This window comes from Apium graveolens, chromosome 8 (genome assembly GCF_009905375.1).
Source record: "Apium graveolens cultivar Ventura chromosome 8, ASM990537v1, whole genome shotgun sequence".
NCBI classification, from domain to species: Eukaryota; Viridiplantae; Streptophyta; class Magnoliopsida; order Apiales; family Apiaceae; genus Apium; species Apium graveolens.
This window is the reverse complement of record NC_133654.1, coordinates 122996967-123132126: the sequence shown is the minus strand read 5'-3', so window position 1 is coordinate 123132126 and position 135160 is coordinate 122996967. Positions and strand designations below refer to the sequence as shown.

Genomic DNA, 135160 nt, shown 5'->3' with positions numbered 1-135160 from the left:
TCGACGTGCACTCCTCGCTGGGTGTCCTGAGTATTATCTGGGGAAGTGTATGGTTCCATTGTGAGTAATGGAATTGTGCTTGACTCAGTACAGGATGCCATGGCCCGATGGCGAATTTCAATAGATGCATCCTGTTGAGAGAATGCCTCTAGAAACTGTTCATTGGCCATTTCAAAGTCCATGTCCTGTTGGGAGGACAAGGATGGGCTTTCAGATGCCTCAGAATAGGTTTTTCTTTTCTTAGGAGGAGGCAGAGCTGAGGGTTCACTCATATTTAACAATTTACTACTTCCTAATAATCTTCTGGGTAACATTTTTGACAGTGGGGGAGAGGGTGAGATAGAATGAGACTCTGTGTTTGGCTCTATGACCTGGGATTGAAGCTGTGGTTCTACAACTTCATGGTCAGCCCTATCAACCACTGAGGGTCTGTTAACAGAAGTAGGAAGAGAGTGAGAGAGAGGAATTACTACCTGTAATGGAAGAGTCTGGGTGGCTTGTACCACTGGAGGTTGAGGTTGCTGTTCATGGCCGGGTAGATTAAAAATAGGTAATGGAATATAATTGGCCATGAAAGCAGATACAAGTACTGGTACTTGCATAAATTTGAAGGTTGTGTCTTGGCGAGTGTAAATCTTTTTGCTAACTGGTGGGGGTTCAGTTACAGCAGAGTTAGCAAAAAGTGATTTGTGTTCAGGGGTGAGTAGATGATCTGCTATGAGCATTAGAAAACGAGCATAGTAACATGATACCCTACGATTTGTAGAATGATCACGTAAAGCAGAAGTTAGACGTCTCAGGAGAATGGGAAAAAGTAGTTTGCCAAAATTGATCCTTTGATTGAAAACAACCGCAAGACCAATATACTGCAGGGTGGAAGTAATGTTATGAAAATTAGATTTTGTGCAGTTGGCAAACACTTTGGAAAGGGTATCGAAGAAAATATCCCATTCAGACACCAAATTTGATTTAGAAAGTTTGGTTAAATTGATCACCCCCTGATAGTGAATGGCATTGAAAAAATTTGTGATATCATTTTCAGAGGGTAAATTACAGAAATTGTCTAGTGGAAAATTTAAAGCACGATTGACGACTGTTTCATCAACTACATACTGTGTGTTTGCGATGGTGAATGAAAAAGATTTTGAATCATCGGCCACAGTAGAAGTTGTGCAAATCAGTCTAAGTAGATCGACGTTTAAAATCACATTTGATTTAATAGCAGAGCTAACAATCGAATGATCATTTAAAAATCTAATCCAAGGCTTAAATTTTTCAACATCACATTTTTCCGGATTGAAGTAACCAACTTGATTATGCGAGACAATTTGGAAATTGAGAGCCATTTTTTTTTTTTTTTATATAAAATAATAATAAGACACAAGCTTTTCAGAATTTTAAGAATAATATTAAGAAAATTCGAATTAATTAAATTAATTTAATAATTCGAATTAAATTAATTATAATCGAAAAATTTAGACAGAAATGTATCTCGTTAAAATTCTTAAATTACTAACACAGTTTTGACACACCAAAAGACACAAGTAAGAAATTAAAATTAAAATGGAATTTGAAGGGGCAACTTGATTTTAATTTGATTTTTGCGTTTTTTATAATAATTTTTATTTTTAAGAAAATTTCAGCAGCACTTCTTTATGTATATACTTGTATGTATATATCACAAAGTGATGATTAAGTGTGCTGAGTAAAAACTCGAGCAAAGAAATGAATCAGATTTTTGGTTTGGTTTTGATCTTGTTCGAGGAGAGAGAAGAGAGTAAAAAACTGTTAGAATTTTTCGAAAATGAACTGCTGTGATTAAAATGGTTGAAAACAAAGCAGTACAAGCCTTATATAACAGCTGGTATGACAATCCGGGATTGTCATACCGATTGTCATACCAGGCAAAAAGAAGGAAAATAAAACAAATAAAAAGAGTATTAAAAATATAACTGGTATGACAATCTGATAGTCATACCGATTGTCATACCAGTACAAAATAATTCTGATATTAATTTTATTACTGGCATGACAATCAATAGTCCTACCGATTGTCTTGCCAGTTATAAAATTAATCTGATATTTTAAAATAAGCAATCATTATATACTAAAATGATTTTCAGCAAGACAATTTCAATTGTCTTGCCGATAGTCTTTCTAGTATTAATATAAAATAACTATTAACATATTTATATTTACATGAATACTGAAATGATTTTCAGCAAGACAATTTTAATTGTCTTGCCGATAGTCTTTGCAGTATTAAAATAAAATGAATATGTACAGACATCTAATTAAGTACTGAACCTTCATTTCAAAAATAGTAAAACTGAAATAGTAAAACTGAAATAGTAAAACTTATAATTTTTTACAGAAACAAAGATAATATATCAGAATTAATTATTTTTATAAAAAATAGATTTCTGTTGAATTTTAGCAAATAAAATTCATAGAAAAATATTTTTAGAGGAAATAAAATATTCTGAGATATTTTCAATTAACAAGTAGAGTAAATAACCATAGATAAGATAATATATATTACATAGAAATAAGCAAGAAATATGATAAAATGATAAAATAAATTTGCAAATGAATTTTTCATTTATGAAAAAATTTATTTGTAAATTCATTCAAGAACAGATTCCAGATATTAATTAAGTTAATCACTAAAACTATTTAACATGCCCAATTTACCAACTAATCTGGTAAATGTGGATTCGTCAAGTGGTTTAGTGAAAATATCTGCTATTTGTTCTTCTGTTGGAACAAAAAATAGTTCAACAGTACCATTCATGACGTGCTCTCTAATAAAATGATACCTGATGTCAATGTGCTTTGTCCTCGAGTGCTGCACAGGGTTGTTGGTGATGGCTATTGCACTTGTATTGTCACATAAAATAGGAATCTTGTTCAATACAGAGCCATAGTCTCGTAGTTGATTCCTAATCCACAAGATCTGAGCACAGCAGCTTCCAGCAGCAATATATTCAGCCTCGGCCGTTGAGTTGGAAACTGTTTGCTGTTTCTTGCTGTACCATGAGACTAGCCTGCTTCCTAGGAATTGACAACTTCCTGAGGTGCTTTTCCTATCAACAACACTTCCTGCGTAATCTGAATCTGTATATCCAACAAGGTTAAAACCAGATTCTTTAGGGTACCAAATACCTAGATTTGGTGTTCCCTTAAGATATCTTAAGATTCGTTTAACAGCAACGAGATGAATATCTCTAGGATCCGCTTGGAATCTTGCACATAGGCATGTAGCATACATAATATCTGGTCTACTTGCAGTAAGATAGAGTAACGAGCCAATCATACCTCTGTAGCTTGTGACATCTACCTTAATGGAGTTTTCACATGGTCCAAGCTTGACAGCTGTAGTTGATGGAGTTCTTGCTGATGCAGAATCCTCTAGATTGTACTTTTTGAGGAGTTCCTTGAGATACTTGGATTGACAAATAAATGTTCCATCTAACCTTTGATTTACTTGTAATCCAAGAAAGAACTTCAGCTCTCCCATCATGCTCATTTCAAACTTGCTGTGCATTAACTTAGCAAATCTCTTACAGAGATTATCATTAGTAGACCCAAATATTATATCATCCACATAGACTTGGACTAATATAGTATCATTCTTATGTTTCTTAGAAAAGAGAGTTTTGTCTATGACACCTCTAATAAAGCTATTTTCAATAAGAAATTCAGAGAGAGTGTCATACCATTTTCTTGGTGACTGTTTTAGCCCATAGATAGCCTTGAAAAGAAAGAAGACAAAATCCATATGATCTGGATCTTCAAAACCAGGAGGTTGCTCTACATATACCTCTTCATCCAACTTTCCATTCAGAAAGGCGCTCTTGACATCCATTTGATAAACTTTAAAGTTTGAAAATGCTGCGAATGCCAGAAATATCCTTATGGCCTCAAGTCTAGCCACTGGAGCATAGGTTTCATCATAATCAATACCTTCAGCTTGAGAATACCCTTTAGCTACCAGTCTTGCCTTGTTTCTTGTAACCACACCATCTTCATCTAGTTTATTCCTGAATACCCACCTTGTACCAACAGCTTTCTTGTGTACAGGCCTAGGTACCAGTTTCCAGACTTGTTGACTTTCAAACTGATTGAGTTCATCTTGCATAGCAATCACCCAATCTGGATCAGTTAGTGCTTCTTCAATTTTCTTAGGTTCTATCTCAGAAAGAAATCCTGAGAACAGACACTCATTTTGAGTAGCACGTCTAGTTCTGACTCCAACATCTGGATCACCAATAATCAACTCAAAAGGGTGAGCTTTATTCCAGACTGTCTGTCTTGGAAGATTTGATCTTGATGATTCGCCTTGAAATTCATTGTGATGTTGTGTCCTACTAGATGATCCTTCAGCATCTCCCCCTGAGTTGTTGCCATGTTGACTTGAAGATTCTCCGTCAGTAGCAGTGGTATCTCCATTGTTTCTAGAGTTTCCATCACTATTACCTTGAGTATTATCAGGATTAACAGGTTCTTCAACAGCAACAACCTCAGGTTCTTGACCATGTTCTGACTCTGAATCTGACATATCATCAAACTTCAGTTTCTCAGAAGGATCTTCAGTTTGGATACTAGGGAGTTTAGTGTCATCAAAAGTAACATTGACACTTTCAGTTACTTTGTGTTGATCAATGATATACACTCTATATGATCTTCTTCCATATCCAACAAAAATACCCTCATATGCCTTTGCCTCGAACTTACCACGACGATCATCTCCATCCTTGAGCACGAAGCATCTGGCACCAAATACATGAAAGTATTTGATAGAAGGTTTCTGTTCATTCAAAATCTCATAAGGAGTTTTCATGAAGTCTTTGTTGATTAGAGTTCGATTCTGAGTATAACATGCAGTATTGACAGCTTCAGCCCAAAAGTACATTGGAAGACCTGATTCATTTAACATCGTTCTAGAAGCTTCAATCAATGTACGATTCTTCCTTTCTACCACTCCATTTTGCTGAGGGGTTCTAGGAGCTGAAAATTGTCTGGTAATCCCTTTGTCTGTACAGAATCCATTTAGAAGTGCATTCTTGAATTCTGTTCCATTATCTGACCTTATTGCTCTAACAGGGACGTTAGAATCTAACTCAATCATCTTGATATGATCAATCACAACTTGTGGTGTTTCATCCTTAGAGTGAAGAAATAAAACCCACGTATACTTGGAATAGTCATCAACTATCACAAGACAGTAACACTTCTTTGACATAGAAAGGATATTAACTGGTCCAAATAAATCCATGTGCAATAATTGCAGAATACCAGTTATGGAAGATGTGTCAGTGCCTTTGTGACTTGCTTTCTTTGACTTTCCTTTCTGGCAAGCCTCACATAGTCCTTCTGGAGAGAATTCCAGCTGAGGCAGACCTCTTACCAGTTCTCTTTTGACAAGAGAATTCATTGTCTTGAAATTGAGATGGGAAAGTCTCTTGTGCCATAGCCAACTCTCATTTGACGATGCTTTTGCATAGAAACAATTGACTTCAAGATTGCTTCCAGAGTTCATGTCAGCTACGAACAGATTTCCTTTCCGTATTCCCATTAAAGAGGGTTTTTCACTTTTCTTGTGCAGAATCTGACACTTCAGCTTGTCGAATAAAACATTGTAGCCGTTGTCACAGAACTGACTAATGCTAAGCAGATTGTGTTCAAGTCCTTGCACAAGATATACATTTTCAATGATAACATTTCCAGCTTGCAAACAGCCATATCCCTCCGTTAAACCTTTGCTGTTATCTCCAAAGGTAACCACTGGGCCAGCTTTCTCAACCACATTTGATAGCAGGGCTCTATCTCCGGTCATATGTCTTGACGATCCACTGTCAAGAATCCACACTACCGGTTGTACCTGTTTAATGCCCTGCAATACAAATGGATTAGAACTTCTTCGGAACCCAAGCTTGGCTGGGTCCGGCATACTTGTAAAATTGGCCTTTATCAGGCAAAACAACATTCTTAATTTCACTATTCTCAACATTCTCAATGACTGAACATTTGACCTTTAAAACAGCCTTATCAGATTTATGTTTAGGCTTAGGCACAAATGTCTCCTTTCTAACTTTAGGAGGACTAGCAGTCTTAGACCTATCATGCTTTCTATTATACACATGCTGACGAGGAGTAGTCTTATCATTAGAAGCATGCTTACCATTAAAATAAGCAAACAACAGATTAAAAGCACAAGACATACAATCAGGAACACCACATGCTTTATGAGAAGGATTAACAATAGGCAACTTATGCATGGTAGACATGGCATTTGTGCTATCCAACTCATGTGTGTCTGAGTTAGTCTCAGTTGCTTTCACAACCTTGACTGGAACTTTTGACACACTTGACTTGGAGACAGTTTTCCCATTAGCATTATCTTCAGCACGAATTTCTTCTTGAATAATAAAAGAGGTCTCATCAAATGGTTCAGCAATTGATTCCTTATAGAGGGGTTCATCAACACCCTTAAGCACATGTGGTACTTCCCTGCCTTTAGCACATACATGAGGAGGGGAGTTTATGCCTAATTTTCCAATAGCAGCATTGTAATCATAACCTATTCCATGTGTTTGATTAACAGCTTGCTTATTGTAAAACTCTTTGGACTTCGAACAAGAATTAAAGTAAGCTTTAACCTTAGCCTCAAGACCGGTGATCTTGTCTTTGAGAATAGTTTCGAGTTGTCTATAACAGTCAACTCTATTCTCTAGAAAAGATACTTGGTCTTTAAGTTTATCTTGATTAATGTGCACAAGTCTTAATTCATTGACCTCTTTCTCAAGGTCTTTGATTTGTTGATTTAACAATTCATTATCACGACGAGCACAATCTAAGTTACCTTTTAGATGATAAACCATTTCAGCATCAGAAAGTTTTACCTCTTTTCTTGACGATGAGGTGCTTGCATCACTAGCCATGAGAGCAAGATTCCCAACTTCTTCATCTTCACTGTCAGTATCATCCCAACTTCTTCCCTTTGCCAGGTACGCCCTTTCAGATTTACTCTTCTGATTAGAATCATAAGAGTTCTTCCTTGCCTGTTTTGGCTTTCTGCATTCTGTGGCAAAGTGTCCCAACTCATTACAGTTGAAGCATCGGATGGTGCTTCGATCAACCATCCCTGTTTTATACCCACCACTGCTGGTGTTAGAGGATGAAGATCCACCTTTCTGGAATCTGTTGTAGTTGGACTTGTACTTGAACTTGGGATTCCTTTTGAATCTGACATTTGAGAATCTCTTGACAATCAGGGCCATTGACTCATCCTCCAATTGCTCCAGTTCTTCCAAGGAATAATAATCATCTCCTGATTGATTGGTAGTAGGAGAATCAAATTCTGCTACTATAACATTGTCTTCAACCTTGGAAGACTGTACCATTCTGTCTGACTGTTGAGATTGTTGTTGATATAGTGGTTGTTGTTGTTGTTGTTCATCAGCTACCAGAGCAGTAGACGTGCTGACCACCCTTCCTTTCCCGTAAACTTCCTTCTGCTGAATCTGCTCCAACTCATAAGTCTTTAACACACCATAGAGCCTTTCCAAAGAAATCTCACTCAGATCTCTTGCTTCTCTTATGGCAGTGATTCTATGTTCGAGATGAGTTGGCAGTGTCAAAAGGAACTTTTTGTTGACCTCCCTGATGGAATAGTATTTACCATTAATATTCAGGTTATTGATCAATGCATTGTACCTCTCAAACACTTCAGTGATTCCTTCTCCTGGATTGGATTTAAAGTATTCATACTCAGAGGTTAGGATTTCTAGTTTGTTCTCCCTAACTTCCTCTGTGCCTTCATTAATAATCTCAATAGTTTCCCAGATATGTTTGGAATCTTTACAATTCATCACATGTCTATTCATTAGGGGATTAAGGGAATCTACTAAGATTAATTGAAGGCTAGCATCCAGGGAAGATTCTTCTATTTCAGCAGGAGAGAAGTCCTCAGGATCCTTCACATAAGTTCTCGCTTGGGTGATCACCACATCATTCTCTATTACCTCTGGTTCAATAACCATAGGTATTTTTGGACCCTTCTTCAATACTTGCAAATATTTGGGATTAGCAACCTGTAAAAACAGTAGCATCTTCTTCTTCCACATCACATAATTTTCTTTATCGAAAAGTGGAATTTTAACGGTTCCAACTTTTTGTGTAGTCATTATGAATTTTTGAGTGAATAAAAATTCAAGAAGTGAAAGAAACACAAAAGTCTAGGATCTAGATTTGTACGTTAATCAGAAGGCTCTGATACCAATTGTTAGGTCCCAATTTGTTTGTAGAAGGGGGGGTTGAATGCAAACAATACCGTTTCGTCGAATAAAATGCGGAATAAAATTGTGAAACAAAATTCAAGTTCAATAAAACTTTTATTAAACTTGAAAGGTGTTACAACTACGGTATCGATTACAAGGGATTAATCTCAAATCAATTATTACAAATTTAGAATAAATTCGACATGAACTTTTTCTATTTTTGTAATTAAAAGATCAAATGCTAAAAAGCGATTTGAGATTAAGTTCTAGGGATTTTAATCCGCTAGATTGATATACAAGAACAAGATAAGTATTTCTAGTTGATTAGATTTAACATTACAATCTAGAAATTATGATCTTGAATAAACAGAAGAAAGGATGAAATATTTTCTCTTTGGTTCTGCTATAATTTTCTTGTTCTATATTTTTGGCTGCTCTGTTTTTGCTGTATATTTTGAGATGATGTCTTCTGCTTCTATTTATCAAAACAGTCGAAGTTGTTGAACTGCAGTGACAATCTTTTTAAGCTTGAATGACTTTCGGTGAGACAATCTCATTAGAGCTAGGAAGACAATTAAAATGAACTAGCAAGACTTTCGGTATGACTATTGATTGTCATACCGATTGTCATATTAGTTCAAATGAAATTGTTTTTCTGAATACTTAATTGATTTTATTCTAATTGAAAATTCTATCAATTCAATTAACTGACTTAGCAAGACATTCGGTATGACTATCAATTGTCATACCGATTGTCATGCTAGTTCAATCAGTTGTCTTTTTAGAATTATCACAGATTTTAATCAATTAATATTCTGAAAATCCTTAATATTAATTCTAAATTAATTAATCACTTTAATTCAATTAATCAATAAATTAATCCTTGCAGATAGAATTTATTTTCTTAATTAAATTATATGACTTAATTAAATTAATAGAGAATTAATACTATCTCTGAGCAGCATCCATTCTTCAGACAATCTTCGAGACTTATGAATCAATTCCGTCACTTCAATGCTGACACTCGATGTACTGTCTGGTTCATGAGTGACTAACTTTCGTGACGTTTCTTCATGTCTTGACTTTGTTGTTCTGATTGAATCCTTGTAATAAATGATACCTTGACGAGATCTCTGTCACTTGATTAATTCCACGATCTTGATTTATATCACTGAGGCATGATCAACTTCTTGAACTTCTTCCAGTGAATCTTCAAGACTGCAGATGAACAATGTTTCTTTATTCTTTGACAGATGTTACTTTGTGAGATCTCTCTGATGCTTGATCCACTATTTACTTATTACATTCTTATTTGAGTTGAGTTAAATACTCGAATAAACGAGTAGGCTATGACATATGCCTTTCAACACCGCATGGGCTATTAAGATGAAGGTGTTCATGCAAGCACATGGGGTATGGCAAGCTATAGAACTCAAAGATCCTAAGGGGAATGTGGACGAGACCGTCGATAAACTCGCTTTAGCAGCAATCTTTCAAGGAATACCTGAGGATTTCCTCTTGTCACTTGCTGAGAAAACCACTGCTAAAGAAGCATGGGAGGCGCTTAAAACTATGTGTCTCGGTGCGGAGCGTGTTAAAAGGGCAAAGGTACAAACATTGAAAGCAGATTTCGAGTCCTTGAAGATGAAAAACGGGGAGCTGCTGGACGACTTTTGCTTTAAATTGAATGGGTTAGTTGCAAACATCCGAGCCTTGGGTGAAAGTGTGGAAGAAAGCTACGTTGTGAAAAAATTATTAAGGGCAGTACCAACAAAATTTCTGCAGATAGCTTCCACAATTGAACAGTTTGGTGATCTCGAGAAAATGTCGGTAGAGGAGGCAGTCGGGTCTTTAAAGGCCCATGAAGAACGACTCAAGGGTCAGGAAGAACCTGTGGGTGGACAATTATTACTCACAGAGGATGAGTGGGTTAAGAGAGAAAAATAAGAGAGTGGTCAATTGTTGTTAACCAGAGATGAGTGGCTCAAAAGGTCTAACTCAAAGGGACGTCAAAATGGAGGTGACTATCATGGAAAGGAAGGTGTTCGTACGGGGCGAGATAGGAGCAAAATTAGATGTTTCAACTGTCTCGCCTATGGTCACTATGCGGCCGAGTGTCGAAAGCCCAAACGAGAGAAGGACCAACATGCGGAGGTCAACATGTTACAGACCACTGATGATGAACCAGCGCTGTTAATGGCAGAATGCGGACAACGAAAATTGTTTTTGAACGAAAGGAATGTAATCCCAGGTTTGATTGTAGACGGTGAAAATGGCAAAAGAGTGTCAAACATTTGGTACCTGGATAACGGCGCAAGTAATCACATGACCGGGCAAAGATTCAAATTTAGTGAGTTGGATGAGAAAGTGACAGGGGAGGTTCGTTTCGGAGACGGGTCTACGGTTGACATAAAGGGTAAAGGCACTGTGGCATTTAAATGCAAGAACGGAGAAGAAAAGATTTTTCGTGAGGTATATTACATCCCGAATCTCTGTAATAATATTATAAGTCTTGGACAACTTGCTGAGGATGGAAATAAAGTAGTGCCTAATGGGGATTGGCTCTGGATATATGATGAACGGGGAAGACTTCTTATGAGGGTCAAGAGATCATGAAATAGATTGTATAAAATTGAACTTGAAAATCATGAATCTACTTGTTTGTTAACCAAGGCAGAGGAGACTTCTTGGCTGTGGCACAAGCGTCTGGGGCATGTTAATTTTCAGGCTTTGAGCTTCATGTCTAAGAATGAGATGGTGGAGGGTCTACCGGTTATAACTGCTCCAAAAGAACATTGTCTGGGTTGTTTGATGGCTAAACAGGTCAGGAAACCATTCCCCGCACAGTCACAATACAGAGCAAACAAAATTCTCGAGCTGATCCATGGCGATCTTTGTGGTCCAATGACACCCGAAACACCAAGTGGAAACAGGTACTTTCTTCTCCTCGTTGATGATTATACTAGATATATGTGGGTCTATATGCTCAGGGAAAAGGGTGAAGCTTTTGACGCTTTCAAAAGATTTCGAGCTCTGGTAGAGAATGGGTCAGACAAGATAAAGGCATTGCGCACAGACCGCGGTGGCGAATTTTGTTCTCGGAGTTTCAACTCGTACTGTGAAGAAAACGGTATCCACAGACAATATACTACCCCGTATACGCCTCAACAGAATGGCGTAGTCGAAAGGCGCAACCGTACGGTGGTAGCAATGACACGAAGTTTTCTGAAATCTATGGATTTACCGGCTTTCTTATGGGAGAGGCAGTCAGGCACTCCGTATACATTCTGAATCGATTATCCACACGAGCACTCTCTACACAGACTCCTCATGAGGTGTTGACAGGTGAGAAGCCAAACTTTGGGCACGTAAAAATCTTTGGGTGTATTGCATATATGAAAGTTCCTTCTGTCCATACAAGAAAATTGGATGATCGAAGTCGGACTGTAATTAATCTTGGTAGAGAGGCTGGCACAAAAGGATATAGATTATATGATCCTTTGACCAAGCAAATTTTAATAAGCCGAGATGTCGTATTCGATGAGAAGGCGAGATGGTCATGGAACCAGGTAGAAAATTATACAACAGCTCATCATGGGAATTATACTCTATTTGACAAAGCACTTGGCGAGACGGGCGGTACAGAATTCGGTGCAGAGTATAACACTCCAATGCAGTCACGGTACACTGGAGGTGGGAGTATAAATTCAATAGAGGCAACAAGTTCAGATCACAACACTAGTTCTGATCAAAACACTCCGCAGTCTATAACATCCTCGATGGGTAGTGAAAATCAGAGTTCAGAAAGCAGCCAACCACGAAAACTACGATTATTGAGTGAACTGTACGATGAAACAGAGGAAGTGGAGCTGTCAGATGAATTATTACTGATGGGTGTGGATGAACCTATCAACTACAGCCAAGCAACAAAGAAAAGGGAATGGAGAGAAGCAATGGAAAGAGAGATAGAAGCTATTGAAAGAAATCAGACCTGGACCCTCACTAAGCTGCCTGATGGACAAAAGACGATTGACCTAAAATGGATATTCAAGGCTAAGCGAGACACTGGTGGGAACATAGTGAAGTATAAAGCTCGAGTCGTCGCAAAAGGTTATGTGCAAGAGCGGGGCGTTGACTTTGATGAGATTTTTGCCCCGGTGACACGACTTGAAACGGTCAGGCTCCTTCTCGCACTGGCTGCTAAAAATGGATGGGAAATCCACCATTTAAACGTAAAGTCGGCTTTTCTGAACGGTGAACTAAGTGAAGCAGTGTATGTCTCACAACCAGAAGGATTTATAAAGAAAGGTCAGGAACACTTAGTTTATAAATTGAGAAAAGCCTTGTATGGTCTTCGACAGGCCCCAAGGGCTTGGTATTCAAAACTGAATAAGTGCCTTGAAGGGATGGGTCTGACTAGATGCCCTTACGAGCATGCCGTGTATACGAGGCGGGAAGAAAATGAAAGCCTGGTCGTTGCTGTTTACGTTGATGATCTTCTAATAACAGGAACGAGCACAGCAGGCATAAAGAAATTCAAGCAACAAATGGAGCAACATTTCGAGATGAGTGATCTTGGTTTGTTGTCTTACTATCTGGGAATTCAGGTGACACAGGGGGAAGGCTTCGTGGAGCTCAAACAATCTGCATATGCGAATAAGATTCTTGAGAAGGCTGGTATGACAGGATGTAACCCAACAAAGTATCCGATGGACCCAAAATTGGTGCTTACAAAAGATCCTCATGGAAAGTCTGTTGACTCAACAGAGTATAAGAGTTTGGTGGGCGGCCTTCGATACTTAGTTCATACCAGGCCGGATATAGCTTTTCCGGTTGGTATAGTGAGTCGTTATATGGAACGACCCACGGTTCTGCATCTCAACGCTGTTAAACGAGTATTACGTTATATAAAGGGTACAACTAATTATGGCTTGATGTACAGCAAGAACAGCGGCAACAATGAACTCACAGGGTACTCGGACAGTGATTTGGCAGGACACATTGACGACAGAAGAAGCACAGGGGGGTTGTTTTCTATCTAAATGAAAGTGTCATTACATGGGTCTCTCAGAAGCAGAAATGCGTGGCTCTATCCTCCTGTGAAGCGGAGTTCATGGCAGCCACAGTGGCTACCTGTCAGGGTATATGGCTGAAGAACTTGTTGGCAGCAGTTGCAGGTAAAGACCCAGGTCCAGTGCTATTGTATGTCGACAATAAATCAGCTATAAACCTAGCCAAAAATCCAGTGTTTCACGGTCGATCGAAACACATTGACATACGTTATCATTTCATCAGAGATTGTGTGGAACGCGGAGACATTAAACTGGAGTATGTGAAAACGCAGGAACAACGAGCTGATACGCTCACTAAAGCATTGCCTATCGTTAAGTTTGAGAAGATGCGGAGTCTCCTGGGTGTCAAAAATTTGTCTGAAATAAACTAGTTTAGATTAAGGGGGAGTTTGTTGGAATTAATCTAAACTAAGTTTATATTTATTATGTTTAGTTTATTTAAATAACTAGTTTACTTTGGTTACATGCATGTATTGACCAAGTCTGGTCGTGAGAGTAGTTTTAGGAGCCTGCATTTGAATAAGTTAGTAGTGCAGAGTTTTAGTAGGAGTCAGTTTCTAGTATCTGGTTTGTAGGGAACGTGGTTAACGTTTGAGTCTTGTTTTGTATTATTTAAGTAGAGCATTGCAGTCAATAAAAGTCAGTTCAGTTTCTGCATATCTGTTTCCTCAGGTTTAACGCAATACACATACAGTTATATATATATATATATATATATATATATATATATCTCAAGTTGCAGGTTGTTCTTCAAGTACCACACACTCGCACTACCGCATCTATATCATATTTGTCAAATTCCCGTATACCAGTACCACACACTCGCACTACCGCATCTGTGTCTTTATTTTCCTAGGATGTGATACTCCGTCAAGATTGAATGTTGATTTGGGACCCTGTAATGTAACATTAAAGTTATTGTTAATACAACTCGGTTACTATATCAGCAATTTGATACCAAGGATGCAAAAGAAGCTTTATTTTTTTTTATTAATTCCCCTTACTTGTGGTAGTTCGATGTTCTGCTGTGATGTGATTGCTGAAGATCATTATATACATCTGGAGTGTAGAAACCTGCCCAGATTTTAGTAGCCCATCTTTACTGCCAATGTTAGCCTCATTCAACTTCAGTTTCATGATTATTTTTTTGTTCTGCAGCTGTTTCAGTTGGCGGGGGAAGACAACGCTTCCCTTTTGCTGTTGGATGAAAGATAAAAATGTATCACGAACAGGAAAATTTTGGGGCTACTTGGGTGGTATCAAATTAATTGTTACGTAATTGTTAGCCGGTCATAGATTTGCTGGGCTTTCGGTGTAATAAGAGTTCGCCCTTGCATGTCTGAGTAGAGCTTATCACGAACCGAGCCGAGCCGAAATTTGAACGAATCGAGCCGAGTTTTCATTTTTTATGACGAAATGAGCCGAGCCAAGCTTCCTTACCACAAAAAAATGTGTTCGAGCTCGAGCTCGTTAACAAACGAGCAGAACACCAGTTTATTCGCGAACAAATACGAGTCGAGTCGAGCTCGAGCTGTAACTGAACAGCTCGTCAACAAATGAAAAAAAATAACAAAAGTTGGCCCGAACCAACAGAATATTGTCCAGCTTAGATTCAAGTTCAAACCCAACCCAATTTACACATATCTTAACCTAATCTTAGTCATGCCTCTCATCTGCCCCATTCTTCTCCTTCACCGCCTCTCTCCATCTCTCCAAAATCTCACCACCAGCCCACGGCACAAACACAGTTAAACACTGTTTGATAACTCCGGTGAGCGGGCGGCTCCGTCCGACGCCGTTCCTGGACCTTCTAGGTAAAAATGGGGTGTAGCTGCTGGTTGGGCGCCTGCAAAACAACACCGGAAGGGGGGTTTGGCTCCCACGGCGCCTCCGGTGTAAGAATAAGAACAGGACTTTGGAGAAGATGAAGATGTATGTATATGAATAGAGAGAATGCTGTGTGTGTATGGATATGAGAGAGTGAATGAGTGTGCAAGAGTGTGAATATTTTCTAACCCCTAAACCCTTCATCCTTGGGGGTATATATAGCCCAAATGTAGGGTTTATGGGTTGTTACCTCTAAATCAGGGTCGTTGGATCTTGGGAGCAGAGGACGCCTGGGTTGGGTGGATTGCTTACACGTGTCCAGGGGAGGACAACCTCCAGGGTGTCCTAACGGCCTTCTGACACGCGTCGTGCTTGTCTGGTGTGTTGGTTGTTGATAACCGTCACAGTCACGTGCCCACGTATCCTTCCTTGGCGGGTTGTGGGATGTGCATGTGTTTGCTGGGACCCCCCTCATGGTGGTCTCAGCCCTGATTCGGATCCGGGTAGGCAGGTGGTCCAGATCTGGGTCATGAGATGGACCCGGGCCTGGCCTTTCCATTTGATTATTCTGGGAGAAGGGGGTCTCGGTCCATCGATCGAGTCTGGTATCTTTTAGGTCCAGGTTGAGTCCTAGCCCGGTCTCTTATACCCTATCATTTGCCCCCACTCCCTTATACAAATTTTCTGTATGAGTGAGTAGAGTAAAATTACATAGTTGCCTTAGGAGAAAATTTCTGCTCCTGGTTGCCCCCCAATCCGGATCTGGTGTAGTAGGTGCCAATCCGAATTAAGGTAGAATAGTTGCTTTAGAAAAATTTCTGCTCCTGGTTGCCCCCAATCCGGATCTGGTGTAGTAGATGTCAATCCGGATTAAGGTAGTATAGTTGCTTTAGAAAAATTTCTTCTCCTGGTTGCACCCCAATCCGGATCTGGTGTAGTAGATGTCAATCCGGATTAAGGTAGAATAGTTGATTTAGAAAAATTTCTGCTCCTGGTTGCCCCCCAATACGGATCTGGTGCCGTATGGAGATATCTGGATTGACCTTGGGTAATTTTCTCTTCCAAATCTGTATCCGGCTGACAATGATCCGGATTAGGGCTTTTGGTCCGGGTAGTGGGCTGTGGAATTTGAAAAGTCGAGGAGTTGTAACGTCTTTCAGTTTATTCCCTCCCACGAATTTGAATTTTAGGCAGTTATTCCCCTGAAAAACGGCCCCTAATGATGATGGAGTTTAAATGTGTTTTAATTTTGTGTATATACATGTATAAGCATTTAGTAACTGTTGGGATGACCAACCAAACCCTGCCACGTAGCAGGGGCTATTCGTTCACCCTAGGCTATAAAAAACTGCTCTCCCCCTTTCTCATTCTTTTTATTCACCACCGAAATAAAGTCCAAAGGAGAAAAGAAAAAAGAAACTCTCTCTCTCTTTTCTTCTCGATTTTCTTCGAAGGTTTGGAGTGGTTGCTGCTTGATTCTCCACCGCTTTCTGTTTGCCTTTATTTGCCCTCGTCTTCGACTATCTATAAACCCTTTCTCTTTTTTCTCTTCTTTTTCTTTCTCGATTTTTTGCAATTTCCACCGAGGTCTTGGATGCTTCAATTTTATTGTGGATACTTTGTGTTTTGTTTTTTTTTGTAGTGGTTTTATTTGTTTTTTCTTATGTGTATGTGGATCTGCTGGTTTTTCTGTGTTTTTGTGTGAGAAATCGGGGTTTTGTGTTTGATTTTTCTGGGTTGTTTAAGGTAGTTCTTCGTGTTCTTGATAGAAAAACCGTGTGTATCTATAAAAACTCATATATTTTGGTGTTTGATTCTTAAAGACGCTGTTTTTGGTTGAGGGTTTTTGTTTGGGCCCGGGTAGGGGGTATAGGATCCGGGTCTGCGGGAAATGTTTTTGCAGAATTATGACTTGGGTTTTTCAAGCTGTTTTTGGTCGCTACGGATCCGGATCGGGGTGCTTGCCACCGGGATCCGGGTCCATAATTTTTGGCTTTTAGTTAGCATGATCCGGATCGTTGATGTTTTTCCGGGTTGGACTTGCATTGGTGGTCCGGATCATTAGGTTATGGTAAAACTAACATAACGTACCTGATCCGGACCGCTTAGCAAAACAAATAAAATCAGTAAGGCCCAGGCTAATTGACCTTCATTTTAATAGGTATATGGTCCGGACCAAGGAGCGGGCTAGGAAAGTCTATAACTGCTACCCCAAATTTTCTGACGAAGAGAGTGATTCAGATTCGTCTGGTAGAGAACATATCCGGGGCGAGATGGTGAAGAAGGGGTCCGGGTCTGTTGGAACAATATCTAACTTCCGGTTTAAGCGGCTTCCCGAGAACTCGGTTATCTTTACACCGGAAGGCCGTTGGTCCGATATTAAATACCATTTTGTCAGGAAACCACCCGAGTTTAAAGATAGCATTTACTATGCCCGGATTAGATATGAGAGGCACGAGGGTGACCACCCGGGAGTGTATAACCAAGGTGCTTTGGAAGATGCTTTTGCTTCGTTTGGGATTAGCCGGGATCATTACCAGTTGAAGGATTTCTATGCGGAAGCTGACCCGGGCGATATGGACAAGGCAATCCGGGCCGCATTTCAGTTAACTCCTGATATCGCTTGGAGGTGGCCCGAACCTCATGAGAGGATTTTCCATCGCCCTTCAGATGGCTTCGTTCCGGTTTGGCTGGAGCACTTAAGGTCCGGGTGGAGTCCTCGTTGCCATATGTTTATCAAGCATTTGTGCAAGTACGTCTTCAAGATATCCCCAATGCAAATAACCCCAAACGACATTAAATCTATGACCTGGTTCATAGCTTGCTGCAACAAGGCCGGGCTCCTGCCCACCTTCAAGCTGTTCCATTAGATTTTCTATCTTTCCAGATCAAGCCAGAAACCATTTTATGAGCATAGGTTCCGAGAAGCAGAATGTGGCTTTGGTCCGGGTAGGTCTAAACCGGTCATGCACCAGACCTCTTTAAAATACTGGAACGGGGAGATCCTTATGTTAAAAGGCTTCGACTTAGAATTTCTCCCTTATTTTACAATTGGGGAAGTTAACACAAAGTTCAATTCGGAGATCTTAGAGGGGGAGGCGGTAGATCAAATGAGGAAGTTCTGTGGTAGTCTCGGGTTTCAGCCAACCCGGGATACTTTTATGGATCATAAATTGCTTTTCCAACTTGGATGTAAGTTTTTCTTCAATCTATGCTGCCCGTGATCCGGATCCCTCGCCCTTCTTGATGATCCGGATCACGGTTCCTTTTTCTTTTTACTTTGTAACTAGCTTGGATAGAATGTTGGCCTTTGACCCGGGTCCCTTGTTTTGTCTGATGATCTGGATCAACGTTTAGTTTGCTTTTTTACTTGTAACCTGTTTGAATAAAATGTTTTCCCATGATCCGGATCATAGTACATTTTGCTTTGTTGTCCCTTGACCCGGGTTTACTGTAGTATTTTCTTTCCGGTTTTGGTTTCTTTGTCCAGTATATTTATTTTGTCCTGATAGTTCTCTTCTCCCCTTTTACAGGTTTGCCGCATTACAATCCTTCATTCAGAGCGATAATGTCTTCTTCAGCTTATGCCGCAGCTTTCAACTCTCTGGGCTTGGCCTATAAGACAACAAAAAGGGCCCCTGGGACCGGATCCGGATCTGCGGATGCCGAGGGTGGTGCTGAGTCTTCAGCCCCCCGGAACGTGCCCAGTCCGGGCAATGCGGCCTTGAACGAGGACCCGGATGTCCATGAGATTTCTGAGGACCATCATTCAAAGAAAAGGAAGTCCGCCCCAGGGAAGTCCGCCCCAGGGAAGCCTCCCCACGGAAAAGCTGTTATCACTGACCGGGTCGTTTGTGATTCGGATGAGAAGGGCCCGGACGGGGGTCCTATCAAAATAGGGACAAAGAGCCTGGTTGACCTAGCCGGGTTCATGTCCAGTATCCCTTCCGAAGATGACTGGGAGGAGGTTGAGGGGTATAGCATGGCGGCTGCCTTGAAGAGGGTTATGGGGCAATGGGGGCAGGTAATTTCTGAATTTCCAAGTTCTTAGTTCCGGGTTGTGCCTCCCATTATTTTATGTACTTAGCTTATTTTTTGTCTTTTCTCAGCTCGGGAGTGCCATATCTATCTGCTCAGAAGTTGCTTTTACTGAGATCCGGGAGGCCAACAACCGGACTAACATCGAGAAGATACGGGCTGATACCTTGAAGAGAGAGCTGGAAGAGGCCCGGGAGAGCTTCCGGGTGGTGGAATCCGGATTAAACGAGAAACTGAAGGAGTCTGAGGACCGGGCTGAGGGGCTTGCCAGAGAAGTAGAAAGGCTAAAAGCTGAACTCGCTGCCAAGGAAAACTTGAACAAGGAGGCTATAATTTCCGAATTCAAGGCCAGTGATGTTTATGATTTTGAGGTTGCCCAAGCTGGGGTTCCTAAAGTCCGCATATCCTGGGTTGTTGCTGAGCGTCATATCAAGACCGACCCCTTGGCATCCTGGGAGAGCTTCATCCAGGAGTTCCTTGCTGCGAAGGCTGCAGTTGAGCAGGGTCAGGGGGAACCGGAACCCTACTACGGCCCCACCCCCAGCTTCCTTTAGATCCGGACCAGCCTTGATAAGTTTCTCGGGCCCAGCCCTGTAATTTTTCTTTTACTAGGATTTGTGATTTTTGTAATTGAACTTGGGTTGTTTGTAATGTTTAAACTTGTTCCGGATTGATGGCGGCGATCCGGATTCTGCTTTTAATTTTACTGTCGTTGCCTTGACCTTTTCTTCAATTGCAAAAAATATTTGCTTTTGTTTCTATCTGCAGTTTTTGTTTTTATGAGCTGTCCGGATCCTTGCACGAATGCTCTTGATCCGGGCTGTGGCTGAGGCCCCCAATCCGGATTGGGCTGTGGTTGACTTTGTTTTTTCTATAGTATATCAATCCGGACTCAAATTCTTATCATTTTTGATATTTTCTTTTAAAATTGCTTTCAATCTGAGTATGATACCCACCCGGGTTGATGTATGCTTATTTGCTTTATATACTTAGAAAATATGAGTACATAATGGTTGTTTCCAACCCGGATTCGAATGCTTATCCGGGTTGTTTTTTGCTTTCAAATTCGCTTCTAGTCCGGGTATGGTACCCACCCGGGTTGATGTTTGTTTTTTTGCTTTATGAACTAAATAATGGTTGTTTTTAACCCGGATTCGAATGCTTATCCGGGATGATTATTGCTTTTAAATTTGCTGTCAATCCGGGCATGATACCATATCCGGATTGATGATTGCTCTATTACTTAGAAATTTTCTAAGCAAATAGTGGTTGCTTTTGTTTTTTGCTTTGAATCCGGTTGTAACTATATCCGGATTGTTTTTTGCTTTGTTTACTAGTAATTTAAAAGTAATAACTTTCTAAAAAGGAAAATTCTTTTCATTGAATTGAAAATTTTCTTCATACAAAATATAGGATCATAGATTGGTTGCTTGCCATAGGCTACTAGTTTTGGCTGCTTTTGGTTGCTTCTTTTACTGGTAAAATTTTCTGAGCCTGAGTCCATGCCATGTATTTGGTATCTCAGATTTATCCATGTTCATGAGCTTGTATGTTCCTGGCCTTAGAACTTCCTTGACTTTATATGGGCCTTCCCACCTTGGCGTTAACTTTCCATTGTTGGTGGGATCTGAAGCTTCCGTGTCTCGAAGGACCAAGTCTCCAACTTGAAAGTTTTTGATCCGGAACTTCTTGCTGAAGTGCTCTTTGGTTTTCTCTTTATACATTTCCATTCTTGCCACCGCCTGGTCTCGGACTTCATCAATTAGCTCAATATTTGTCCTGAGCCCCTCCTCATTTTCTATCTCATCAAAGTTGATTGCTCGATGGGAGGGGGATCCTACTTCAATTGGTAGCATAGCTTCAGTTCCATAAGCAAGTTTGAAGGGGGTTTCTCCTGTGCTTGTTCAGGGGCTTGTTCTGTATGCCCAGAGTATGTTAGGCAATTCTTCTGGCCATTTAGTTTTGCTTTCCCTGAGCCTCTTCTCGATCCCCCGGAGAAGTATTCGATTTGTTACTTCAACTTGGCCATTCCCTTGAGGGTAGGCTACAGATGACTTCTTGTGCCGGATGCTTCGTTCTTGAAGGTAGGATTCAAATTCTTAATCAACGAACTGTGGCCCGTTATCTGAGACCAGTACTCTCGGGATCCCGAACCTCATCAGGATGTTGTCCATGAATTTGATGCAATCTTGCTGGTTTATTGTTCTCATGGCCTTTGCTTCTACCCATTTTGTCATGTAATCAATTAAGACTAGTAAGTACCTGAGGTTTCCTCTGGCCCTGGGGAAGGGTCCCATGATATCAATGCCCCACACAGCAAATGGGATTGGTGACAAGACTGAGGAGGGTAGGACTGGGCTCATCCGGGTGACATTGCTGAATAACTGACATTCCTTGTACTTTTTCATAAAGTCTATTGCATCCTGGTGAATAGTTGGCCAATAGTATCCTTGTCTTATGATTTTGTGAGCTAGGGCCTTTGCGGACATATGATCTCCACATATCCCTTCATGAACTTCCATCAGGCAATACTGTGCTTCCCCTGGGCCTATGCACTTCAAGATTGGGGAGGAGAAGGTCCGGCGATAGAGGATACCCTCTTCGATGAAGAATTTTGCAGCTTTGGCTTTTAACCTTTGAGTTTTCCCTTTATCTTCCGGGAGCTCTCCTTTCTCCAAGTAGTTGATGAATGAAGTCATCCAATTCGGGCTGTTGTCTATTTCCATGACCTCTTCAGGCTCTATGCTTGGTTTCTGTAATTCTTCGAAGTAGACGGAACAATCCAAGTCTGATGAATTTTGAACAAGTTTAGATAGTGTATCGACCTCTGAATTTTCCTCTCTGCAGATTTGGATGATTTGAGTTTTTGGTATCAAGGCGAGGTAGCTTTGGACCAGGGCCTGGTACTTGGCTAGAACTGGATCTTTGGCTATGTACTCACCGTTTGTTTGCTTTACCACGATCTGGGAGTCGCTGAAGATTTTGAGATCCTGGATCCTGAGGGTTTTTGCTAGCTTCAACCCTGCAATCAAGGCCTCATACTCTGCTTGGTTGTTTGTTGCTGAAAAGCCAAAGGAGATGGCTGTTTGGATTGTGAATCCTTCGGGGCTCTTTAGGATGAGCCCGACTCCTGATCTTTTATTTGTTGAAGAACCATCAACTTTGAGAGCCCAGGCTCCTACGTCTTGATCAGTGTTTCTCTCAGGGTCAATGCTCATGGGCACAGGCTCTTCTTCCGGGAAATTACATTCTATGATGAAATCAGCTAGAGCATGGGCTTTGATTGCTGTTCTTGGAATGAAACTCAAGTTGAACTGACTCAGCTCCACTGCCCAATTTACCAATCTTCTTGAGATATCTGGCTTGTGTATTATCTTTCTTAAGGGTTGGTTAGTTACCACCTGTATCTCCCTTCCTTGGAAGTAGTGTCTGAGCTTCTTAGATGCCGTGACCAAGGCAAAATCAAACTTTTCTAGCCTCGGGTATCGGGTCTCCGCATCTTTTAGCACTTGGATCACATAATAAATTGGTTGTTGTTTGCCGTTTTCTTCCCTGATCAAGGCTGCTCCAACTGCCAGGGCCCCTGCTGATAGGTAAAGGGATAGGGGCTCCCCGGGCTGGGCTTTGGTGAGCACGGAGGATTGAGAAAGGTACCTTTTGATTTCTTCAAATGCGCTTTGGCATTCTGGGCTCCAATTAACTTCTCTCTTGTTAGTTGCTCCTTTTAACAGGTCAAAGAAGGGTAGGCATCTCTCTGCTAACTTTGAGATGAATCTTCTGAGTGCAGCCAGTGACCCTGCTAGCTTCTGCACATCTTTTTGTGTTCTGGGAGGCTTCATCTCTTGGATTGCCTTTATCTTTTCTGGGTTGGCCGGTTGCTTATCATGAATCCAAGGAATTTTCCTGCCCCTACTCCGAATGTGCACTTTTATGGATTGAGCCTGAGTGAATGTTTTCTAAGTTGTCAAAGCATTCTCTCAGGTCTCCTATGTGCCCGGGGATGCTTGTAGACTTTGCAATCATGTCATCGACATATGATTCCAGGTTCCTTCCAATCTGGTCTTTGAAGATTTTATTCATTGCTCTTTGATATATTGTTCCCGCATTAGTCAATCCGAAAGGCAGCATCACATAGGCGTAGACCGCCCTATGGGTGATGAAGGCTGTCTTTAGGATATCCTTGGGATTCATCTTGATCTGGTTGTACCCCGAGTAGGCGTCCATGAAACTTAGCATTACGTGCCCGGATGTTGCGTCGATCAACTGATCAATATTCGGCAGGGGTAGGGGTCTTTGGGGCATGCACTGTTCAAGTCCGTGTAGTCGATACACATTCTCCATTTCCCGTTTGCTTTTTTCACCATCACAACATTTGCCAACCATTCTGGGTACTTGACTTCGCATATTATTCCAGCTTTGAGTAGTTTCTCAATTTCTTCATCAATTACTTTCTGCCTTTCTGGGGAAAAATTTCTTCTCTTTTGCTTGACTGGTTTCCTCTCGGGGTTGACATCCAAGCTGTGCATCGCTATGGATTCGTCCAACCCGGGCATGTCTCTTGGGGTCCAAGGAAATATATTAGAATACCCTTGGAGTAGTGATACCAGGTCTTTTCTGAAATTAGCCTCGAGCCCGGACCCTATCTTTATCCTCTTGGAAGGATCGCTTGTATTGATCAGAATTGTTTCCGTTTCTATAGCGGCCTCTATCTTGGATTGATCCATATTTAATACCAACTGCTGGATCCGGGCCTCTGTATTCTTCTTTATATAAATCTGAGCCTGGGCTGTCATCTCTTTTGTTGCTTTCTCCTACTTCAATTATTTCTGAATTGGTTGCTTGTACAGTATGATTAGTCTGGCCAAGGCCTAGGCTCAACTCAATCTCTTCTGTGGCTTGGTTGCTTTTATGCTCTTCTGAGCTTGGTTTGGTTGCTTTTGGATCTGAGAGGGACTTTATGATCTGAACTTCTTTTCTCGCATCATCCCTTGGATGGGAGCGATGTTTCTTAATACTTTGCTGTTTCCGAAGTACCTCAGACTTTCTCTTGTTGTCTTGATGAGTTTCCGCCATTACCAGAGCCTGGCTATAACATCTTTCAGCTACCTCAGAGTCTCCCTTGATTTCTCCTACCCTGGTTGGAGTTGGAAATTTGATTTTCAAGTGTGATATGGAGGTGATTGCTTGGATCCTGGTCAGGGCTGAGCGCCCAATTATGCCGTTGTAGGATGAGGGAGTATTGATCACGTAGAACTTTATCACATGGGTAACTTGGTTTGGGGCCGATCCAAATATGACTGGCAAGTATAAGGTTCCCTGGATCGGGACCAAGTTGTTCCCGAACCCATACAGAGGGTCGTCTTGGCATTCATTGGAGCGTACGCTTCCAAGCTTCATCCTGTCCACAGTATGCTTGAAGAGTATGTTTACTGAAGATCCATGATCTATCAGCATCCTTCTTACTTCGTTGTCAAAAATATCAAGTGTTACCATCAAGGCTTCGTTGTGATTCGGGTTGACCCCTTCATAATCCTTGCTGCTGAATGAGATCATCATCTTCGGGTAGGATTGTACGGAGAACACTTCATCTCCTGAGCCCGGGCTCCTAGGGGGAGAGTGTGACCCTCCTAGGACCACATTTACTACATTCTTACCTTTCCTTTGCCTTTCTTCTCTCTGATTTGTCTCCCGGGAGATGTATTGATTCAGGTAGCCTTTCTTGACTTGATCTTCAATGAAGTATTTTAAAGAGAGGCAATTTTCAGTTTTGTGCCCATGGGTTTCATGATAGTCGCACTGCCTATTGTAAGGCCTGCTCTCCGGGGGAGTCTGCATTGGCTTTGGAGGATAATAGAATGGCTTTCCCTTGATCTCCTTCAGTATTTCTTCCCGGGTCCGGTTTAATGATGTCCATTCTGGCTCTTGCCTAGGCTCTCTTGCTTGCCTAGGTGGACCGAGATCACTTTTGGATTCTGTCTTAGGATCCAATCTTTGAAATATTGGAGTGTTTTGTACAACATTTGTCTGCTGGATTTGGTTGCTTTGTTTGAAATTTTTCTCTTGATGGTAACCCCCTTTCGGTCGTTCATCAGAAGATTTGTTCCTGGATCCTCCATTGCGAGTCATTCTCATCGCCTAGAGAACGTCTGTTTCTTTTATGAACCGGGCTGTCATAGAGTAGGCAGCGGCCAGGCTTTGTGGCTCTTTGTTTATAAACTCTACAATGTACCTCTCATTGTGTTCTGGATCCAGGTTCCTTCGAAATATGCTTAGAGCCTCCCTCTCATCAAGATTCGAGACTTTGTTGATGGCTTCCTGGAATCTCCGCATATAAGTTGAGAGTGCTTCATTATCATACTGGCGGATTGTTTCCAGGTGACACATGTGCATTTCATGTGTCTTATTGGCTCTGAACCTTCTAAGGAAGGCTCCTCTGAATTCTTTCCAGGAGTGAATGCTTCTTGATGGGATTCTGCTGAACCATCTTTGAGCCCCCCTTTGAGGGTCGAGGCGAAGAATCTGGATTTGGTCAAGTCATTGTAATAATATATCTGAGCTATTTGTTCGAAGTAGTTGAGGTGCTCCTCCGGATCCCCCAATCCATCGAAAGAGTCGAAGTTGTAATGCTTGAGATTTTTCTGTCGAGGGATGGCTTCTAGGGAGTGGCTGAAGGGCGTGTGAGGGTCTCCCCAACTTCCAACCCGGAATCTTTCTCCATTTTTCTCTGGAGCTCATAAATCATGTCTTTAAGATCCTTCTGGCCCTCCTCTTCGCCGTCAGAAATGAGCTCGGGCGTAGGGTCCCTCCGAGTTCTTTTGCCTTTTATTTTAGCTAGAAGCCTCTCCTCCTCCAGCTGCATTCTTTTCTGAATTTTTTGTTCCAGCTTTGCCTCTTCTTCTGGTTGCTTCTGTCTCCTTCTTACTAGGCTCTTTCTGACTCTTTCCCCACTCGGTCGAAGACAGATCTCCTGGATTGCTGAGAATCCCCGGACTCTTCTTGCTCTTCATCTTGCTCATATTCTATCTGGATCCGGGCTTGTTCATCTCTGTAGAGTCTGATTGCTTGAGCAAGTTCATGGCTTGTTAAGTTAGCCATATGCTCCTCTGCAACTGGAACATTGGTGTACTTGTACTGATTGAGCTCTATGACATTTCTGGCATCTCGGGGTGTTACTAGCCTTTCCACGACTGGGGTGTGTTATGTCAATGGTTGCTCCTGGAGGGTCTCTCGATCTCCCCCTGGTTCATGAGCCTGAGAGTGGTCCTGATCCTGGACCTGGGTACTGGCGGAGGGCCTACCAGCCGTACTCTTTCCTGGTCTTGCCATTACCACAATTCTACAAACAACTAAACAAACAACTGACCAAGATTTGAGGCTACAAATGTAGATCTGAGGTTGCTTTTTTGAAGATTACAAAAAAAATCCAAAATAACAACAAACAAACTTTCTGGGCTTTGCTAACAATAACACTAAACAAGAACATCAGGCTCTAGAACACAGAAATTATGCAAGCTAAAGCAGTTCTAGGTTTTAAAACTATCAAGATTATCAAACCCCAGGCTTCAAGACTATCAAGATTATCAAACCCTAAACAACCAAAATTAACAAACAAGAGCGGGCTTACACAAACGTGACCTAAAGTAATGAGCTCACACAAACGTGGCTAAAATGAACATTCATATTCAAGAAAGGGTATGGTTGTTTGTGTTCTTACCGGCTTAGGATGTGGACTCTCTTAAGAGTTTGCTGATGAAGGTGAATCCAGGACCGAGACCCAAGGATGGAGCCCCCTCCTTCTAGCGCCAAATGATAACTACGGTGAGCGGGCGGCTCCGTCCGACGCTGTTCCTGGACCTTCTGGGTATAAATGGGGTGTAGCTGCTGATTGGGCGCCTGCAAAACAACACCGGAAAGGGGGTTTGGCTCCCACGGCGCCTCCGGTGTAAGAATAAGAACAGGGTTTTGGAGAAGATGAAGATGTATGTATGTGAATAGAGAGGTTGCTGTGTGTGTGTATGGATATAAGAGAGTGAGTGAGTGTGCAAGAGTGTGAATATTTTCCAACACCTAAACCCTTCAGGCTTGGGGGTATATATAGCCCAAAGGTAGGGTTTAGGGGTTGTTACCTCTAAATCAGGGCCGTTGGATCTTGGGAGCAAAGGACGCCTGGGTTGGGTGGATTGTTTACATGTGTCCAGGGGAGGACCACCTGCAGGGTGTCCTAACGGCCTTTTGGCACGCGTCGTGCTTGTCTAGTGTGTTGGTTGTTGATAGCCGTCACAGTCACGTGCCCACGTACCCTTCCTTGGCGGGTTGCGGGATATGCATGTGTTTGCTGGGACCCCTCTCATGGTGGTCTCAGCCCTGATCCAGATTCGGGTAAGCAGGTGGTCCGGATCCGGGTTATGGGATGGACCCGGACCTGGCCTCTCCATTTGATTGTTCTGGGAGAGGGGGGTCTCGGTTCATCGATCGAGCCTGGTATCCTTTAGGTCCAGGTTGAGTCCTAGCCGGGTCTCTTATACCCTATCACTGTTAAACACACACAAACACAATAATTATCAAACACACACAAATCAAAATAGACAACGAAGTGAATTGAAGGAAGTGTTTTGATTAAGCAGCTTCAAGTTCGAAGTTTTATCAATAGGGAAGTGTATGGAAGTGACTGTGCTCGAAAGTATTTGGTTTGGTTGATGTGATTGTCGATTTGATTTTGTATGGGTGATTGTCTTTCAATTGTGATGTGTGGAAATAGCTCCTGATCTTCATCTTTTGCAATCTCTCTGTATGTGTACATCAGTAAGTATAATTGAAATATTTAGAAAATATTAGGTTTTTTCGAGCTTTTAACAAATGAGTCTGAGCCGAACAAGTTCGAGCTGAGTTCGAGCCGAGCTCGAGTCAAATATACTAAAACTCGGCTCGAGCTCGTTTTGCTTAACGAACATGTTTATGTGTTAGAGCTTGAGTTCATGAACGAGCCGAGTCGAACGTGCCTTTACGGAGCCGAGCTCGAGTTTGTTCGCGAATAGCTCGGTTCGTGAACAGCCCTATATCTGAGAGTTTTACTTCCATTCTTCCTGTTTGGTCTGCTGCAAAAATTGAAAGCTTGTAGCTTAAAATGTTTTCAAAGAGATTCTTAAGCATTATACGGATAAAAATAGTTACTATTTTTTCTGATAAACACATAAAAGAATGTGAACGAAAAACCTTTTCTCTAGGTGTGGAATCCTCCTTTAGCAATTGTGTCGGAGAAAAAATTCTCCCTCAGATCTTGATGAACCATAAATCTTTGTCATCAACGTACTCGATTGTGGCGTGTGTAATGACCTCAGTTTGGATTTGGACATATTTTTGAAATATTCAAAAAAAAATAAAGAACTTGTTCTATGTAACATATGATGTTCAATTTTTTTTATATAACATCTTTGGATTCCGTCCCAAACTTCTTGATCTCTGAAATGTTGAGTTACTTGTTTCCTTTTTTCTCTACTTCGATGCACATAATTATTGTGAGAATAACGGATCTTGTAACCTGTAAGTGAAAAAGAAATGATTATAAGAATATAGAATTTTTAGGGTAGGACAATACATTTTCCTTTTCTTTTTCACAGAGTGGTGTTTGTGCTATATATAAAAGTAAATGGTTGCTACATATGGGAAATCTGCAGGTTCTTGTGCATATACAATGAGGATTAGTGAGTAAGTTGTTTCCTTCTTTGTAAAGAATATATTATCTTCCACACTAAATATATGTTTGGAAGAGGAGGAGATGTTCAAGGGTAGTGGAAGAGGCGGCGGCCGTGGGGGGGGGGAAGAGGCGGTGGTTATGGCGGTGGCGGCGGTTATGGCGGCGACGGAGGTTATGACGGCGACGGCGGTGGTGGTTATGGCGGTGGAGGATGAGGAGGTGGACGAGGTGGAGGACGCGGTGGTGGTGGAGGAGGAGGGTGTTATCAGAGTGGTGAGTTTGGGTTCCATTTTGTATTTGGAAAAACGGATTAGATAGTTTTATAGATCGGTTGAGTATGAGTCGAATTCGGGAAGAAAATCCGGGTTTTGAGTTCCCCAGAATTTCACCGGCTGGCGGTGACGCCCGGTTGCTACCATGAAAGCTGGTGAGTGGTTGGGTGGGGATGAGGAAGGAGGTGGAGGAAGATGGAGGGCAAGATAGTCAATTGTTAACTGATTTAATTAAATTGATTTGATAGTTAATCAATCAATTATTTGATTTGACAGATAATTTTAATGAGTGCCTTGATTAGTGCCTTGATTGAAAGCTTTTATGTGTATCTTTTATTTTGGTCGAGGAAATAATATGCCAATTTATTTGGGTTGTTTTGGCCTTTTATAGGAATAATGTGCCAATTTATTTGGGTTGTCTTGACCTTTTAGAGGAAATTGTATGTCAATTTATTGGGCTTGTTTGTGTCTAACTAAAATTTTCTTTGGTTAGATTTTATGTATTATTATTTATTGGGCTTGTTTGTGTCTAACTAAAGTTTTCTTTGGTTAAATTTTATGTATTATACGTATATTTATTTTATAATAAATTTTATAATCTTATATAATACCCTCTTTTATTATTTTTAATATTTGTCTTTGTCTCATTTATTTTTGGGTGATGTATTAGTGGCAAAATATTTGGCCCTTTTAGAGGATATTAAGTGTCAATTATTTTGATTTTTTGTGTCTAATTGAAGGAATTCCCTTTGGTTAGATTTTTACATAAATGTTAATATTTCTACCTTTCATATAATAATGTTATTAAATTGAATTTCGGTATTAATTGCACCTATATCTCTGACCGAAAATATTTAAGTGATTAAATTATTTTATTATTTTATTCAGGTGTGGTCTTTAAATAGGATGCTTGCTGGACTAGATTCGAAAGTTGAGGAATTGGATTAATGTATAAGTAGTCCGCTCGAGCATATACTTCAGGTGGCCATCTCAATAGGAAGGTAGACGGACGAGTTACGAAAATCAAAATGTTAGATCTCTGAACAAGCAGTTTAGTGGAGCAAAGATTTCAGATAAGTAATACTATTTTATTTTATTTTATTTTTGGGAACATGCCATTTTTGTATAAATGGGCCAAAAGCCCATTATCAGTACAGTGAGACTGTTTGGCAACTTGAATGAAATGATCATATCTTAACATAAATTATGAAATTTAGAAAGTTGGGATAATGATACATTGTCATTTTCATTTTCATCCCTGATTTAACACTATCTCTTATGCATTAAACTGAGTATTTTTTTTCTTTTAATACGAATTAAAAGATAGGATGTCTCCGTAAATTAATATACATATATATATTAGACTCGTAATTTATTATTATTATTTTTTATTTCTATCATGCATTAATGATATATTTATTTTCACTAATTTGTATCTTCTTTTTTATCTGATTCTTTTATATTGATTGTTTATTTATACATGTGTGTTAAATCTATACATTTTTCTTCCTCTATTATGCACCTAACTATGTGCAAGTTAAATTTAATAATATTAATTTCTTCCGAAAAATTCTTGATTGAAATTTTAAATTTTTTGTTAATAATTCTTTTTTTTAGTTGTGACCTCTCTTAAGGAATCCAAGAGCTCGATCCACTATATCAACACAATCACCCGTTAACGATATATTTTATTATTGATAAAAGGTAATTAACTTATAATTATTTGATTTTTTTGTATTTTTTTAGCATTACCTTTTTTATTTTAAGTAATTTATATTTCAAAATTTATTTTAAATTTTGTCTTTTTGAATTTTTTATTCACGTATTAAATTATTGTATAAAAAATTATTTTTTTTTAAATAATTATAACTTTATAAGTTATGATTTACCAAATATTTAAACTAACTTAAAAGTAATTTAAACTAAAATTATACAAACACCTTATAGACTATGATAATGGTGGCTGGAATATTGAGTTAATTCATGAGTTGTTTGTAGAGGCTGATTGCCAATTAATTATAGATATACCTTTATCATTGCATTGGCCTGTTGATCGTCTATTCTGGAGTCAGACAAAAATGGGGAATATTCCATACGGTCTGGTTATTGGCTTGGGAGGCTGGGGCACATTCGTTCATGGGAGGATCAGTATGGTGTGAGAGGAGAGGCTTTGTGGAAGGCAATATGGGGTTTAGGAGGTCCTCCGAAACTTAGTCACTTCTTATGGAGGGCCTGCCAAGGGAGTCTAGCTGTTATGGAGCGTCTACATTATCGACACATCGTTATTAGCCTGCAGTGTAAAGTATGTGGAGCAAGCGAGGAATCAATAATTCATGCATTATTTAACTGCAAGTATGCGTTGGAAATTTGGGGTCAAAGCTGTTATACGGATATAATTGCAGAAACTCTAAATGAATCCTTGACCGAAAGAATATTACGGGTTGCTAGCAAAATATCAAGGAGCTGCGTTTTTTTGCAACCTTAATGTGGGCTGCATGGACAGGTAGAAATAAACTGTTATTTGAGCAAATTACTCCAAACACAGGTCAACTTGCTACAGGATTTCTAAGGCTGGTGGAGGATTATTGCGGATATTCATCAAAAGTATTTGGACATAATAAAATTGATGTGTTGATGTCTGGTGCAACATGGTCTTCTCCTCCTACAGGATGCATTAAAATTAATACTGATGCTCTGTTAGATATATTTGATAATGTCATGGCTAATATGATTTATGTTTAGATTTCAGATCTTACTTAACAGGACAAGTCAGTACTTAACCATTAATCAGTACTTATACTGGAAGTCAGGACTTAAGGATATCAGTACTTATATTATCAGGAGATAATCATCAGAAGTTGATATCAGAACTTAAGTGCTGAAGGACGTTCAGATAAGGACAGTAGCTGATTAAAGGAAAGAAGATCGAGATAAACATAAGAAGAGATATGCATGAAGAAGGAGTTCCGTGAAGAATGGAATACTTGGAAGAAAAGATATCTGATTGATATATTTTAGGAAGCAGAATTATATTCCATATCAATTAGCGATTATCTTGTAACTGTGTAGTATATAAACACAGACATAGGGTTTACACTATAAGTGTTATCATATTCGAGAAGATTATTTATTGTAACCCTAGCAGCTCTCGTGATATTTTGTTCATCACTGAGAGGTAACAGTTCCATACTGTAACAGAGTTTGTTGTTTCAATAAAGTTTGTTTTCTATTACTTAAGATATTAAAGTTTGATTTGATTGTATTATACACTGTATTCACCCCCTCTACAGTGTGTGTGACCTAACAAGTGGTATGAGAGCCAATCTGTTAACACACATACAGTTAAAGATCCAAACACAATCATGTCTAACACAGAAACTCCAACTAAGCCTACCAAAATTGAAGAACCTCCAAAGACACAAATTTAAAGTCGGTATGAGACTATCAGAGTTCCCATACTGAGACCATCTGAATATCCCGTATGGAAGGTAAGGATGACCATGTTCCTGGAAGCAACAGATCCAGAATACCTTGATAGAATCAAGGAAGGGCCTCACAAACTAACCAAGCTCGATGTTGCAGTTGCAGGTGAAGCAGCAAAGACCGTACCAAAGGAGAAGAGTGATTATACTGCTGAAGATATAGCATCAATTGCTAAGGATGCTAAGGTACGACACTTACTGCATAGTGCCATTGATAATGTAATGTCAAATAGGGTAATCAACTATAAGACTGCTAAGGAGATATGTGATGCTCTGGAAACAAGATGTCAGGGAACTGAGACAATTAAGAAGAACAAGAAGACAATACTCACTCAAGAGTATGAACATTTTGACTCAAAGACTAATGAGTCATTGAATGATTTATATGATAGATTTGTCAAACTTTTGAATGATTTGTCATTGGTTGATAAAGAGTATGGTCTTGAAGATTCAAACCTTAAATTCCTGTTAGCTCTTCCTGAATGCTGGGATTTGAAGGCAACGACAATAAGAGACAACTACAATCTTGATGAAACAACTCTTGATGAAATCTATGGAATGCTCAAGACTCATGAACTTGAGATGGAACAAAGAAGCAAGAGGAAAGGAGGAAAGTCAAGGAAAGTTGCTCTTAAGGCTGAAGAAGAATCCTCCAAAGCAGCTTCCTCAAGGAAAGACAAGGGTAAAGCTCTTTTCATAAAGTCTGATACTGAGTCATCAAGTTCCGAGAGTGATGATGACTCAGATTCTGAAAGCTTGCCTGAGACTGATGCTGATGAGGAGATGATGAAGCTGTGTGCTCTTATGGTGAAATGTATCACAAAGATTGCATACAGGAAGTTCAGGAAGGGAAAGAAGTTTTCCAGGAAAGGCATAAGTTCAGATAAGAAGAATTTTAGAAGATCTGAAGGCAGAGGAGGAAAGTCTGATAGAGGAGATTATACAAATGTTAAATGCTGTAACTATGGTGAGAAAGGCCACATATCTCCTGATTGCAAGAAGGAAAAGGGTGACAAAGGCAAGGCTCTTGTCACAAAGCAGAAAAGCTGGACAGACACCTCAGACTCTGAAAGTGAGGAGAACTATGCATTGATGGCAAATGCTAATAAAGAAAGTGTTGAGAGCAGTTCTGAAGCTGCTGAAACAAAGGTACCTCAGACTACTTATGCTTTTCATACTGATGATATTAATGAGTTGAGAAGATATCTTAAAACCATGTTTGTTAGTTATAGAGATCAAACTTTAACATGTGAAAGATTAACTTCTGAAAATCTTGCTTTTAAGAAAAGAAATGATTTCTTAGAAAAAGAGTTAGTTATGTTCCATCAAACTCAGAAGGATAGAGATGATGCTTTTTATGTTAGGGATGAAGTGCTAAAAATGAATGAATCTCTAAAAACTGAGTTAGAAAAGGAAAGAGAGATTATCAGGACTTGGACTAACTCTGGCAAAATAACTCAAAATTTGCTAAGTAGTGGAAACTGGAAAGAGGGCTTAGGTTATGGAGAGGATAAGAATGATAAAGGAACTGAAGAAATTAAGCCTATTGTTAAGCAAAAGCCAAAGTTAAAACCTGTTAAGTTTGTAACTGTAATGTCTGAAAATGAGAAATCAGAAGTTAAAGAAGACTTAACTTCTGACAAACTAAAACAAGAAAAAACAGCTGAAGTAAACATAGGCTTAATGACAAAGAAGCAGCTTAAGCATAAGCTGAAAGATGTTAAGAATGCAAACAAGGTAAAATCACCTAGGAAAAATAGGAATGGAAAGGAAGGTGTGAATAAAAGCAATGATTACAAATCTGTTCCTGATGCTCCTAGGAAAACATGTCATAACTGTGGAAGTTCTAACCATCTGGCTTCTTTTTGCAGGAAGAATAAGAATATTAACTCCTTACCTTCAAAATCAGGAGTTAAGAGTCAGTCTGTTAGATACAAACCATAAAATCTTTGTTTTCATTGTGGTAGTTTATGTCATTCCATTTATACTTGTAAGGAATATCATAGTTTGTACTATGATTATTATCAAATAAATCCTTCTTTGAAGAAAGTTTCCATTGTTCCTTCTAGTATAAATTCTGATTCAAAGTCTGATAGTGTAAGTTCTGATAAGAACAATGTTAACATAAACTCTGATGCTAAATCTGCTGCAAATGTTAACAAACTTAATAAGACCAAATGATCCAAGCAAGTCTGGGTCCTTAAAACTAATAATTAGTGGTCTTTGTAATTGCAGGGCAACAGGAAAAATATTCTAGTTCTGGGCAGTGGATGTTCAGGACATATGACTGGAAATAAGGCCCTGCTATCAGACTTTGTGAAGAAAGCTGGCCCAAGTGTTTCTTATGGAGATGGCAACATTGGAAAAACATTGGGATATGGCAATATCAATCTTGGGAATGTCATAATTATAGAAGTAGCTCTGGTCTCAGGACTTAAACACAATCTGCTGAGTATAAGTCAAATCTGTGACAGAGGTTATAATGTTGATTTCTTTGAAGAACACTGTGAAATTGTGAGTAAATCTAAAGGCAAAGTTGTTCTGAAAGGATACAGGCGTGGTAACATTTATGAAGCTAAGCTTTCAACAAGTACCGATGGTTCTGCAATTTGTCTGATTAGTAGAGCATCAATTGAAGAAAGCTGGAATTGGCACAAGAAACTCTCTCATTTAAATTTCAACAATATAAATGAACTGGTCAAGAAAGATCTTGTGAGAGGACTGCCAAAGTCAGTATTTGCTCCTGATGGCCTTTTTGATTCCTGTCAGAAAGCCAAATAAAGAAAATCTTCTTTTAAGAGCAAGACTGAATCATCAATTCTTGATCCTTATCATCTACTACATGTTGATCTATTTGGTCCAGTGAATGTCATGTCTATTGCAAAGAAGAAATATGCGTTGGTCATAGTGGATGAGTTCACCAGATACACATGGGTGTATTTCTTGCACACAAAAAGGGAAACTACATCTATCTTGATTGATCATGTCAAACATCTGGATAAATTGGTCAAAGATTCTGTGAAAATCTTAAGGAGTGATAATGGCACTGAGTTCAAGAATTTGATAATGGAAGAGTTCTGCAAAAACCATGGAATAAAGCAGGAATTCTCTGCTCCTGGAACTCCACAGTAAAATGGAGTTGTTGAAAGGAAGAATAGAACTCTCATTGAAGCTGCACGTACAATGCTTGATGAAGTAAACCCTCCAACCTATTTCTGGGCTGAAGCTGTGCAGACTGCTTGTTTTACTCAAAATGCAACACTCATTAACAAGCATGGAAAAACACCATATGAGATGGTGAAGAAAAAGAAGCCAAATCTGAAATACTTTCATGTATTTGGATGCAAGTGTTTTGTTCTCAAGACTCATCCTGAACAGCTATCCAAGTTTGATCTAAAAGCTGATGAAGGAATCTTTGTTGGTTATCCACTTTCCATAAAAGCCTTCAGAGTCTATAATTTGAGAACAAAAGTGGTCATGGAATCTATCAATGTCTCCTTTGATGACAAGAAGATAACTGGTCTTGAAGATTTTATTGATCATGATCAGCTGAGGTTTGAAAATGAAGACTCAAATTCTGATGCTGAAAATCCCGACAGTCTAAGTCCTGATACTGTAAATTCCAATGGATTAAACTCTGATGTTATTGAAACTGTGGTGACTACGCTAAAGGAAGATGCACCTGTGTAGGGGGAGCATACTCAAGATCTTACCACATCTCAAGAAACATCAGAACATACATCTGGCTCTTCAAGTTCTGATAAGCCAAGTTCTGCTAGTGCTGAAAATCTAAATTCTGAAGAATCCAACTCAGAGAGCATAGTTTCAGGGGGAGCATCAGAAAATGAAAATGAAGACAGCATGGATCATGGGGGAGCATCAAGTTCTAGAGAAAACCTTCCATCTGCAAGGAAGTGGACAAAATCATATACACCTGATTTGATAATTGGAAATCCTGATGCAGGTGTCAGAACTAGAACAGGTACTTCAAATGAATGTCTTTATAACTCTTTTTTCTCTCAGTCTGAGCCAAAGAAAGTGGAAGAAGCTCTTCAAGATGCTGATTGGGTGCAAGCAATGCAGGAAGAGTTGAATGAATTTGAAAGAAACAAAGTCTGGACCCTAGTGCCAAGACCAAAGAATAGATCTGTTGTTGGTACAAAGTAGGTATTCAGAAACAAAACTAACAGTGATGGCATAATTACAAGGAATAAGGCAAGGCTGGTTGCAAAAGGATATTCTCAACATGAGGGAATTGATTATGATGAAACATTTGCACCACTTGCTTGGTTAGAAGCCATAAGGATATTTTTGGCTTATGCTGCTCACAAAAAGTTTACTGTCTTTCAAATGGATGTGAAAAGTGCTTTTCTCAATGGAGAATTGGAGGAGGAAGTATATGTTGAACAACCTCCAGGCTTTGTTGATTCCAAACATCCAGATTATGTCTACAGGCTTAATAAAGCACTTTATGGACTTAAGCAAGCTCCTAGAGCATGGTATGAGACTTTAGCTCAGTTTCTTCTGGAAAGTGGATTCAACAGAGGAACAATAGACAAAACACTGTTCTACCTCAACCGTGGAAAGGACTTACTTTTGGTCCAGATTTATGTTGATGATATCATTTTTGGGTCTACAAATGACAGACTTTGCAAGAAGTTTGCCAAACTGATGCAGTCAAGATATCAGATGAGTATGATGGGGGAACTTAGCTATTTTCTGGGCCTTCAAGTCAAGCAGAATGAAGAAGGCACCTTTATTTGTCAAACTAAGTACACCAGAAACTTGCTGAAGAAATTTGGAATGCAAGATTGTTCAAGTACATCCTCTCCCATGGCCACTGCAACAAAACTGGATAAGGATACTGGTAAATCAGTAGATATTACTGATTACAGAGGTATGATTGGCTCTCTACTTTATCTAACTGCTAGTAGACCTGATATCATGAATGCTACTTGTCTTTGTGCAAGATTTCAAGCAGATCCAAGAGAACCTCACTTAACAGTTGTGAAAAGAATTTTTAAGTATCTTAAAGGAACAGCTGATCTGGGATTGTGGTATCCTAGAGAATCAGATTTTAAACTAATAGGTTACTCAGATGCATATTTTGCAGGTTGCAAAATTGACAGGAAAATCACAAGTGGAAGCTGCCAATTCCTTGGAGGCAGATTGGTTTCTTGGTTCCGCAAGAAACAAAAGTCAATCTCCACATCAACTGCAGAAGTAGAGTATATTGCTGCAGAAAGCTGTTGTGCACAGATTCTTTGGATGAAGAATCAGTTACTGGATTATGGGTTAACATATTTCAAAATCCCTATTTACTGTGATAATCAAAGTGCTATTGCTATGACAGGTAATCCAGTTCAACACTCTATGACAAAGCACATCAGCATCAGATACCACATCATAAGGGAACATATGGATGAAGGTACAGTGGAATTGCACTTTGTTCCAACAGATCAACAACTAGCAGATATCTTCACAAAACCATTGTGTGAAGCCACTTTTACAAGATTGGTAAATGAACTTGGAATGGTTTCAGGTTCTTTTTCTAAATCTGCCTAGTTTTGTTCTGATGCATCAGACTTTATGATCAGTATTTACAGAATGTAATCTCTTTGTGTATTCTGTGATTAATTGATAAATGTCTTTGAGTACTGACTGTTGTCTGATATATGTTTCTAAACTCTGATAAGTGATATGTCTGTCTAAGTAACTATTCAATCCTATGAGGATAACTGTGCTAGATACTGACCTAGTAGTTTTCAATAAACAAATGATCCCATGTAAGAAGTAATTATTTCTGTGGAAATTTTATGACACAAGCAAATTCTGATAATTGAGCATTAGTTGAGTTTACTTTGTGTATCTTATTACTAAGTCACAAATTAGAATAATGCTACTCATCTGTTAAGTTCTGATACTAGTAAAACTGCTGAATGTACTAAGTGCTGATAAACCTCACTTATCAAAAGAAAAACCAAAAGGATCAAAGAATAAAATCAGGTACTCCTTTGAGATCTAGAGTAAAAATATGGAAGGGATGACCCAAGTGCATTGCTGGTATTAAGTAAATATGCATTAGAAAAGCAAAATATTTTTTTGGTGACTTTTCACACTCTATGATTACTGGAGAAATACTCTGATAATAGCATAAATTCTGATAAGCAGTCGTGACTCACTTACACTGAGAAGCCACTGTAAAATAGAATTTAAAAAGATGCATAAAATTAGCACAAAACAGTTAAGGTGGACTCAAGCATGAACTCATTCATCAGTAGGTTTCAGGATAATGACAGCTCTTTAGCAAAATTTTAGTTATGCCTTATTTTTAAGATGTACTGAAGTGAATCAGACTTTACTCTTTGTCTGCTATTTAGCTTAATGCACACACTAATCACTCCATATGAATGATGAAAATCACTGTGGTGATCTATGTTGTTTTAGATGAACAGTCATTGTGTCACCTTGCACTAATTCTGAGGACAAGTTCTGGTTGCATATTCTGAAGATTAAGTTCTGAAGAGTATAACTCAGACTTGTATGAGGATTTACTCAGATAAGCATTCCGTTTTCGAGTTAAGAAATTATGTTCTGATGACTGTTAAGTTCTGAAATAAGTCTAAGTTCTGATATTACAGTCTAAATTCTTTACTTGACTTATCTGTGGATAAAATTTGATAACAGTCTGGGTTCAAACTAGAATATGTTGAAGTGGAAGATTAATAGTCACTATGGTTAGGGTTAATGGTATTCGTACTTGAACAGTCTACTTTTACTTGTTACTTGTGCGCATTAAACCATGTTTTCTCTTTCCAATGAATGTTATTCTTTTTCAAAGTCTGGGGAGACGAAGTGGAATTAATTCTACCTATCAGCATTAAATTCCTTTGCGTCTCCTGGCATTCACTTGCCTATATAAGCAACCACTTCACATCAGCCTTCTCATCAAATTCTTTCTCACAAACTTACCTTCATACTTTTTCTTTCAAAAACACAATGGTCAGATACAACATGTTTTTGAATTACCAAACATTTAATATGGAGCTAAGCTGTGCTGATTGGCAACAGGAATGGCACGTCACGGCCATTCCTGAGGAGATATGGGACTCTGTCCCACAGGAGGTACTGACCCACCTCCTGTTCTTCTATATGGATTACCATCGCCATCTGGAGCGATTGGAGGAGGAAAGGCTGGAAGCTTTCCGCCAGCAAGAGCGAATCATCCGACTCGCCATTCTGTTTGTCGAGAGTAGGAAGAAAAAATGATTTATTTTCTTCATCCTGTTTTTCTTCATCATCAGTCTTGCCCTGCTTCTTGAGCTAGGACTAAGGCTATTGATGTTAGGTTTAGTAGCTTAGGGAAATCTTGTATAAGTACTGATGTAATTTCAATTTCATGAATGTATTCTCTTGATATATTAATGAAATTTGTTTTTGTTTCAAGATTTTGTCTCTAAGTTATTGTGTAATGCATTGATAAATCCTGATAATTATTCATATTCTGATGACCATATAAATTCTGTTTTAATTTAAGTTCTGATTTTCCTTTATCAGTACTTACTCATATAATTTATCTTGGTCATTTTCACTTGATTTCTTTTCAGAATATTAATGATGCAGTGAAAAATAATTAAATCAGTGAGAACGGTTTCAATTTTGAATTCAAACTGTTTCACCTTGATTAATGGAATATCTGAGTAAGTGGAACGGTTTTTCCTTGAAAACAGGCAAGTGGGTAAGTAATGATTACTGTTTTCTCGAGCCCAGTAACTATCCGTTATTATTGCATGTCTGACAGGTGTCCCAACGGTTACTTTTTGTGTATAAGTAACAGAGAGAAAAGATTGTCAAATCTTTTATTTACTTTTCTCTTTTATCTCTCTCTCTTTACTTTCATCCTTTCTCATCTACTGACAATTTTTCATATAGACATTTTTTTAAACACAATACAGGCAACCGTATATCTCTCAAATTTTAATGGTATCCAAGGACATAATCTTCCATGGAGCAAAGTTTGTTCTTAATAACTTCTCTTCAATACTCAACACGTCAGAGGCACCCTCTGAACTTCATTTCATTCAGGACTTTCTCACTAATTCTGATATTGGGTACGCTTTAACTGAGCCTGAATCAGTCTCTGGAGTTCAATTACTGGAGTTCTGGGGGAGTGGATTATATGATGATGGTGGTGCTCAAGGGTCCCCGAGTATTATCTTTTCATCAGGGGAAAATGAGTATGTTGTGACTTTGTCTACGGTTCGACAAGCACTGCAGATACCTGAGAACTGTGTTTATTCTACGGTTGACGAACCAGTTCCTCAGAACATGATGGCCAGTATAGGATATGAGGGAACCTTGGCAAAACTTGGAAAGTTGAAGAGATCTTTCATGAGGTGGGAATGGAGTTTCTTCTTTGACTGCATTACCAAGGCTTTCGCCAATAAATGCTCAAATTTCGATGCAATTCCCATATTCAGCCAACAAATCGGGTATGCTCTTATAAATCAAACTGATATTAATTATGCAAGTGCTGTCTTAGGTTTTATTGGGGATAGGATGACAGAAGATCGCAATACTGTATATTTTTCCAGATTTTGTCAGCTTATTTATAAGTTCTGTTGTAATCAGCCCCAAAATTTTGGTGATTTAATTCCATCCTTCAGAATTGCTAAAAGAGCTTTCACTGACTTATTATCTACTGATAATAAGAAGGCTGTGTTAAGACCCCTCTTAATACCTTTATATGTCAAACAAGCCTTGATCACCTATGACCCTGTTAAGTACACTGCACTTTTTCCTGATGTTCAACCATCAGAACCTCATCCCTCAACACCTACTGTGAAGCCTTCATCTTCTAAATCTAAGAAGACAAAGACTGTTCCTAAAACTCTTCAGAAGAAAAGGAAAATTGCCTTGAGAGATGAATCTGATACTGAGGACCAGGTTCCTTCTTCAACACCTGTTGTAGGTGAAGTTGAGAAAAAGACTTCTCAGAAGGATTCTGGTATTGGGGGATCTAGGCTTCTCAAAAGGCTTAGAAGAATGACAGTTCCTGAAACTCCCAAGGACTCCAAATCAACAACGAGATACAAGAAACAGAGGGCAAAAAGGCCAGTTTCAGATGATGAAGAGGAAGCAGCTAAGGAAGGGGATCAGGAATCTCTGATCTCACAAGACAAGGAATTTGCTACAGTCACTTCTTCTCCATCAACTTCATCTAAGGAAGCTGTTTCTGAAAGGGCTACCACACCATCTGTGTCTCCTGTTGATCCAGGCACAAGTGCTGATATTGATGTTCAAAACTTGGTTGTGCCTGAAGTAATTCTCTTAGAAGCTCCAACAACAACTAATCCTTCAACAACACATGTTACTAATGCTGTTCAAACTCCAGAGTTATCTACACCACCTTCTCTGCATCATGATGCTGATGATCAGACTTTAGGTGAGCATCAGGACTTGGCTGTTGATCAGAACTTAGAACCAGATCAGCAACTAGAGGATGTTGAAGCCTCCATTGCTACTCACACTATTATTTTATCAGAAGATACTGATTCTGTAAATTCTGATACTGCAAATGCTGGAGATACTGGTGATGCTGCTACAAATGCAGATGCTGATGCAGCAGGTCCTTCAGGACATGCTCTTCAACAAATTACTCTTAAGTCTGAACTTGTTAAGAAGTTTGTTACCAGAGAAGCACCAGTGCCTTGGAGTGAAACTACTGCAGGATAGGAGTGGACTAAGGAATGGAACTCAGTCACCTGTGTTCCAACTGCACAGAATCTGGCAGAGCAATTGACAAAAGCTGATGAGATGTTAAATACTGATGATTTCAAAACACAGCTTAGAGTCACTGCATTGAGTACTAAACATTTACAAGGTCTTCATTCAAATACTCATGCAGAGTTACATCTCCTAAGGGAAGAACTAATGAAGCAAGAACAAGTTCACAAGATTGATAAGAAAAAGTTCTTCCAACCTACCTTTGACAGGATTGCTTATATTGAGAAGACTCAAGATAATCAACAAGCTCAGATTGATGATATTCTGAAAAATCAAGCTTCTCAGCAATCACAACTTAATGAAATCCAATCTTCAGTGGAATTGCTTGTCTCTCTTCTATTACCTGCTGATGCCAAAAAGGGGGAGAAAGTAATTAAGTCCAAATACAAGACTGACTAGACACTGAAATGTAAGGATGATGGAAAAGATGATCGAGGAAGCTCTGGAATGGGTAGAGGTCATAGTCAAGGTAGAGGATTCACATCAAGACAAGCTCAAATCACAAGTCACAGGACAAGTTCTGATACTGGGAAAAGGATAAGTTCTGCTACTGGTAAAAGGATAAGTTCTGATGAACTTTTAGATCTTGATGAAAAAATGTCAAGATAGTTATTTCTTCAGGAAAATCCAGGAATGGACTTGGAGAGTTTAATGGAAGAAGAAGCCAGGCTTAAATCAGAAAAAGTCACATCTAAATCTGAAGCTTCTGGTAAGAAGCCACTTCCAAAACTCAAAGGCATTGTGATCAAAGAAAGGACACATTTTGAAGCAACATTGGCTAGATCACAACCACAGATAGATCCAAGATCCAAGGGTAAAGAAAAGGTTGGTAAACCTATCAAGGTTTATATACCTCCTGAGGATGAATAAATTACTGATGAAAAGGATGATCTTGCTCTGATGTCAAGAAAAGTTCTTAAAACAACCTCTGACATGGCTCAAGTTGTTCAGAGTCAAGAAATTGTAAGTTCTGATATTCAGAAGAAGCAAGTAACCTCTGAAATAGCTCAAGTTAACTTGATATCAGAAGATAGACCAAAGACACTCCTACCAGGATTCACTAAAGCAAAACAGACTCAACCTTTGAAGACTACTGCAAGTGGTTTTGAAGCTAGAGTAGTTACTGGAAAGGAAGCAAGAGATAAAACTGGATTGGGAAGTGCTGATGAAAGGAGAATACAGAACACTACCAATGATCCAACTTCCTTGAGTGAACCAGGTATTGGAGCAACTCCTGAGAGATTGAATCAACTGGAATCTGTACAAATGGTTTACCATACCTACTTGAAAGAATACATCTTGTTGTATTTCATGACAGATGGTAGGGTTTATCATATAAGGCAAAATGCCATTCCGTTGAAGTATTTTGAAGAATTGGAGCATGTACTATTCTTACTTCAAGTGGATGACAGATTGACAGGGACTGCTGCAAACTATTTGAAGGATCAGATTCAGAGACAGAAAAGGCTTTATTCTGTTAAGTTTGACAGCACATACATTCCAAAGTACAGAGATCACAAGGGTGATATAGTTGAAATGAAGCCCAATTCTGCTCAAATTATAACTACCTTTCTAGGGTACAGGGCTGTGGAATTCAATCTTGAGTCTGATAAAGCTTATTTGATCAGACTGGATCAGGATATAAGAAAAACAAAGATCAATGATCTCAGAGCTGCAATCTTTCAAATTGGTGAAGATACTGCAGAGCTTAAAGATGCCAAAAGGAGAATGATTGATGAACTTAGATATGCTGAGAGATGTTTGTTGAAGAACTATCTCAGAACAACTCCTGACATCAGAGAGATCAGATAATGAAGCCAAGTCAAAGATCTACAACTGCTTAAATTCTGATATTTGTACAGACTGAAGTTGTTATCAGAAGTTAAATATTTGTAAAGCGTTAAGGACTGTAAGTTGTAGTTATCTAGTCTAATTCTCATGCATTTGTACTTAATATTTTTGACATCATCAAATATCTGTTAAACTTGTATATTATGCTAATTTACAAGTTGGGGGAGATTGTTAGATATATTTGATAATGTCATGGCTAATATGATTTATGTTTAGATTTCAGATCTTACTTAACAGGACAAGTCAGTACTTAACCATTAATCAGTACTTATACTTGAAGTCAGGACTTAAGGATATCAGTACTTATATTATCAGGAGATAATTATCAGAAGTTAGATATCAGAACTTAAGTGCTGAAGGACGTTCAGATAAGGACAGTAGCTGATGAAAGGAAAGAAGATCGAAATAAACATAAGAAGAGATATGCATGAAGAAGGAGTTCCGTGAAGAATGGAATACTTGGAAGAAAAGATATCTGATTGATATATTTTAGGAAGCAGAATTATATTCCATATCAATTAGCGATTATCTTGTAACTGTGTAGTATATAAACACAGACATAGGGTTTACACTATAAGTGTTATCATATTCGAGAAGATTATTTATTGTAACCCTAGCAGCTCTCGTGATATTTTGTTCATCACTGAGAGGTAACAGTTCCATACTATAACAGAGTTTGTTTTCTGTTACTTAAGATATTAAAGTTCGATTTGATTGTATTATACACTGTATTCACCCCCTCTACAGTGTGTGTGACCTAACATGCTCATATTCAAGAGGGCAGGTACGTGGGTTTGGGAGCAGTACTAAGGAACTCAGAGGGGAAAATTTGTGCTGTAGCAGCTAGAAAGATAGAGGTGCAATGGGATGCTGAAATGGCAGAGGTAGCATCCCCGTTATTTGGTTTGGAAATTGCTTATCGACTTGGGTATAGCCGGGTGATTTTAAAAAGTGATGCTAGAAACGTGATAGCCACCATAAAGAAGGATGAGGCAGGATACTCACCCATCTTCTTATTTTATGATGATATTAGAAGGAAGAAATCTAGATTAGAATGGTTTGATTGTTCTCATGTTAAGAGAAGCGGTAATACTGTTGCTCATTTTGTATCTAGATGGAATGTACCTGTTATGCCCGCTTTCGGTCATGGGCCCTAAACAGGTCCCTTTAAATGCATTGAATGGCTGGACTATCATGTGTGGGTTAGAATCATGGACCAATGCGAGCTGGGCTCGTGACATGCGAGCTGGGTCACGCCCGTAAGGTAGGCTCATACTTGCCGATTGGGCTCTCATATGCGAAGTGGGCTCAAGTGACTTCATAAAAAAAGGGCTCAAGTGACAGTACTCGAGCTGGGCTCGGTTGCCCACACGCGGGCTGGGCCCATGAGCTCGCATCTAATGGAGTTAAAGATAATATTGTATTTATTAATTAAAAATGAAGGCGGTGCGGGCCGAGGCCGCCAGGCCGGCCCGTATTAGAGGACTTTGTGCTTGATATGGAAAGTAACTCATAGATGATTGAGTTGCTCGTAGATTTCGGGGCCGACACGGGTTGTTCCTACAATCACGGGAAGGATTGCGGAGATGCCGCGAGATTGTAGGAAGCGTGTGGAGCCGGTTGAGATTTACGTGACAAAATTGGCTGAAGGCCTGACTCCATCATGGGCTTGGGCTGCACGGGCTGAAGAGTCCTAACCCTAGCCTATGTGACTTGTTCCCCAAGAACTACGTGAGGCTTGATCCCTATAAATAGGGTACGTAGGCACTTGTATGAGACAGAGGTCGACACTTGACAGAGAATAACAAACCCTATTCTTTCTTAAGGAGTCAACATACAAGCTCAGCCACCACCAAACAACCTTCCTCCACCCTCAAACACCGTCCTTGATTTTTGTTCCGCCCATTAACCTCCACAACACTGTTATACAAAATTCTCCCTATAACAGTACCCATAACGGACGGGAGGGTGAAACAAATAATCATCAAGTATAGTGAGTGTGTTTTACTGTATAAATAATCGGTTACTAAATTAGGGAAGGGAAGTTTATATGTCATTGAACACGGCTCGCACGTTAGTGTTACATATTGGGACTTCATGGCTCAAAGATTGTACCAACAACTTCAAAAACCACCACAACACATACTTGCAACTCATAACACTACTAAAAATAGTAGCTACGACATCGGTGCTTAGACATCGGCGTGTAATGCACCCGATGTTAAAATCCTGTTTAAAATCGGTTTAGAAAAAAGCGATGTTAAATACGAATACTGACATCGGTTTCACATAATAGGCGTTATCTATGTTCAGAAATTAAAAAGGCTAAATATATGCTTTTAACTTTGACATCGGCTGATTTTGTGAACCGTTGTCTATGGTCATTTTTTTTAAAAAAAATTATTGTCTTTTCCCCCCACGATTTCAGTACATTTCCCCCCCTTTAATTTTAACAAATTATTCACTTTATCCTTATTCCCCCTTTTCCAAAATATATTTCACCCTCCCCCTCTCTCTCCCGCGACCCTCATCTCTCTCGCCGCCTCTTTCTCATCTCTCTGACCGCCTCTTTCTCGTCTCTCTCGCCACCTATCTCTCTCTCATCACTCATATGTCCCCTCTTTCTCTCTTAAAACTCTCACTCATATATCATCTCTTTATCTCCTTTGGCATAAACCCTAGTTTAAGGCCCAATTCAAATTCAAGCTCTGGAGCTTCAAATTGAGCTTCAAACTAGTAAGATATAGTTTAGTAGAAGCTTTGGGGCTTGAAAGGAACTCTGGAACTTTGAGGTTTTGGAGCATCAGGAGATTCACAGATTTGGAGCTTTGGAACTTTCTGTAAGATAATCTTCTATATTCCTCTTTTTTATGATTTAACTAGTAAGAAACATATGTAAGAAACAGTATATCCTTTTTATATCTTTTCTTTTGTGCATGTATATAAGAAACATTTTATGGGGTTTTATGTTCTGTTCTTTGGGGGTTTCTTTTGTGCTTGTTTGTGTTTGCATTTAATGTGGTTTTTTTTATTATGGATTGTCCTTTTTTTAAAAAAATTTTTGCTCTGTTTTTGGAAGAATGTGTATTTAATTATGTGATATTCTCAAATCCGGACTAATAGAGCTATAGAGCATAATTTGGAATTTTAAAGTTTGAATTTTTAAGGTATAGCTGCCTTTGCTAAATGCTATATATGTTATGTTCACCCATTTTCCAGTCCTGTGAGCAACCTCTCTCCAAGTAGAGAGGTAAGATGTTTCTGATGTGTCCGATTCAATATATTGTTCTCTTGAATTACCTCAGGCCAATTCTGAACATAGAGAATCTAGCCACGTTAATTGAAATACTGACACCTCAGAAATTAATCTTACCACAGTAGCCAATAGCAGTGGGATTAGTGGTATTTCATCTGTATAAATCGAAGAAAGAAAATATCCATCAGTAATAGATGATAGTTCATCCACATGCTCAACAGACTCACTCTCTTTAGTAATAGCTAATGGGCCTAGTAAAGGAAGCTCACTTGTAAAACAAAAAAGCCAAAAATCATTGTTTAGGTAATAAATTTCTCTCTAATGTTGATTCAATTGTAGCTACACCTTCACTTAAACGTTTGTCTTTAATATTTTCAGAGGAACAAATCAGAGGGTTAAAGCTGTTGGAGCAAATGGACAAGTAAATGACACTAATATCCACCTATCAGATGTTTCTTGTGACGTGGGGCAGGTAATTGATTCTGCAAGAATTGCAAAGTAGCTGAACCAGAGAAGGATGTCTCAAATTTATACACTTACTATATGGGAAACAGTCTACACTTACTGATGAGCCGTATCATAACACTAGCTCAACAAGACAAAATAACCATTACATCCTATGAGTGGAAGCTTTCCCGTGCTAAGCGTCTTGCTCGTATTGCTCATTCTACTATTACTCTTGTTGTTCCTGATCCTCAGGGTTGTCGAATTGGTTCCAGTGCTGCTACTCTCAATGCCATTATTGCCCTTGCTAAATATTACCAGCTCCATTTCGACTCTCATGTAATTATTCTCATTCCCCCTTTTTGATATTTGTTTCGAATATAGGTACTCTGAATTATACTTAATTATGATCACACCATATTTGAATAGTATATTATGCTTGATGAATTATGATCACACTACTTTTAGATAGTATATGTAGTTGAAGTGACTTCAATGAGGATTACATTTAGATGAAAAGTATAAGGATTAAATCACTCTCATAGGGATTTACATTTAGATGAAAATTATAAAAATTACATTTAGATGGAAGGCAAGCGAGCAACAAGTGGCCTTTTTTTTCTTTCTAATTGGAGTTATACAATACTTGTATTTTATGTATTATATATGAATTATATATACCTACACTATTTTTTTGATACAGAAAACTGTATTGTGATACAGAAGTAATCAATTTATAGACAAATATGTCTATATGGTGTTTTTCTTATAGGTAATGAGCCGGATGTCGGCACTACCTCTATCAATCAATGATGAACTTGCAGATGTTATCTTGCCTGGTATGAGTCAGGTAATTTTCTCGCACTTCACTCTTTTTGTGCATATGTTGTTGGAAGTGCATCCTTCTTAAATTACAAATTTAGGATACACATGTCCACAAACCACAGTCATAACTTTTGATTTTACCCTACTCAATGCTTCTCCAAGGTTCTCTCTTTCACTTTACTAGCATGCATAAAGCAGTTAATTATTTGTTTTTTAGTTTTCTGGATTTCTTAGTTGCGTTTTCTTTGTGTAGAGACTCGATGTAGCTGAATTTTCAGGGCTTCAATCCAGTGTTTCCCTTACATACTCTAGGAGTGCTAGGGAAGGGTCTTTCTTTGATGTGGTGGCTGCCCAACTTACTCCTAAGGTTAGACTATTCTGTACATATTTACAAATCATAAATACTTATAGTTTGGGTTAGTAATAAATTTATTCTCTGATATCCTTCATACACTTAAAACAAACCATGATTTTGACAATGCATGACTATAAAAATTCTCTTCTTAAATGACAATATCAGTAATGTTTTCTGTTGCTTTTCTGGAATTAGACTACAGGAACGTCACCTGTTAAAGGAGAGACAGTTGCCAAATTGAAAGTTGCAATCAATGGTTTTGGTCGTATAGGTAGAAACTTTCTCCGCTCCTGGCATGGGCGTAAAAATTCTCCACTTGAAGTCGTCGTTCTTAATGACAGTGGTGGTGTCAAGAATTTGAGTGGTATTTTTATAGTTCTAATATATACTATGATGATTCCTGAAAGGTAATTTATTAGTTGGCATAGTAACATCTGTTAACAGTTTGATGACTAGTTAATTTGCATTGCAAGTGCAGGCATCACACTTGCTGAAGTATGACTCTATGTTAGGTACTTTCAAGGCCGATGTTCAAAAAGTAGACAATGAAACCATCAGTGTTGATGGAAAGCTCATCAAGGTTGTCTCCAACAGAGACCCTCTGCAGCTTCCATGGGCAGAGCTTGGAATTGACATTGTTATCGAGGTATCTGTTTGATTTAAGAGTACCATATTTGTTTTCATTTAATTTCGGAACTGTCCCTATTTCAGATATCATATTCTGTTAAAATTCTGATTATCATAAAACATAACTTTTTTTTACTAACTGGATTATATGAATTGTAGGGGACAGGTGTGTTTGTGGATGGCCCTGGTGCTGGGAAACACATTCAAGCAGGTGCCAAGAAAGTTATTATCACTGCACCAGCCAAAGGAGCTGATATTCCAACATATGTCGTTGGAGTAAACGAAAAGGAATATGACCATGATGTTGCAAATATTGTCAGGTCAGCAAATTTGAAATTTATTGACTAGCAAAAAAAGTTATTAGCCAAGAACTGAATTACTATAACAAAAGTTATGACTGTGGTTTGTGGACATGTGTATTCTTCTTGGTAGTTGATAAGTCACTAAAGTCTCTTAGACAACCAATTACTTCTCAAGTTGGAGGATTCGTCTTGGGGGCAGTATCATTTTTGAACTTCGGAGATGCAAATTATAAAATGTACTTTGTTAGTTTTGTAGTATTAAATGCTATACAGTTCTGATTGGTTATCTTCAGCATTTCCTCCAAACAGAAGCTGTATATTTGGACATTCTAGCAAAATTTGTTCCCGGTTGATTTGTTCACTGTTTCTTATAGGTGATCTGTTCTCAGAAGGATCTCTGAATCCATATGCAGCTGATCCTTATGCATTTGATTAGAGGTAATTATAATTCTTCTTAATCTATCTTTTATGAAAATCAATAAAACAAATCTGCTGTGACCACCACTCTTACTATCACAGGTTGGATTAGAAGCCAACAGATCTATACACACACATACTCACTGTTATAACATTTTAAGGGAAGAAGTCAAGCAGGCTGCCTACAACTGACAGTTTTAGCTGATACTTTGGCAATTGCACAACATCATGATGCAGTTAGTGGTACTTGCAAGCATTAGAGATGTTTATAATGTCGGATGTAATAACTAGGGAATTTGGGTTTTATTATTTTTAGTTGGGATGTTTATTTTAGAATTGAATATATGTACGAATTGAGTTTGTTGTAGTGAATGTTAAAGAATTTTCTATCAATTTATATTTATGTTTCTATTGGATGTTTTTGGATGTTTTTTGTTGGGATGTTAGCATTGTTTATTTTTTTTGGTTGTAGATGCAATTGGTTCCCTGTGGCTGTAAATAGTACCAGGATGGCATGCAATTTACAGAACATTAACATCATAATGATTAATGTAAATCGATGTAAAAAATGTACAAAAGACATCAGGTAAAATAATATTAAACGAAAAAGAACTAAAAAATGATATGAAATAGTCATTTGACATCGGTTCCGAAAAGAAACTCAATCTATATTAAGTCAAATAACATCGGTTAGAGAAATTGGCTGATGTTAAACAAAAAGATTTAACATCGGTTTCGTGAAGAACACATATGTCTTATCCATCATTTCACATCGGGAGGCTAATATAACCGATGTCTGATCAAACATTTCACATCGGGAAACTAATCTAACCGATGTCTGATCTAGCATTTCACATCGGTTTGTTCAAAAGAATTTTAATAAATGACTTTAGAGCTTGTAGATTTCTCGTTTTAATGGATAAATACCTCATAATATACTCATATTCACCTAAAAATAGTGTAATATATGCTGAAATTTGTTGCAAAGACATCACATTTAATCTTAAAACCGATGTATAGCACTATAATAGACATCGGCTGTTAACCGATGTCAAAGGCTGATGACATTTAACATCACACGCGAAGACATCGGTTCAGATTTTTTTTAACATCGGTTCTAAACCGATGTCTGATCCCATATTTCTAGTAGTGTAAAGTTGGGAAATGGAAATGTATGTTGGGGTTTCTTAAGAAATGAAACTTGTTGAAAAATGACATATAAGTGAGTGATATGAACATATAACTTTTCTTGAAGTCAAAAAATTTTTATTAAACCAAATCAAGATCTGCCAGGACAATAATACTTCCTGGAATAGAGTTTGTACAGCACATATATATCTAAAGTTTTACAAAACTTATAAATCCAGCTTATAACATCGGCAGATGATATAATTTTTCATTTTAGTTCCAAAAGTTGTCGCAAATCCATTTAGCTCAAATAAGAATATACAATGATCCACATTTCTTTTGCCATAAATATTAGAGATTTAAATATTCTGACTAAAAAACAACAAAGAAATGAGGTCATGAGTTACTAGTTCTTATTGGAAAAGTAGTTAGCTTCACCACTTGCTAAAGAGAATCTGAGATTGCTCAATCTAGCTCGTGCTAGAATAAATATCTAAAGACAAAAATTGGTAAGGGACTATTGATAAAATGCTTAGATGGGGATGAGGAGGCGCTCTGTTCTGGTAGGCATTTCCTCATGAATAATGGATGGTGAGAGATGGCAAATAGGTTGGTGATCAACTCCAACGCTCCTGAAAACAAGATTTTTAATGCTCATAAAGCTAGAGAAAATGATGAGTTATTGAAAAATTTCAGTTGGGCAAATAAAGAACTTGTTCACCCTAATGTTCTGAAGATGATCGTGAATGGAGATGATGAAGGAATAAAGATAGCGCTTAATCATATCTATAATGGCACCCTAAAAGCGGCTCGTGATATCAAAGAACTTAAATCATTGTAGAAGAGATGTAAGAGATCAAATAACGAGTGGGGAAAATCAGAAATGAAATGTAAGAAGGCATCTGACTCTAGTACAAACATCACTGTTTCTAAAGTAAATGAGATGCCTTCTAATCCTAAAAAATTTGAGGTTGACACGGTTTTCGTCTCAAATCTTCCCACAAATGCTTTGGCTAAAGGCATCTGGACCTTCTTCAAAAAACTAGGTTTGATCAAGGATATCATTTTACCTAAAAAGAAGGATAAAAATATGGTAGGAGCTTTGGTTTTCTAAAAGCAGAAACCAGCGAAAAGGCTAGAAAATTGTTAGAGCTTATACTTGGAAAAAAATGATGGATAATATTCTCAAGTGTAGTGTGAGTTATCCACTAACAAAGGTCCAAATAAAGTTAAGCATAGTAAGAGGGAGGTAAAAGCAAATGCTAGTGTAGCTGGAATTAAAATCAAATAGCGTGAATGAAGTGGATGTTTCCTCAATTGGTCCAATTTTTTCAGTAGTCAAAAATTAGCATGTCTTTAGGAGATTGAAAGAAGTATGGTTGTGACTACCTGGAAAAAATAGATCAAGCATCTTTTGATGCAGTTGATATTGAGGAATTGGGATTGGGTTTCTTGACTTGTGTCGAGGCAAATTCGAAAAATATTGTTATTCATAGAATAGCTTATATTAAGTGTTTTGGTTTGCCTTTAAACCTGTGGAGCACTGGTACTTTCAGCAACTTAGCATCAAAATGGGGTGAATTATTAGGAGTGACGAGTGATATTGACAATGAATTTGCTTTTAAACTACCAGTTTTAAAGACCGCCACTTTTGTTAATGAAGGCTTAAATGGTAAATTTAATTTTGAAGGTAGGTTGTGGGAAGTTTGCTATAGGGAGGAATCTTCATGATACTAAGATTGGAAATTTGATGAGATAAAACCAGATGTGGGTTTGAGTAGTAAAGGAAATGTCCCAGATCATGTTCTGGAATTGTTGGTGGCTTGTATGGCAGCTTGGGTTTGATAAATAAGGTTGAACAAGGTGGATTTGAAATGATGATAGTTGCAGTCTTTTGTGAACATCCAAGCTGGAGTTTTTGCATCTCCCTCTATGTTCCTGCCTACCTCTTCAGCATCCTCTCCAAGAGAGTCATCCCTAATAGAACCACCAGATGCGCCAGAAGGATAGTCAAAGTCATCACCAACTGTAGGTGGAAGAGAATTGATTTCATCATTTGCCCTTAACATAGAGGCTGTAATGTGCACCAAGTTCAGAGTCTTCTCACCATCCTCATTGCCCTATTTAGCTAGAATCTTATATGCTGGAACAGGGTGAGTAAATGTCTCAACATCAAAAGAAACAGAATCTAGAACAACTTGATATTCTTGCTGAAATAGTTTTTTTTATCCAGCTTCATTCACATCTATTAACTCACTAGTAGTGGGATCTTCCCATTCTTTTGTACCTGCTTTTCTCTCATTTGCTCTCTTTTCTTGCATCAAGGGCTCCCCTTGGCTCCCCACCCTCACACCCTCACCTTCACCATCTAAGGTGGGATTCCTCTCACTCACTGTTGTCATGCTGGAAGAAATAGCATGCATGTGTTCACTCTTTTCCTCTTCTTTTGCCTGGGAACAACCCAGCCTCTCACTCATATCACTCCCTTCCCTTAATCCTAATAGTGATGGTAAAACCACTAAGTTAGCTACACTTATCAAGATTTTGGAAATATCAGGTTGTGTAGAGACGTTCAATGGATGAGAGACATCCGTCAAAATAGCAGTTGTGAATATCAACGGATGAATGCTGTTAGGCACATCCGTTGTGACGCCCTCAATCTCGGGGTTAGGAAATGAGGACTCACACACCTCTAATCTAATAATTAATATTAGAAACCACGGACTTAGGGTGTTACTACGTTTTACGATAAAGATTACGAAAAGAGCATTACCTTGTTAATGGTTGATTCTACGCTCTTCTATTGTATTCCCAAATTCCCTTGAGCGAAGTGTGGCCTCCGTCTTCTCAAGTTATCCTCTCTTCTTGCTCCTTGGTGGCTACAATATGTTTTCACACAATTTCCAAGCAAGAAGAGAATAAAAATATATATAGGCTACAATAGGGACCATGGATAATTAGGTTGGGCCTTCTAATTACATCTTGAGCCTAGCCCAATGTAATTAAATATTAATTCAATCCACTAAAGAATTAATATTTGTACTACCTTTCCTAATACCGTAATTTAATTAATTCGGTTCCAATATTATTTGCTTATTAAATTCCCCATGTTTAAAATATCATATGTCCATTAATTAAATAAATTACTGATAATTTATTTAATTAATATCTTTTATCCTTGATCATCCACTCAACCTTTATTTAATTATGCCAGAATAAATTCCACCTGCAGGGTTTCACATAATTAAATCTTTTTGAGCTTTCAAGGGGACATCATTAACCCGAATATTATCAGGACATGGATTCCTTCAATAAATAATATCCACCATGTATATAATTCCATCACCCAAAATATAAAGATATAATTCAAAAGAATTATTTCATATATAAATCAAAGCATGTAAATAATATACACGTGTCAATTACTATTTCCGGATTAAGAACCTAAGCATTAATAATAACATAGAATCTTAGTTCTCCTTCTTAATCAGTATTAAGGGAACAATTCTAAATTTGATCATGTTCAATATACACAAAGTATACTAGTATTATTTATTAGTCAATATAAACTAATCTAAATAATACTACAGCCATACCAGTGGATTGTCCAACACCACCTGTGCTGTGAACCTTATTATATTATATAACCGTATTTAACAATCTAATATTCTGTATCCCATTTGATACTAGATTGTTCACAATATATAATATTAGACAACATGTAAACATTCAAATGATTCTCAAATAAACTGGCCAGAAATAAATGTACATACTTCAAATAAATATTTTCAGTATACACTAACAATCTCCCACTTATACTCAAAATATTCTATGTGTACATCAGTGTTTATTTAATCCACTATTACATAAAAATCTATGTGTCCATCCATCTGACTCCTATCGCTTCCACATGCTTGTCAAAAACCTTGGTTGGCAAGCTTTTTATGAAAGGATCTGCTCGGTTGTCTTCTGATGATATGTGAGCCACAACTATATCCCCTCGCTTTACGATTCCTCGTATAAGATGATATTTACGTTCAATATGTTTAACTGCTTTGTGGTCTCGAGGTTTCTTTGAATTTGCCACAGCACCAGTGTTATCACAATACACCGTCAAGCTCCTAGGCAAATTAGGTACCACATCTAAGTCCAAAAGGAAGTTCCTGAACCATACAGCCTCCTTGGCAGCCTCAGAGGCCGCCACGTACTCGGCCTCCATGGTGGAGTCTGCAATACATTTCTGCTTTACACTCCTCCATATAACGGCTCCACCTCCCAAAGTAAAAACATATCCCGAGGTTGATTTCCTCTTATCTCTATCTGATTGGAAATCTGAATCAGTATATCCCAAAGGAAATAGATCCGAGGCCTTGTAAATTAACATATACTCATTAGTCCTTCTCAGGTACTTGAGTATAGTTTTTACTACACTCCAATGTTCCTGACCTGGGTTCGACTGATATCTACTAACCATGCCTACAGCAAAGCAGATGTCAGGCCTCGTACATAACATAGCATACATTAAGCTTCCACATGCTGATGCATAAGGAACTGCTTTCATGCTCTCTATATCCTTAGGTGTCGAAGGACACTGCTTCTTAGATAGAGCAACTCCATGCTTAAAAGGTAAAAAACCTTTCTTGGAGTTCTGCATGTTAAAACGAGCTAATACTTCATCAATGTAGGGCTCTTGAGATAAAGCCAACATCCTTTTCTTGCGATCCCTTATAACTTTGATCCCAAGGATGTATGCCGCTTCACCTAAGTCCTTCATGTCAAATTGTTTGAACAACCATGCCTTTACTGATGACAACATCTCAACATTGTTTCCAATCAGTAAAATATCATCTACATATAGTACTAGAAAAACCACTGCATTACCTTCACTTCTCTTATGCACGCACGATTCGCTTGGACTTTGATCAAATCCATATGACTGGACTGCCTGATCAAAACGAATATTCCAGTCTCTAGAAGCTTGTTTAAGTCCATAAATAGACCTCTTAAGCTTACATACCAGATGCTCTTGGCCTTCCTTAATGAATCCTTTTGGTTGCTGCATATAGATGGTTTCTTCAAGACTTCCATTAAGAAAAGCTGTCTTGACATCCATTTGTCAAATCTCATAATCGAGATGAGCTGCTATAGATAAAAGAATACGGATTGACTTAAGCATGACTACCGGTGAAAAGGTTTCCTCATAATCGATACCTTCTTTTTGAGTATACCCTTTCGCAACAAGTCTTGCTTTCCAGGCTTTCACCTTTTTATCTAAATCCTCTTTTTCTTGTAGATCCACTTACATCCAATAGGTTTTATACCTATGGGTGGTTCCACAAGCTCCCAGACCTGATTAGAATACATTGATTCTATCTCAGATTCCATCGCCTTTTGCCAAAGATCTGCATCTTTATCTTGTACTGCCTCTTCGTATGTACGGGGATCATCATCATGTTCACCAGGGACCAAGTCTGAAGACTCTCCCAAAAACATGAATCTATCAAGCTGTTGAACAACCCTCCCACTACGACGAGGCACTGGTGCGGTATTAGTGACAGGTTGTACATTATGTTATGGTTGTTCTACTTGTACTACAGCTTCATGGGTATTATTTGTCCCTCCCACTAGTTCCTCTAAAATGACACTACTCATGGGTTTGTGATTCATTATATAGTCCTCCTCCAAGAATCTTGCATTGGTGCTAACAATGACATCCCGATTCTTCGAACTATAAAATAAATATCCTTTCATTCCCATGTGGTAGCCTACAAACAACCTTACTTCTGTACGAGATTCTAACTTAGTCGCGTTCTTGTTCAGCACATGTGCTGGACAACCCTATATTCGAATATGTCTTAGACTCGGTTTATCCCCGGTCCACAATTCTAAGGGGGTTTTAGGAACCGACTTAGAAGGTAATAAGTTCAGAAGATAAGCTGCTGTCTCTAAGGCATGTCCCCAAAATGACTTGGGTAAATCCGAATAACTCATCATCGATCTAACACTCTCTAAAAGAGTCTGGTTCCTTCTCTCTGCTACACCGTTTTGCTGGGGTGTGCCTGGTGCAGTTAACTGGGATTCTATCCCATTTTTTGATAAATATTCCCTAAATTCTCCAAGCAAGTATTCACCACCATGATCTGATCGTAGTGACTTGATACTTTTATTAATTCGCTTCTCCGTTTTAGCTTTGTACTCTTTGAACTTATCAAAGCACTCAGACTTACGGTGCAACAAATAAACGTACCCATATCTAGAATAATCATCAATGAAAGTGACGAAATATTCATAACCACCTCTTGCTTGGATATTCATGGGTCCACATAAATCAGAGTGAACCAATTCTAACAGTTGTTTGGCTCTATTCCCTTTTTCCTTGAAAGGCCTATTAGTCATTTTACCTTCCAAGCAAGATTCACAAACTGGAAATGGCTCCACTGCCAATGAGCTTAAAAGCCCGTCTACTACCAGTCTTTGAATCCTCCTCAAGTTAATATGACCTAATCTCAAGTGCCAAAGATATGTTTGGTTCAAACTAGAAGGTTCCTTTCTTTTAGTAGAGTTAGAAGATGTGTTGTTCAATTCCCTAAATTGCAGTTGCAGTGCAGGTTGACTAGGATTAATTATATACAAATTGTCTTGCAATGTACCAGAACATATAATTCGTTTATTCATCATAATAGAAACATTACGATCCAAACAAACATTATAACCATCCAAAGCAAGTTTAGAAACCGAAATTAAATTCCTTCTAAAAGAAGGTACATAAAGACAATTGTTCAAAACCAAAATCCTATCAGAACCAAAAGATAAATGAATAACTCCTACTGCAACTACTGCTACTTTCGTAGCATCTCCCATGAACACGTATATCTCACCATCTCTAAGTATTCTGGATAGTTGGAACCCCTGCATAGAATTACAAACATGATCAGTGGCTCCTGTATCTACACACCAAGTGCTTGTAGATATAGCCGCTATAAATGTTTCTGTAACCAGAGAAAGAGACATAACAGTATTGTTTGTCTTCTTAGGAAGAGGACAATCCTGTTTCCAGTGACCTGACTGTTTGCATCTGAAGCACTTTCCCTTAGGCTTTTTCACACCACCCTAAACTCCCACTGCCTTCACAGCTTTCTGTGTCTGAGCCTTTTTCTTCTTCTTAATACCTTTCGGCTTAGAGGAAGAACCTTTCTCAGCCACATTCACTTGAACACTCTGCCGAAATAATCCTTCAGCTGCCTGAAGTTCTGTCAGCAGTTCCGCGAGACTATACTGCCTCTTGTTCATGTTGTAATTCAAGCGGAACTGCTCAAAACTCTTGGACAAGCTCATAAGGATAATGTCAATCTGGGTTTCCCCGTCAAGTTCAGCATCAAGGATCTCTATCTCATTCAGATGAGACATCATCTTGAGAACATGATCCCTTACAGGTGTGCCTTCAGCCATCTGAGTGTTCATTAAAGCCTTCATGGCTACTTGCCTAGCAGCCCTATTCTGATCTCCAAAAAGTTCCTTGAGATTAAAGAGCATATCCGAAGCAGTGGCCATAGACTGATGCTGATGCTGCAAAACACCCGACATTGCTGCCAGAATGTAACATCGCGACATTTCATCATCCTTAATCCACCGTTTATAATACTCTTTTTCATCTTCAGGAGTATCAACAGCAGACTGTTCAGGCTTGGGTTCATAAGTGCAAAACTTGTACTCCTCAGCAGTCAACACAATGTCCAAATTTCGTTTCCATTCAATATAGTTGGGTCCGGTAAGTTTGTTATCCTTAAGTATGGTGAATAGTGGATTAAAACCCATTTTATCCTGAGAATCATGCATAAAAACATCACATAAATAAGGGTGCATTAATTATTAAGATCTATTGATTCCTCTCACAATTATTAAAATTTAATGCACTAACATATAAACACCATAAGCTTCTGGTACGCTACAATGTGTGACATGTATACCACCTAATTTTGTTTAAATGTTACTTCGGTCCTATTACTAAACAATATGCCACGTTGGGGTGGACTATATTATTTTTCATAGCTAAGTGTATACCATCATCAAATCTTAAATTATTTGAAATCTATGGAACTTGGTACGCCACGATGGGTGGCGTGTATACCTTCCAATTATTCGTAATTTTGCCTTGAATAGAATACTTCAATTCAATATTCATCAATGGTTTGATTTCCAGGTAGTGGAGGAGTCACATCGGTCTCGCTTAAAACCCACAGCCTTACAAGTTCGATGAACCCGTTTTTGACAAAATCGCCCCAAATCAGAAATAAAGAAAATCCGTATTTATTCCTTTCAAAATTTATTAATTTAAGAAGTTTGTTCTAGTAATTTCTATAACATTCTAGACACCATAATTTACATATCACGATGGGTGACATACATATAATTTATATTCGTCTTTATGTTAAATTACCTACAACCAATAATGGAGACCATGGGATTTAATTTCATATTAATTCCCTCTCCCACTTAGAATTTTTTTTTATTAAAATTGAGGAATTTTAAAATTAAATGGGGCCCTATGTTGTTATAATTATGTCTAATCATGCATTCAAAATACACACATAATTTTAGCAACATATAACATTTAATTAAAGCAATAAATAAAATTTATGTCCATGTCGTCCTAATTAAGTTAAACATGCAATTTTAAAAGAATTACACACATAATTAACGAGACACATAATCAATAAATTAAAGCAATAATTAAAATTTAATGGAAAAAATTAAAATAAATTTTCCACTATTATGGCCCTTGAAAAAAAAATTCAGCTATCAAAAAAAAATCTGCCCCAAGCGCGCCCCGACGCCCCCAGCAGCCCCAGCAGCCCCAGCAGCCCCAGCAGCCCCAGCAGCACCAGCAGCCCCAGCAGCCCCAACAACTCCAACAGTCCCAGCTGCCGCAGCAGCCGCAGCGCGCGCGCCTGTTGCTTTTCTGTGAGTTTTGTTTTGATTTTGTTCGATCCAAACATCAACAGCAGCCCCTTGTAATCGCACAACGGAACAAAAAACTACCGGAATTGATTTCCGATCGCACATAACTATTACAAAATACCCGGAACAATTACAAAAAAAATAGATCTAATACAAAACTAATTTTGTAAAATCTATTCTAACACGATCAACCCTCGTGTAAATTACAACCACGATTAAACCATGTGGAAACCAAAACAAAAATTAACCACGATTAAACCACATGGGATCCAAACACATAATTAAAATATACATGGCCATAATAGTGGATTAACAACCTGCATCAAAACCAATACAAGCAAAACACTATATACACGCATATATAATTACGACATGGTCATTATATCATAAAACGTAGAACCCATTACCAGGCTCTTGATACCAATTGTTGGGAACCACGAACTTAGGGTGTTACTACGTTTTACGATAAAGATTACGAAAAGAGGATTACCTTGTTAATGGTTGATTCCACGCTCTTCTATTGTATTCCCAAATTCCCTTGAGCGAAGTGTGGCCTCCGTCTTCTCAAGTTATCCTCTCTTCTTGCTCCTTGGTGGCTACAATATGTTTTCACACAATTGCCAAGCAAGAAGAGAATAAGAATATATATAGGCTACAATAGGGACCATGGATAATTAGGTTGGGCCTTCTAATTAAATCTTGAGCCTAGCCCAATGTAATTAAATATTAATTCAATCCACTAAAGAATTAATATTTGCACTACCTTTCCTAATACCGTAATTTAATTAATTCGGTTCCAATATTATTTGCTTATTAAATTCCCCATGTTTAAAATATCATATGTCCATTAATTAAATAAATTACTGATAATTTATTTAATTAATATCTTTTATCCTTGATCATCCACTCAACCTTTATTTAGTTATGCCAGAATAAATTCCACCTGCAGGGTTTCACATAATTAAATCTTTTTGAGCTTTCAAGGGGACCTCATTAACCCGAATATTATCAGGACATGGATTCCTTTAATAAATAATATCCACCATGTATATAATTCCATCACCCAAAATATAATGATATAATTCAAAAGAATTATTTCATATATAAATCAAAGCATGTAAATAATATACACGTGTCAATTACTATTTCCGGATTAAGAACCTAAGCATTAATAATAACATAGAATCTTAGTTCTCCTTCTTAATCAGTATTAAGGGAACAATTCTAAATTTGATCATGTTCAATATACACAAAGTATACTAGTATTATTTATTAGTCAATATAAACTAATCTAAATAATACTACAGCCATACCAGTGGATTTTCCAACACCAGCTGTGCTGTGAACCTTATTATATTAGATAACCGTATTTAACAATCTAATATTCTGTATCCCATTTGATACTAGATTGTTCACAATATATAATATTAGACAACATGTAAACATTCAAATGATTCTCAAATAAACTGGCCAGAAATAAATGTACATACTTCAAATAAATATTTTCAGTATACACTAACAATTAAAAATGCATAAACCCCGATTAACTACTAACAGGATCAACAGGATAAAGTATGAGACAAGATTACAACTACCAATCACAAAATATAACTTACAAACCCAAAATATTATTAAATAAACAATATCGATTCCGGCTGGGAACCGACAGATAACCCATTGTATCTTTAAACATTTCCTTCTAGGCGCGAGCTCACTCTTAATTACCACTACCTGCTCTTGCAACCGGAAGCCCTCAACACAGTAGGGACCACCAGGTACGCTCTTACACAGTGCGCCTAAGCCTGGCCATCTTCTTGCTTAACTGCCATGGTTAGATTAAAACAAAACAAATGAGTATAAAACTCATCAAGTAACTATATAGCAGTTCCACAATATCAGTTCACAATATGCTTTACCAAACTCAGGGCATTCTACTTTATTTGATCTAGGTGGCAGATTTCCAGCTTTTGGGTTAAGGAAAGGTTTTTGAAGGATAATGTGGGGCTTTCAAGAAACAAGGCTCAAAGCAGGACGAATGCCGACATTCATCACAAATCATTAAAGGATCAAAATAGATCTTTCAATAGAGGAAAGCAACAATATTTCATTATATGGAATCAATCATATGATCAACAAATGCAAGAATCAGGGTTCTCGAGCTTCAAGCTTCACATTAACATAATCAACTCTTTTCAAAGCAATATAAACCATTTTCATTTTCAAGAATCAATTTACTGAACAGAAAGTTTCAGTTCCCTTTTTTAAACAATCATTTAGAACCCTTGATTGGATCATTTCCTCTTTCCATTTCATTATAATACGGGTTATCAGCCCGTACCGACCTCCATCCGGTCTTTAAGGTACCAATCGGCATAATTTCAGCCTTAAATTGGACTAGCCCCGCTAGCCTCTTACCATGACTGGACTAGTCCCACTAGCCACTTACGTCCCAATCCAATCCATCAGGAATTCATTTGGAAAACCTTAAGTTGGAAAAACAATTAGGTTTTCTAAAACTCATTTTATCATTACCAAGAATTTGAAATCATTCGGACTCTTTCAAGTCGAAACTCATTCTTAAATTAGACTTTAAGGAAACAAAGTTCATGGAGTGATTCAAAGATATGCAAGGAACAATTCATAAGAATTCTGTATCAGGGATAATAAAGCACTTAAGTTAGAAGGATCAACATTTGTTTAGGGATCAATAGGGTGATCAGGAAAACAGGGTATCATTAAACAGATTAACAAGGATAATCAGAGGGTTCAATATAATCCATGGCTTAATAGATAACTTGAACAGAAAGGACAGATTATCAAAGGGCTGAATCATTAAGCTTATCAATAACAGTTTATCAAGAACAAAGGCAGGGTATCTCAAATCAATATTAGGGTTTCATAATTAAATAGTTCAATACTCTACATGGTATTAACAACATTCTCTTTATAACCATTTATACAAGTAATCAGAGTTACTTGCCTGGATTTGCTTTCCTGAGGGTTGAACTACTGCCACCTAGTATACCCTTTCCTTTCCTAGCCTGAATGCCCTCACGCTCCGAATCTACAATAAAACCAAACCTTAATCAGATTCTCAACTCTCGTTCCCGAAACGATCACTCTATACGATAACTCGATTATATCCTTGACTCGAGTACACGAATATAACTTATACACATAAGCACATAACACATAACACATTCCTTCTCGTAACCTTTATATCTTTATATACTTAATAATCGAAGCGCACTTGCTTAATCTTAGCTATTTCTCAAATCACACTAATATAACTTTACGAGTACATGATTTATTCACAACCAAACATTTACGACCATAAGTATCACCTATAGCTCTTTTAATATCAAACAATTTAATTCCCTTTTTCTTTTACTCCTTAATTCGAACCAAACATACAAAACACATCCACATATATTCAATTTCAATCTCACACATTCATGCACAACTAATGCAATTTACAAGATTCATTTACTCACTTTAACCTTATCCTTTTTAATCAAAAATCCGAATCACAAACACATTAAGAGTCAAAATCAACAACTTCTTTTAATCATCAAAATTCGAACATAAACACTACCCCATCTTTATCATGCAATCAAGTTCTCACTAGCCGTTAATATAATTGACAAAAACCAACTTAATTCCTCTTTTTATTCCTTAGAACCCATTCGGGTTTTCCATAAATCAAACATGCAAGAATGGATTTTGACATGCAAGGTTATATATCATATTTCCTACTTGTTTTAGTCCTTAACTAGATCATTCCATTCACTTAAACACCAAATCATGCATCACCTAGCGATTCTAACTTTAATTAACTCATTCAACCAACATGCATTCACTTAATCAACAATTAACCCCTTTTAAACTCATTTTCCATTCGGCAAGACTCAAATTCACAACTCAAGGACTAAACATTGACATGCACCACTTGATCTTCTTTAAAACTAACATGCAATCACTCTTTAGGCTATATAAGCTTAGTGTTCACCAAGATCAACTTACAAAAATCAAATTCCTCTTTTAATTAGCATATAGCCGAATTAAAAACCCACATGCAAACCTTAATTTTTGATTTTCTAAGCAACAATCATTTACACACATCCATTTACTTCCTAACACAATCAATGGAATCATTTTATCAAGCACACACTCGAGTTTCAACAAAGAAACAAAACCCTTTTTCAAGCTTTCAAGAAACCATAACATGCAAAGTTAAAAATCAAATTATCATATCATAGAAACTCCACCGGCTCTCCTTTGGATCATGGCCGGTGGTGGTCGAACTTGAGAGAACCCATAACGGGTCTCTTCTCGAGTTTATGACCCCCAAAATGCTTGAATTCACTCTCATGATTATGCATCAAGAAATGGTTTTCCTTGAACACCACCATAGTGATTAACCAATCAAACTTCTATAAATACTTACATGCAAATAGGAATCGAAGAGTATACCGAAAATAAAGACTAAAGGTAGCAATATCTTTGAGTTTGAGTAGGTTTTGAAGGTTGCATGCAAGTGAGAGAGATGAGAGATGGAGAGAGCCGAGAGAGAGAGTGAGAGAGAGTGTTCGAGAGAAAGAAAAGAAAAGAGAAGAGAGGGGAGAGTGGGTGCACGGGAAAAGAAAGGAAGGGGGGGGGAGAATGAATTTATACTCCACCAAAACAAGGGCAAATTGGTAATCTACTAATTTCCTTTTAGCTCATTTGTTCCTTTTCTTTTTACTCAAATATAACAAAAATCAAATATAAAGTATATCTCTCTCGAGAAGTCGGAAATTATTGCAAATGACAATTTTAATATGTAGGCCTCGAAATTAGCTTTTTAACCATTACTCATAATAGATTTTTGAGCAGACGGTTGATTTTATATGAATTTTGCAAGCTTGCTTTAATAATAACATTTCCACATAAAATCAATTTAAACATGCAAAGACCAACAATTAAATTCACTCATCATTTTTAAAAAGGGAGGGGGAGAATGAATTTATACTCCACCAAAACAAGGGCAAATTGGTAATCTACTAATTTCCTTTTAGCTCATTTGTTCCTTTTCTTTTTACTCAAATATAACAAAAATCAAATATAAAGTATATCTCTCTCGGGAAGTCGGAAATTATTGCAAATGACAATTTTAATATGTAGGCCTCGAAATTAGCTTTTTAACCATTACTCATAATAGATTTTTGAGCAGACGGTTGATTTTATATGAATTTTGCAAGCTTGCTTTAATAATAACATTTCCACATAAAATCAATTTAAACATGCAAAGATCAACAATTAAATTCACTCATCATTTTTAAAAAGTCTCTGGGACTACTAAGAAGATATCAGAACAAATCCCATGTTTTTATCTTACTCGGATAATTTTATAAAAATGCGCGAAGGTTAATTAAACCTTTATTTAAATCACATAATTCCTTTAAAATTCACAAAAACTGTCACAGAACACATAGCCATGCACACAGACAACAATCTCACATATATAATCACATAACGACTCAGGTCTAATCATAGAATTTATCCCTCTTTAATCTTTATCCTTTTCTACGCGTACCGGGTCACGTTCAGCCTGACGGCCCGACGCTCAGCGTTTCGATTACGCTTCTCATTATCATTATCAATCAACACATCACTTAGGACGAAATACTTTATTTACACATTCATTTCATTCAATCACACATACTTTACATTTTATATTCTTTATCTCCCTATTAGGACGGGTTCCGTTCTACCTGACGGCCCGACACCATAGCTTAACTTCTAAGCTGACTCTTTAAATTGGAACGTTTTTATCCACGCTCCTATACTCTAATATACAGAAAAGACAATTAATCATCACTTAGTCACATAATTATAATCACATCACATAACACATACTTTATTAACTTAATTATGTCGCAAAATTCTCAGTCATCACAATCTACCCTCCTTAAAAGGATTCCGTCCCCAGAATCTAGTCTAAGCAAATAAATGGGGATACTTTTCTTTCATTTCGCTTTCTAATTCCCAAGTTGATTCTTCGACTAATGGATTTCTCCATAACACTCTAACTAGAGGTACAACTTTATTTCTAAGCGTCCTTTCTTTTCGATCCAAAATTCGCACTGGCTGTTCCACATAGGACAAATCTGGTTGGATTTCCACTGGTTCCAACTCGATCACATGGCTCGCATCAGCATTATACTTCTTTAGAAGAGAGACATGAAACACATTGTGCAGATGTTGCATTTGCGGAGGTAGCGCCAATTCATACGCCACTTTCCCAACTCGTCGCAATACTTCAAATGGTCCAATGTATCTAGGACTCAGCTTCCCTTTCTTTCCGAATCGGGTTAAACCTTTCCAAGGAGATATCTTTAACAAGACTTTGTCTCCAGATTCGAATTGCACATCTTTCCATTCTTGATTTGCGTAATTTGCTTGGCGATCTTGAGCTGCAATTAACCTTTTTCGAATCATTTCTACCTTTTTCTTCGTTTGTTGAACTAGCTCTGGGCCAATTAATTTGCGCTCACCAACTTCCTTCCAATAAGTAGGGGATCTACACTTTTTTCCATACAACGCTTCATAAGTCGGCATGCCAATACTCGCATGATAACTGTTGTTGTAGGAAAACTCAATTAAGGGCAAATGAACGTCCCAATTTCCTTTGAAATCTATTGCACAGGTTCGCAACATATCTTCAATCGTCTGAATTGTCCTTTCACTTTATCCGTCTGCGGATGATATGCCGTACTCATTTTCAATTTAGTTCCCAAATGTTCATGGAATTGTTGCCAAAATCTCGAGTTAAATCTTGGATCTCTATCAGACACGATAGATACAGGAACTCCATAACGCATCACGATCTCATCCAGATACAATTTGACTAACTTTTCCAACGAAAACCTTTCATTTATTGGCAAGAAATGCGCTGACTTCGTCAACCGATCGATTACCACCCAAATCGCATCATGATTTGACTTCGTTTTAGGTAATCCCACCACGAAATCCATCGCTATATGCTCACATTTCCATTCGGGTATGTCCAGTGGCTGAAGCAATCCGCTTGGCCTTTGATGTTCCGCTTTGACTCTTTGGCACGTGTAACATTTACTTATCCAATCCGTAATTTCCTTTTTCATGTTTGGCCACCAATAACTTTCTTTTAAATCCTGGTACATCTTCGTACTCCCAGGGTGAATTGAAAATCTCGAGTTATGCGCTTCTTGCAAAATCTCGTGCTTTAGTTCCACAATATTAGGTATCCAAATACGTGAGTTAACACGGTATATCCCTTTTCCATCCTTTTGAGCTTTAATTTCTTCTCCCGTCAACTTATCCTTTTCACGATTCATCACTTGCTCTTGACAGCATCGAATCTTTTCCAAAATCTCAGGTTGAAACAGCATTGCATATATAGCTTCACTTCCAAATTCTGGAGTCTGCACCTCTATTTCCATCTTTTCAAAGTCCTTGATCAATATTTCTGATGACGTTAATAGATTCAATCTTTCTTTTCGACTTAAAGCATCAACTACCACATTTGCCTTTCTAGGATGATAGTTTATCGCACAATCATAATCTTTGATCAGTTCCAACCACCTTCTTTGTCGCATATTCAATTCTTTCTGGGTAAAAATATACTTTAAAATTTTATGATCCGTGTAAATCTCGCACTTTTCCCCGTACAAATAATGCCTCCAAATCTTAAGGGCAAACACAATTGCTGCCAATTCCAAATCATGCGTTGGATACTTTTGCTCGTGCGGCTTGAGTTGCCTTGACGCATATGCTATTACCTTCCCGTGTTGCATTAACACGCATCCAAGTCCTTTATATGAAGCATCACTGAATATTACAAATTCTCCTTTATCATCTGGTAGTACCAATACTGGGGCGGTTACCAATCTCTTCTTTAACTCTTGAAAACTTTCCTCGCACTTTTCTGTCCAAACAAACTTTTCGTTCTTTCTCGTCAATTTTGTCAACGGAACGACAATCTTAGAGAAATCTTGCACAAATCTTCTATAATATCCGGCTAATCCCAGAAAACTTCTGATTTCCGTCGGAGTCTTGGGTCTTTCCCAATTCATTACAGCTTCTATCTTAGCTGGGTCCACTTTAATTCCTTCTTTATTAACTACATGACCAAGAAATTGCACTTCCTTTAGTCAAAATTCGCACTTTGAAAACTTAGCATACAACTTCTCTTTTCGCAGAATTTCCAAGGAAATCCTCAAATGCTCCTTATGATCTTCTTCCGTCTTGGAGTAAATTAGTATATCGTCGATAAACACAATAATAAACTTATCCAAATACCGCTTGAATACTCTGTTCATAAGATCCATAAATGCAGCTGGCGCATTCGTCAAGCCAAATGCCATTACCAAAAACTCATAATGTCCGTATCTCATTCGGAACGCTGTCTTGGGTATATCTTCCGCTTTAATCTTTAACTGATGATACCCAGATCTTAAATCAATCTTTGAGAAACACGAAGCTCCTTTTAACTGGTCAAACAAGTCATCGATCCGTGGTAAAGGGTACTTATTCTTGATCGTCAACTTATTCAGTTCGCGGTAATCAATGCACAACCTCATACTTCCATCTTTTTTCTTTACAAATAACACCGGTGCGCCCCACGGGGATACACTCGGTCGGATCACTCCTTTGTCCAACAATTCTTGCAACTGAGCTGCCAATTTCTTCATCTCGACCGGTGCCATGCAATAGGGAGCTTTTGACACTGGTTCCGTACCAGGAGCCAAATCAATCGTAAACTCGATTTCTCTGTCTGGAGGTAGTCCAGGAAATTCATCAGGAAACACATCCGGGAAATCTCTTACTACCGGAATATCCTCGATCTTCAAAGATTCTTTCTCCATGTCCATGATATGAGCCAAATAAACTTCGCATCCTTGACGTATTAATCTTCTTGCCTCAATAGCCGTTAGAAATTTCTTCTCTTGCCTCTTTCCTTTAAATATCACTTCTTCACCATCCTTGGTTCTTAACTTCACCTTTTTACTTTTACATTCTATTCACGCTTCATGGTTGACAACCAATCCATTCCTAGTATGACCTCAAATTCTCCTAACTTAAAAGAAATTAAGTCAGCAGAAAAGTGTCGACCTTCTATAGTCACATCACAATCAGGACAAATCTTACTAGCAATAACTTTCTCTTGATTTGCTATCTCTATAATCAAATTAGGTTCTAGAGGGTACGCAACACAATTTAACTTATCAAGAATACTTTCAGAGATAAAAGATCTAGTTGCTCCAGAATCCATCAAAACTTTTACTTCTACTGAGTTAACAACAAGCATACCTGCTACCACGTCCACATCTTACACCGCATCTTTCATCGTCATGCTAAAGGTTCTAGCTCTGGGTTGAGATGATGGTGCTGGGAGAGACGGCGGTCCAGCAATTCTGAGAACATTAGCCTTCTGAACAGGCTCCTTGCAATTCCTGGCCATATGGCCCACTTTGCCATACTTGAAACATGCCGAATCAGGCTTCCTTGCTCCACTTGGGCATTCTGAGGAATAATGCCCCTTCTGGTTGCACTTAAAACATGTTATATCCAGCTTATTACACCTCCCCGAGTGTCTCTTTCCACAATTCCTGCATTCTTGAATCTGGGGTTTGCTATCCTTCCCCGGTTGTCCAGCCTTCTGGAAACGGTTCTTCTGAGCTCCATTACCGGATCTAAACTTCTGGAACTTTTGGTTTTGACCTCCACCATTCTTTCCAAACTTCCCTCTGAACTTTGAGCTTCCTTGCTCTTGCTCAGAGCTTTCAAACTTCCTCTTTCTTCCTTCATTTTCTCTTCTGGAAGCTTCCCGCTCACCTTCCACTATCATTGCTTTCTGAACCAAAGCAGCATAACTTTTGATCTCCAACATTGCTATTTGACTCCTAATCGATGGCTTGAGTCCCTGCTGGAACCTCTTATGTAATAACCCCAAAATTTTTCAACTTTTGTAACCCTTGTGAATAGTGTTTTAGCTGAATGAGAAAACTTTTCACGCCACACTATGTAGGGGTTCTGTTATGGATATTCTGGGATATTATTAGTACTCTATGAAGTATATAAGTGTATGTAAATATCGTCAGAATCCAATTCCGAACACTTTGGTTTTTCCCGGAAATCCACAAGATACGGAGAGAATTGAGTATGAGGTAACAGGATAAAAAGGATTTAAATTAAAGGATTATGATAGAGGATCATAAAAAGGAATATAATGTATTGAGAAAGGTTAAGGGAACCTAAGTAATAAGATCCCGGGTATGATCCTTCAAACGATAAACGAGAACGAAAGTTAAGCGAACCGTATAACAGATCAACGGTCATTAGGCAAACGATTAGGAAGTTAATCAAAGGGATTAATGGGAATGATGTCATCCAACCAATAGAAAGAAGACAAGGAAGGAAGGATGACATCATGAGGATGAGGTAAGCATGACATGGGAAGGAAGGAGGTGTGGTTGATTAAGGACCACACAAATTCAAGGGCAAGGTAGTAATTTGCTAAATCAAATACAAATCAAGCCAACCAAGCTAGCAAAATCATTTCATCAAAAATCAAAAACAACCAAGGCAATTGTTCTTCATATTAGCTCTCGGCTTTTTACACTTTTAAAGGCTAGATTTTTCAAAAATCAAGATCCAAGCATCCTAAATTGGTAAGAAAATTCCCTAATCATCTTTATGCTTAGTTATGGCTATATCATGAGTTTAAGCCATTAATTCTTTCTCTAACTTCTTCATTTAATCAAGGAAGAAGACAATGAATAGTGTTTTCAAGTTTTAACTTGAACTTTTTCTTGTTTTTCTTGAAGATCCAAGCTTTCCTAAGGCTTCTCAAAGCTTCTTAAGGCTTCCTAGCTCCACCCACCATTTCAAGGAAGGTATACCATTTCCAAACCCTAGGTTCATATATATTATAAGGTGATTTTGAGTAGTGGGTTGATATTGTATCTTGTTGTTATGATTTAGAGTTTGAGATTTGGTATGGTAGTGAATGGAATGGTAATTATTGTGGTTTTGATTTAAAAGAACTTAAGAATGATTAAAGTTAAGTTTAAGCATAAGTATGAAAGATTAAATTGAATTGGTTGGGGTGGTTATGATGTGATAAGGATGGAGGATGGTTGTATGTTGGATTTGAGGTTGATTTGGGTTGTTTGTGAATGGGTTAAAAATTGGAAATCGCGTAAACATAGCCGTCGTAACGTCCGATTTTCTTTGGACTGTTTTTGTGCATAGCATTAGGACCCGAGGACCCCCTGCTAGATTGTGACCACTGCCATGTTTAGATAGCTCATGTTACGAGCTTCGTTTTGATATGTAGTTCGTTCGATTCCGATTTACGGTTTAGGAGAAACGACCGTTTCAAGTAACGGCGTTTCGCGAACGAAACTTTTTCCCTCGCCTTACTTTGGAATGTAGGTTAAAGACCAAAAAGGGTTAATTAATGTATGAAACATTTATGGTAAGTGTGTTAGGCAGTTGGTAAGTCATTCGCGAAGGAATCGCTTTAAAACTCGTAAAGGTTAAATTATTAAAAATGGTGGAGCCGAGGGTACCCGAGTGACTTAAGCGAATCGGTGAGCGCAAAACAAGCGTTAGAGTCTAAGTTAGTTATAGTATAGATTTACAAGTGATTTTGGTTTAATTCCAACTTACTTGTTGTTTATAGGTTATCAGACTCGTCCCGAGCTTTTCTCACCCCCAAGTCGCTCAGGCAAGTATTCTATCCGTTATACTGTTGTTGTGATGTATACACTTGTATATGCATTATCTTGCGATAGATGCATGTTGGTTATTTAGCAAATTCTTGCGATATATTGTAGCATGTGATATGGTATATATGCATGCCTGTTTCATATTCTTGAAATATATATCTGTTGGTTCAGTTGATAATACCTATGCTAGAGAATAACAGTAATTTGCATATACCCTTAGTATAGGGACCTAAAGGTGAAAATATTTTCTAAAACCGGGAGTCGAGGATCCCGAGTAGATTTTGTATATATATGGATATGGATATATATATATATATTTATATATATATACATATATATGGTCATAGTTTTCAAAACTATTAATCGAATAAGGTTTATTCGATAACTTTAAACTTTATTTTATTATTGAATATTATTTCGAATATTATTCGAGGGCTTATGACTCTTTTATATTATTTATTGAATATTATTTGAATATTCATTTGAGGATGTATGACTCCTTTATTTTATTTAATGAATATTATTTATAATATTCATTCGAGGTATTATGACTCAGCTTATTTTTATTTATTGAATATTATTTGAATATTCATTTGAGGATCTATGACTCCGATTATTTGCTGAAATATATTCTTTATTTTATTAAAGAATAAGGTGTCAATAATCAAACTTATTTTCGATTATTCAAATAAAGATAATACTTTCACATAAGTATATCTTTGGTTATTTAATACTCGTTTCAAGTATAAGTTTTAATACTTCTACTTCAATTATTTTTATAAAGATTATTCTTTATGGGAATATTATTTAATTAATAATATTCAGATATTTTCTAATATTCTGGGGACTGATTTACTTCATTAAATTAGCCTTACTCCAAACACTCTTTAAAGTGTTTTCGAGTCTTCAAAATGATTTTTAAAAGTCAGAGCGGATCCCAAAACTCATTTTTATATTTAAGATCTTCCTTTTTAAAGGGGATTTAAATACTCGCTCAAAAACCTGGGGAATCCGGCTCTGTGGTGTATTTTATATTCGCAACGAGGTTGCAGATTTGGTAAATGAATTGATTACTTGCCCAACGTTCGGGAAGTAAGCCCATCTCATTGAGTCGGCATAAGCGACAGGCCGGGGTACGGTCTATTATTGTGTAAGTGGCTGGGTGGCAGTCCATCAACGCGTGAGGGGCCGGGGTACGGTCGAGCGCGAGGTCCTAATGCGGCCAGGGTGATGACCGGTGAGGAATTCATCCATCTACAGTAGAAAAGGTTACTTATTGGTATCTTTGCCTGATCAGCAAGATATCGGGTTTATGCCAAAATTCTTTTCCTTTCCAAAATTCATTGGATGTTTCAAACTCTGTTCATACTTTACATAACAGAGGTTCCAGGAAATGTTTAAAGGGGTATATATATGTGGATATATATATATACCGGGACTAAATAAAGTATCTCATAACTTTTTCATTCAATAATCTTTCAAAGATTGAATCTATTCAAGTCTTAACTTGTGGTCTCATCTATGGGATGTTTTTCTTAAAACCTATAATACTTTGAACGGTGGTAGTTCAAGTAGCTTTATAAATGATATAAGTGTGGTGAAGTATTGGTAACTTCATTCCTTGTTTTTACTTATATCTAGTAAGTAATTATCTTGCATATGATAGAGATGCTATCAAGTATCCATTTAGATACTTATATTATTGTTATCACTATACATATTATCTTGCGAGCTGTAAGGCTCACTCTTGCTTTATTTCTTCATCACACAACAACAGTTAGGAGAGATGGCCAGACTCCAGCAGACCCAGCGCAAGCGCGTGGGAAGCGCCCTGCGTCTTCCTGATGATGTTGTAGCTGCTATAGCTGCAGAGGTAGATCCATTGTAGTTCAGACCACCTACTTTTGAGAATTAAATTATGTATAATTATAACTTGTGGCAGATAATGGCAATTAACTGTAAATTTATCAAGTAATCATTTTGGGTTGTAATAATTTTAAATTGTGGATTCAAAGACTTGTACTTATTTCAATTTCATCTCTGAGACTATAACGGGTTGTGGTGTGTGTTAGTGTGGGGTCACAGTATGAGGTTATTTATTATTAATTAAGTGAAGTGATATTGTGGAAAGAAAGACCGTGACAACCCGGATTCCCGACCCCGGATCTGGGGGTGTTACAGAAATGGTATCAGAGCTAAGCGTTATAAACCTCAGAGATGATGCGACGATATAATAATAAACTCACAAAGATAATAAGAACTCTTGCCAAGTTCATGGTCGGACTACTTAAAGTAGTACTGACAGTTAAAACCCTTACGGGAACCCTTATAAGTATCATGATAGTAACTTAGCTCGTTTAATGTGTAGGCGCCTGAGATGGAGGACCCCGAGATGTTCGAGCGTGAGCATGATGAGGCATTGCTAGATGTTGAGGATCAGGAGGAGCCTGAGATGGAGGAGGATGAGGAGGACCCCTCAGAGGAGCCTGAGACGGAGGTCATTGCTATTTCAGATGAGGAGGACCCCTCAGAGGAGTCAGAGACAGAGGTTATTGCTATTCCAGATGAGGAGGACCCGGATGAGGTCCCAGTAGCTGAGGAGCGTGTTGGACCTATGGTAGTGTATGCTGGTATCCCTTTACCCACACTTCCGGTGGTCAGAGCCCCTACCCCTCCACCACTATCTTGGATTCCTGATGATGACAGCTCAGAGACCCATACTTCCGAGCCTAGGCAGACCGAGGAGGCACCCTCAGCGGCTCCGGATTCACCACCTCTTGACCCTGCCCAGAGGCAGTCTTCGTTAGCTCATGGATATGTTCAGGATGTTTTGAGGACCCGAGTGGCTGTTGCCGAGGCCCGACTGGATGAGGCCAGGAGGGAGTTGGATGCAGAGAGGGCGGGTAGGCGTACCCGAGCTTATGAGACCAGGGCTTCTATACCCCGATCCTTGAGGAGGGAGCTTACGGGGATAGAGCTCACGTCCCGAGCGAGACTCAGATCTCTCCAGGGGGACAGGCATGGTAGGATCTCCAGGCGGCAGGCCGACTATATCTTCCGTCGTGCGATGGAAAGGGTTTGGGAGCTGACCCGTTCCGGTGTGTGATTCAGGATTGATGATGGGATAGTCTAGTTGTCTAGTTAGCCGAGGCCTTAGTAAGAGCCAATTTTCCGGGATAGTTGACTTGTATATAGCATCCCTTTTTCTGACTAGACAGATAGACTCTTGTGTATCACTTTTGGGACAGATGACTGTAGCACTGTTGTACTTTTGACCAGATCAAACTATGTATTCTCGCATTATGTATATATTTGTTTCCTTTCGGTTCAGTTCCATAGTGACGGGATCACTGTTTTATTATTATTATTACTGCACTTCGTATTAGAACTTTCTTAAAATAATAGAACTGCGTTATACGTTCTCCCCATTATAAGAGCTGTGCAAGACACAATGTTGTATATGATTGTGACCTAACGTTGAATTTTCCCAATAATTGTTTTTATTATTATCAGAATCATGCCGCCAAGAAAGATTGGAACTAGGGCGAACCCTGGGTCTGAGGACCAGGGAAGCCATAATCAGGACAATAGAAACCAAGAACACAGTGAAGAGGAAGATGAGGATTATGTGGAACAGGATGACTCCCTGTATGAAGAAGAAGATGAAACATATGATGTTGAGGGATTTGAGATAGAGGCTGAAGAAGGAGAAACCGAGGTTGAGCAACCAGTACCAAACCCAGGCATGGATCCCATGGGTCAGTTTATGCAACTCCTAAGGCAGAATTTAGAACGTCAACCCAACCCACCCCCTCAAGGAAGTAAAAATGCAGTGGCAAACTCTTTCAGGGCTTTTAAGTCCCTTAAGCCCCCTGAGTTCCACGGATCAGCCGACCCAGTTGAGGCAAGGGCATGGTTAAAGGAAATGGAGAAATCTTTTGAGATTTTGAGTATCGATGAGGCACAGAAAACTGTATTTGCTACCTACCTTCTGAAAAGAGAAGCTAACTACTGGTGGGAGGCCAAGAAAAACATGGAGACAGATGCTATAATAACCTGGGAGAGATTTAGTCAGTTGTTTCTGGGAAAGTATTTCCCGAGGTTTATGGAAAACCAGATGGAGCTCAAGTTCTTGAAGCTAAAGCAGAATAACTTGTCTGTAGCAGAGTACGAAGCGAAATTTACTGAGTTATCAAGGTTTGTGCCGGAGTTTGTAAGCACTGAGGAAAAGAAAGCTAGGAGGTTTCAGCAGGGACTGAAACCATGGATTCAGAATAGGGTGGCAATCCTTGAGCTAACGGACTATGCCACTCTGGTGCAAAAGGCAACGATTGTAGAAGTTGGAAGTGAACAAATGCAGAAGGAAAGAGAGGAGAAAGGAATAAAGAGGAAAAGTATGAGCATGGGTGGAGGTTCCGCAGGAAGGAGCTTCCCAACTAGATTTAATCGAGGAGCAGTGTCCCTACCAGGAAGGAACACTGGGTTTAAGCGACCAATGAGTATGAGTGTGAGCCAGGGCGGCCAGAAGTCAAGAATGTCCTATCCCAACCAATCTCGACCCCCATTGCCAGCCTGTAACATATGTGGAAGGAATCACACTGGGGAGTGTAAAGGAAGGCCAGTAACCTGTTTTAAGTGCGGTCGGGAGGGCCACTATTCAAATAAGTGCCCATCATTAACCCCTGCCGTCGTTCCACCCACCAATTGTCATCAGTGTGGACGCTCGGGTCATTGGAAGAAGGAATGCCCAATGAACAAACCAGCAGCTTCGGGAGCAAGCAGGGCTGCTTCTAATAAGCCACCTACTGCGAGGACTTTCAACATGACAGTCCAGGATGCTATGAAAGATTCAGATGTGATAGCAGGTACCCTTTCTCTAAATTCAGTCAGTGCAAATGTTTTATTTGATTCGGGAGCAACTAAATCTTTTATATCAAAGGACTTTGCGCGTAAGTTAAGACTTAAGGCTAAACCCTTGATAGAACCCTTGCAAGTAGAAATAGCCAATCATGAAATTATTCCTGTTAACCAGATTCACCCCGCCTGTGAGATAGGCATAGGGGAGCAATCTTTCAGTGTTGATCTGATTCCTTTTAAATTAGGGGAGTTTGATGTGATTTTGGGAATGGACTGGCTATCTAGCAACGATGCTCAGATAGACTGTAAAGGGAAGAAAGTTAAGTTAAATATCCCCGGGAAGAAAGAAGTTATATTTAGAGGAAAGAGGCAGACGCAGAAATTTTTGACTATGGCTCAGGCCAAAAGGATGCTACGAAAAGGAAGTGAGGCCTACCTAGCCTATGTGGTGGACACGCAGAAGGAGGTGCCCAACTTACGAGATATTCCAGTAGTCAACGAATTTGAAGATGTATTCCCACAAGACCTTCCAGGATTACCACCCGATAGAGTGATTGAATTTGCTATTGAGTAGGCCCCAGGGACGGCGCCAGTTTCAAAAGCACCTTACCGGTTAGCCCCGTTAGAAATGAAGGAATTAGCTATCCAATTGCAGGAACTCTTGGATAAGGGTATGATAAGACCCAGTGTGTCTCCATGGGGAGCACCAGTTTTATTTGTTAAGAAGAAAGATGGGAGCATGAGGTTGTGCATAGACTATCGAGAGTTGAACAAGCTAACCATAAAGAACAGGTACCCATTACCTAGAATAGACGATCTGTTCGACCAGCTAAAGGATGCTGTTTATTTTTCCAAGATCGACCTGAGAACTGGATATCACCAACTAAAAATTAAACCTGAAGATATTTCCAAGACAGCGTTCCGTACCAGGTATGGGCATTATGAGTTCTTGGTAATGTCCTTTGGACTAACCAACGCCTCAGCGGCTTTCATGGATTTAATGAATAGAGTATTTAAGAAGTACCTGGACAAGTGTGTGATAGTTTTTATCGATGATATTTTGATCTACTCAAGGACTGAGGCAGAACATGCAGAGCATTTGAGGATAGCTCTAGGGATACTCAGAGAGGAGCAGTTATATGCCAAATTCTCGAAGTGTGAATTCTGGCGGAATGAAGTACAGTTTTTAGGACATGTGATCAATAAAGAAGGAGTATTGGTCGACCCCTCCAAGATAGAGGCGGTCTCAAATTGGGAAAGGCCAACCACACCCACAGAGGTGAGGAGTTTCATAGGATTGGCCGGCTACTATCGTAGATTTGTACAGGACTTTGCGAAGATCGCAGCCCCTTTGACACGACTTACTCGTAAGACAGAGAAGTTTGAATGGACGGAGAAATGCGAGAACAGTTTTCAGGAATTAAAGAAAAGGTTGATAACGGCTCCGGTATTAGCATTGCCGGATGGAAAAGGAGATTTTGTGATATATAGTGACGCGTCGCACAAAGGATTAGGATGTGTGCTTATGCAGCACGGTAAAGTTATTGTGTATGCGTCGAGACAATTGAAGGAATACGAGGTTAGATATCCTACTCATGACCTTGAGCTCGCAGCAATAGTATTTGCTTTAAAAATTTGGAGGCACTACTTATATGGAGAGAAGTGCGAGATTTTCACAGACCATAAGAGCCTCAAGTACATATTTACGCAGAAAGAGCTCAACATGCGCCAGAGGAGATGGTTAGAACTAATCAAGGACTATGATTGTGAGATTCTCTATCATCCAGGGAAAGCCAATGTGGTGGCTGATGCCCTTAGTAGAAAGGAAAGACTCAGAATGATAACGACTTCGGAAGAGTTGATAAGGGATTTTGAGAAAATGGAAATAGAGGTAAAGGTAACCGGAACCGGAACTGAAAAGCTTTTTGAGATCTCAATGCAGCCAGAATTATTGGAAAAGATCAGATTGTGCCAAGAGAAAATAATGAATGAAGACAGAAAGTCAATGACTGGAGAGGAGATCCATACTGAGAAAGATGATAAAGGGATAATGAGGTATTCCTACCGAATTTGGGTTCCGAACGTTCAAGAACTTAAAGATGAGATTTTGGATGAAAGCCATAGTTCAAGGTATTCCATTCACCCGGGAAGTACCAAGATGTATAGGGATTTGAAGGAATATTACTGGTGGCCCAACATGAAGAGGGACGTAGCAGAATGGGTAAACAAGTGTTTGACTTGCCAAAGAGTAAAGGCAGAGCACCAGAGACCCAGTGGGCTTTTGCGACCCCTGGAGATTCCCGAATGGAAATGGGAACAGATAGCGATGGATTTTGTTGTAGGCTTGCCAAGGACGAAAGCCAATCACGACGCCATTTGGGTAATTATAGACCGACTGACAAAGTCAGCTCATTTCATTCCTATCAACGAGAGATACACAGTCAATAGACTGGTGGACATTTACCTTAAGGAAATAGTAACGCGACATGGAGTCCCAACGTCCATTGTCTCAGACCGAGACCCAAGGTTCAACTCCAGATTTTGGAGGAGCTTTCAGGAATGTGCGGGGACCAAGTTAAATATGAGTACCGCGTACCATCCCCAAACGGATGGACAGAGTGAAAGGACCATCCAGACACTAGAGGATATGTTGAGAGTCTGTGCAATAGACCTTAAAGGAAGTTGGGATGATCACCTGCCGTTGATCGAGTTTTCTTATAACAATAGCTTTCATGCTAGCATCGGAATGCCGCCTTATGAGGCCCTGTACGGAAGAAGGTGTCGATCTCCCTTATACTGGGATGAAGTAGGAGAGCGAAAGATGCTCGGACCCGAAGTGGTCCAAAGGACCAAAGATATAGTGGATCTTATCAGAGGGCGACTTGTAGCAGCCCAAGACAGACAGAAGAAATATGCAGACCTAGCCCGAAAGGACAAGGAATATGAAGTAGGGGACTTAGTACTGTTGAAAGTATCCCCTTGGAAGGGATTAATGAGGTTCGGAAAGAAAGGAAAACTAAGCCCAAGATACATTGGACCTTTCGAGATATTAAGACGGATTGGAAAGTTAGCTTACGAGCTAGCCCTACCCCCTAATTTGCAACAAGTTCATAATGTGTTCCATGTGTCAATGCTAAGGAGGTATCATCGGGATGCCAGGCACATAGTGGAGTACGAGCAGGTGGATATGCAGCCAGATCTAACTTACGTGGAGAAGCCAGTAAGGATTATGGATAAGAAGGAGCAGGTGCTTCGGAACAAAGTGATCAAGCTAGTCAGAGTACTATGGCAGAATCATAATGTGGAAGAATCAACTTGGGAACTAGAGAGCACAATGCTAGAAAAGTACCCCCATTTGTTTTCTGTTTGATTCCGGGACGGAATCCTTTTAAGGAGGGGAGACTGTAATAACCCCAAAATTTTTCAACTTTTGTAACCCTTGTGAATAGTGTTTTAGCTGAATGAGAAAACTTTTCACGCCACACTATGTAGGGGTTCTGTTATGGATATTCTGGGATATTATTAGTACTCTATGAAGTATATAAGTGTATGTAAATATCGTCAGAATCCAATTCCGAACACTTTGGTTTTTCCCAGAAATCCACAAGATACGGAGAGAATTGAGTATGAGGTAACAGGATAAAAAGGATTTAAATTAAAGGATTATGATAGAGGATCATAAAAAGGAATATAATGTATTGAGAAAGGTTAAGGGAACCTAAGTAATAAGATCCCGGGTATGATCCTTCAAACGATAAACGAGAACGAAAGTTAAGCGAACCGTATAACAGATCAGCGGTCATTAGGCAAACGATTAGGAAGTTAATCAAAGGGATTAATGGGAATGATGTCATCCAACCAATAGAAAGAAGACAAGGAAGGAAGGATGACATCATGAGGATGAGGTAAGCATGACATGGGAAGGAAGGAGGTGTGGTTGATTAAGGACCACACAAATTCAAGGGCAAGGTAGTAATTTGCTAAATCAAATACAAATCAAGCCAACCAAGCTAGCAAAATCATTTCATCAAAAATCAAAAACAACCAAGGCAATTGTTCTTCATATTAGCTCTCGGCTTTTTACACTTTTAAAGGCTAGATTTTTCAAAAATCAAGATCCAAGCATCCTAAATTGGTAAGAAAATTCCCTAATCATCTTTATGCTTAGTTATGGCTATATCATGAGTTTAAGCCATTAATTCTTTCTCTAACTTCTTCATTTAATCAAGGAAGAAGACAATGAATAGTGTTTTCAAGTTTTAACTTGAACTTTTTCTTGTTTTTCTTGAAGATCCAAGCTTTCCTAAGGCTTCTCAAAGCTTCTTAAGGCTTCCTAGCTCCACCCACCACTTCAAGGAAGGTATACCATTTCCAAACCCTAGGTTCATATATATTATAAGGTGATTTTGAGTAGTGGGTTGATATTGTATCTTGTTGTTATGATTTAGAGTTTGAGATTTGGTATGGTAGTGAATGGAATGGTAATTATTGTGGTTTTGATTTAAAAGAACTTAAGAATGATTAAAGTTAAGTTTAAGCATAAGTATGAAAGATTAAATTGAATTGGTTGGGGTGGTTATGATGTGATAAGGATGGAGGATGGTTGTATGTTGGATTTGAGGTTGATTTGGGTTGTTTGTGAATGGGTTAAAAATTGGAAATCGCGTAAACATAGCCGTCGTAACGTCCGATTTTCTTTGGACTGTTTTTGTGCATAGCATTAGGACCCGAGGACCCCCTGCTAGATTGTGACCACTGCCATGTTTAGATAGCTCATGTTACGAGCTTCGTTTTGATATGTAGTTCGTTCGATTCCGATTTACGGTTTAGGAGAAACGACCGTTTCAAGTAACGGCGTTTCGCGAACGAAACTTTTTCCCTCGCCTTACTTTGGAATGTAGGTTAAAGACCAAAAAGGGTTAATTAATGTATGAAACATTTATGGTAAGTGTGTTAGGCAGTTGGTAAGTCATTCGCGAAGGAATCGCTTTAAAACTCGTAAAGGTTAAATTATTAAAAATGGTGGAGCCGAGGGTACCCGAGTGACTTAAGCGAATCGGTGAGCGCAAAACAAGCGTTAGAGTCTAAGTTAGTTATAGTATAGATTTACAAGTGATTTTGGTTTAATTCCAACTTACTTGTTGTTTATAGGTTATCAGACTCGTCCCGAGCTTTTCTCACCCCCAAGTCGCTCAGGCAAGTATTCTATCTGTTATACTGTTGTTGTGATGTATACACTTGTATATGCATTATCTTGCGATAGATGCATGTTGGTTATTTAGCAAATTCTTGTGATATATTATAGCATGTGATATGGTATATATGCATGCCTGTTTCATATTCTTGAAATATATATCTGTTGGTTCAGTTGATAATACCTATGCTAGAGAATAGCAGTAATTTGCATATACCCTTAGTATAGGGACCCAAAGGTGAAAATATTTTCTAAAACCGGGAGTCGAGGATCCCGAGTAGATTTTGTATATATATGGATATGGATATATATATATATTTATATATATATACATATATATGGTCATAGTTTTCAAAACTATTAATCGAATAAGGTTTATTTGATAACTTTAAACTTTATTTTATTATTGAATATTATTTCGAATATTATTCGAGGGCTTATGACTCTTTTATATTATTTATTGAATATTATTTGAATATTCATTTGAGGATGTATGACTCCTTTATTTTATTTAATGAATATTATTTATAATATTCATTCGAGGTATTATGACTCAGCTTATTTTTATTTATTGAATATTATTTGAATATTCATTTGAGGATCTATGACTCCGATTATTTGCTGAAATATATTCTTTATTTTATTAAAGAATAAGGTGTCAATAATCAAACTTATTTTCGATTATTCAAATAAAGATAATACTTTCACATAAGTATATCTTTGGTTATTTAATACTCGTTTCAAGTATAAGTTTTAATACTTCTACTTCAATTATTTTTATAAAGATTATTCTTTATGGGAATATTATTTAATTAATAATATTCAGATATTTTCTAATATTCTGGGGACTGATTTACTTCATTAAATCAGCCTTACTCCAAACACTCTTTAAAGTGTTTTCGAGTCTTCAAAATGATTTTTAAAAGTCAGAGCGGATCCCAAAACTCATTTTTATATTTAAGATCTTCCTTTTTAAAGGGGATTTAAATACTCGCTCAAAAACCTGGGGAATCCGGCTCTGTGGTGTATTTTATATTCGCAACGAGGTTGCAGATTTGGTAAATGAATTGATTACTTGCCCAACGTTCGGGAAGTAAGCCCATCTCATTGAGTCGGCATAAGCGACAGGCCGGGGTACGGTCTATTATTGTGTAAGTGGCTGGGTGGCAGTCCATCAACGCGTGAGGGGCCGGGGTACGGTCGAGCGCGAGGTCCTAATGCGGCCAGGGTGATGACCGGTGAGGAATTCATCCATCTACAGTAGAAAAGGTTACTTATTGGTATCTTTGCCTGATCAGCAAGATATCGGGTTTATGCCAAAATTCTTTTCCTTTCCAAAATTCATTGGATGTTTCAAACTCTGTTCATACTTTACATAACAGAGGTTCCAGGAAATGTTTAAAGGGGTATATATATGTGGATATATATATACCGGGACTAAATAAAGTATCTCATAACTTTTTCATTCAATAATCTTTCAAAGATTGAATCTATTCAAGTCTTAACTTGTGGTCTCATCTATGGGATGTTTTTCTTAAAACCTATAATACTTTGAACGGTGGTAGTTCAAGTAGCTTTATAAATGATATAAGTGTGGTGAAGTATTGGTAACTTCATTCCTTGTTTTTACTTATATCTAGTAAGTAATTATCTTGCATATGATAGAGATGCTATCAAGTATCCATTTAGATACTTATATTATTGTTATCACTATACATATTATCTTGCGAGCTGTAAGGCTCACTCTTGCTTTATTTCTTCATCACACAACAACAGTTAGGAGAGATGGCCAGACTCCAGCAGACCCAGCGCAAGCGCGTGGGAAGCGCCCCGCGTCTTCCCGATGATGTTGTAGCTGCTATAGCTGCAGAGGTAGATCCATTGTAGTTCAGACCACCTACTTTTGAGATTCAAATTATGTATAATTATAACTTGTGGCAGATAATGGCAATTAACTGTAAATTTATCAAGTAATCATTTTGGGTTGTAATAATTTTAAATTGTGGATTCAAAGACTTGTACTTATTTCAATTTCATCTCTGAGACTATAACGGGTTGTGGTGTGTGTTAGTGTGGGGTCACAGTATGAGGTTATTTATTATTAATTAAGTGAAGTGATATTGTGGAAAGAAAGACCGTGACAACCCGGATCCCCGACCCCGGATCTGGGGGTGTTACATCTTAGCCTTATTCGCCTCTGTATTCACGTACTCATGTACGAATCTAGACAATTCCGAAAACTTCACTTTATATTCCGCTACTGACATTTCCTATTGTCTAAGATCCAGAAATTTCATCTCCAACTGATCTTGCATATAGCTTGGCAAATACTTCTCCAGAAACATCTCGGTGAACTTCTCCCAAGATGAGTCTTTTCCTTCCAACAACGCCTTAGAAGACTCCCACCAGAAACTTGCTTCATCTTTCAGGTAATAACTTGCGTACTGAGCTTTCTTGTCGTCCTTAACTTCTGCTAACTCAAAAGCTTTTTACATTTCTCTCAACCATGACCGAGCTTTAATCGGGTCTGGCAAACCTAAGAACTCTGGGGGATGAACAGATTGAAAGTGCTTAAAGTTTCCAACTTTAGGGGCCACAGGTTGTTGCGAAAGCTGAGCAAGTCTACTCATCATAGTGGTTTCTGGGTTTATTTCTGGGTCTTGGGTGGGAATTTTTTCTTCTTGGTGATCTGGTGAGTTGGCCATTTCTTACAAACCTGATTGAGTAATTATTTAGCAATACGATGGCATGGCATATATATAACAACAGTTTCTATAAAATCTCTTTTGTGGGTTTTAAGTTTTACCCAATTTGCACATGCAATACTATTACTACATAATTCTCATATCAGTGTTGTTTTATCATGGCACATAATAGGGTTTTAAGAGCTTTAAACATGGTTATACGAAAACATGGTTGTATTAAAACATGGTATTGAGAACAGTTTATGAGATAATTAGGGTGCACAATGGAAAGCAAGACAATGGATTAATTTAAACAAGGGTACATAAAGATAGTTCTGGATATCACAGGTTCTGAAATAAAGTACAATAAATAGCAGGGTTAAACAGAGGAAAAACTGGAAAACATTCCCCTATCTACCCCTAACTTCCAACCACCTACTACTACAACACTGATCTGAAATACAACGAAATAAATGAAAAAGGGATCCCGGCATCTGACCAAGTATCCCAAAGCCTACCGGCGCTGAAAAACAATAATCTATGGGATCAACCAACAGTCCCGTCTAATCATCTAGAATCTCTCGCAACACAACCAACATCCAGCGAATGATCTTATGTAGCCTCCGGGCCTCAGCATCTGTATCACTAGTGGATGGTCCCTCATCCAATCTCCTCCTGGCAACCTGCTCCACCAACTGAATCCTAGCTCTCCACTCCTCCACCACTACTGAAGTCCTCTGCCTAGAATCTCGAATCAACCTATCCACCAAAGCTCCCAACTCAGGAATGCGGGAGTACACAAAGTCTCGATCCTGGGCTAACTTGCCACCAACACTGACAGGAACAGTCTTAGGCATCTCGGACTCTGGCTCAGGGGCAGGGGTTTCTGAATCTGGCCTCAAGGGTGAAATCTGCATAGGGATCTCACTACTCTCAGAAGGGTCCTCCCCTGGGTCTGAACTAACATACACAGGCTCCTCTGGAGAGGGTGGAATGGGGTCCACAGGGGTATCAGACAAACTAATCTCTGAGTCTGAGTCACTACCACTACTAGGATCCTGAGAGAAAACACAAAACAACAACCAAGAAACAATGTTAGGGTTAAATAAAGCTTCCAGCTAACTCACACCCTAACTCTAGTTTCTACTTCACCAATAAACACTTTCCTTAGACTATACCTAATAGTCTAACCCAACTCTATATGAGTCGAACTCTCTCGTGATATAGATATATTCCCAAAATACCCTTTTTAATCCTCACTTGTCTCAGGGACTAGATCATGTAGCTCTGATACCAACTTGTGATACCCTCAATCTCGGGGTTAGGAAATGAGGACTCACACACCTCTAATCTAATAATTAAATATGCATAAACCCCGATTAACTACTAACAGGATCAACAAGATAAAGTATGAGACAAGATTACAACTACCAATCACAAAATATAACTTACAAACCCAAAATATTATTAAATAAACAATATCGATTCCGGCTGGGAACCGACAGATAACCCATTATATCTTTAAACATTTCCTTCTAGGCGCGAGCTCACTCTTAATTACCACTACCTGCTCTGGCAACCGGAAGCCCTCAACACGGTAGGGACCACCAGGTACGCTCTTACGAGCAGTGCGCCTAAGCCTGGCAATCTTCTTGCTTAACTGCCATGGTTAGATTAAAACAAAACAAATGAGTATAAAACTCAGCAAGTAACTATATAGCAGTTCCACAATATCAGTTCACAATATGCTTTACCAAACTCAGGGCATTCTACTTTATTTGATCAAGGTGGCAGATTTCCAGCTTTTGGGTTAAGGAAAGGTTTTTGAAGGATAAGGTGGGGCTTTCAAGGAATAAGGCTCAACGCAGGACGAAAGCCGACATTCATCACAAATCATTAAAGGATCAAAATAGATCTTTCAATAGAGGAAAGCATCAATATTTCATTATATGGAATCAATCATATGATCAACAAATGCAAGAATCAGGGTTCTCGAGCTTCAAGCTTCACATTAACATAATCAAATCTTTTCAAAGCAATATAAACCATTTTCATTTTCAAGAATCAATTTACTGAACAGAAAGTTTCAGTTCCCTTTTTTAAACAATCATTTAGAACCCTTGATTGGATCATTTCCTCTTTCCATTTCATTATAATACGGGTGATCAGCCCGTACCGACCTCCATCCGGTCTTTAAGGTACCAATCGGCATAATTTCAGCCTTAAATTGGACTAGCCCCGCTAGCCTCTTACCATGACCGGACTAGTCCCACTAGCCTCTTACGTCCCAATCCAATCCATCAGGAATTCATTTGGAAAACCTTGAGTTGGAAAAATAATTAGGTTTTCTAAAACTCATTTTATCATTACCAAGAATTTGAAATCATTCAGACTCTTTCAAGTCGAAACTCATTCTTAAATCAGATTTTAAGGAAACAAAGTTCAGGGAGTGATTCAAAGATACGCAAGGAACAATTCATAAGAATTCTGTATCAGGGATAACAAAGCACTTAAGTTAGAAGGATCAACATTTATTTAGGGATCAATAAGGTGATCAGGAAAATAGGGTATCATTAAACAGGGTTTACAAGGATAATCAGAGGGTTCAATATAATCCATGGCTTAATAGATAACTTGAACAGAAAGGACAGATTATCAAAGGGTTGAATCATTAAGCTTATCAATAACAGTTTATCAAGAACAAAGGCAGGGTATCTCAAATCAATATCAGGGTTTCATAATTAAACAGTTCAATACTCTACATGGTATGAACAACATTCTCTTTATAACCATTTACACAAGTAATCAGAGTTACTTGCCTGGATTTGCTTTCCTGAGGGTTGAACTACTGCCACCTAGTATACCCTTTCCTTTCCTAGTCTGAATGCCCTCACGCTCCGAATCTACAATAAAACCAAACCTTAATCAGATTCTCAACTCTCATTCCTGAAACGATCACTCTATACGATAATTCGATTATATCCTTGACTCGAGTACACGAATATAGCTTATACACATAAGCACATAATACATAACACATTCCTTCTCGTAACCTTTATATCTTTATATACTTAATAATCGAAGCGCACTTGCTTAATCTTAGCTATTTCTCAAATCACACTAATATAACTTTACGAGTACATGATTTATTCACAACCAAACATTTACGACCATAGGACGAAATACTTTATTTACACATTCATTTCATTATCAAACAACACGTCACTTAGGACGAAATACTTTATTTACACATTCATTTCATTCAATCACACATACTTTACATTTTGTATTCTTTATCTCCCTATTAGGACGGGTTCCGTTCTACCTGACGGCCCGACACCACAACTTAACTTCTAAGCTGACTCTTTAAATTGGAACGTTTTTATCCACGCTCCTATACTCTAATATACAGAAAAGACAATTAATCATCACTTATTCACATAATTATAATCACATCACATAACACATACATTATTGACTAAATTACGTCGCAAAATTCTCAGTCATCACATCCGTTGAAGGACAATCACTGGTCAACGGATGAGAAATATCCGTTGAAGAGGTAGAAATGAAAGAGTTAGGAGTTGAAACTACGGTTGAGCCTGTGGTGATTGATTTGAGATTTGTATGCACATACTCATTAATAATTTCACAAAGAAATGGAAAGTGAGCCAACAAATCATCAATAAGATGATGCTCAATGAGTTTCAAAGACGGAAAATCAGGAATTGATGTTTTTATCATGTCCACATCCAGTGAGTTCTTTGGAGACTTGTGTGTGTGAGGTGTTTCAATTGTGAGAGAAATTGGCTGTGACTCCATATTTATTGGAGCCGCATCATCGTGAATTTGAGATGGTGCAGTAACTGAGTCTTTGAATGCAGTTAGAACTGTGTGTGCACCCTGTGACTCCCCCAAGGTTTTTAATTTCTTCTTTCTAATGTAAGTTTGGGTTTGGCTTGTAGTGTCCATATCCCTCTTGTTCCGTGCTCTTGGAGATGAGTTATTTTCAATAGTTACATCCTTTTGGGAGGATGCAACTAGCAATGAGCTACTTACTTTGTTAATCACCACAACCTGTTGGGAGACTGTGTTGTGGTGTTGAGTGGCATTTATGACACTTTATTACGCTCCATTAAACTTTAATAGTGTATTTGTACTCAAGTTGTTGGTGTTTTTACGTGTTTTTGTAGTGTTTTTGCATTGCAGGCATTTTCCAGGTAATCAGGTAAATTAGCATGGTTGTGGTGCTAATTTGGTATTGGGATGGTGTTGGAATAAAGGCTCGTGAAAAGACCGGCTCAAATCAGCAAAGAGAAGAAAAGAATTCATAATTTTATTCAGGATGATGGCGCGCCCTCGCTGGTCAAGCGCGCGGCCACGCCCAAAGAACAGAAACTCAGTGCGCCTGTGCTCGTCAAGCGCGCGGTTGCGCTAGGTCGGGGTAACAAAATTCTATTTTTATTAGGATTTTGAGAGTTTGAAACCCTGGTCAATTCTACAGCATATATATACATAAATAAAGACATTTTTCATAAGGATAGACGTACAAAAGCTAAGGAAAAGGAGTAAAGAAGACTGGATAGCACAATTCAACCAAGGCGAAGAAGATCTAGTTTATTCTTATGATTCTTTGTTTAAGTTTTAACGTTGGATGTTAGTTTTCTTATTCTTGAACCTTTACTTGTATTTCGTAATTGGTTTATTTAAGTATAAAGACTACGTTTTTTATACCATGCTTTCATCGGAACCCACGTTGATGATTAGTCCGATTATGGGCTAATCGTTATCGTGGGCTTCTAGCGGATTTATTTATGGATTTCTTTAGTTAATTCGTTTCGATGCCTGAATGTGTGGTCATTGTATGATAACCTAGTATTAGTTGTGCTTATTCATCTTATGAGCATCGCGAACTTATAATATAGTGTGTAAATTATTAATGAAGCGAAAGTGAATTTAAGGATTTAGAACTTGCCATGCTAGCATAGGTTCATGTGTTATTGTTATGCATGATTTGTAGGTAATTTTAACCATCTTACTTGCCCTATGTAATCACGATAGATAACTTGTGCATTAAACCGTTATGTTGTCAAGTTCTATAGACATATAGGGTCTCAATATAATTGGTGTCTATTCAGTTTCTATCTCTTTTGTGGATGTCTGCTAGTATGGTACTCGTACAATGAAAGTTGGCGTTTATCAGTTTCGTGTTATCTGATTAGTGTCATCAACATTACATGCTAAGGTTAAGAACGAAAAGGCTATTGAATGAAGTACTTAATGAAGTTAGAATCCCATGTTTGTGTCATATATTATTTAACTCTCTTTACTCTCTTTAGTCAATGTTCTCTAGTATAATTCTCATTAGTTAATCATAGTATAATTAAAACCTAATTTGTTATTCGCCTTAGCATTGAATAATAGCCATATAATTGTTGCATAAGTGCATAAATCACAAAGTTAATCTAAACCAGTCCCTGTGGGAATGGACTAGAAATAATGCTATATTACCTGCGAACGTGTATACTTGCGTGAATTTTAGCGCGTGTTTAGCGACTAACAAGGTTTTAGCGCCGCTATTGGGGACTGCATTGTTAAATTTTAGTTTATGTGTTTGTCATCAGTGATCGTTAAAGTTCATTGACTCGGATATTGGTACTTACCTACTATTTTTCTTTATCGTGTATCAGGTACTCTAGCGAGCGTGTATGCATACGCGTTCACGGGGTCGTAAGAGAACTCTGGATCAAGCCGAGGAAGAAGCTGTAGTGATTAGAAGGGAAGTTTTTGAGGATGAAGAGAAAGTAGTAGAGGAAGAGAAAGTCGAGGAACCAGTTCTAGTAGTGATGGGAGATCAAGCATAAATTCCCAAGGCTCTGATGGACTATTCTCAGCCTAAGATCGATGATATTCAGTCGAGCATCATCAGACCATCCATCTCGGCTAACACTTTTGAGATCAAGTCGATCACGATTCAGATGATACAAAACTCAATTCAGTTTGGGGGTTCTCCTACAGAAGATCCCAACATGCACATCAGGGATTTCATCGAGATCCGCGATACTTTCAAGTTCAATGGGGTGACTGAAGATGCTATCAAGCTGCGACTCTTCCCATTCTCTCTGAGGGATAACACAAAGTGCTGGTTAAATTCTCTACCACCAGGGTCTATCACCATATGGGAAGATCTTGCTTAAAAGTTTCTCACTAAATTCTTTCCTATGAAGAAGACTGCTGCAATCAGGAATGCTCTTACTTAGTTTGCTTAATAAACTGGAGAATCTCTGTGTGAGGCTTGGGATCGATATAAGGAGATGCTAAGGAAGTGCCCACACCATGGCATGCCTGATTGGATGATTATAAATTATTTCTACAATGGTTTGGGTGCTCAGTCTAGATTTATTCTCGATGCAGCATCAGGAGGAGCCTTGTGGGCTAAGAGCTACAATGAAGCTTATGAATTGATCGAACTGATGGCTGCTAATGAATACCAGAATCCTTCTCAGAGGCTAACTCAGGGAAAGGTAGCAGGAATTATGGAGTTGGAAGCAGCAACTGCTATAGCTGCCCAACTTAAAGCATTGACGATGAAAGTGGATTCTTTGGCAAATTATGGAGTTAATCAAATCTCTAGTGTTTGTGAGCTTTGTGCGGGGGCGCATAAAACTGAGCAGTGTGCTATTTCTAGTGAATTAACTCAATTTGTGAGCAACATTCAGAGATCACAGCAACAAGCTCCAACCACTTATCATCCAAATAACTGCAATCATCTTAACTTCACCTAAAGTAATAATCAGAATCCGGTGCAACAATCTTATCAGCCATACACAATAAAGTAGTATAACCCTCCTGGTTTTCAGCAACCGTAATATGCCCCTAGGAAATAACTTCAACTTCAGCAGCTACCGCAAGCTAATGAAAAATCTGAATTGGAGGAGTTGAGGCTCATGTGCAAGAGCCAAGCTGTGTCGATCAAGACCTTGGAGAATCAGATTGGGCAATTTGCTAATGCATTACTGAATCGACAACCTGGCACACTCCCAAAAGTGCCAGGCAAGAAGGAAGCTAAGGAGCATGTTAAGGAAATTACATTGAGGTATGGTAAGGTTGGGAATCCTGAAAAAGCAAAGACTCCAGAATTTGAAGTTGAAGCTGAAGAAGAAGAAGTGCAGAAGGAAGCAGAATTGGAACCAAGAAAGACTACTGTTGAGCACACTCCTCCTGAGGGTAATACAGGGGAGAAACAGATCTATCTTCCACCTCCTTTTCTTAAGAGGCTGCAGAAAAAAAAGCTGGATAAGCAGTTTGAGAAGTTTCTGGATGTGTTCAAGAAACTTCACATCAACATACCTTTCACTGAAGCTTTTGAACAAATGCCTAGCTACGCGAAGTTTATGAAAGGTATTCTCTCTAGGAAGGTGGAGCTTGATGACTTAGAGACCGTTGCTCTCACGGAGGAATGCAGTGCTGTGCTGCAACAGAAGTTGCCTCCGAAGCTTAAGGATCCTGGAAGCTTCACTATTCCATGCACCATTGGAAAGGTGTCATTTGACAAGTGTCTATGTGACTTGGGAGCTAGCATCAATCTAATGCCCTTGTCAATCTTCAAGAAGTTGGACTTGCCTGATCCCAAGCCTACTTATATGACTTTGCAGTTGGCCGACTGTTCTATTACATATCCGAGAGGTATTATGGAGGATGTCTTGGTCATGGTGGATAAACTCATCATCCCTGATAATTTTGTAATTCTTGATTTCGAGGAGGATAAAAACATTCCCATAATCTTGGGAAGACCTTTCTTGGCTACTGGACGAACCTTGATAGATGTGTAGAAGGGTGAGCTCACCATATGAGTGATGGATCAGGATGTAACTTTTAATATGTTCAATGCCATGAAGTTCCCTACGGAAAATGAGGAGTGCTTAGAAGTGGAGTTGGTTTGTAACACCCCCAGATCCGGGGTCGGGGATCCGGGTTGTCACGGTCTTTCTTTCCACAATATCACTTTACTTAATTAATAATAAATACCCTCATGCTGTGACCCCACACTAACACACACCACAACTCGTTATAGTCTCAGAGATGAAATTGAAATAAGTACAAGTCTTTGAATCCACAGTTTAAAATTATTACAACCCAAAATGATTACTTGATAATTTACAGTTAATTGCCATTATCTGCCACAAGTTATAATTATACATAATTGGATTCTCAAAAGTAGATGGTCTAAACTGCAATGGATCTACCTCTGCAGCTATAGCAGCTACAATATCAGCGGGAAGACGCGGGACGCTTCCCACGCGCTTGCGCTGGGTCTGCTGGAGTCTGGCCATCTCTCCTAACTGTTGTTGTGTGATGAAGAAATAAAGCAAGAGTGAGCCTTACAGCTCGCAAGATAATATATACAGTGATATCAATAATATAAGTATCTAAAGGGATACTTGATAGCATCTCTATCATATGCAAGATAATTACTTGCTAGATATAAGTAAAAACAAGGAATGAAGTTACCAATACTTCACCACACTTATATCTTATAAAGCGACTTGAACTACCACTGTTCAAAGTATTATAAGTTTTAAGAAAAACATCCCATAGATGAGGCCACAAGTTAAGACTTGAATAGATTCAATCTTTGAAATATTATTGAATGAAAAAGTTATGAGATACTTTATTTAGTCCTGATATATATATATATCCACATATATATATATCCCGAAAACATTTCCTGGAACCTCTGTTATGTGAAGTATGAACAGAGTTCGAAACATCCAATGAATTTTTGGAAAGGAAAAGAAAACATTTGGCATAAACCCGATATCTTGCTGATCAGGCACAGATACCAATAAGTAACCTTTTCTACTAGTAGATGGACGAATTCCCCACTGGTCATCACCCCGAGTCATAATTAAGACCCATGCTGGACTGCCACTCAGCCACCTATGCATTTGATGGACTCCCACTGAGCCACTTACACAATAATAGACCGTACCTCGGCCTGTCGCTTATGCCGACTCAATGAGAGGGGCTTACTTCCCGAACGTTGGGCAAGTAATCAATTCATTTACCAAATCTGCAACCTTGTTGCGAATATAAAATACACCACAAAGCCGGATTCCCCAGGTTTTGAACGAGTATTTAAATCCCCTTTAAAAGGGAGATCTTAAATATAAAAATGAGTTTTGGGATCCGCTCTAACTTTTAAAAATCATTTTGAAGACTCGAAAACACTTTAAAGAGTGTTTGGAGTAAGGCTGATTTAATGAAGTAAATCAGTCCCCAGAATATTTAGAAAATGACTGAATATTATTATTTAAATAATATTCCCATAAAGAATAATCTTTTATAAAAATAATTGAAGTAGAAGTTTTAAAACTTATACTTGAAATAAACATTAAATAACCAAAGATATACTTATATGAAAGTATTATCTTTATTTGAATAATCGAAAATAAGTTTGATTATTAACACTTTATTCTTTAATAAAATAAAGAATATACCTTAGCAAATAATCGGAGTCATAGATCCTCAAATGAATATTCAAATAATATTCAATAAATAAAATAAGCTGAGTCATAATACCTCGAATGAATATTATAAATAATATTCATTAAATAAAATAAAGGAGTCATAAGTCCTCGAATGAATATTCAAGATAATATTCAATAATAAAATAAAGTTATCGACTAAACCTTATTCGATTAATAGTTTGGAAAACTATAACCATATATATATATATAAATATATATATATATATATATATATATATATCCATATCCATATAAAATCTACTCGGGATCCTCGACTCCCGGTTTTTGAAAATATTTTCACCTTTGGGTCCCTATACTAAGGGTATATGCAAGATACAACTATCCTCTAGCATAGGTATTATCAAATAACCAACAGATGTATATTTCAAGAATATAAAACGGGCATGCATATATACCATATCACATGCTACAATATATCGCAAAAATTTGCTAATTAACCAACATGCATCTATCGCAAGATAATGCATATACATATATTCATCACAACAACAGTATAACGGGTAGAATACTTGCCTGAGCGACTTGGGGGTGAGAAAGGCTCGGGGCGAGTCTGATAACCTATAAACAACAAGTAAGTTGGAATTAAACCAAAATCACTTGTAAATCTATGCTTTAACTAACTTAGACTCTAATGCTAGTTTTACGCTCACCGATTCGCTTAAGTCACTCGGGTACCCTCGGCTCCACCATTTTTAATAACTTAACCTTTACGAGTTTTAAAGCGATTCCTTCGCGAATGACTTACCAACTGCCTAACGCACTTACCATAAATGTTTCACACATTAATTAACCCTTTTTGGTCTTTAACCTATATTCCAAAGTAAGGCGAGGGAAAAAGTTTCGTTCGCGAAACGCCGTTACTTGAAACGGTCGTTTCTCCCAAACCGTAAATCGGAATCGAACGAACTACATATCAAAACGAAGCTCGTAACATGAGCTATCTAATCAAGGCAGTGGTCACAATCTAGCAGGGGGTTCTCGGGTCCTAATGCTATGCACAAAAACAGTCCAAAGAAAATCGGACGTTACGACGGCTATGTTTACGCGATTTCCCATTTTTTAAACCATCCACAATCAACACAAACCATCCTCAAATCCAACACACAACAAACACCCATCCTTATCACATCATAACAACCCCAACCAATCCAATTTAATCATTCATACATATGCTTAAACTTTACTTTAATCATTCTTAAGTTTCTTTAAATCAAAACCACAAAATTACCATTTCATTTCACTACCATACCAAATCTCAAACTCTAATCATAACAACAACTACAATAACATCCTACTCATCAAAATCACCTTATAACATATAAGAACCTAGGGTTTGAAAATGGTATACCTTCCTTGAAGTGGTGGGTTGAGCTAGGAAGCCTTAAGAAGCTTGGAGAAGCCTTAGGAAAGCTTGGATCTTCAAGAAAACAAGAAAAAGTTCAAGTAAAAAAACTTGAAAACACTATTCATTGTCTTCTTCAATGCTTAAATGGAGAAGCTAGAGAAAGAATTAATGGCTTAAACTCATGATATAGCCATAACTAAGCATAAGGATGGTTAGGGAATTTTCTTACCAATTAAGGATGCTTGGATCTTGATTTTGGAAATTCTAAGCCTTGCAAAAAGAAGAAAGCCGAGAGCAAACAATGAAGAACAAGGCCTTGGTTGATTTTTTGATTTTGATGAAATGATTTGCTAGTTGGTTGACTTGGTTTTGTATTTGATTTAGCAAATTACCACCTTGCCCTTGAATTTGTGTGGTCCTTAATCAACCACACCTCCCTTCTTCCATGTCATGCTTACCTCATCCACATGATGTCATCCTTCCTTCCTTGTCTTCTTTCTATTGGTGGGATGACATCATTCCTACTAATCCCTTTTGATTAACTTCCTAATCGTTTGCCTAATGACCGCTGATCTGTTATGCGGTTCGCTTAATTTTCGTTCTCGTTTATCGTTTGAAGGATCATACCCGGGATCTTATTACTTAGGTTCCCTTAACCTTTCTCAATACATTATATTCCTTTTTATGATCCTCTATTATAATCCTTTAATTTAAATCCTTTTTATCCTGTTACTTTATACTCAATTCTCTCCGTATCTTGTGGATTTCCGGGAAAAACCAAAGTGTTCGGAATTGGATTCTGACGATATTTACATACACTTATATACTTCATAGAGTACTAATAAAATCCCAGAATATCCATAACAGAATCCCTACATAGTGTGGCGCGAAAAGTTTTCTCATTCAGCTAAAACACTATTCACAAGGGTTACAAAAAGTTGAAATTTTTTTTTTTTTGGGGTTATTACAGTCTCCCCTCCTTAAAAGGATTCCGTCCCGGAATCAAACAGAAAACAATTGGGGGTACTTTTCTAGCATTGCGCTCTCTAGTTCCCAAGTCGATTCTTCCACATTATGATTCTGCCATAGTACTCGGACTAGTTTGATCACCTTGTTCCGAAGCACCTGCTCCTTCTTATCTATAATCCTTACTGGCTTCTCCACGTAAGTTAGATCTGGCTGCATATCCACCTGCTCGTACTCCACTATGTGCCTGGCATCTCGATGATACCTCCTTAGCATTGACACATGGAACACATTATGAACTTGTTGCAAATTAGGGGGTAGGGCTAGCTCGTAAGCTAACTTCCCAATCCGTCTTAATATCTCAAAAGGTCCAATGTATCTTGGGCTTAGTTTTCCTTTCTTTCCGAACCTCATTAATCCCTTCCAAGGGGATACTTTCAACAGTACTAAGTCCCCTACTTCATATTCCTTGTCCTTTCGGGCTAGGTCTGCATATTTCTTTTGTCTGTCTTGGGCTGCTACAAGTCGCCCTCTGATAAGATCCACTATATCTTTGGTCCTTTGGACCACTTCCGGTCCGAGCATCTTCCGCTCTCCTACTTCATCCCAGTATAAGGGAGATCGACACCTTCTTCCGTACAAAGCCTCATAAGGCGGCATCCCGATGCTAGCATGAAAGCTATTGTTATAAGAAAACTCGATCAACGGCAGGTGATCATCCCAACTTCCTTTAAGGTCTATTGCACAGACTCTCAACATATCCTCTAGTGTCTGGATGGTCCTTTCACTCTGTCCATCCGTTTGGGGATGATACGCGGTACTCATATTTAACTTGGTCCCCGCACATTCCTGAAAGCTCCTCCAAAATCTGGAGTTAAACCTAGGGTCTCGGTCTGAGACAATGGACGCTGGGACTCCATGTCGCGTCACTATTTCCTTAAGGTAAATGTCCACCAGTCTATCGACTGTGTATCTCTCGTTGATAGGAATGAAATGAGCTGACTTTGTCAGTCGGTCTATAATTACCCAAATGGCGTCGTGATTGGCTTTCGTCCTTGGCAAGCCTACAACAAAATCCATCGCTATCTGTTCCCATTTCCATTCGGGAATCTCCAGGGGTCGCAAAAGTCCACTGGGTCTTTGGTGCTCTGCCTTTACTCTTTGGCAAGTCAAACACTTGTTCACCCATTCTGCTACGTCTCTCTTCATGTTGGGCCACCAGTAATATTCCTTCAAATCCCTATACATCTTGGTACTTCCTGGGTGAATGGAATACCTTGAACTATGGCTTTCATCCAAAATCTCATCCTTAAGTTCTTGAACATTCGGAACCCAAATTCGGTAGGAATACCTCATTATCCCTTTATCATCTTTCTCAGTATGGATCTCTTCTCCAGTCATTGACTCTCTGTCTTCATTCATTGTTTTCTCCTGGCACAATCTGATCTTTTCCAATAATTCTGGCTGCATTGAGATCTCGAAAAGCTTTTCAATTCCGGTTCCGGTTACCTTTACTTCTATTCCCATTTTCTCAAAATCTCTTATCAATTCTTCCGAAGTCGTTAACATTCTGAGTCTTTCCTTTCTACTAAGGGCATCAGCCACCACATTGGCTTTCCCTGGATGATAGAGAATCTCACAATCGTAGTCCTTGATTAGTTCTAACCATCTCCTCTGGCGCATGTTGAGCTCTTTCTGCGTAAATATGTACTTGAGGCTCTTATGGTCTGTGAAAATCTCGCACTTCTCTCCATATAAGTAGTGCCTCCAAATTTTTAAAGCAAATACTATTGCCGCAAGCTCAAGGTCATGAGTAGGATATCTAACCTCGTATTCCTTCAATTGTCTCGACGCATACGCAATAACTTTACCGTGCTGCATAAGCACACATCCTAATCCTTTGTGTGACGCGTCACTATATATCACAAAATCTCCCTTTCCATCCGGCAATGCCAATACCGGAGCCGTTATCAACCTTTTCTTTAATTCCTGAAAACTGTTCTCGCATTTCTCCGTCCATTCAAACTTCTCTGTCTTACGAGTAAGTCGTGTCAAAGGGGCTGCGATCTTCGCAAAGTCCTGCACAAATCTACGATAGTAGCCGGCCAATCCTATGAAACTCCTCACCTCTGTGGGTGTGGTTGGCCTTTCCCAATTTGAGACTGCCTCTATCTTGGAGGGGTCGACCAATACTCCTTCTTTATTGATCACATGTCCTAAAAACTGTACTTCATTCCGCCAGAATTCACACTTCGAGAATTTGGCATATAACTGCTCCTCTCTGAGTATTCCTAGAGCTATCCTCAAATGCTCTGCATGTTCTGCCTCAGTCCTTGAGTAGATCAAAATATCATCGATAAAAACTATCACACACTTGTCCAAGTACTTCTTAAATACTCTATTCATTAAATCCATGAAGGCCGCTGGGGCGTTGGTTAATCCAAAGGACATTACCAAGAACTCATAATGCCCATACCTGGTACGGAACGCTGTCTTGGAAATATCTTCGGGCTTAATCTTTAGTTGGTGATATCCAGTTCTCAGGTCAATCTTGGAAAAATAAACAGCATCCTTTAGCTGGTCGAACAGATCGTCTATTCTAGGTAATGGGTACCTGTTCTTTATGGTTAGCTTGTTCAACTCTCGATAGTCTATGCACAACCTCATGCTCCCATCTTTCTTCTTAACAAATAAAACTGGTGCTCCCCACGGAGACACACTGGGTCTTATCATACCCTTATCCAAGAGTTCCTGCAATTGGATAGCTAATTCCTTCATTTCTAACGGGGCTAACCGGTAAGGTGCTTTTGAAACTGGCGCCGTCCCTGGGGCCAACTCAATAGCGAATTCAATCACTCTATCGGGTGGTAATCCCGGAAGGTCTTGGGGGAATACATCTTCAAATTCATTGACTACTGGAATATCTTGTAAGTTGGGCACCTCCTTCTGTGTGTCCACCACATAGGCTAGGTAGGCCTCACTTCCTTTTCGTAGCATCCTTTTGGCCTGAGCCATAGTCAAAAATTTCTGCGTCTGCCTCTTTCCTCTAAATATAACTTCTTTCTTCCCGGGGATATTTAACTTAACTTTCTTCCCTTTACAGTCTATCTGAGCATTGTTGCTAGATAGCCAGTCCATTCCCAAAATCACATCAAACTCCCCTAATTTAAAAGGAATCAGATCGACACTGAAAGATTGCTCCCCTATGCCTATCTCGCAGGCGGGGTGAATCTGGTTAACAGGAATAATTTCATGATTGGCTATTTCTACTTGTAAGGGTTCTATCAAGGGTTTAGCCTTAAGTCTTAACTTACGCGCAAAGTCCTTTGATATAAAAGATTTAGTTGCTCCCGAATCAAATAAAACATTTGCACTGACTGAATTTAGAGAAAGGGTACCTGCTATCACATCTGAATCTTTCATAGCATCCTGGACTGTCATGTTGAAAGTCCTCGCAGTAGGTGGCTTATTAGAAGCAGCCCTGCTTGCTCCCGAAGCTGCTGGTTTGTTCATTGGGCAATCCTTCTTCCAATGACCCTGGCGTCCACACTGATGACAATTGGTGGTTGGAACAACGGCAGGGGTTGATGATGGGCACCTAGTCGAATAGTGGCCTTCCCGACCGCACTTAAAACAGGTTACTGGCCTTTCTTTACACTCCCCAGTGTGATTCCTTCCACATATATTACAGGCTGGCAATGGGGGTCGAGATTGGTTGGGATAGGACATTCTTGACTTCTGGCCGCCCTGGCTCACACTCACACTCATTGGCCGCTTAAACCCAGTGTTCCTTCCTGGTAGGGACACTGCTCCTCGATTAAATCTAGTTGGGAAGCTCCTTCCTGCGGAACCTCCACCCATGCTCATACTTTTCCTCTTTATCCCTTTCTCCTCTCTTTCCTTCTGCATCTGTTCACTTCCAACTTCTACAATCGTTGCCTTTTGCACCAGAGTGGCATAGTCCGTAAGCTCAAGGATTGCTACCCTATTCTGAATCCATGGTTTCAGTCCCTGCTGAAACCTCCTAGCTTTCTTTTCCTCGGTGCTCACAAACTCCGGCACAAACCTTGATAACTCAGTAAATTTCGCTTCGTACTCTGCTACAGACAAGTTATTCTGTTTTAGCTCCAAGAACTTGAGCTCCATCTGGTTTTCCATAAACCTCGGGAAATACTTCCCTAGAAACAACTGACTAAATCTCTCCCAGGTTATTATAGCATCTGTCTCCATGTTTTTCTTGGCCTCCCACCAGTAGTTAGCTTCTCCTTTCAGAAGGTAGGTAGCAAATACAGTTTTCTGGGCCTCATCGATACTCAAAATCTCAAAAGATTTATCCATTTCCTTTAACCATGCCCTTGCCTCAACTGGGTCGGCTGATCCGTGGAACTCAGGGGGCTTAAGGGACTTAAAAGCCCTGAAAGAGTTTGCCACTGCATTGTTACTTCCTTGAGGGGGTGGGTTGGGTTGGCGTTCCAAATTCTGTCTTAGGAGTTGCATGAACTGGCTCATGGGATCCATGTCTGGGTTTGGTACTGGTTGCTCAACCTCGGTTTCTCCTTCTTCAGCCTCTATCTCGAATCCCTCAACATCATACGTTTCCTCTTCTTCTTCATACAGGGAGTCATCCTGTTCCACATAATCCTCATCTTCCTCTTCACTGTGTTCTTGGTTTCTATTGTCCTGATTATGGCTTCCCTGGTCCTCAGACCCAGGGTTCGCCCTAGTCCCAATCTTTCTTGGCGGCATGATTCTGATAATAATAAAAACAATTATTGGGAAAATTCAACGTTAGGTCACAATCATATACAACATTATGCCTTGCACAGCTCTTATAATGGGGAGAACGTATAACGCAGTTCTATTATTTTAAGAGAGTTCTAATACGAAGTGCAGTAATAATAATAATAAAACAGTGATCACGTCACTACGGAACTGAACTGAAAGGAAACAAATATATACATACTGCGAGAATACATAGTTTGATCTGGTCAAAAGTACAACAGTGCTACAGTCATCTGTCCCAAAAGTGATACACAAGAGTCTATCTGTCTAGTCAGAAAAAGGGATGCTATATACAAGTCAACTATCCCGGAAAATTGGCTCTTACTAAGGCCTCGGCTAACTAGACAACTAGACTATTCCATCAGCAATCCTGAATCACACACCGGAGCGGGTCAGCTCCCAAACCCTTTCCATCGCACGACGGAAGATATAGTCGGCCTGCCGCCTGGAGATCCTACCATGCCTGTCCCCCTGGAGAGATCTGAGTCTCGCTCGGGACGTGAGCTCTATCCCCGTAAGCTCCCTCCTCAAGGATCGGGGTATAGAAGCCCTGGTCTCATAAGCTCGGGTACGCCTACCCGCCCTCTCTGCATCCAACTCCCTCCTGGCCTCATCCAGTCGGGCCTCGGCAACAGCCACTCGGGTCCTCAAAACATCCTGAACATATCCATGAGCTAACGAAGACTGCCTCTGGGCAGGGTCAAGAGGTGGTGAATCCGGAGCCGCTGAGGGTGCCTCCTCGGTCTGCCTAGGCTCGGAAGTATGGGTCTCTGAGCTGTCATCATCAGGAATCCAAGATGGTGGTGGAGGGGTAGGGGCTCTGACCACCGGAAGTGTGGGTAAAGGGATACCATCATACACTACCATAGATCCAACACGCTCCTCAGCTACTGGGACCTCATCCGGGTCCTCCTCATCTGGAATAACAATAACCTCTGTCTCTGACTCCTCTGAGGGGTCCTCCTCATCCTCCTCCATCTCAGGCTCCTCCTGATCCTCAACATCTAACAATGCCTCATCATGCTCACGCTCGTACATCTCAGGGTCCTCCATCTCAGGCGCCTACACATTAAACGAGCTAAGTTACTATCATGATACTTATAAGGGTTCCCGTAAGGGTTTTAACTGTCAGCACTACTTTAAGTAGTCCGACCATGAACTTGGCAAGAGTTCTTATTATCTTTGTGAGTTTGTTATTATATCGTCGCATCATCTCTGAGGTTTATAACGCTTAGCTCTGATACCATTTCTGTAACACCCCCAGATCCGGGGTCGGGGATCCGGGTTGTCACGGTCTTTCTTTCCACAATATCACTTTACTTAATTAATAATAAATACCCTCATGCTGTGACCCCACACTAACACACACCACAACTCGTTATAGTCTCAGAGATGAAATTGAAATAAGTACAAGTCTTTGAATCCACAGTTTAAAATTATTACAACCCAAAATGATTACTTGATAATTTACAGTTAATTGCCATTATCTGCCACAAGTTATAATTATACATAATTGGATTCTCAAAAGTAGATGGTCTAAACTGCAATGGATCTACCTCTGCAGCTATAGCAGCTACAATATCAGCGGGAAGACGCGGGACGCTTCCCACGCGCTTGCGCTGGGTCTGCTGGAGTCTGGCCATCTCTCCTAACTGTTGTTGTGTGATGAAGAAATAAAGCAAGAGTGAGCCTTACAGCTCGCAAGATAATATATACAGTGATATCAATAATATAAGTATCTAAAGGGATACTTGATAGCATCTCTATCATATGCAAGATAATTACTTGCTAGATATAAGTAAAAACAAGGAATGAAGTTACCAATACTTCACCACACTTATATCTTATAAAGCGACTTGAACTACCACTGTTCAAAGTATTATAAGTTTTAAGAAAAACATCCCATAGATGAGGCCACAAGTTAAGACTTGAATAGATTCAATCTTTGAAATATTATTGAATGAAAAAGTTATGAGATACTTTATTTAGTCCTGATATATATATATATCCACATATATATATATCCCGAAAACATTTCCTGGAACCTCTGTTATGTGAAGTATGAACAGAGTTCGAAACATCCAATGAATTTTTGGAAAGGAAAAGAAAACATTTGGCATAAACCCGATATCTTGCTGATCAGGCACAGATACCAATAAGTAACCTTTTCTACTAGTAGATGGACGAATTCCCCACTGGTCATCACCCCGAGTCATAATTAAGACCCATGCTGGACTGCCACTCAGCCACCTATGCATTTGATGGACTCCCACTGAGCCACTTACACAATAATAGACCGTACCTCGGCCTGTCGCTTATGCCGACTCAATGAGAGGGGCTTACTTCCCGAACGTTGGGCAAGTAATCAATTCATTTACCAAATCTGCAACCTTGTTGCGAATATAAAATACACCACAAAGCCGGATTCCCCAGGTTTTGAACGAGTATTTAAATCCCCTTTAAAAGGGAGATCTTAAATATAAAAATGAGTTTTGGGATCCGCTCTAACTTTTAAAAATCATTTTGAAGACTCGAAAACACTTTAAAGAGTGTTTGGAGTAAGGCTGATTTAATGAAGTAAATCAGTCCCCAGAATATTTAGAAAATGACTGAATATTATTATTTAAATAATATTCCCATAAAGAATAATCTTTTATAAAAATAATTGAAGTAGAAGTTTTAAAACTTATACTTGAAATAAACATTAAATAACCAAAGATATACTTATATGAAAGTATTATCTTTATTTGAATAATCGAAAATAAGTTTGATTATTAACACTTTATTCTTTAATAAAATAAAGAATATACCTTAGCAAATAATCGGAGTCATAGATCCTCAAATGAATATTCAAATAATATTCAATAAATAAAATAAGCTGAGTCATAATACCTCGAATGAATATTATAAATAATATTCATTAAATAAAATAAAGGAGTCATAAGTCCTCGAATGAATATTCAAGATAATATTCAATAATAAAATAAAGTTATCGACTAAACCTTATTCGATTAATAGTTTGGAAAACTATAACCATATATATATATATAAATATATATATATATATATATATATATATATATCCATATCCATATAAAATCTACTCGGGATCCTCGACTCCCGGTTTTTGAAAATATTTTCACCTTTGGGTCCCTATACTAAGGGTATATGCAAGATACAACTATCCTCTAGCATAGGTATTATCAAATAACCAACAGATGTATATTTCAAGAATATAAAACGGGCATGCATATATACCATATCACATGCTACAATATATCGCAAAAATTTGCTAATTAACCAACATGCATCTATCGCAAGATAATGCATATACATATATTCATCACAACAACAGTATAACGGGTAGAATACTTGCCTGAGCGACTTGGGGGTGAGAAAGGCTCGGGGCGAGTCTGATAACCTATAAACAACAAGTAAGTTGGAATTAAACCAAAATCACTTGTAAATCTATGCTTTAACTAACTTAGACTCTAATGCTAGTTTTACGCTCACCGATTCGCTTAAGTCACTCGGGTACCCTCGGCTCCACCATTTTTAATAACTTAACCTTTACGAGTTTTAAAGCGATTCCTTTGCGAATGACTTACCAACTGCCTAACGCACTTACCATAAATGTTTCACACATTAATTAACCCTTTTTGGTCTTTAACCTATATTCCAAAGTAAGGCGAGGGAAAAAGTTTCGTTCGCGAAACGCCGTTACTTGAAACGGTCGTTTCTCCCAAACCGTAAATCGGAATCGAACGAACTACATATCAAAACGAAGCTCGTAACATGAGCTATCTAATCAAGGCAGTGGTCACAATCTAGCAGGGGGTTCTCGGGTCCTAATGCTATGCACAAAAACAGTCCAAAGAAAATCGGACGTTACGACGGCTATGTTTACGCGATTTCCCATTTTTTAAACCATCCACAATCAACACAAACCATCCTCAAATCCAACACACAACAAACACCCATCCTTATCACATCATAACAACCCCAACCAATTCAATTTAATCATTCATACATATGCTTAAACTTTACTTTAATCATTCTTAAGTTTCTTTAAATCAAAACCACAAAATTACCATTTCATTTCACTACCATACCAAATCTCAAACTCTAATCATAACAACAACTACAATAACATCCTACTCATCAAAATCACCTTATAACATATAAGAACCTAGGGTTTGAAAATGGTATACCTTCCTTGAAGTGGTGGGTTGAGCTAGGAAGCCTTAAGAAGCTTGGAGAAGCCTTAGGAAAGCTTGGATCTTCAAGAAAACAAGAAAAAGTTCAAGTAAAAAAACTTGAAAACACTATTCATTGTCTTCTTCAATGCTTAAATGGAGAAGCTAGAGAAAGAATTAATGGCTTAAACTCATGATATAGCCATAACTAAGCATAAGGATGGTTAGGGAATTTTCTTACCAATTAAGGATGCTTGGATCTTGATTTTGGAAATTCTAAGCCTTGCAAAAAGAAGAAAGCCGAGAGCAAACAATGAAGAACAAGGCCTTGGTTGATTTTTTGATTTTGATGAAATGATTTGCTAGTTGGTTGACTTGGTTTTGTATTTGATTTAGCAAATTACCACCTTGCCCTTGAATTTGTGTGGTCCTTAATCAACCACACCTCCCTTCTTCCATGTCATGCTTACCTCATCCACATGATGTCATCCTTCCTTCCTTGTCTTCTTTCTATTGGTGGGATGACATCATTCCTACTAATCCCTTTTGATTAACTTCCTAATCGTTTGCCTAATGACCGCTGATCTGTTATGCGGTTCGCTTAATTTTCGTTCTCGTTTATCGTTTGAAGGATCATACCCGGGATCTTATTACTTAGGTTCCCTTAACCTTTCTCAATACATTATATTCCTTTTTATGATCCTCTATTATAATCCTTTAATTTAAATCCTTTTTATCCTGTTACTTTATACTCAATTCTCTCCGTATCTTGTGGATTTCCGGGAAAAACCAAAGTGTTCGGAATTGGATTCTGACGATATTTACATACACTTATATACTTCATAGAGTACTAATAAAATCCCAGAATATCCATAACAGAATCCCTACATAGTGTGGCGCGAAAAGTTTTCTCATTCAGCTAAAACACTATTCACAAGGGTTACAAAAAGTTGAAATTTTTTTTTTTTTGGGGTTATTACATGGTTGATTCTGTGGTTACTTCAGAACTTGATCAATTGCTAAGGACTGATGCCTTAGAGAAGGCCTTGTTGAGGAATTCCGATTGTGAAGATGATGAAGGGGATGAACAGTTGCAATTTCTGAATGTTTCTCCCTGGAAGAGGAAGATTGATATGCCTTTGAATCTCTGGGGGAGGAGTTAAACAAAGATCCTAAGCACCTCAAGCCATCTATTGAGGAAGCTCCTACTCTTGAGCTTAAGCCTTTACCTGAACATTTGAGGTATGTATTTTTAGGTGATGCATCTACTTTGTCTGTGATTATAGCATCTGACCTTTCAGGTAGAGACGAGGAGAAGCTTTTGAGAATTCTTAGAGAATTTAAATCGGAAATTGGCTGGACTATAGCAGATATCAAGGGAATCAACCCTTCATATTGCATGCATAAAATTCTACTAGAGGAAGGAAGAAAGTGTAACACCCCAAATCCGAGGTCTGGGATTCGGGTTGTCACGAGTTCCATTTCCCTTAATAAACAATCAACTACTCTGTACTGTGACCCCACAATAAACACACACACCACAAGTTATAGTCTCAGAGATGAATATCCAAAAATAATCACAAGTCATTTTATTCCACAATTATAAACCATTTCACCGGGGTTTCTGAATAATTTACATATTCCTTGCCATTATTACAATTCATATTATACATAAGTCTGGTTCATCAATAGTTAAAAACCTAGCCTATTGGTAGCTCCTACCTCAACTACGGCGGCATCAACGCTTCCAGAAAACTGCGGAACATTTTCTAACCGCTTGCGAATTAGAAGCTTGGTCTTGTTCATCTTGTCTAGCTGATGTTGTGTGATGAAAGAAGAAAGAAAGGGTGAGCAACAAACCCACCAAAATAATATGTATAATGATTTACAATATATGAGCATTCTCATAGTACTCATGAAAGTCTTGGTCAAGAAGAAATGAACCAAGTTTGATATCTTACCGCGACCAAGTCGCAAAATATTCAGTATGTATGTGCATATATACTTTTCATGATCTTTGAAATCCTATGACATGTATAATATACAGAGAGTTCCCATTTATAACTGTATAAAATATCGTTGTAAGGTGATCTCATAATATAACCTTGTCTCAACGTTTTTTCGAAAATCTTTGACATGCACAAGATAATCATTTACTAGATATAAGTTTAAAAGATGAAGTTACAAGATACTCCAATATACTTATATCCGAATACTACTTGAACTACCACCGTTCAAGTTATAATCAGTTTCAAAAGTTCATCACATAGATGAGACTACAAGATAAGACTTGAATAGATTCAATCCTTGAAATATCATTATAAATAATGAAGTTACGAGATACTTCATTAAGTCCCGATATATATATACACCTATATATATACATTCATACACTCCTTTAAAACCTCTGTTATAAAAATAATAAACAGAGTTGCAATATCCAATGAATTTAGAAAGGAGAAAACCTTGGCATAAACCTGATATCTTGCTGATCAGGCAAAGATACCAATAAGTAACCTTTTCTACTAGTAGATGGACGAATTCCCCACTGGTCATCACCCTGGTCGCAATAGGACCTTATGCTGGACTGCCACTCAGCCACTTACGCATTTGATGGACTCCCACTGAGCCACTTACACTTTCATGGACGCCCACTGAGCCCATGTTGCTTATGCCGACTCAATAGATGGACTTACTTCCCGAACGTTGGGTAAGTAATCAATTCATTTATCAAAACAGCAACCTCGTTGCGAATGTAAAATACACCACTGAGCCGGATCCCTCAAGTTTTGAGCGAGTATTTAAATCCCCTTCGAAAGGAAGATCTTAACTATAAAAATGAGTTTTGGGATCCGCTCTAACTTTTAAAATCATTTTGAAGACTCGAAAACATTTTTAAGAATGTTTGGAGTAATGCTGATTTAATAAAGTAAATCAGTCCCGATATATTAGAAAATATCTGAATATTATCATTTAAATAATATTCCCTTAAAGAATAATCTTTATACAAATAATTGAAGTAGAAGTTGTAAAACTTATACTTGAAATGAGTATTAAATAACCAAAGATATGCTTATACGAAAGTACTATCTTTATTTAAATAATCAAAAAAATAAGTTTGATTATCGACACCTTATTCTTTAACAAAATAAAGAATATTATTTAATAAAATAAGCGGAGTCATAAGCCCTCGAATGAATATTGTCACACCCCCAACTTTAACAGCAAAATAAATATAGCTATTACATCATTTTAATGAAGAATACACAACCAAATCCAAGATCTTACAGTTTAGGGTTTGGAACAGCCCAACACTACCAACTATTACATCTGATTACAAATACCGAGTCCTCACACAACTATTATACTTATTCTACCTGAGCTCGAATATAAGCATCAGAATCACAGGTCTTACGGGCAGTCTGCTTGAATCTAACCATAGCTGCTAGCTGTAATATCAGGGTAAAGCAAGAAGTGAGCCAAATGCTCAACAAGTGCTAACAACATAACACAAAACATAAATCGAGATATACTTTTAAGAATGCCAATGGAGAGACATAACTAATGATAACGAGAAATAAAACTATGTGAGATGGCATCATTTTGCTTGTATCAAAACAATTTTAAAAATCATGTCTTAATCAAAATCATTTTATGACGCTACGGATTACAGCCGGTGATCAGCCGCGAAGTAATCCCGAACCTCGCTGGGTTCTAAAACATTAACGGGAATCCCTAGGCAACTTTTAAGCCTAATATAAGTGTGGAAAGGACTCGCGTCTCAGTCCAGATCAACTATTCAAGAAAACATTTACCCCCCTTTGGGACTGAAAACCCATATTTTATTTATTTCAAAAGCTGATGCCGAATTGTAACAAAATCTCTTTTAACAGTACACATTTTTATTAAGGGAATATAGATCAACTCGAAACACGGGAAATATGGTACTAAATCTCAGGGCCATGATTCACAAAACTAACTCTATTAGGGTAACCAAAAGGTTTTCATATGTCAGAACTTGGACAGGAAAAATATGGTGAGACTAATGGATAATATGAAGGGGTAATGCCAAACTGGGCTTAAAGCAATGGTTTCTCGTCAAGGTACAGGTGTTGGATCATTAAGAAGATAAGCTTCACGAATACTATGGGTGTTAAGGTAATGATCTCTAGCTCAGGATGAATGTATATATCAGAATTGTCAAGCTTTAGGATAGGAAAGAGGGTATCAGTCAATGAGGAATCATGTTGGTAAGTTTCTGACTATCAAAGTTCAAGGTAAGGTTCTATAGGGGTTCAAGCATCAGGATGAGATATCAATACTTAAGAATCATCATCATGTTAATCAAGAGGATCAATCAAGTATTATAACAACTCTTTATTTTATCATGGCATTTAACTATCATGAAAAGACTTTTGAACTACTTGCAATACATACTTGAGGGTTCATGGCATCTCTATGTAATTCAAAGATAAGCAAGAGATACGCTTGATTTAAACATATCAAAAAGACTCAGGATAATTGCATCGATAAATATGAACTGTTTATAGTAAATATGAAGGTCAAGTTGAATCACTTGCCTTGAGATAGGCTGGTCTGGTCTGACTGGTAGGAGCAACCGGAGCTTCACTCGACTTTTATGGCAAGTTTTCCCTCGTCTCGAGATCCTACATAAGTAATAATAATCCTCATTATAATATATTCTTACCATCTCAACCTATTTACAACCCGAAATTAAACACGGATGGCACTTAGGCCTATATGCACTTAATTTATATCCACCTTTATATTTCAAATGTACACACGTAGCCACATAATCACATATCGTATATTAATACCAAATAACACCATAATGCAACACTATGCTTGGATGATCTCGACTCACAACTTAAGTCACTTGGTCGCTAAACTAGACAAGATCTTCAAATTTTGGCTTCCTAACTCGATGTGCCTTTCCTAAATTATCCAAAACCTATTGACCCTCACTTGTGCCTTTTTCTCTACTGACTTTATACTATCTTACAACTATGGTGGTCGACCTAATACTCACTTCTAAGTGTTCTAAAACTATGTGATAAATGAAAGTGCTCACTGGTGCAAATTTCAGAATGACAACTATGGTTTCTTGAGTACATTAGACACTCTTAAACTACAAGTTTTCCTTCAAAAATTTTACACAAGACTCTCCTGACCTAAGGGCATCTCACAAACTTGATGTGGCTCAAGGGCCTGGCTTGGGCCTTCTTGGGCCTAAGCTAAAAGCCCAAGGTTCCCCTGTTTTTCTGGGCAGAAAATGCCCTGACTTGAATTAACTTGTGACACATGGTTCTAACTCATATCCTATGACCTATGGTTGGAAACACTTCTCTGACACTCCCTCTAACTAAGGCCCAATTGGGCCTAATGAGGGCCTACCTATGACATGGTCAAATCTCCCTATTTCTAAGTTGCAACAAAACTGTCCCCTGCTGGACAGGTTTTGTTATTCTACTTGTGCACCTAATCAAATGACATGCAAATCTCCAACCAACTCCTAAAACCTTTTATATACTCCCAATACTAACTTCTGGTAGCTTGGGCCTCAAAGTGCACACCAATGACATGGTCAAAACTCACTCTAAATACTGATTTTTCTGCAAAAACTATAACTCTCTTTTTCCAAGGTTTTGACTTGACAAACTCAACTAACAACGACTCAATACTTAAACCAAGACTTATAAATGGTATTCTACTGAACTAACTCCCTTATTCTCAAAATAACCTTGGTGAGATAATCCTTACCTAAGGTACAATTATGGCAAAACGAAAGAGACTACACTTCACAAATCACAAATCTTCATGCTTTTGAAACAACAAGATATATATTTTTATAAAAGATAACCATGAATTATTACCATGCAATAAGAAGCATAAATCAATATTAACACATTATTTCTACTGAAATTAAGGCTCACTAACAAAATTTTTCCAAATGATCAAAATCTTACAACATTCTAAGAGAAATCCACATGCATGCATGCCTTCGGGTTTTTCAATCCAAAACAACACATGTTCTACATATGTTCTATCATAAAATTGACATGCAAGCCTAGCATAAGATATACCTAGATGATCACTTAGCATGCAAAGAGTTTTATCAAATTTTCACCACAAAATTCAAGTCATTATCACATAAACATGCAAAAATTGATTTAAGCAACAATAATAGTCTTAAGGACCATTCATTCGGCTCCCATATGGTCATGGCCAAATGAAATGGATGGGAATGGCCATTTAATCATCAAGAGTTTCCCTCTCAAGATTTGGCACTTCTCCATTCCTTGTAGTCCTCTCAAAAACAACCCTAAACTCACAAGAATCAAGGTTGTATTTTGAGTTTCACTAAAACCCTTACATGCAACCTTTAAACTTAAACTTTTCACTCATCACTCTTTGAATTATGTATGATCAAGATATAGGAAGTAACATTTACTTGATTGCAAAGTGGGAGCTTGAATGAAGAATGAAGAAAAGGGAGGGGGGTATGGCTTCGGCCAAAAAGCCGAGAGGAGAGGGGAGAGCCGAGAGGAGGGGGAGGAAAGGAGGAGTGTAGAAATGGTGGGGTGAATGTGGAGTAATAATCATGTTAGTTTGGTTTTTATTTGGCCAAAAGTGAGTGGATTTGAGATTTTACAAGAGTAACCTTCCAATATAGTTAGGTAGATTTGCATGCAAGGGTAAAGTGGTAATTTGGTTAGTAGAATGAAAGTGAGTGGGGTTGGAAATGTCTTCCTTGCCCCTTAGTTGAATTGGAAGAGTATTTGCATGCAAGGGTAGCCATGTAATTTGCTAATTATAACAAATAAAATTTATAAAGATTTATTTTTATAAAATAAAATACAAGTTCAAAAATTATAAAATTTATACCATAAAATAACTTTGATTTTTAGAGACTTTATAAAATCATTTTCAAAATTTATGAACAAAATACCTTTTAAAAGAAAATTTTTCCAAAGCTTAGAATATTCCTTATAAATCAAAAATAAAGAAATTAAATAAACTCTTGCTTTGAAAAATCATATACTACACAAAGCAAATTTATAATGCAGAAATTTTCACTCACACTAGCGTACAATCATTGAATATATTTTCATTTGACTTTAATATTATACCCAATCCACAAATAATATTAGATAAAATGCCGGTCGTAACAAATAAAATAATATTCATTAATAAAAATAAACGGAGTCATAAGTTCTCGAATGAATATTCAAATTAATATTCATTAATAAAGTAACGGAGTCATAAGCCCCCGAATGAATATTCAAAATAAAATTCATTAAATAATATAAACTGAGTCATAAGTCCTCGAATGAATATTCAAGTAATATTCATTAAATAATATAAAGTTATCGAATAAACCTTATTCGATTAATAGTTTTAAAAACTATTTATATATATATATATATATATATATTATACTCAGGAGCCTCGCCTCCCGGTTTTTAGAAAAAGTTCACCTTTTGATCCCCTATACTAAGGGTATACTCAGATACCGCTTATCTCTAGCATAGGTATTATGCAACTAATAAGCATTTGAACCAACATATATATAAATCAAGAGTACGAAATCGGCATGCATATATACCATATCACATGCTACAATATATCGCAAGAATTTACTAATAACAAATATGCATTTATCACAAGATCATGCATATACACATATACATCACAACAACAGTTATACGGGTAGAAAACTTGCCTGAGCGACTAGGGGTTACAAATGGCTTGGGACGAGTCTGGTAACCTATAAACAACATATAAGTTGGAATTAAACCAAAGTCACTTATAAATCTATACTTTAACCAATTTAGACTCTAACGCTCGCTTTCGCGCTTAACGATTTACTTAAGTCGCTCGAGTACCCTCGGCTCCACCAGTTTTAATAAATTAACCATTAAGGGTTTTAAGGCGATTCTTTCGCGAGTACCTTACCAACTGCCTAATCCACTTTACATAATTGTTTCATACTCCAATTAGTCCTTTAAGGTCTTTAACCTATATTTCAAATTAAGGCGAGGGGTAATAGTTCGTTCGCGAAACGTCGTTACTTAAAACGGCCGTTTCTCCTAAACCGTACATCGGAATCAAACGAACCACATAAAAAAATGAAGCTCGTAACATGAAATATCCAATCATGGCAATGGTCAAAACCTAGCAGTGAGTTCACGGGTTCTAATGTTAAGAACAAAAACAGCCTAAAGTAAATCGGACATTACGACGGCTATGTTTACGTGATTACCCAAATTTAAAACACTCCAATTCAACCCACAATTTATCCACAATCACAAACCAATCAAAACTCCATCCATACTACATCATAACAGCCCCAAAAACTCAACATTAACAATTTATACTTATTCCCCACATGAACTAAAAGCTTTACTTAAGTTCTTTAACTAATCAACAAGATTTACAACTCCAAACACATCACAAAACCAACCAATCTCTAAATACACAATAACCATGCCTCTCATGAACCATACCAAACATACTAACTCTAATTTATACAAAAGTAGGGCTAGGGTATGAGATTATACCTTCCTTAGTGAGTAAAAGTACTAGGGAGCTTGGAATCACCCTTGAAAATCCTTACCAAAGCTATATCTAAACAAAATCACAAGATCAAAATTTCAAGTTCTTGAAAAACACTATTCACCAAGAACTTTGATGAATTGATTAGCTATGATAATCATGGAATCTTGAGCTTAAACTTATGGCTCATCTAAGTTATGAATTATAGGAGCTAAAGAAACAAACCTCTTGAATTATGAAGGTGTGTAGCTTAAGTTTTGAAAAATTTCCCTTGCTTTTCCATGGAAAAGCCGAGAGCTTGATGAAGAAAATGGAGTGTTTTGTGTTTTTTTGTGATTTGTTTTGATTTGCCTTGGTTGGTTGACTTTTGTTTTGCTTTAATCATTTTTAACCATGAAAAAAAATTGTGTGGTTATAAATCAACCACACCTCCTTCCCTTATGTCATGCTTATGTCACCTTTCCTATGTCATCTTGTTGGTTTGATGACATCATCATCCCTAACCTCCTTGATTAACTCTTAATTGCTTGCCTAATGACCTCTGATCTGTTATACGGTTCGCTTAACTTTCGTTCTCGTTTATCGTTTGAGGGATCATACCCGGGATTTTATTATTTGGGTTCCCTTAACCTTTCTCAATACATTATATTCCTTTTATGATCCTCTCTTATAATCCTTGAATTTAAATCCTTTCAATCATGTTACCTTATACTCAATTCTTTCGGTATCTGGTGGATTCTCGGGAAAAATCAAAAGGTTCAAATTGGGATTCTAATGATCTTTACGTACACTTATATACCACATAGAATACTAATTATATCCCAGAAGATCAATAAAAGAACCCCTACATAGTGTGGCATGAAAAGTTTTCTTATTCAGCATAACACTATTCATAAGGGTTTCAAAAATTCCAAAAATTGGGGTTATTACAGTCTCCCCTCCTTAAAAGGATTCCATCCCGAATCAGATAGAAAATGAATAGGGATACTCTCTTAGCATTGCACTTTCTAACTCTCGAGTAAATTTTCCCACATTGTGGTCCTACCACCAAACTCTGCCTAGTTTGATAACCCTTCTCCTAAGCACTTGTTCCTTTTCGATCTATAACCCTTTCTGGTTGCTCCATATCGGTTACGTCTGGTTGCATGCCTATGCGCTCATATGCCCCTATTTGTCTGGCATCCGAATTACACTTCCTTAACATTGATACGTGAAACACGTTATGACTTGCTACATGTTCGGGGGTAGGGATAGCTCATACGCTAACTTCCCAATACGTCTTAATATATCCAAGGGTCCAACAATTCGTGGACTTAAACTTTCCTTTCTTTCCAACCCTCATCAATTCTTTTTAAGGGATACCTATAACATTACTAGGTCCCCTATTTCATACTCTTTGTCCTTTCGAGTCAAATCAGCATACCTCTTATGTCCATCTTGGGTTACTACCAGCCGTCCTCTGATTAGATCTATTATATCCCTGGTCCTTTGGACTACTGCGGGTACGAGCATCTTGCGCTCTACAACTTCATCCTAACATAAGGGAGATCGACATTGTCTTCCCTCAAGGATCTCATAAGGCGATATCTCAATACTGACATATGATCTATTGTCGTAAGAAAACTCAATCCGTGTTAACTGATCATTCCAAATTCTTTCAAGTCTATTGCACAGACTCTCATTATAGCTTTTAGCATTAGAGCTTTTGCTTCTTAATACCCATTCTTTTCCAGTTCGTAATCGCTACTACCTTCCGTTCCTAATATTATACTGGTTATACTTTTGCTTGTTAGCGTTCTATAACCTTTAAATAACCACGTCAACCTTAGTATCACGAATGTGTTTCCATTCTGAATACCACCATAACTTTACTACTCCTTTTTCAGCTGTTTTCATTCTCCAAAATTTGATCAATCATATAGAAGTAAAGGAATTCGTTGAGAGATCACTATGATCATGAACACTTGTTACATTGCATAGTTAGTACAGAAGGTGGCCAGCCTTTAGTACTTGACAAGTAATTAAACAACATGTGGTATCCTACTAGGCTTCTATCACACAGATAGATAGTCATTCGGCAATACCTCCCCTTCTGGAAGGGTTGTTCTTCTCAGCTTATACAAAATGAAAAGGAGAGAAAAGAATGAATTGAAGAGAATTATATATATATAAATTATGCTGCCACAAAATATCTGGCTTGGAATTTACCTCTGAACTATAGAGGTTTGTCATAGGAGAATAAAACATATGTGTAAATATATCAAGTATTATCGCATCGCATTTCACATGCTTAAATATTTTTGCTATTCCGTCCATCATTCTATGGACCCATGCTCTTCCTCGAGCTTATACTCAATCACCTTTGAAACTCCCTCGACATCGAAAATCGAATCTGGAATCTCATTTTATACCTCATCGTTACTAGAATTCTATGCTTGCACCGCAACCTTCCTCGTATAGTAATACGACTCTCTATTGATAAGAATGAATTAAATATTCAATAGGTAAATAATCGACCTAATTTTTCTATCAAAGATAACTTATACGTCAACATGACACGATTAGTGGTACTCAATCTCAACATCCATTCCAATACAACTCTCACGGTTGTAATCAGCTCATTACTCGCAGAATCATTGCTGCATTACCATGGTCCACCACTGACCTACTGCCGTCATTCACTTTCCATGAAATCTTAATATCTAACCATACGGAGTCCATACATGTAGTATAGAATTCTTCTAAGGAGTTAACATAATCACCATTCGTAATTCATGAAGAACACTCCTGATCCTGACATACATACAAGACATGAAGCATATAAAATTGCAGAAGAGTTTCAATCAAAGCACCGATAGCAGGTTAATACCATTCTTAATCATATACCTTCAATAGAAGACTTAACTCGAAGGTTCGTTTAGTCCTTTTTGAAACATGGTCCTGGATTACTCTCAGGATAGTTCCTTCTAAGATAGATAGCCCGCTCATGGCGATTTTTACGAAATAAACCTTAACCAAACTACTATTACGGTTGGGTATTGCACAGTCATCAGAAGGAATGTCAATCTTCCAAACCATAATACAACCTTCACAACTTTTACCATCATCACTGTATTCCTTTGGCACAAGAACCTATAATTATCCTCTTACCTTTAAAGTGTCGGCCACCTCTTTGGCCTTTCCTGATAGTAAAATTTCCTTACAATCAATGTCATCTTAACCACTTTCACTAAATTTTCTACCTCATTTCCCATCACTGCTTGTGTGAAGATGTTTTCCTTAAAATCTGATGAGTAAAAAAAAATATCACCATTTTTCCATAAGTTATTGCCTCAGTTTTTAGAGGTTAATCATTGTCACGACTGACTCTCGATCATACTTAGGACGTCTCTTATCTTGGGTCCTTCTTGTTTTCACCATTCTTGACCTTCGTTGGGTTCAATCTATACTTTCTCGTGATTTAACACGTGCCCCACTTGGCATCATTAAAATTACGTCATATTTCCTTTATTAACATTTCTATTCTTGAGAATTTTGAATATTACCTTTCTCCTTGTAAAACCTCTAAGGTTATCTTTAAATCATTCCTCCTGTATCCCCTAGATATAGGGCATATCAAAATACCATTTACTAATACTAGAACCATTGTCTATGTACTTCTGAAAAATTTCTTTACTGATCTTTAAAGGTTGTTGTTACCTTGATCCTTTCCAATTCATACTTGTCAAAACTCATGTTGTCCCTATTAAGGGTGGATTCCAACCTTTATGCATTCCTCTAGGATTCATCTCAAGTTATCGAAGTTATATCCTTAATTCCACCTTTAAAAAAAATACTTGCATCCTTTCATGGATAAATCAAGTCATATATCCTTGATAGATTATCTTATTCATTATTCCCACCTCGATAGTCTATACGTAATTTCACAATAACATCTGTATTCAAAATGAGGTCAATCAATATGGCCTCCAAAAGATAACAACGGTTATCCGCTTTTCTTGCCTAATTTGGTAACGATAACAAGGATGTCCTGGAAGATATTGGTCGTGTTCAACGTAAACTTCTTCTTAATAATTCCGTATTTACTTTTGTTGTTTATTTAAACAGTCATCTCAATATTGGGATATCTTTCATACCTGTCGTCTCCCTTTCTGGGTATCAAGCCACCGGTCTTACACTTCACATTCTTGAAGGTCACTTCCTTCATCCAATTTTCCTAATTTCTTACTTTCTTGTCTCCTTAGTCTATACGCATTTTATTATTCATCCTTCGAACTATCTCAAGGTTTCCTCGGATCCTCCCAACTTACAGGGAATAAAATATATGTATCTCTTATACCTTCAACCATCAATTTTTAACTCATGGTGAATCACCCTCATCCTGACGATTACATACTTCTCTATTTCTATTGCTACGAGTCTTAAGGGTTTCCTCATACCCAACTCCCTTATCATTCCTCAAACTCTATTGCCTTTATATTCCTTTCCACTTCAATTCCTTTTTATTTTCCTTTCTCTTATCATTATTTCATGAACCAACACAACATAAGCATTGATTTCAAACATCCCGTCATTCTGGATTCGTGTCCTTAGAACGAATCTTGACAACTTTTACAACTTAGGTTCATAATTCATCATACTCGTCCGCTTTTGTTCTGGCTCTAAAGCTTTTACACTACCTCCATAACCTTGGGAAGTACTTTCCCAAAAACAATTGTCTGAACTTTAATCAATTTATTATGACCTCTGGCTCCGTGCCTTTCTTGGTCTTTCACCAGTGGGTGGTCTCTCTCTTAGGAGGGTAAGTGACAAAAACAGTCTTTTGTGATTCGTCAGTCATTTAGAATCTCAAATGATTCCTGTATTTCCTTTAGCCAGGCTCTTGCCTCGACTGGGTCAACTTGTTCCTTGGAACTCTGAGAGCTTAGCGACTTAAAGGTCATGAAAGAATTTCCTACCGCATTGTTTCCTCAAGGTGGTGGTTGGGGATAATAGTCTAAGTTCTTTTTAGACAGGTCCATGAATTGCCGTATAGGAGTACCGTCTCGGGTCTCCTTTCCTTACTCGACTTTCTATTTCCTTAGTATGAAATGTTTCATCCTTCTCCCATACTTGGGGTTATCTTATACGTTAAAATCCTCATTTTCCACTCCATTATGTAATGGGTTCCTTCTATCTTGATGGCGACCTCCCTGACTATCACGTTCAGGGTTTGCTCTAAATCTTATTTCTCAAACTAGCTTTCATCTAAGATTTCATCTTTAAGCTCTTGAACATTTGGAACCCAAATTCTGTAGGAATACCTCATTATTCCCTTATCATCTTTCTCGGTATTAATCTTTTATCTGATTGTTGGCTCTCTTCCTTCATTCATCATTTTTTTTTCTGGCACAATATGTTTTTTTTCCGATAATTCGGACTGTATTGCAATCTCAAACATCTTTTCGGTACCGGCTCCGGTTACCTTCACTTCTATTTCCATTTTCTCAAAATCTCTCATAAACTCTCCCAAAGACATTATCATCTTGAGTTTCTCCTTTTTACTAAGGGCATCAACCACCACGTTGGCTTTCCCCGAATGATAAAGAATCTCCCAATCTATATTCTTGATTAGCTCTAACCGCCTCCTCTGGCGTATGTTGAGCTCTTTCTACGTGAAAATGCACTAGAGCACTTATGGCTTAGGTAAATCTCGCACTTCTCTCCATACAAGTAGTGCCTCCAATCTTTAGGGCAAAACTATTGCCACGAGCCCAAGCTCATGGGTGAGGATATCGAATTTTTATATTCCCTTAATTATCTTGATGCGTACGCGATTACCTTGTTGTGCTGTATAAGAAGCACCCTAATTCCTTATGCGAAGCGTCACTACACATCTCAAAATCTCCTTTTCCATCCGGCAATGCCATCATAGGGGCCACCACCAATCTTTGCTTCAGTTCTTAAAAGCTGTTCTCGCATTTCTCTGTCCATTAGAACTTTTCAGTCTTACGAGTAAGCCGCTTTAAAGGGGCTACTATCTTTACAAACTTGAACGAACCTCTGGTAGTGACCGGCCAATCCTACCTCTGGTAGTTTCCCTAACCATGGCCATCAATTCCTCAGTGGTCCTTTATTCATTCTTGTGAGGATCCTTCACAGGATCCTTCTCAGTGATAATCCCTTCTAGGACAACATCCTCAACCGCTATATCCTCAATATGAACATCATCCGGTCCCGTGTTAGGACGCTCTATCGGATCCACAATCTGATCTCCAATAACTAATAAAACATCATCGCGTTGTTGCTCCTCAACCTCAGGGTTCGGAGTCCCGCTACCATATACGATAACGAACTATACTTCTATCACGATATTTATAAGGGTTCCCATAAGGGTTTTAACTGTCAGTACTACGTTAGGTAGTCCGACTATGAACTTGGAAAGAGTTCTTATTATCTTAGTGAACTTATTATCTTAACGTCACATCATCTCTGAGGTTTATAACGCTTCGCTCTGATACCATTTCTGTAACACCCCCAAATCCGGGGTCGGGGATTCGGGTTGTCACGAGTTCCATTTCCCTTAATAACACCCAATCTTAATAAACAATCAACTACTCTATACTGTGACCCCACAATAAACACACACACCACAAGTTATAGTCTCAGAGATGAATATCCAAAAATAATCACAAGTCATTTTATTCCACAATTATAAACCATTTCACCTCAAAAGGGGTTTCTGAATAATTTACATATTCCTTGCCATTATTACAATTCATATTATACATGTTAGTGTATACTGAAAAATATTTATTTGAAGTATGTACATTTATTTCTGGCCAGTTTATTTGAGAATCATTTGAATGTTTACATGTTGTCTAATATTATATATTGTGAACAATCTAGTATCAAATGGGATACAGAATATTAGATTGTTAAATACGGTTATATAATATAATAAGGTTCACAGCACAGGTGGTGTTGGACAATCCACTGGTATGGCTGTAGTATTATTTAGATTAGTTTATATTGACTAATAAATAATACTAGTATACTTTGTGTATATTGAACAGGATCAAATTTGAACAGGATCAAATTTAGAATTGTTCTCTTAATACTGATTAAGAAGGAGAACTAAGATTCTATGTTATTATTAATGCTTAGGTTCTTAATACGGAAATAGTAATTGACACGTGTATATTATTTACATGCTTTGATTTATATATGAAATAATTCTTTTGAATTATATCATTATATTTTGGGGGATGGAATTATATACATGGTGGATATTATTTATTGAAGGAATCCATGTTCTGATAATATTCGGGTTAATGATGTCCCCTTGAAAGCTCAAAAAGATTTAATTATGTGAAACCCTGCAGGTGGAATTTATTCTGGCATAATTAAATAAAGGTTGAGTGGATGATCAAGGATAAAAGATATTAATTAAATAAATTATCAGTAATTTATTTAATTAATGGACATATGATATTTTAAACATGGGGAATTTAATAAGCAAATAATATTGGAACCGAATTAATTAAATTACGGTATTAGGAAAGGTAGTGCAAATATTAATTCTTTAGTGGATTGAATTAATATTTAATTATATTGGGCTAGGCTCAAGATGTAATTAGAAGGCCCAACCTAATTATCCATGGTCCCTATTGTAGGCTATATATATTATTATTCTCTTCTTTCTTGGAATTGTGTGAAAACATATTGTAGCCACCAAGGAGCAAGAAGAGAGGATAACTTGAGAAGACGGAGGCCACACTTCACTCAAGGGAATTTGGGAATACAATAGAAGAGCGTGGAATCAACCATTAACAAGGTAATCCTCTTTTCGTAATCTTTATCGTAAAACGTAGTAACACCCTAAGTCCGTGGTTCCGAACAATTGGCATCAAGAGCCTGGTAATGGGTTCTACGTTTTATGATATAATGTCCATGTCGTAATTATATATGCGTGTATATAGTGTTTTGCTTGTATTGGTTTTGATGCAGGTTGTTAATCCACTATTATGGCCATGTATATTTTAATTATGTGTTTGGATCCCACGTGGTTTAATCGTGGTTAATTTTTGTTTTGGTTTCCACGTGGTTTAATCGTGGTTGTAATTTACACAAGGGTTGATCGTGTTAGAATATATTTTACAAAATTAGTTTTGTATTAGATCTATTTTTTTTTGTAATTGTTCCGGGTATTTTGCGATCGGAAATCAATTCCGGTAGTTTTTTGTTCCGTTGTACGATTACAAGGGGCTGCTGTTGATGTTTGGATCGAATAAAATCAAAACAAAACTCACAGAAAAGCAACAGGCGTGCGCGCTGCGGCCGCTGCGGCAGCTGGGCTGCTGGGGCTGCGGCGGTAGCTGGGACTGCTGGGGCTGCTGGGGGCGTCGGGGCGCGCTTGGGGCAGATTTTTTTTGAGAGCTGGATTTTTTTTCAAGGGCCATAATAGTGGAAAATTTATTTTAATTTTTTCCATTAAATTTTAATTATTGCTTTAATTTATTGATTATGTGTGTCGTTAATTATGTGTGTAATTCTTTTAAAATTGCATGTTTAACTTAATTAGGACGACATGGACATAAAATTTATTTATTGCTTTAATTAAATGTTATATGTTGCTAAAATTATGTGTGTATTTTGAATGCATGATTAGACATAATTATAACAACATAGGGCCCCATTTAATTTTAAAATTCCTCAATTTTAATAAAAAAAATTCTAAGTGGGAGATGGAATTAATATGAAATTAAATCACATGGTCTCCATTATTGGTTGTAGGTAATTTAACATAAAGACGAATATAAATTATATATACGTCACCCATCGTGGCATGTAATTTGTGGTGTCTAGAATGTTATAGAAATTACTAGAACAAACTTCTTAAATTAATAAATTTTGAAAGGAATAAATACGGATTTTCTTTATTTCTGATTTGGGGCGATTTTGTCAAAAACGGGTTCATCGAACTTGTAAGGCTGTGGGTTTTAAGCGAGACCGATGTGACTCCTCCACTACCTGGAAATCAAACCATTGATGAATATTGAATTGAAGTATTCTATTCAAGGCAAAATTACGAATATTGGAAGGTATACACGCCACCCATCGTGGCGTACCAAGTTCCATAGATTTCGAATAATTTAAGATTTGATGATGGTATACACTTAGCTATGAAAAATAATATAGTCCACCCCAACGTGGCATATTGTTTAGTAATAGAACCGAAGTAACATTTAAATAAAATTAGGTGGTATACATGTCACACATCGTGGCGTACCAGAAGCTTACGGTGTTTAGATGTTAGTGCATTAAATTTTAATAATTTAGATCTTAATAATTAATGCACCCTTATTTATGTGATGTTTTTATGCATGATTCTCAGGATAAAATGGGCTTTAATCCACTATTCACCATACTTAAGGATAACAAACTTACCGGACCTAACTATATTGAATGGAAACGAAATTTGGACATTGTGTTGACTGCTGAGGAGTACAAGTTTTGCACTTATGAACCCAAGCCTGAACAGCCTGCTGCTGATGCTCCTGAAGATGAGAAAGAGTATTATAAACGGCGGATTAAGGCTGATGAGATGTCGCGATGTTACATTCTGGCAGCAATGTCGGGTGTTTTGCAGCATCAGCATCAGTCTATGGCCACTGCTTCGGATATGCTCTTTAATCTCAAGGAACTTTTTGGAGATCAGAATAGGGCTGCTAGGCAAGTAGCCATGAAGGCTTTAATGAACACTCAGATAGCTGAAGGCACACCTGTAAGGGATCATGTTCTCAAGATGATGTCGCATCTGAATGAGATAGAGATCCTTGGTGCTGAACTTGACGGGGAAACCCAGATTGACATTATCCTTATGAGCTTGTCCAAGAGTTTTGAGCAGTTCCGCTTGAATTACAACATGAACAAGAGGCAGTATAGTCTCGCGGAACTGCTGACAGAACTTCAGGCAGCTGAAGGATTATTTTGGCAGAGTGTTCAAGTGAATGTGGCTGAGAAAGGTTCTTCCTCTAAGCCGAAAGGTATTAAGAAGAAGAAAAAGGCTCAGACCCAGAAAGCTGTGAAGGCAGTGGGAGTTCAGGGTGGTGTGAAAAAGCCTAAGGGAAAGTGCTTCAGATGCAAACAGTCAGGTCACTGGAAACAGGATTATCCTCTTCCTAAGAAGACAAACAATACTGGTATGTCTCTTTCTCTAGTTACAGAAACATTTATAGCGGCTATATCTACGAGCACTTGGTGTGTAGATACAGGAGCCACTGATCATGTTTGTAATTCTATGCAGGGGTTCCAACTATCCAGAATGCTTAGAGATGGTGAGATATACGTGTTCATGGGAGATGCTACGAAAGTAGCAGTAGTTGCAGTAGGAGTTATTCATTTATCTTTTGGTTCTGATAGGATTTTGGTTTTGAACAATTGTCTTTATGTACCTTCTTTTAGAAGGAATTTAATTTCGGTTTCTAAACTTGCTTTGGATGGTTATAATGTTTGTTTGGATCGTAATGTTTCTATTATGATGAATAAACGAATTATATGTTCTGGTACATTGCAAGACAATTTGTATATAATTAATCCTAGTCAACCTGCACTGCAACTGCAATTTAGGGAATTGAACAACACATCTTCTAACTCTACTAAAAGAAAGGAACCTTCTAGTTTGAACCAAACATATCTTTGGCACTTGAGATTAGGTCATATTAACTTGAGGAGGATTCAAAGACTGGTAGTAGACGGGCCTTTAAGCTCATTGGCAGTGGAGCCATTTCCAGTTTGTGAATCCTGCATGGAAGGTAAAATGACTAATAGGCCTTTCAAGGCAAAAGAGAATAGAGCCAAACAACTGTTAGAATTGGTTCACTCTGATTTATGTGGACCCATGAATATCCAAGCAAGAGGTGGTTATGAATATTTCATCACTTTCATTGATGATTATTCTAGATATGGGTACGTTTATTTGTTACACCGTAAGTCTGAGTGCTTTGATAAGTTCAAAGAGTACAAAGCTAAAATGGAGAAGCGACTTAATAAAAGTATCAAGTCACTACGATCAGATCGTGGTGGCGAATACTTGTTTGGAGAATTTAGGGAATATTTATCAGAAAATGGGATAGAATCCCAGTTAACTGCACCAGGCACACCCCAGCAGAACGGTGTAGCAGAGAGAAGGAACCAGACTCTTTTAAAGAGTGTTAGATCGATGATGAGTTATTCGGATTTACCCAAGTCGTTTTGGGGACATGCCTTAGAGACAGCAGCTTATCTTCTGAACTTAGTACCTTCTAAGTCGGTTCCTAAAACCCCCTTAGAATTGTGGACCGGGGATAAACCGAGTCTAAGACATATTTGAATATGGGGTTGTCCAGCACATGTGCTGAACAAGAACGTGACTAAGTTAGAATCTCGTACAGAAGTAAGGTTGTTTGTAGGCTACCTCATGGAAACGAAAGGATATTTATTTTATAGTCCGAAGAATCGGGATATCATTGTTAGCACCAATGCAAGATTCTTCGAGGAGGAATATATAATGAATCACAAACCCATGAGTAGTGTCGTTTTAGAGGAACTAGTGGGAGGGAGAAATAATACCCATGAAGCTATAGTACAAGTAGAACAACCACAACTGTAACACCCCAAATCCGGGGTCAAGATTTGGTGTCACTAAACAATCCTTACATAGAATAAAAAAAATAAATAAATAACCCCTTGAATCCGGATCGTTTACAGGTTATGGTATGAAACAAGAATCTGATCTTCTACAACTTACAACAACTAAAATACAATTGTAAATACCTCTGAATTAATGCTCGAATCATATTCTTCTAACTTCTTCAACCTCTCGCAGCGGAGATTTCTCGAACTTCTGCTGTCTATCTAAGCTATTCATTTTTATCCTTATCTGTTTCTGGCAGAAATAAGAATTGACAAAGCAAGAGTGAGCCAAAAATGCCCAGCAAGTATATAAATTGAGTTTTAAACATTAATTTCAAAGAAAACTTCCAGACAAAAATCTCTGAAATATTCTGAAGGGCGAAACACAAAATCATTTAAAGGATATACCTCGTTATCTTAAAAATCAATTTGATTTGCATTGCTATGAATCACATAGGACATAATGACATTTTTGTAAGAGCTTTAGAGATCGCGTGTTTTCAAAATAGCTTTTGGTATCATTTCATAATTGAGCAATGAATGCAATAACTATTCATAAAACGACGTTCAAGAAATTCCTAACTATTCAGTATCCATCATTATCGACTAAGTTTCCATAGACTTAGCCTGCTAAACCAGCCTGATAAGGACGGGTTGAATAATTAAGAAGATCTCAATTCATTCAAGATCCTAACTATCACTGAGCAACTAATGCTGCAGCAACAATCTGAACCTTGAATATATTTAGAAACATTGTAATTTCCCGAAACTGAGTGCTAAGAAAGAATAACTTTAAACCATAATCACATTTTATTTCAAGAGGGAATGCCATTAATGGCGAACAACAATAAATTAGACTGGACACTAGAACCAACATATGCACTATAACCTGCTGATCAGTCAGGAGATAGTGCGGATCTATACCCAACTGCATAGACCCAACCAACATATGGGGCACCCAGGCAACTATGGCCTAAAGGGGTCCGGTCCATTCCTGACCCATAGGATCCAGCTCATCACTGGTCCTCATAATAACCGTCCAGCCCGTAGAGTAATTTGATGTCAAATCATTTTGATTTCAAAACATCCCAAATCAGGATTCGCAAATAACCCGAACGAATGGGTATTTGCTCAGGAGAGCAATCGATAATATAGGAACAATAATGAAAAGAACTGGCATAATAAGAGTAATTGCAGCGAAATATAAAACAGTTAACTATTCTGAACTTAGAATATGAGCGAATAAATATTTGCAGTATTTAAGGAGAAAGGTTAGGAATACTTGCAGTATTTTAAAAGAAAAATCCAGAATACTTGCATGATAAGATTCAAAATAAATATCACTTGAATAATAAGTGATAATAGGAATACCTGCCTCAATAAGCTTTAACCGTTATTACTGGTTGACTTTGGTTCGACTTTGACCTTTCGGCTTTATCGTCCACCTACTATCCTATTCTCGATACGATCCCAACATTCAGACCCTTTGGTTGGAACTTCGTTGATCTCGATGTCTAATCTCTAGATCGTTCCTAGTCCGATGTCATGTCTCGGGTCTTCCGTCTAAAACCTACAGGGTTGAAATACCCTAATTCAGATAATCGCTTAAACTTACATCAAATCACTATTCTATTTTACCCGTACGATTTCATAACCGAATTCATATTTATATGTATTATCTAAATACACATAACAATTACGGTTCACATCTTCGAAACTCGGTTCGGTATTTATTTTCAGAAAATACGTATATTCGTCATTTTGAAAAAACAGGGTAATCGATTATTTATAAATTATCTTGTCTCAATCGAAGTCCAGTTCATATAATATAATTGTATATGATTATTCGACGTTTCCAATAATTATAGGTTACGTTCCCAATATTTCGGAATTAATTTCCTGAAAATCGGGCAGCGCCTCCTTCGTTTATCGGCCTACCCATCGAGATCAAATCGACGTCAATCATAACATAACAATCACATCAAGCAATTCAATCCACAATCCAATTACCAAGTCCCAAACTTCGATTCGCTTAATTATTATTATTACTCATATTTTTCATTTTTATTTAATTAATAACGTAGGACTCAGATAAAAATCATCATTGCCCACCGTCGGCTCGCCGAAGCTCATCGCCGACGGCGGTAAAGTTCGTCGGTACTCGATAAATTTCGGGTTTCCATACGAACCTCACCGATTAAATATATAATTTCCTGCACAAAAATTCATTTTTATTTCATGTATATTATTCAAAGGATTTCCTGCAGAAAACTAATAAAATATTAATAACATCCCAAATCAGCAGCACAAACGCGCGTATAATCAGAGAATACCATCACGCAACCGGAAAAAGGAAAAGGGACGGCCGGAAAAACAGAGCAGGAACCGGAAAAACACAACACACACACTTGAACACCCAGGTACACACACACACAGATATACAACACACATATATATACACGCAGGAGACACGCACGCACACGGGTCAACACGCGCCACTCGTCTCGCCGGAATGGCGGAGGCGGCGGTGGTTGAACTGGGGCGGCGATCGAAGAAAACAGACAGGGTATCAAGTTGGAGCTATTTACCGAACAATAAGCCGGAAAAAAAAACCCAACCCAGGCGACGGTAAGGGGGAGAAACATTGAGAGAATCAAGGGAATAAGGGAGAGAAAGAGGAGATTCGAGAGAGAGAGGTAACAGAGAGATTGGAGAGAGATTGATTGAGGGTTGAAGAGAATAGACGGGTTGAACCCGATAAATAATCTGCCCCCCCTTCCTTATTTTGTTTTATTACTTGTTGAATTAACGAACAATACGATACTCAAAATTTGGAATATCTGACGAGTAATTACGAGTATCATAATTCTGAAATTTTCCCAAAATAACATTTAAAATTTTATCGAAGTAATTAAAATTTAAATAAATAAATTTTTCATAATTCTTTACAATATTTTTAATGATGCGTAACGTACCTGTATTTATCGATTTAACGAATAAATGTTCAATAAAAATACTTATAAAATTAATTTTCGTATCCAACAATTCACAGACAATTGATAATACAGCAACACAAAGCTGACATAACCATCACATATTTTATTTATTTAATAATTCGATAATTATATTTACATATTGAATAAAAAAAATAGGTTACTTAGCCTCTAAGTAACTAAAAAGTCGATACAATTTTAATACCAGAATTGGATAATTATCCAAACAAAGCTCCCTATAAAATACTTTATACGAAATTAAGGTGATAATGTCTCGCCTTTTGAGAATATGGATTCTTATCGATATATAAATTGATTTGCGTATTGAAAATTTCACACCGGGACTCGTACATGTCAAATGGTACCCCGGATCGAGAAAGTCAAAACACGGAAAGTGTTCAAAATTATCAGATTAGGTTAGGAAGGAGTTTTCGGAAGAGTTTTGGGTTGTAAAAACACAGAAACATTTGAAGTGGAACGATTTCTGATTTTAAATAAATTAATTTTATAATTATTTAAGAATAATCATTATTAATTCTATAAACTCTTATAAAATCATATAATAATCCAAAAATTACCAGAAAACTACCAAAATTATCTAGATTTAATTCTGGATAATTAAAAATTAAAATATCTAGATTTTATCAGAAATAAACATTCCAGATATTAATATCAATTATCAAATAATTCACCAAAATTCACATAATAATTATTTATTGATAAAAATAAATACATAATATTTCCCGGGCGTTACATTCTTCCCCTCTTAAAAGGATTCTGTCCTCAGAATCATGCTAAAGAACAGACACTGCTACCTTTCGAGTATCTACTTAAAACTTCTCAGGACTCACTACTTTTAATCATGTTCCAACGGTCTCCTACCGTCATCAGATTTATTAGTTGCTCATGCAACCCCTAATCCAATCTTTTATTTCACATATTTGGAGCTAAATTACTCTTCATAGTCATACACACATAAATGCCTTATAGACTCGTACACCTGTGACAACAAGACCAACTCATTCACAATCGTTCTATCAATCTCACTATTTCAAAGGACCAACTTAATTTACACTAACCTTCTTTTCTTTCCGATTCTAATAGTTTCCTATTCATGAAATTTCTATTTTCACTTGCTGTTCTTCTCTACTTATCCTTAATCGGTCTTTCGCATTTTCTATTCGTCTGCGCCCGGTATCCTGAGGTCATGATGCCTGATGCTTCGGAATGTTCTACATTTATTCAAAAACTAAAAGAAAATCTCGGCAATTGCATTTAACTTACCATTTTGGTAGCACATTTCTATTTCTTTTAACCATTTCTCAACAACTTAATGGTATTCACTCTCTTATTTCTATTTGAAACATCTATTCTTTAATGGACCTTTCCTGTTTGTTCTTTACCCACACACAGGAGCTCATAATCAATTATAACCAGAATTCATATCTTTGAAGCTGAGAATCTAGCTGCTATTTCTCCAATTCTTCGCAAACATATCTTCAGGCATTCAACTTGGTCTTCCTTAGTCCTTGAATTAGCGAGGATGTTATCAACAAATACAATTATATTATCCGAATACTCCTGGTACATTGTGTTCACTTAGTTTTCAAACTTACAATTTCTGATAATCGACACGTAACTTCATACCTCTATTCTCTTTTTCCATAACCACTTTTTGTGCACAGCACAAAACACTCTTTATTTCATTATTCTCATTACACATTTTTGAAGTTTTCTTTCACTTATTATTTCATCCCTATTGAGTTATACGATACAGGGCTTTTTACATTAGCTTGACTCTGTATAATAACCGACGAGAAATTCTTACCTCATTTCCTGAGGTAACCTTGGTAAGTCAATCGTTTGAACCTTCGGGACTTCATTTGAAAGAATTCCGACATGAGATCCATTACAACGTTCTTCTTCCACAGTTTGCCATTAATACCTTTGTTTAATCATTCCTGTTTACACGCATTCCTTGAATGAAATTCCCATCTTCAATTATTGACATTTCACTTCATTTTTCAATCAATTCTGGCCCAATTGACGTTCATACCTTGCGTATATCCTGGATTATTTTATAAAATTTATTTATCATCTTTTTGATTCCACTTCTTGTCTTGATTAGTTCTTCGTTCTCATTATTCATTATCTCTCTTAAAATAACGAATTTCTTTTTCTTAGTAATACTACTCTATTTATTATTGGATAATTCATTCCTGCAGTTTCCACTGGAATGAAGGCTTTTATTTATACTATTTAAATTCTTACTAACAAAATTGTCGAATTTCCTCGGTAGTTATTTCCTTAGCTTTGCTTGACGTATCACAGATCGCGCGTTTGACTTCTCTTTATTGACCATCATATCTTTTTCCTGAGTTCACATGCGGACTTCATCAATCTTCATCTTTCATTGGGTGCTTGAATTTGCGAGCTTTCCGTTATTCTACCACAACTTCCATTCAATCGCCGTTCAAAAGAAGTGTACATTCAAATATTCTATTAATTCATCATTTGATATGGGTATACATCCAAGTTCTTCCGGGAAAACTATTACAGATGATATAATCCCTTTACTTTATCATAAACCTTCATTTCTTAAAAAAAATATTCTTCTTACTAGCGTGTACCAATAACTTCATGTTCCTCTTATTCATCTAAAAGAGCGTATTCTTCTGGATCAACCTTGCACCCGATCACAACAACATCACGTTAATTAAACTAAGCCTTCAATTTACGTTAACGCCCGTATTTATTTATTTATTTTTTTTTTCAAATTTCTTATCGCTTTAATTTCGGATATGTAAATCATGTTAGAGCCTGACTCAATCTAATTGGAATTGATTTCCATTTAACTAACCATTAATTGGCAAAGTGGATCAATCAACTCCTTTAAATGATCACTTAAACCAAGTGCTGACTAGCTAACTGGAATCAAAGACCAATTACATAAAGTCGGTTTGGTCATAACAACTTTCTCAAGAATCGAAATTGCAATTATTTGGAGTACTGACGAGAACGATAATATACTTCTTTTTCTTTAACTATAGGATAATTTCTGAAAATTTGGGCAGCACTTCCCCTACACCATTGACTACCAGTCGGACTCAATCCGACACCATCAATCAACCAAATCATCAATTCCCACAATTCACCTTTGATCAGCATCTGACTAGCATAACATATCTCTTTTTAATTGAGATTGAGTCTGAAACCCACCATGATTAATATAACCATACATTTCTCAATTCTTTTTAGAATATTACGAATTGTCCTTAATAAATTTAAGGTTTGATTTCATGATTTTGTCAATTTATTTCTGACCATTATTAATTGGTTTATCTTTTAATAACTGCGCATGGTCTTCATTATTATTAACACAATCTGGTAGGAACTCAATCGTTAGATCATTATTTCTCGAAAAGTTTCACAGTCGAGTCATCATTGCTTCATCTCCATTTACAGCTTCACATCGAACTTTCGTTACTGACCCGGGTATGAGCATTGAATTCACAATCACTTATTTACGCAAATTAGAAAACTTCACAATTTCTTGAAGAACACGTTTGAAGTTTGATTACATTTAAGATTTCTTCCATCTTGAGTCTTCACGAACAGTATCTTCCAGCGACGAAGGGATGTTTCACGTCGTAATTACATGTCTGAATCATTGTTCAGCAATTCTTTAACCTTTGATTGTCGGCCCTGTACTTGTTTGCAGCGTCTGACGCACACAACTTTGCTTCCTTATTTTGTAACTAATTTATTCGTTATGATTCACTAATGATTTTATTTTTCATCGAAATCTTCTGATTTGAAGTGCATCGCATTAACGTACTCTATTGTACTGATGAGATCCTCGTAACACGAACAACTCTCAGATTTGATGTCTTTGTCATGACCACGTTGTCAGTGTGTCCATTTTTTCCTTGTTTGCAAATGTCCTTCCTTTAACGACTTGCAATCACATTTTCCTTTGACACGTAATTCTACCTGTTGTACGGAGCTACTTTATTTCTTTTGTAATCGTCAGCGAACAGACTCGATACAAGAGGAGAGTTTGTGAACATGATTTTGATTGAAAAACGGAATAAGGAATAACAATGCAACAACCACTTGAAAGAATTTGTAAATCAGAAAATTGAAGGAAGAAAAAATGAGTGAAGAATGAGACAACCATATTCGTACTTAAGATGGCCAGTCTTTCATACTATATGGCATACAGCACATGATTAGGTGGCGTCCCACCCGACTCTTCGTCATTTCGACAAGGCGTCATATCACAATACTGTTGTCTTAATCAGGAATCAAGGATTTGAGAAGAGAAACAATTCAGAAGGAATACAGGAATTTTTTTCTTTCATTTTCGCCTCATATAATTTATCAACAGAAGAAGCTCAGACATATTCAAAAATCAAGAAAAACATATACTGTCGTATTAGAAGAAAGAATGTTAATGTCGATCACCTCCACGCTTCACTTACGTATGCCTTCAGGATCGTGCGGATACAGGTTCACGATTCAAGCCACATCATTGCTTCGAAATGCTTCTTGGAACTGTCTTCACATCAACTACTTAAATAATTTAATCTTAATCGCGTCCTTCCGAAATTTATAACCATTGCTTTAGATTCCATTGATTCCGCATAAAATAACCATCGATCACGCAACGCCTCAGTTTTTGTCGATAACATATGATTCTTCTGCCTACCGTCTAGAAGATTCTGCCATTTCCTTCAATCATTCTCCGTCCATTCGAATCACGAATTTCGTTAAATTTTAATAATTTCATGAATTGGGGTAAATAATATTTTAATATGTTGATTTAATTATTGATTTTATTAAACAACGCTTACTTTCATTTTTCACAACAAACCTTAAACCTTCTCCCTGCTGGTGGGTCTACTTAGCCCTTTGAATTAACAACACTAAGTCTAATTCGATTCTTCTTTTTAGGTCATTTTCTGTTTATAATAACAAGAACTTAAGTAGTACCTTAACAACCAAATTGTAAAACTTATTTCATGTAAAATCTTTTGAAAGTTGATTAAGGAAATCTTTTCCAAAATCTCATTTTTTAAAGTTTTGAAAATCAAATATTTGGTCGTCATTATTATATAAGTTACTTACTATTTTCCTGATTTACCAATGAAATATCTAATTAAAAGAATGCCCATATAAAGGTCTCTTCACTTCAGTACCTCTTTCACTATTCCTTGGATTACACTCACACTTATTAGTTAACGAGACTTCATTGGCCGTCGTATAACATTTTATTCACAATTCCACCGCAACGCTGACATTTAGTACTGTCTTTGACATTCTTGTCGTCGTCCTTGACGTTATGCTCACAACCACGCATGCGATTCGATGTTCTGTCAGTAGATAGGGTCGTACCTCCTTGATATACTTTCCTATACCTAATAAGGTAGATACCATTTCTTACGCAGCTCCCGATAAGTGATAAGAATCTTCTCGCAACGGTGGTGCCTTCGAAATGCGTAACGTTATTTCTTCATCAGCTTCCATCAACTGGTTGTCTTTGACGTGGAACTCGTCCTGATACCCAGTCTCCGTCGATCCGTCGATTTCTCATTATTGTATGATCTGAGGTTTCAATATACCTATGATGTTGTGATATTCGCCTTACACTTTCTCATCAATCCTATCTTACCAACTCCTTATCGGATCTGCTAACCCTAATTCGCACTCAACTCAATTTGTCCTGAATATGCCTAGGGACTTTCCTATCTTGTACGACCTATCATTCCTATCCTACTCTCACCTATTCTTATTTCAATGACCAATAACCTACAGCTCTGATACCAACTGTAACACCCCAAATCCGGGGTCAAGATTTGGTGTCACTAAACAATCCTTACATAGAATAAAAAAAAAAAATAAATAACCCCTTGAATCCGGATCGTTTACAGGTTATGGTATGAAACAAGAATCTGATCTTCTACAACTTACAACAACTAAAATACA

General features: G+C 38.0%; 2 protein-coding genes and 1 non-coding gene across 3 annotated transcripts; 1 reads left to right on the top strand and 2 right to left on the bottom strand.

Annotated features, from left to right (window-relative positions):
- Positions 1-49672: 49672 nt before the first annotated feature.
- Positions 49673-50159, top strand: LOC141679957 (glyceraldehyde-3-phosphate dehydrogenase GAPB, chloroplastic-like). Its single transcript, XM_074486311.1, has 2 exons — positions 49673-49830; positions 49971-50159. Exons 1-2 carry the CDS (start codon positions 49690-49692, stop codon positions 50157-50159), a joined length of 330 nt encoding a protein of 109 aa, XP_074342412.1. The 5' UTR covers positions 49673-49689.
- A 3298-nt stretch (positions 50160-53457) lies between these two features.
- Positions 53458-103405, bottom strand: LOC141679956 (uncharacterized). Its single transcript, XM_074486310.1, has 3 exons — positions 103308-103405; positions 102330-102813; positions 53458-53732 (listed from the first exon to the last, which is right to left on the bottom strand). Exons 1-3 carry the CDS (start codon positions 103392-103394, stop codon positions 53458-53460), a joined length of 846 nt encoding a protein of 281 aa, XP_074342411.1. The 5' UTR covers positions 103395-103405.
- LOC141681110 (small nucleolar RNA R71) lies at positions 91344-91450 on the bottom strand. Its single transcript, XR_012558552.1, has one exon. It is a non-coding gene; the product is annotated as a small nucleolar RNA R71 (small nucleolar RNA).
- Positions 103406-135160: the final 31755 nt, after the last annotated feature.

Coding starts and splice junctions, on each gene's coding strand:
- LOC141679957 (XM_074486311.1), top strand. CDS start 49,690: ATGTTAGGTACTTTCAAGGCCGATGTTCAAAAAGTAGACAATGAAACC. Junction 49,831..49,970: donor GAATTGACATTGTTATCGAG/GTATCTGTTTGA, acceptor TATGAATTGTAG/GGGACAGGTGTGTTTGTGGA.
- LOC141679956 (XM_074486310.1), bottom strand. CDS start 103,394: ATGGCCAGACTCCAGCAGACCCAGCGCAAGCGCGTGGGAAGCGTCCCG. Junction 102,814..103,307: donor TAGCTGCTATAGCTGCAGAG/GTAGATCCATTG, acceptor TTTAATGTGTAG/GCGCCTGAGATGGAGGACCC. Junction 53,733..102,329: donor GTTGGATGCAGAGAGGGCGG/GTAGGCGTACCC, acceptor TGCACATTACAG/CCTCTATGTTAAGGGCAAAT.